This window comes from Crocuta crocuta, unplaced genomic scaffold (assembly GCF_008692635.1).
Source record: "Crocuta crocuta isolate KB4526 unplaced genomic scaffold, BGI_CrCroc_1.0 scaffold134, whole genome shotgun sequence".
Classification (NCBI taxonomy): domain Eukaryota; kingdom Metazoa; phylum Chordata; class Mammalia; order Carnivora; family Hyaenidae; genus Crocuta; species Crocuta crocuta.
Window position 1 is genome coordinate 1089309 of NW_027530183.1, and position 144179 is coordinate 1233487.

Sequence of the window (144179 nt, forward strand, 5' to 3'; positions counted from 1 at the left end):
TAAGAAGCTGTCCCCAGCTGATGCAGAAAGCCACCAGGCGATGTCTCCTGGCACCAGGCAGGAGGCCCTGCAGTTGGATCCCCTCTACCTACATTCCCTTCCTGGGGACCCTTGCTCCTGCTGGCTGGGCTCAGCCCATGGCTGCTTTTGGAAAGTAGTAACTTTCCTTAAACAGAAAGAAAGAAAAAGGAAGGAAGGAGAGAGGGAGGAAGGGAGAAGGAGAGAGAGAGAGAGAGAGAAAGAGAGAGAGAAAGAAAGAAAGAAAGAAAGAAAGAAAGAAAGAAAGAAAGAAAGAAAGAAAGAAAGAAAGAAAGAAAGAAAGAAAGAAAAAGGATTTGCAGTAGCAGGTAAGGTACCTCTGCTTTCTGCATCTTAAATGCCCCTGCATGCCCTTCAGGCATCAGAAATGGGAGAGGTGCTCTGAAATGCGCATGCTCAGGTCACACTGGTCTGGAGAGCGCTGGGGTCTGGACATGAAGAATGCACAATTGCCTTCCCTGGCTGGAATCCGGTCACCACCATGTCGACATACAATGTTCACACTCAAGTAGCATAAGGACAGACAGATAAGGTGTAGAGAGAACCCTGAAGCTTGCAGGATTTGGGGAGCCCTTGAGAGAAAAGAAACAAGGTGAAAAATACCACGCTAAGAATGAAAGATAATATTTCTTTAAATATTTGAGAAAAGGAAACAAGTTTTCTTTTTTTTCCTGGCAGTTGGACAGCAGAAGTCATATGGCCTCACACACAGTTGTACCTGCTGTTTGTGCTTTGTACCTTACAAACACAGGAATTCTAAGTTCTATTTTGCATAATTTCCAACATAAAATCATATATATGTCATATTTATAATTGTATATGCTGCATTATTGAGTGTATTTCTGATCTGGAAAATTTCTGTCAAGTTGTCAATGAGTAATAAATACTCTGCTTACAATTTTACCCCTCTGGTAACTGGAAGAAGCTTCCCTAGCCTTTTTCCTCAAGTCTTTTTCTCCTCCACTCCCCATGTATTTCTCATGCCAGGCATCGTAGGCACTATATCCTGACACCACCCCAGTACTGCGTGGTTTTGAGTCGGTGCAGCAGATGATAGGAATATTTTTAGAAGGCATTTCTACTCAAGGTTGACCAGCATATAATTTAACTATTTATAGAAGTGACTGTAAACCACATGAATATATCACACTAAAATACAAACTGAATGTATTCTCATCTCGACTTCCCCTTAGTTACATCCACAAAATCCCTATAGCCGCTCCCAAGCTACTTTATACAAGGGAACGTTTGGTGGCGTGGAAATCAAGTCGCAAGCAACAATGGACTTTAACTGCTATTAAAATATTTTACTTCTGCAAATGTTATAAAATCTGTGACCATGTGAACCCATCACTGCATCCCATTCCAAGGGCTCAGAAGACCTCTGCCAGTGAGAAGCCCTGGAGTTTAAGCTTCAGAAGCTGTACAGTAAATCCAAAACCTAGGGCAACACCACGGGAGAGAGGAGGATGTCAGAACAAGGACCAGTGGCCTTTCCGGGAATCTAGATACCATCCTGGGGGCCAGGGAGGGGAGCAGCAACACTGACTTACCCTGGAAAAGAGGAAACTTGCAACTGCAAGTGACCAAGAAAACAAAAAAGGGCAACTTCAAGTACTCGCCGGTTCCCAACCAGATTGGTATGCTCATGGGCAAGATGAGTTCAGTCATGGAAAATAAAATTTCATTTCTGCATTTCTAAGCAGTGTTTTTAAATATAAACCCTAGGACATATGAGAAGAAAATGACAGAAACAGAGAAGAGCTAAAGAATTTAACCCTCTGTCCTAAAAGGATTGTGAGTTAATATGAAATACTAAAATAAGGAACAGATAACAGCTCGAATGACTTTAAATAACTTTCTGCGGTGACCTCTAAATCCCCAAGGTTTTGAATGAGTTTGACAGAGACACAGACCCAGAATGGCTTTATCTTGCCTTGGTTTGAATGTGATGCTGACTGTGATTGTTCCAGGTTGAGAATACCACCTGGTGACTGGCAAGGACCGTTACTTCGAAGTTTACCCTTCTCTCACCAGGAAGAGTGATGGACACTGCTGGAACAAATTACCCCACCAAAAAATAATGCAAAGGAATAAATTCAGTCAGTTCCTATGATGGGCTGATTTGTATTCCTCCAAAATTCATATGTTGAATGTTTAGCCACCAGTACTTCAGAATATGACTGTATTTGGAGATAAGGTTTTTTATTTTATTTTATATTTTATTTTATTTTATAATTTTATTTTATTTTATTTATTTTTGAGAGAGAGAGAGATTGAGAATGAGTGGGGAAGGTAAAGAGAGAGGGAAAGAAAATCCCAAGCAGGCTACAAGCTAGGGCTTGATCTCACCAACCCTGAGATCATGACCTGAGCCCAAATCAAGAGTCAGACATTTGACTGAGCCACTCAGGTGCCCCCTGGAGACAGAGCTATTGAAGAGGTAATTAAACTACATGAGGGCAGGTGAGTGGGCCCTAATCCAATATCACTGGTGTCCTTATAAGAAGCGTAGATTAGGACACAGACAATATAGAGGAGAGTATGTAAGGATACAGCAAGAAGTCAGCTGTCTGTGAGCAAGGAGAGAGGACTCAGAAAATACTAACCCTACTTAAACTTTGATCTTGGACTTCCAGCCTCCAAAAGAACTGTGAGAAAATTAATCTTCATTCCTTAAGCCGCCCAGTCTACAGTAATTTGTTATCACAGCACTGGTAAACAAATACAATCCCCGACTGGGGTCTGGGTAGAATGGCAGGTGCCCTTCATGCTCATAGATGGCCATGATGTTCACGAAAGTTTTAAAAAATACTTTCAGGGTGCCTGGGTGGCTCAGTCAGTTAAGCATCCGACTTCAGCTCAGGTCATGATCTCACGGTTCGTGGGCTCGAGCCCCACGTTGGGCTCTGTGCTGACAGCTAGCTCAGAGCCTGGAGCCTGTTTCAGATTCTGTATCTCCCTCTCTCTCTGACCCTCCCCTGCTCATGCTGTCTCTCTCTTTCTCTCTCAGAAATAAATAAAACATTAAAAATTAAAAAAAAAACTTTCACACTTATATTTACCATCTCTATCAAATCTTTCTCTCATATTTACCAATCACTTCTGGGCACTGAGGAGCCATTTTAAGGGGGGAAATGTCCAAAAACCTGATGTTGCAATAGGACCTATACCCCTGCTGGTGGGGGTCTTAAGCACACAGTGTGGATCCCAGGGACTAGGGATACTTTTCATTTAAGAATTATCCCTCTTCAGTGATTTCTCTTGCTTTCTCTGGGAATTCAATATTTCTCTGGAGTTTAATATTTTCATCTCTGAAGTAAATTGTTGGTCCTATATTTGGGATGGGTTTTCTTCTAGATGTCAAAAAAAAATCTGTGTTGTGTATGAGTGTGTTTTATATAAAGTATCAACACTTCATTTTATAGCCAAAAAGAGTTGTCAGCATTTGAGGATGGGCACATATTTTAAACATCCTAAATCTTACATTTTGCAAGCTTTTATGTAACATGAAGCCTCCTCACATAGTAGAGAGTTATAATTTAAGCACAGTTAGTAGGACCATGGTGTCTACACGTGCCATGAAGATTCTTCCCGGAAAAAAACCTGCCAGGCTATCCATCGGGGCCTGCTGCATTTCCCCTACATGAGCTTCTCCTGTTCCACAAAGCAGGGAAGAATGACTTCCCAAATGAGCCCACATCCTAATCCCCAGGACCTGTGAATATGTTGCTTAAAAGGGTAAAAGGGACTTTGCAGAGGTGATTAAGTTAAGAATCTTCAGATGGGGAAATTATCCCGGATTATCAGGCAGTAGGTATGATCACAAGGGTCCTTATAAGTGAAAGAAGGAGGCAAGAGATGAGTAAGAGATGTGACCTAGAGACAGAGAGAGAGAGAGGCAGAGATTTGAAAACGCTACAGTTTTAACTTTGAAGATGGAGGAAGAAACCACACGCCAAAAAACACAGCTGGAAACGGTAAGGAAATGGATTTTTACACAGAGCTTCCTAAAGGAACGCAGCCCCGCAGACTCATTTTAGACTTCTTACCTCCTGAACTGTAAAATACTACATTTGTGTTGTTTGAAGCCACTAAATCTGTGGCAATTTGTTACAGCAGTAATAGAAAACTCATACTCATTGTATCCGGTAAGATCCCCCTGTGAGCCCAACCCGTTTCCTGGTCCTGAAAACGACATGTAAATAAATACCAGGAAATTTATGAGGACTCTCAGTTCCACTCGCTACTGGAACATGAATTAAATTGTGCCCTCGGTGTGACCTATTCAAGGCCCGTTGGAAAGAAACACTGTGGTTTCTGTAGCCCTTGAATCCACACACTTCCTACCCCGTCCTTCTTCCTCCCCTAATCCTTACGGGCCTCTTGTGAACACAGCTATCTTCACTCCCCGTGGTCTTATCTGGACCCCGGTCCCCAGGTTTCAGAACCATGGCTGCCATAACGTGTGTAAACCTAGCCACAAAGCACACTGCAGAAGAGGGGCCCATATTTACTTAGAACAGGGTCTGAACGACAAAGAACAGAGAAGCTAAACCCTTTGGGGGAAGAATCAACATCTTATGCCACAAAGCTGAACTTCTTAAGGTCTGTTGTAGTGGAAGGACATAAATTATTAATAAATATTTCTTTGAGTGCTCGGTTTGTGCCGGAACTTTACATGCATCATCTTATTTAATGCTCATGGCCGTGTCGATGAGGGGATATTTTATCAGCCTCATTTTACAGATGAGGAAACTGAGGATTCAGGAACATAGTTACTTTGCCTAACGTTACACAGCTGGGACTTGAGCCCAGGCAATCTAACCGGGAACATTTGCAGAGGCTTCCAGCCAGCAGTGCACTGAGGCCTTGGGAAGATTTGTTTCAAGGCTACACAAGTAATCCTGTCAGTAGTTACCCCTCCTATGGGAAGGAAGCTTTAAAAAGCTAAGTGAACAGAGGGTGAGAGTTTTAGGGCCCCAGCTAATGGGGAGGGAGTCCAGGACAGGGCTCTCATCCAAGAGAAGCAAAGAACAAAGGCAGAAGAGGAAAGAGCAAGAGAGGCCATCTACAGCAGGACCTGGAGCAGAGTGAAGCTTGAGTCCTTCCCTCACCTAGAGACTCAGGTAAACTCAGTTCCCAATGTGACCAATGAGCGAGGGGTTGAGGAAGCAGCAAACTTCTTAAGATTTCAGGTACAAGAGAGAAGTTCCCCCTATGTTTTCAGTGCTATTTTCATGGACATGAGGCGCAAGAGGGCTGAAGCTTTTGATGTTTGGCCACTTTATTGCTGGCCAAAGGAAAGGGCTAGAATAGAAAAAGGAGGTGTATCGTGTAGTGGTAATGAAGGTCAGCAATGGAGCCCCTCTGCCTGGGTTTGAATTCTCCCCTGCTGCTTACTAGCTGTGAGACCTTGAGCAAGTTGTTTCATCTTTCTGGTCTGTTTCCAGACTGCAAAATATAGGGATAATATAGAACCTACCTGACAAAGCTTTTGAAGGATTAAAGGAGAAAATACATAGAACATGTTTACAACTGTATACAACATGTAATACACTTGCACTAAATGTTACCTTTATTATTACCTGCCCCTTGGATTGTTTCTTCTTACTTACCCACCCCTCCTCATTTACATGTGGAATGTCCCTCACCAGCAAACTCCTCCCCTCAGGTGCAGCATGTAGGATCAGGTTGATTCTCTCACTTTTTTACCCCCATTGGGTTCTTGTTCTGCTAGGTCCGACCCAGTTTCTACCTTCTCAACACCTGTGTTCACCAGCTTCCCATATATCGCATGTAGGTAGCCTCCTTCTCCAGCCTCCTTAACTAACAAGTCTAGTCTTGGACAACAAAGTCACATGAACTCTCAGATTCAGAACCTTGAACTAAGGATTTGACTGGCAGAGTACAAACTCTTGACTGAATCACATTTCTTGAAAAAAGCATGTACAAGGTCATCCCAACAAGCCTGAGGGAACATTGAACTTCTCTATTACTTTAGGAATCCTTGAGGGGAGGAGGGTTGTTGATGTGCAGAAGAATTTCCTCTCTCCTCATGCTTTTTTAAAAAAATCTGGATAACAATACAAATCATTTGAAGTGCATCTGCCAAGATGATTCTATGACATGAGATCCTTTTACTCTGCCCAGTAACACTGAATTCAAACAAAACAAAAAACTCCTGGATAGCTTACATGCTTATGAAAATCCTCTGCCAGAATGCACACATTGTACAAGCATATGCTTGAAATGTTGCAGAGTATGTCAGAGGTTTGTAGCACCCCTGAAACGGTCCCTGGACCCCAAGTTGATTTCTAATTGTTAGTTTCAAATCACTTTCCTTTATACTATCATTCTCTAATTTTCCCTTATTTTTCTGTCTCTCCAATTCATGACAGTTAACCCAACTTTGTAATCAAACCACATCCAAACACATGTGTGTATATTCCCCCTCCTTATTTCTAAACAAGTATGCTAGAAACTCTTAATGAGCAGCTAATTGTAGGCTCAGCACAGAGCTACTGGAGAGATAAAACAGTGAGTAAGAAGCACTCCCTGCCCTTAAAAAGCTTACAGACAATCCTATTGATCAGTAGGAGATGTCCCTCTATGAGAAAAAAGAGATCAAGAGGAGAGCCTTACAGTTTCAGGATCATATCCATCTTGGCTAATAAAGTGAAACTTTTTAATTTAATGGATTTAATGGAGGGCAGGAAAAAGAAATCTTAGAAGGATGCAAATTTCATGTTGGCAACATCACTAGTCTGACCTCACTTTGCCTTTGGTTTATGTTAAATGAAAATTAGCTTCCACCAGCATCAATACATTTAAAACTTTTGGGGTTTTCCTCAGAGCTGAATCAATAAGAAGACCTAATGGCTTCAGAACAAATTGATCAAGCTTTCATGTCACGTCTGACATTTAAAGTGGAGCACTACACGTTGCTTACTCGCCCTCCAGGAAGACTTAAATGTAGAAGTGCTGTAACTTAAACTGTTCTTCTGACAGTGAGAAAACTTGAGATTTATTAAGATGATGGCCACGAGAGTAATATCTGCCATTCATTGAACATCAGCTGTAGGCCAGACACCGTGGTAGAGGCTTCACATGCGTTATCTCTGGTCCCTGTGCCAACTCTGGACAAGAGGGACCGTTACCTTATTTTACAGATGAGAAAGAAGATTAAATAATGTGCAGAAAATCACACAGATAATAACTGGAAGCATGCACATAAATGTGCAACATTTATATGAAAGATAAGTCACTTGGTTTATTCATGTGAATATTTCATAATGTACATTATATAAAGACAAACTGCTTTTTTCTCTCTTTCTCCTGCAACTTCTATTTTAATCTTTAGATATTAAGTCTTTATGTAGTATTTCCCCAAAATTCTGAGGAAGAATGGTAGATGTCTGTTGTTTTTGCCTATCCACCATTCACACCCCCTTTGAGAAATAGCACCTCCATCCACTTTCAGTCCATGTGATTAAGGCGGGCCTGACCCCATGCTTAGCCAATCAAAGCACGACATTATCCTGGCCACAACATAACTGGTTCCAAGATGGTCATATGACAGAACAGCGTGAATTAAAATTATCTCCTAAACTTTCACTGGAACTCTTGAGAAAAAGAACCTTCCTTTCCACTGGGGTTGCTAGAATGATAGGGCAAAAGCTTAGACACAAAGAAACAACCTGCCTGAATTTGGAACTAGCACAAAGGAACATGTCACGTGATGAAGAAAGGCAAATTCCTGGATCCATCTGTATCTGAAGCCATTTGGACTTCTCCAATTAATAACCTAATGAATATCCTTTCTCCCCTTATCTCAATTTCTTGATTCAATAAAAGTCTTCTAATACAGAGCATAATCTTAGTCTGCAACTTTCTGTGAGGTGCAAGCCATGGTTTTGGAAACACCAAGACATCAAGAATCCCTGAGCAGATTCAGTGGTAGGCAGAATAAAGACCCCTTACACCCCAAAGATGTGTCCATGCTCATCCCTAGAACATGAGATTCTGTTATTTTACATGAAAAAAAAAAAAAAGAAAGATCTTTGCAGATGTGGTTAAAGATAAAGACCTTCAGATTAGATGGCCCAATCTTTAATCACATAAGTCTTTAAAAGCAGAAGAAAAGGGAGGCAAAGAGGTCAAGAAATGGAATGGAAAAAGAATGAAGAAAGCATGAGGAAGAGTCACCACCATGATGAACAGGAGGATGGCGAAACAGGCGTCCTCTAGGATTTAGAAATGATCCCCAGCAGGCAGCAGAAAGGAACTGTGTTCTGCCAACAGCCTGAATAGGAAATGCGTCCTCCTCTAGAGCCTCCAAGAAGGAACATAGCTTGCTGGCACCTTGATTTTTTGCCTGGTAAGATGCATACTAGACTCCGGATGCATGAACTATTAGGTAATAAATTTGTGCTTAATTAAGTCACTACATTTGTGGTAATTTGTTAAAGTAGTAAGAGAAAACTAATATGGATTCCAATCACTCCATTTGCCTTAGAGAGTCTGGGGAACCAGACCATACTACCAAAAGCTCTATTAGCAGAATCCCCTGGGCATTAGGGGAGGAAACTGTGGGCCTAATCTTCAGGTTAATTATGTTAACACCCCCACACAAAGAGGGAGGATAGGAGGAGAGAAATATAGCATAAGAGAAGACAGAGAGACTTGGCTGATAATATGTCTCATTTTGTGTCACTGAGTAATCGTTACCAAGGAATACTTTTGCCGTGCTACCCTTGGGCTCTGGCAACCATGTTCAAAATTCCTAATTCAGCATTAGCTAGGAAAAAGCAGCCAACTGAGCCTTGGGGGTCCCATGATGGAGAAGCTTCTCTCCAATGGCAGAGTTTCTGAGAACAACAGAAAGTAGTAACAGGAAGAGAAAGCAATGAGAGTGTTGAATGAGAACCACAGAGGCAGTAACATTGACAGGCCTATAAAGATCGGGGCTTCTGTAGCAGCAAAGTTAGAGCAGCCACCGGGAGAGAGCTTAATGTCCCCAGAACCCTTGAAGCGAGAGTGGAAAGAAAGGAGAGAGTCTGAGTCCCACAGAGAATTCTGGGGAGGGGCAAGAGAAAATCAAGGAATGATGATAGGAATTTTTATACAAGTCCTCAGTGCCCCCCCCCCAAGACTCCCTAGCCCAAATATATGGGTTTCCATGAACCCTAGTTTATATTACAGAAATTTAGGATATTCTAAATGAGTTCATGTCTTTTTTTTTTTTTTTCAATGATATGCTTGCCTTTGAGACGATGCCTTGGAGGCCCCCTCAGAGACCATCATTTAAGGCTGTGTTCATAATGGTCTTATGCTGCCAGGGCAAGCCAGGCAGGTTTCCAGCTTACGAGCCATTTTGTGGGGATTTGATACAATGAGGAGAAGGCCTAGGGTACTTGTGGCAGGATGATTTTCCACTCTCCGGTTCCCCGGTCTCAGATGTCTTCTGAAGATAATTCATCGAGGAGTTATCTAGTCATAAATCTCTGAGGAAAGTACTCGAGAAAAAGACACAGGGCTTATGAAATGAAGATCTTCAGAAATATTTTCCTCATTCAAGGAAAATAGCACTTATTACTAAAGCATCTAATCCAGCTTTCTTTCTTAGGTAAATCCCAATTTTATTTTATTTCTTTTTTGTAATGTGCTACGATTATACTCTTAAAAGGAACAGTTATGTTATATGAACAATTATGCTATATTTGAAAAATCTGAAGAATTTTGAATTCTTCATTTAACTTTTAAAATTTTTTAAAGTTTATTTATTTTGAGAGAGACAGTGTGAGCAAGGGAGGGACAGAGAGAGAGGGAGAGAGAGAGAGGGAGAGAAAGAGAGAGAGAGAGAATCCCAAGCAGGCCCTGCACTGTCGGCATAGAGCCTAATGAGGGGTTCAAACTCAGGAAATCGTGAGATCATGACCTGAGCTAAAACACAGTTGGATGCTTAACCGACTGAGCCACCCAGGTGCCCCGAATAATTCATTTAACTTTTAAAAGTACTGGAATCCTACCTAAGTACACTTCTAGCTATTTGGACTTTGATGTTAATGGGCCAAGAACAAAACATCAAGGAAATTAACAATAGTAATAGCAACAAAAATTCGTTAGAGTCAGTCCTTACTATGCTGAGGAATCATAAGGAATTCATAATGAATTAAAACCGTATTTTAAATAGTCATAGCCTAGAGCTTTTATCCATGTATTCTTTGGATTATTTACTCATATGTAGCTATAATGTCTTTATCCACTAATGACTCAATTGAGCTGATCCCAGATAATCTTTGAAATGGGGACTAGTTGACCTCTTGATATCCAATTTGGAAGAAAACGTTCTAGTTCATATTTCGTACAGTAGTCTGAGCTTGGGAAATTTTAAAGAAGACAACTGGAAAGTGTTTTTTCTATAAAGCTATATTTAGTTTTATTTGTTTATCTTCCTTGCTCTTTAATTGCAATGTGAACCTAAGATAGTCGGATTTCTGGTTTACCAATCTACATCTACTAAACAGAAAACAATGGCATGTCTTTTCTAACCTCCAGGGTTTTCTGAGCTGGAAAGGACAGTTAATTGCAACCATACAAATTACCCCATTGTAAAGAGCAATGCACTGCCTTTCTTTAATCATTCAGATTAATTTTTCTTTGTGATTCTCAGAAGTAGCCATCCATAAGGTTAATAATATACATTACCCAATGTGGATTTTTCTGTCCTTTATTTTTCTTAACAAATAAGGGCAAGAATTTGAAGTAATATTAAGTAAGTGTTGCTCATTCAACTCATGCACGTAATACAGTTGAACAAAACAAATTATTTTGTGGCTAAATCCTGATTTTTCTATAAGTCATTTTGATTCTTGGGTTTATAAGAAATCCTTCTATATTATCAAGAAACTGGATGTTTAAAAAATTTTTGGAATTGTGTTCTTCTTACTAGTCAGTCTTTTTTAAAAAATGTTTTAATGTTTATTTTATTTATTTGTTTATTTATTTTTGAGAGAGAGACAGACAGAGACAGAGCATCAGCAGAGCAAAGGCAAAGACAGAGGGAGACACAGAATTCAAAGCAGGCTCCAGGCTCCGAACTGTCAGCACAGAGTCAGATGTGGGGCTTGAACCTGATCATGACCTGAGCTGAAGTTGGACACCTAACTGACTGAGCCACCCAGGTACCCTACTAGTCAGCCTTTTAGAAAAACAGCAACTAGCACAGAACAAAAACCAGAAATATAGTTTCCATAAAATCCTCTCTATTTGCTTTGCTTGAATAATGGTAAGCAAATGTCTAAGATAGCTCAGAGAATTTAGGAGGTGGAAAGAATCTTGACATCATCTGCTCTATGCTATCTTCCTTACAATGTGGTTCGAGAAAGACATCGGCTTTCTTCTCCAGTGAGCCCCATTTCAGAAAAGAAAGTTGAGGCCCAGAGAGCAGTGACCATCATCACTCCACTAGCCACTAAGAGAACAGGACTCTCTAGCTTCCTGTGCAGTTTTCATTTCCTGCACCCAGAGTCCCTGGAGGACGTGAAGGGTCAGAACCATGATTCAAATATTGATGTTAATATCATGTTAGGGCTAGAAGGAATGTAGTCATTTAATCCAACTCCCATATGTTCTAGATGGAAAGAAAAAAAAAAGACCCAGATAGTTGTTTTGTCTGAGGTCATATGCATGGTCAGAGGAAAGACAGAACCCAGTGGTGTTGCTCTCTCACTCCCACCATCATCAGAAGTGCACGAGCTCTCTGTAGTGGGACCTGGCAAAGTAAAAACAACTTCTGGGAGCCTGATGGCTCTTTCACCTCTTTGTAGCTTGTAGATGAGTAAAACTATTTCAAAATGAAGAGCCTTGAGACATTCCTTGAGTTAGTAACGGTGGCCATATAATTGGCCTTTCAAAGAAAACACACTAATTGACCTTTTACTTCTCTCTTCGTATCGTGCATCAATAAACAGAGCCATTTCTTTCTTTCTTTCTTTCTTTCTTTCTTTCTTTCTTTCTTTCTTTCTTTCTTTCTTTCTTTAATTTATTTCTAGGAGAGAGAGAGACAGCGTGAGCAGGGGAGGGACAGAGAGAGAGGGAGTCACAGATTGAAACAGGTAAACAGAGCCATTTCTGACCTAATTTGAGATTGAGTGTCATGATTACATTGGAGATACTCCAATAGAAAATAGAGGTTATCAGGTGCTACTGGCACATAGTTCTAATATGTCACTTTTCAGCTAAAAAAGAAAACATGTCCTAGGGGAAGAGCAAGCAGTGCTTAATGGACCAAGAGAAAGAAACCATTGCTTTAGTTGAATTTTTTACTTAACCCATTTGCAATGGACTGAATGCTTCCTCCAAAATTCATATGCTAATACCAATGTAATGATATTAAATGATGGTGTCTTTGGAAGGCAATTGGGGCATGAGGGCATCTCACAAAAGGACTAATGCCCTTATACAAGGGACCCCACAGAGGTTTCTTGTCTGCTCCACCATGTGAAGAAACAGGGGAAAGAAAGATGTCTCCAAACCAGGAAATGGGCCCTCACCAGTCATTGAATCGGCTGGCACCTTGATCTTGGATTTCCTGGTCTTCAAAATTGTGAGAAACAAATGTTGTCTATGGTATTTTTTGTTTTGTTTTGTTTTATTTATTTCTAGGAGAGAGAAACAGCGTGAGCAGGGGAGGGTCAGAGAGAGAGGGAGGCACAGACTATGAAACAGGCTCCAGGCTCTGAGCTGGCAGTCAGCACAGAGCCTGATGCGGGGCTTGAACCCACGAACCGCGAGATCATGACCCAAGCGAAAGTCGGACGCTTAACCAACTAAGCCACCCAGGCGCCCCGCAAATGTTGTCTATGGTATTTTTATTATAGCAGCCCAAACTAAGAGACTTTAAGTCTACATTTTCAACAGAAAGAACCATGAAATCCATATTAGCAGGCTCTCAGACGTGGCAGGGCATTTGGAGACATGGGTGAGAAAAGTACCGAGTGGGCGTGATGGTGGTGGCTTTCCAAATGAGTGCTGAAAACAAATCTTATCACAGCCAAGCCCTTGAAACTCCCTCTCACATTCACTTGATACTTCAGTGTAAGTATGTGTTTGCCACAATGCCTCTGAAAATTTTAACCCTTTCTCAATTCCTTGATAAGTCTTGATCTCTCCAAAGTAAAGCCTATTAACATGTAAAACTCCCTTGAGCCAAAAGGTGAGGGGCTTGCAAATGAGGACATACCAACCATTGTTTGATCTCAAACTCTATTCGGGTGAAAGGTCAGCGGTTGAGCCACCTAGCTCCTCCTGGCTGCAGCAAGCCCCTGAGATGTAAATCTTTAATTGACATTGTGATTAGAAAGGTGAAACATGTTCTTCAAGCAACTGTTAAGCCACCCCCCTCCCCCACCTCCAACCACAAAATTCTCGCTTCTGTACACCGGCTTCGCCCCCTCTCCCTATATAAACACTGATCTATGGCTGGATGGCGCGCTCTTCCGAGGACTCTTTGGGTGCTCGGGAGGGGCCGTCCGGCCGGACTAAAATAAACCTGAATAACCAACTCCTTTTGTGTTTGTGGGCTTTGTCCTCGGGGTGATTCTCCTTTGGAAAAGGTGGTCTAACAAACAAAACTGTCATTACATGAGGCCCACTTGCATGCGAGGTGCCGTGCTATGTGCTTTAAATGCATTATGCCCAGTCTCATGACAAACATTCAAGATAGATTTCATGATTCTCCCTTTACAGAAAATGGGTCTGAGGAGCCTAGAATTTGCCTAACCAGTTAGTGAACAGTTAACAATAGGTAACTTAACATGTCAATTCAGGACAGAACTTGCTTCCACTTGCATCCCTACAGATCCAGGTGTTCTTCACAGATTCCTCTTCTCCTGTAATCCTACTCTGCTTTACAATCCCTATCCTCTCACTATATTACACCGGAATGGAAGGTTTGGAAATCATGCCCAATCTCAGAGAGACTGCCCCTGCTCTGGTGGTGGAGATGGCCTGCTCACTTCCCATTGTTAGAGTTTCAATAACAAAGAAGAGTTGGGGAAGGGCACCTGCGTGGCTCAGAGGGTTAAGTGTTGGACTTCAGCTCAGGTCATGATCTCACAGTCGGTGGGATGAGCCCTGCATCAGGCTCTGTGCTAACAGCTTGGAGCCTGGAACCTGCTTCAGATTCTGTGTCTCCCTCTCTTTCTGTCCCTCCCTTGCTCTGTCTTTCTCTCAAAATTAAATAAACATTTAAAAAATGTTTTTACAAACAAAGAAGATTTGGAGATGTCCAAAATGAGACTGTTGTTTTCAGTTGTGCTTTTTACTTAACCTATAGTCTACATTTCCAATAGGAAAAATAGTGAAATCCACAGTACTAGATGCTCAAACTCAACGGGGCATTTGGGGACCTTGCAGAGATAAGCATTTGAGTGGGCTTAAGGAGATGTTTGAGCAAAGGAAAATTTGGAGATTGAATCTTGACACTTCTTAATCAGAATAATATTCAAATCCAAGAAGTGGAGCAAAAATAAGTACTAACTATGGGATAGAGTGGGAGAAGGAAACAATAAGATTAAAAAGGTTTTAGAAATACTAAGTAAGATAGAAAGAATGTAGGAGGTGATGACGGTGATAGTGTGGTTGGCAGGGGTGGAGTTTTGGCATAATTTTAAGGGTATACCTAATAAGATTTAAACATGAGCTGTCAGAGGAATCGTTTCTAGGTTAGAACAAGGTATAGACAGAGACTCAAAACATCAGAGATTTGTTACTATTTCTTAACTTTTGTAAAAGATTACGTAATTATGTTGACTCTGTTGTTGACTCCAGCAACAAAAACTGACCCACTTTTCATATTAAAGTGGAAGGAAAATCTTGTCCAGGGTTGTTCAACAATCTTGTAACATGGCGATATTGCCCAAAAGGAATTAGGCTTTATGTTTTGGGTGAGACTATTGATTGAGTCGGCTTATATATTAAATTTGTGTAAGAATAGTATTCTGAATCCAGTATATTTTTCCTATTATGATGAGTTAAATTCTCATCTTTACCCTAGTAGGAGTGGCATATTTATTCTCGAAGGCTATAATGGGCCATAATGGACAAAAAGCTGATGAGAATATACATTGTAACCTGTAAGTAAAAAATGTATCATTACTGTTTCCCAGGACTCAGCTATGAAGCAACATATAAAGGAGAAAATATCATTACTATTCACCTTATCCTTTACAGACTTCACTGCTATTGTAATTATAACTTAAAAACATGTATTTTTAGCAACAAATGCTCTGAAAACTGCCATTTGCTATAGAACAATACATAAGTAGATAATCAATACACAGATAAATAGTTGATAGATAGATAGATAGACGCAGAAAGACACATGCATGTCTGTAAGTATCTGTGTGTGATGTATGTATACTCTTATTTTGATCAAATTTTTGGTTAACTGAATAATTTATAGACTTCAGAATGTTTAAATACCCATTATTAAACTCATATATGACTATTTGTGGTCTTTGGGTTTTTTGGTATTCAAATATCTCATAAATGACAAAATTAATCTATGTTGCTGCAATCAGAAAAAAAAAATATGAAAAAAGGGGGAAACGAATACTTTTGCCCAGTGTCATCCTTAAAACCCATTCCTATCCTGAGGTAACTTCTGTTGTCTACTCACCTTTTTGTATGGTAATCAGCTGAGGTTTGGAAGGAATTCCTTTTTATTGATGTGGGCTGAGTTTTTTAATGCTATTTCCTGGCTGTAGGGTAACAGAAATGTGTCCCACATGGCCCAAGGTTTACATGCATGGATAAAGGTCTAAAATTTAATATCAGAGAGATATCTTTCCACTTCAGCATATCTGTGAAAGCTTAGATTTCTCTATCATCAGGGCAACAGAATATCTGAGGAAATCGGTTCATCAGTTTTATGTCTTCGTTCAATGACAACATAGAGGATGAGGACACTCTTCCAGCTAGAATCTGGGGAGGCGCCAAAAAGAGAAGCATTTTAAACCCTTTGATCTCATCCATCTTAACCCCTATGGTTAGCAATGAGCTCAACCAGTCAAAGCTAAGACGTCTCTTTCTGACCGTTACCCAGCAAGGTTGTGCTGTACTTATTTGCATGTTAGTGGTTTATATGTATTTTAGATAAAGGATGAAACAGAAAGTACCACTCCATCCTACATAGAATTTCCTTTCCTTATTATTGATTATTTTGTTGCCAGGCAATACACTATAAATAACTAAAAGCACAATAGAAATTTCGTAACTATTTTATTCTTAACCCTTTGCATAATTTTCCATGTTTTCCACAATGCCATTTTCTGGGCATTTTGCCCATTATGAAGACTCTTCTTTAATGACACCTGAAGCATCTACTTGTGCAGGAGCCGCAGTAAGATGCAAGTTAGGTATCTTCTGACGAACTTCAGCATCTACATGAAATACCTACAAGAAAGCCTAGAGAAGATCACAGACAATGGAATTTGGTCAGAAACTTGGAGAAGAACACCCTTCACAAAACAACAGTTACTGAGTACAGTTAAGGAAGCAAGCTAACTATGATTCCTGCCTTCCAGAGGTCACATCTATTATTCTTGACTTATGAAGAGTTCGACAATAAAATGACCATTTGTATAAGTGGAGATTAAGGATGAGCTGGGGAAGAATCAGTGAGAAGAAGCCATCAGTTTTATGGAGTAAAAGTAATATGGAAAGAAAGTAATATGGAGGCGCCTGGGTGGCTCAGTTGGTTAAGCGTCCGACTTCGGCTCAGGTCATGATCTCACAATCCATGAGTTCGAGCCCCACATTGGGCTCTATGCTGACAGCTGAGAGCCTGGAGCCTGCTTCAGATTCTGTGTCTCCCTCTCTCTCTCCCCCTCTCCTGCTCATTCTCTGTCTCTGTCTCTCAAAATAAAATAAAACCTAAAAAATTAAAAAAAACAAAGTAATGTGGTTAGAAATCTTCCCCCTCCAAGGAGATAACTTGTTGGACATTATCACCTAAGTCAACAGAGAAAGTTTTCTTGTAAAGGGAAAAATAGTAAATAATTTAGACTTTGCAGTCCATACAGTCTCTGTCACAACTACTCAACTCTGCAATGCTCCAATTAAATTTCAGAAACAGGTGGTAGCTGGGTTTGGCCTAAGGGCCATAGTTTGTATGATATAAATGATCACAGTTACAAACTTGATGTATGTTTAGAGGGGGATATAGTTAATAGAAAAAAGAAACAGAAGAAAATGTGGGAAAAAACAATGAGTTTGGCTTTCATAACTATTTAATTTAATATGACAAATATTTCCTAAGCACTTACTGCATCCAAGGTGTGATAATGGGTATAACAGATAAGGAAATGGATAAAATATGAACTCTGCTATCAAGGAACTCACAGTCTATCATACAATGGATAAGAGCATGTCATGGAGTCACAGCTTTAGGGAGGTGCTGTGTCCTGAATTAAGCAAGCCATGTACATGGGCTCAATAAAGTGCCTCACTTAAATCATATTAGTTCACAAAACACACTCATGGTTCAGTGAGCTGGGCTGAAAAGGACAAGCTGAAAAAGTTCCACTCTCACCTTGACAAGAAAATAAGTTCTTTGGCTTTAAATACTGAGAAAGTATGGTACTCTGAAAAGGGTGCCCCCTCCTGAAGATATCTGCATCCTAAACCTTAGAAATCTGTGAATATGTTACCTTCTGTGGTAAAGGGACTTTGCCCATGTGATTAAATTAATGATTTTGTGACAGTGAGCTTATCCTGGTAGGCCAAATAAAATCACAAGGGTCCTTCTAAAAGGGACTCAGGGAGGTCAGACAGAGAAGAAGCTACTATGATGATAGAAATAGAAACTGGGGTGATTTGGCTGCCAGGCAAGGAATAGCAGCAAGCTCTAGAGACTGGAAGAGACAAGGAATAGATTCTCCCCCAGAGGCCCCAGAAGCAACTGGCCTTGCCAATGCCTTGATTTTAGCCCCATTCATCTCATTTTAGACTTCTAACCTCCAGAACTGTAAGATTAAATTTGTGTGGTTTTCAGCTACTAAATTTGTGGTAATTTCTTAATATAGCAACTATAGAAACTAATACAAGAAGTAGAACCAAGCTAAGTTATACTGTAGTCAAATTTCATTTTATCCAGAGCTCCATGACAGCAGAAATTTTATATTCCGAGCACCTAGAATAGTGCCAGAAGCAACATATATGCTCAATTATAAAACAGTGAAACAATGAATGTCATAGTGATACCACGATGCTTCAGAAAGTTAGGAGAGCTTAAAATCTAGAGGAATGTTCCTGAAGGAAGAAAAAAAAATATTTAAACTATACTGTAAGGAACTATAAAAATAACTGTGTCTAAGTCACATGTTTACATCTAACATATGCAGATGCAGAAGAACTATCTAAATTTTAAGGTAAATTAATTATTGAGCCAAAGTCTCCAATATACTGTCCTTTTCTCATGTAATCTTTTGTTATTTATAAATGAGGTAGTCTCAACTTCAGTTCTATTTAATAAATATGTTTTTCTCTCTTTATACTTTGATGACTCCAGCTATTCCTCTTGGAGCTGGGCAGAGAAAGAATTAGGAAATCATTCAGGGGCTGTTGCAGGAGGAGGCTGAAACTGATGATTCCTACAAGCCTTGAAGTTCGTGTCCACATCCCTCAGCATCATGATAAGGAAGGGTGACTATCCCCCCTTCTTTTAAAAATAAAAGCCTTCAAACTAGTCTTCTATGGTCACTTTGCTTCTTTAAAGTTTTCCTAATTTGAGGGGTGGTAGATGTAAGATAAAGAATAAAGAAAAGAAAATGAACTCAAATATCAAATTCAATAGATGCCTTTTTTTCAAACCCCACCAACCACAAAGCTTTATTAGTAAGAGTCAATGATTACTGTAGGAAACTCCCAAATCTTGGAAGGTTAGCATAGTTTACTGAATTTTGTGCTTACATACAAACAAACAAACAAACAAAAAATCCAAAGTAAATGTTCCTAATCAGTGGTCAGTCCTCTCTGTGGTTAGTCAGAGATCCAGGACTTCCCAGGGCCTTGGAGTCCTCAGTAAGATCAAAACAAGAGAGAAAAGCATGCATGCAAAACATTTATGTAGGTCTGAAAGTGATATATAGCACTTCCACTTCCACCATATGCTGGGAGTCAGAGCTCTTTCATGTGGCTACATACCTCTAATTGTAAGGAATTCTGGGAAATACAGTATAGCTATGAAACTAGGAAGTAGAAAAAACAGATTTGGTAAAGATAAAGGCTCTATATAAGCTGGCCTCTGGCCACTCCCACCAACTCATTTACTGTTCTTCTTTCCCTCATTTCGTGTGTTCCAGCCATTTTAGTCTTCTTGCTGATCATACCAATTCAAGGTCGTGCCTCAGAGCCTTTGTTATCTGAAAAGCTATCTAGCTATTCACTAGATACACAAAGCTTGCCCCCCAACTTCACTCTGCTCACAACCACCTCTTGAGAGGATTTCCCCGACCACTTCCGTCCTTAGCACCCTGTCACTCCAGTCTCTTAACTCTTCTTTTCCCCTTTATGACATTCATCACTATCTGACATTATAACATATATTTATTTATTCAATTTTTATCTGTTTTCCCCATCTAGAGTATAAGCTCCCAAAGTCAGAGACTTTTGTCTGTTTTATTCATCACTGTATTTTGAGCATCTAGAACATTGCCCAAGATATAACACTAAGTAAGCATTTTGTTGAATGAGCTATGTTTCTTAACAAGGACTTCAAATATGTAAATACCACACTGATCCTGTTTTCTAGTGACCTGTTTGGAGCACATGATACTCTTAAATATCTCTTATACATTTCTCTTCTTCATCCCACTACCTCCTTTCCATCTTGAATTTAAGACTCATTACATGGAACTGCTTTCTCAAAACTGCCCCATGTTTCATAGTGTCTCATGCGTAGCTTGTGCCTGTATGGAAATCAACTACTTATGCATCTGTCTCCCACACAAAACTATGAATTCCTCCTGGGCAGGGCTGTGTATTATTCAACTATGTGTCCTCATTGCTTAGCATCATGTCTGACATATGGTAGAATCTAACAAATATCTGCTTGTCAGAACTGTTTAATGATTTTGAAGGTTTCTTGCTTCAGGAAAACTTTTCAAGAGAAAAAAGAATCCATTCAAACTTCCCTAAGCGGTAATAGTAAGAATTTGGCAAAATGTTATTCCTCCCAACTTCTAAATTGTAAAAATGCAAGCAGAATTATTCCTGAATCATGTATAATTAGTGCAATGGTTATTAGAGCTGGCTTATTTGTTTTACATAAGTCATTATGATACAGTAATATAATATAGTTGTAATATGTTGCTATATATGTACGTGGTAATGTATTGAGGTCCCTTAAATAATTAATGTACACATCCTATTTATGTCATTTTATAGAATTTAGAACATAATCTTATTTTAAATGGTTGTAGAGATTTTAGTATTTATTTGTTTATTACTCAATCATTTTGTTGTTGAATTCATGATCAGAGAAATCAGACCTAATTGTAGCATTGTTGCTATAGGGCAAAAAAGATCCATTTCATACTAAAATGCTTTCTTTTTTTAATGCCTATTTATTTATTTTGAGAGAGAGAAAGAGAGAGAGTGGTGGAGGGGCAATGAGGGAGGGAGAGAGAGACTCCCAAGTAGACTCTGCACTGTCTGCACAAAGCCCAACTTGACGCTCAATTCCATGGTTCATGAGATCATGACCTGACCCTGAGCCACACAGGCACCCCCTAATATGCTTTTTAAAAATTTATTTATTTGTTTTGACAGAGATAAAGCATAAGTTTGGGGAGGCACAGAGAGAGAGAGAGAGAGAGAGAGGGAGAATGCCAAGCAGGCTATGCACTGACAGGGCAGAGCCCAACATGGGGCTCAAACCCACAAACCGTGATATCATGACCTCATCTGAAGTCAGACACTTAACTGACTGAGCCACCCAAGTGCCCCAATATGCCTTCTGATATAACTTCTAGAACTGTCTTATATAGTGAGAAACATAGATATTTCTTATAGTAAATGAATAGGGAGATAAGTCATCCTGGAAACTACAAATAGAAACAATTCATTTGGCGATTAGGAAAATCAAATGTTTTTCTTAACTAAAGAAGTCTATTTGCATTCATCTTTCATATGTATAAAAAGTTTCCAGGGGTACCTGAGTTGAGTATCTGACTCAATTTTGGCTCAGGTTATGATCTCAAGGTGGTTGGATCAAGCCCTGCCTTGGGCTCTGCACTGAACATGGAGCCTGCTTAAGACTCACTCTTCCTCTCTGCCCCTCCCTTCTCTCTCTCTCTCTCTCTGTCTCTCTAAAATAAAAAAAACAGATTCCAGAAAATCTGATAACATTTAGAGGAATATTATCTTATCAGAGATACTTTCAATCTATAAAAAATTAAAACATACTATTGATATATCTAGGCTTTATGGATCCTCTCTGTGTATGCATATATTTTCTGACATATACAAATATATATTCATACATATACACATTATATATAAATATATAATACTGTATATAAAATAACTGTGATATATATGTATATGTGTATACGTACATATATATATATAATCTCTTCATGTTTATCATGGTTTGTGATATATACATATATAATCTCTTCATGTTTATTATGGTCAATAACCAAGTCTCCCAGGAAAGAGAATAATGACTTTTAGAAGTTCTGTTCCAACGTATTATTTGTACTTTCTGGACTGATTAGATATTTGGTTCTCTCTTCCTCCATCCCAAAAGAGACAATTTAGGATATAAGATATGGTGCAAACTGGATGTAAATGCAAAATGCATTTTGCCTGTTTCTATTTGGATCTTTACCTAAAATTCAGTAGTGTCTAATCTACCACATCATGGTGAATATCAGCCATAGAAAATTAAGCCAAGTGAATATCATAATGTTAACATGTTTATCAATGAATATGAATTATAAATCCATAAGAATTAAATATAGCCTAAATTTCTCTGGGATCTTAATAGGTATCAACCCAATTGACTTGACAATAATGAGTGCTTTGGTGACTTCAAGTTTCAGGAAGTAAAGTGGGACACCTGGTACAATTCTATCCTTAGGTGAGGTAAGGGGAAAGATAGGATAGGAAGACCCATTTTTCCTTTGATTTTCCAGGTTTCCATACCATTCTGGAAGAGCTGTTAGATAAATCAGATTTTCCATTTTTCACAAATCCAGAAGGCACAATTTACATAGAATATAATTTTATTCCTTGAGCTGTGCAATTTCTTAACTAGATCAACTTAACCAGTCTGGGGAAACTGAATACATTCATCAATCCACAAACAATATAATTATAAAGTGAGTTTATTCATTCATTATTAACGACTGATGTAGTGGTGATGCTAAGTGTCAAATCACTGTTTATTTTTCCAATGGCTTCATATCCATTACAGAAAACAAAATCAGGAACCATATCTTATTTTTAATTTATTTCTGCTTTATTATTCTTTTGTGATAATATACTGCACATTTCCATCAGGAATCTTTACAGCTCCACATTGAAAAAGAACATTCCATCCAATATATTCTAGGTTAGACCTGTCAAAAAGAAAGAGCAAGAGGCTAGCTAGCTGGCTGGCTGGTTAGCTATTTTAGGCAGGGTCTCTGGGGGATGTAATACCTGTATGAGACTAACACAGACCAGGTGTTTAGCTTTAGAGTTTGCTAAAATACATTCTATCTGTTCACCCTAAGTGTGATCAAACTCTGGAGAAATTATTTGGACTAAAAAAGACACACAAGAGATGGATTTGCAAACCAAAGTATCAATTTATTTGTATAGATTGACATATTTGGCAGGATAAGTATCATCAATCAGAATAATGCATTAAGGAAACAGACATGAAAAGGTTACTCTATGAGCTCATCCTTAGAATAACAGAAGTGAAGAATTTTTAAAAAGTATTCCATCGGATTTAAACTATCTGTTAAAATATTTTAAACACTTTTATTAAGATATAATTCATGGGGTGCCCGAGTGGCTCAGTCGGTTAAGTGTATGACTCTTGATTTCAGCTGAGGTCATGATTTCATCATCGTGAGATTGAGCCTCACGTGAGATTAAGCCTCAGGACAGAGCCTGCTTAAGATTCTCTCTTTCTCTCAAAATAAAATAAAATAAAATAAAATAAAAAAATTCACATAGCATACAATTCACTATTTCAAATTGTACAATGTTTTTAGTATATTCAGTGTCATGCAACCATCACCCCTATCTAATTTTAGAACATTTTCATCTCCCCAAAAAGAAATCCCATATGCATTAGCAGTCACTCCACATTCTCCCCTTTTCTCTGTTTTATACCCTTAATTAGGCAACCACTAATCTACTTTCCATTTCTATAGATTTTTGTATTCTGGACACTTTCTATCAATGGGACCCTACAAAAGTGTAATCTTTTGTGACTGACTTCTTTCACTTAACATGTTTTTAGAGTTTATCCATGCTGTAGCACGTATCAATACTTTTTAATTTCCAAATAAAATTGTATTTTATGGGTAGTTGTAATACAGTTGATAGATATTTGGGTTTTTCTATTTTTTTAGCTGCTATGAATAATGCTGTTATGAGCATTTGTGTACAAGATCTTGTGTGGATGTATGTCTTAACTTCTCTTTAGGATATACTTAGGATTTAATTGCTGGGTCATGTGGTAATTCCATGTTTAACCTTTTGGGGAACTGCCAAACTGTTTTTCCAAAGAAGCTGTATCATTTCTAATTCCCTTTGGCAATTATGAGCATTACAATTTCTCCACAACCTTGCAAGCATGTATTTTCTCTTGTATGATAGGAGACATCCTAATGGATATGAGGTAGTATCTCATCATGGTTTAGATTTGCATTCCCCTTAAGACTAATGATATTGAACATCTTTTCATGTGCTTATTGACCATTTGTATATCTCCTTTGGAGAAATGTCTATTCTGATCCTTTGACTGTTTTTTAATTAGAACATATATATTTTTTAATGACTAATAATATTATGCTGCCCAATATGCCACATTTTATGTATACATTCATCAGTTGATGGGCACTGTTAAATAATTTTTGTGTTTTGTGTTTTTATGGAGAATGTTGTTGATCTTAGCAGATGGAGAAGGGGGAGAATTGGACTAGGGGAACTACCTTGATTTATGGGCTGGACTCAGAAAAAAGTAATAGTGTCTGAAAGAATGGGCAAATTTTATTACATAGAGCTGCCATCTTTAAGGTGAGGGGAAGGTAAAACAGACTTAGAAGTAAATGAGGCAAGGCAGACTCTAGATAGTGGTTCTATTTGAATTTATTTTTAGTGTCCAACTTCAGCTTAGGACATGAAAATTTATTTATTTAGAGAGAGAGAGAATGCATGAATGGAGAAGAGGGAGAGAGAGAGAGAGGGAGGGAGGGAGAGTCAGTCTTAAGCAGGCTCCATGCTCAGTGCGAGCCCATTGCAGGGCTTAATCCCATGACTCTCGAATCATGACCTGAGCCAAAATCAAGAGTTAGATGCTCAACTGACTGAGGATAGTGGTTATATTTGAAGCCACATGCTAGTTGCATTCTTTTTTCAGATCTATCCAATTTAGTGCTGGGCTTCCTCCAATTACCAGAAAATAATTGCACCTAAGTACCATCAGCCCACTGCCATTGGATAAAAAGGGCTGGCAAGAGCTAACAAGGGTCAGGGTCTCAAATAAGCACGCTGGAGGGCCAGCGAATGAAGCTTTACTAAGAAACCAGATAAAAGAAGGATCATGTGAACCAAGAGAACATGATAGAGAACAGAGTGGAGGGTTGATCATCATTGCAGATATGGTGGCTCATGGTCCACCTTAGTCATTCCATGTCAAATGTGGAAATTCAATGAGATTATTTTCCATATGCCACCAGCTGCAGAATGTGAGCTTATTGCCTGTCTTGGTCAGAACTGGCTTTAGAGCTGAAGAGCTTGAGGGTATATAGTGAAAGCCTGAGTTCTGTGGCAACATGGAGCAAAAGAAAGGCAAAGACTTCAAATTTCTCCAGTTAAAATACATATTTGACACTAGCTTATCTATCAATCATTTGTATTTTTCATTAAAAGAAAGTACTAACTTCTCTTTTGGTTCCTTTTTTTCCAGCATTAGAACAGATTTGTGAGCCTTTGGTCTAACACCAAATGAAATGGTTAAGTTATGTTTAGGTGTCATTGTGTTTAAGGGTAATGTGAAAAAAAGTACATTCAAACACCTGAATCATCCCAGCCTGCCATTATGAGAGTTCCCCATGACAGAACAGCAGGTTTTTGTCTCCTCGGTCAAATGTAAAATGGTGGAATGTCATGCCAAATGCATACTATATGCATTGTTATTTCTGTATTTCTCCCACTACCTCTCCCCAGTAGTATGTATTTATATTGATGTAAATTAAATGTACACATGAACTTTTGACACTCTACTGCTTTCTTTTCATTAGTTATATTACAATCCCTTTTCCTGATGTTACACCCTAGATAAATTGAGAGAACCAACTCTGGAGATCCATTGCTATTTTGGTCAATGATATTTTTAAAATGTTTTATTTATTTGTGAGAGAGACACAGCATGAGCAGAGAGAGAGACAGCATGAGCAGGGGAGGGTCAGAGAGAGAGGGAGACACAGAATCTGAAACAGGCTCCAGGCTCTGAGCTGTCAGCACAGAACCTGATGCGGGGCTCGAATCCACGAACCACGAGATCATGACCTGAGTGAAGTTGGACGCTTAACCGCCTGAGCCACCCAGGCGCCCCGGTCAATGAGATTTTTAATAGAGACTTAGAATAGACCATAATCTCAATGGCAAATATTTTTTTCAATAGTTAGCCAATATTGTTTTTTTGTATCTACCATGTGCTACAAATTGTGCCAGGTGCTCAACACAAACCAAGAAAAAATTCCTGTCCAGAAAAAAATTACTAAGAGTGGTAGTGAAGAGGCACACAAGTAAATAGGCAACAAAATACCAAGTGATGAACAGGTAGGTGTTTTATGAACACAAAGTAGGCGTACTTAACTCAATCCCAGTGACTCAAATAACCTTTCCAGAAGAAATGGCTTTACGTGAGACAAGAAAATTAAGTATTGGCCAAATGAAGGGGGTAGATATGGGACAGCAAATCAACAGAGGGAACAACTTGTAAGAAAACAATCAATACATTTAAGGGAATATATCAAGCAGTCAATGGAATGTATCAAGTAGTCAATCAAATTCTCTTTTCTAGGAAGTTTGAATGCAATTTGTGCAGAGAAAAAGAAGGGTTCAGATAATAGTTGTGTTGGTGGAGAAGCAGAAAAAAAGCATTTGGAAGGTTCTTCAGAGTCTTCAGAAGAAGAAGCAACAGCAGATGGCTGCTTCTAAAGGGACAATGTGACCAAGTCATCAGAGAGTTTCTCAATGGACCATTAGCATCACAGTTGATCACAGGATGTGCTGCTGTATCTTGACTAATATATACAGTTTTTCCGTGCAGCTATTTTAAGTACCTATAAGAACTCTTCAGTTGTGGGAGACAATCCCAACTTGAAAATAATTAACCAAAAATTCAGTGGTGGAACTTGAATTCAAGTATGGCTGACTGTAATGATTTAAATTATATCACCAAAAAAAGGACTTCATCACTTTCTCTCCATCTCCCAGCTCTGCTTTCCTTTCCTTTGTCTTCATGTCCCCCTCATACAAACTGTCTACAAATGGCCTCCATTAACAGCTCCAGTTTTACATTTTACCTAGCCAGGAGACCCCATCTATCCCGAGTTCCAGCAATAGTTTGGGTCTTGCACCCATCCATGAACCAATTACTGTGGCCAGGAAAAGGTGGTTCTCCTATTGCTCTATTTAAAATACACTACTTACTCCTGGGTCAGGGTCAGCCCCACCTAGTCACATGGACTGAGTTATGTAGCTCTTCAACGGGAAATCGAAACGCAGTCATTAGCGAGGGGTGAATGGAAGTCAAGAAGATAGAAACATCAGGTGTCTTCCATAGATGGTTCCCTGCATCCTTACTTCCCAGGGCCCTTTAAACAAGTGTTCAGTAGCTGAGGTGAACTGTGCATGATTTTTGTTCCTTATAGCCTAAAAAAATACCTAGCAAAAATAATCATTGGAAAGTAGTCCTGTACGGAATAGACTTTCACATGTATGACATGCAGTTTTTAAATAGGAGGCCATGGCTATCTGCAAGTGTACATGGCTAAAATGGACAAATGAAGAACTAAATCCTTCCATATTGGATATGCATGACAACAGCGTAGACACAACCCCAGTTTTCAGAGCCTGAAGCTATTTAGGACTCTTCCTTTGTCCTAAAGTTAGCTAGAAATCTTTTGTGATGAAATGATTGCTCCATCTTCTCTCACTTTAATTAGAATAGTTGATTTTAAAATGCCTAGCACAACAGCTGGAGCAGAGTCAATTCTTTAAAAAATTGTTTGCCTTAAATTCCACAAATGTTAACAATCAACAGGCGATATGCTGAATTTGATAATAGAAAATAGTATAATGCAAAGACTTGGTCCTCATGAAACTCTGAGTTTATTAAGGAGACAAAAACACGTATTGTAGTACAGTGTTTTATTAACTACAATAAGGATGGATGCTTGATACAGATGTATCACAGAGGAGGAAGTAATTAAATATGAGAATTGGTGGTTTTGGCAAGTGTTTCCGAAGGAGGCAAAAGTAAACCAGAATTTTGACAGGTGAATAGAAATTTGTGGCTATGAAGAAAGGGCACTNAAAGCAAAGTCGTGGTGTCACAGAACAATAGACTAGTGTGATATAAAAACTATTACAAAAATAGAAAATGTGAATTTAGAGAGCAACAAGAGATGATGTCAGTAGGACAAGCAGTGATCCGAGTGTCTCTTATCCAATCAACTGAACAAGCCTAGTTTAAGAATGTTCCAGAAAGAGATTATCTAAACATTTGGCAATAAGACATTGATTAAATATACAATGGAATACTAAGTAGGCAAAAAATGATGCTGCAGGAGGCTATTTAGTATTAGAATAGGGAGAACGGGAAGTGGTTGGGTAGGAAGGAACGGAAGGAGGACAATAAGTAGGAACCTGACTTATACGGCTTGCTATGGTCTTCCAGAAATTCGGATATTGACAGGGAACACCCAAACAGACCTGAATGTATGTCACTTTAGTGTCTGAGAAAGACACTGCTAAGGGATGGTCCTAGGGCCGACCTTCCTTCTCTCTTACTAACAGAACCTCAATTGTGATTGGGGCACCAGGATGTCTAGCCTAGAAAAATCAAGGCAAGTCCATTCCTCCTTGCAAGGTGCTCACTTTCAGAGCCTCCCTGGGTGATTGGGTGACCAAATTCTGACCAATGATTTGGGACTAGGAGAGTGAGTTCTGGAAAATGTTTTTGTTCCATGAAAAAAAATTGAAGGTTCCCTTTCCCTCAGGAGTTCTTTTCTTCCTGTTATAGAGGAGGAAAAAAAATCTTTTTCCTCTACCCTCCTAACTGCTCCAGCTGAGGCCCTATAAATTACACAGACAAAGACAAATTAACAAGGGAAAAAGAAACTGCATTTATTTACCTGTGCGATGTGCATAGATCCAGTAGAAACTCGGTGATGTATGACTCAAATGGGTGGGTTTATCCTAGGAAAGAACAATCATTTTGTAGAGAAATGACAAGACAAAGGAAAAAAGGGTATAGGCTTTTAGGGGCAGCAAAGTGTGAGGCAAGGTAAATGTTTGAGGGGAACCTAATGAAAGTAAGATTTGTTTGCAGACCCATCTTGGGGCTGGCTCTCCATCTTCTTTATAGCCACAAGACTTCCCAGGAAAGGAGTTTATAGCCGTCCTCATTTCTCAAAAGTTTTCTTTTAGTCAGATAAGGAAAGCTCCAAGAAAGCTTTCTTATGCATCTGTTGATACCCATTTGCCTCCAGCTCAAAACAATCCTTAATGACAAAGTGGCATATTTTGCAGTGGCATATTCAGATCTCCTACGTTGTTTTAAATGTGGTGTGTAATGATAGAATTTTTTTTTTTAGTTTATTTATTTCGAGAGAGAGAGCGTGTGCATGCGCACGAGCAGGGGAGGGGCAGAGAGAGAGAGAGAGAGAGAGAGACAGAGGACCCCAAGCAGGTTCCACACTGTCAGCACAGAGCCTGATGTGGGTTTCAATCTGACAAACCTGTGAGATCATGACCTGAGCCAACATCAAGAGTCGGACGCTTAACTGACTGAACCACCCAGATGCCCTTTAATAAAATAATTTTTGTAGTGATGGCAGCCTTCTTGTAACCATGCAGTGATGTGTATTTAGAGCCCAGTACTGGGCAGAATGCAGGGATATAAAAGAAATAGGGGTGACTGGGTGGCTCAGTCAGTTAAGTGTCTGACTTCAGCTTAGGTCATGATCTCATGGTTCATGGGTTCTAGCCCTTCATTAGGCTCTAGGATGATAGCTCAGAGCCTGGAGATGGCTTCCGATTCTGTGTCTCCCTCTCTCCCTGTCCCTCCCCCATATGTGCTCTCTCTTTTTATCAAAAATAAATAAACATTAAAAAAAATTTTAATAAATAAAAGAAATAGAAGTTATGGTCCCTGAGACCAAAAAACCTACAATCCAGAGTGACAAGATACATGCACATGAATTAACAGAACGCTTACAAAACAACTTACAGTATTAGTCAGTGCTAACTAACAAGGGATTGATGGCAGCCCACCAGAATCCACTGTTGGTAACTGTCTGGCCAATGCTTCTTGCCAATCCAGCTAAATGGATGAAGTTTTAGGAAAGATGTGACATTTAGAGAAGCTCGTACTCTCAAATTCTTATCTTTTTCAAATACATAGCTGCCTCTGTTTAAACATGACTAACAGCTTTCACTCAGAAGGGAAATAGTCTATCAAAAAAGCATTGGGCTAGACACTGGGCTTCAGTCTTGGTAAAGGCATTTTTAGCTGTTGGACATCACAAAGGTCATTTAAACATCTGGGATTTGGGTTCCTGATTTCTAAATCGGAGATCATGATCCATTCAAGAATATTTCCTGAGCACTTAATAAGTGTTGGACACTATTTTAGGCGATAAGGAAATAGCAGTGAACTAAAGTCCCTGCCCTCATAAATAGTAGATATCAATAAACAAATATATATACTCTATCAAGATGCAGTAGTGGGCCCAGTGTAAAAACATAAAGGACGGGTAAGGAAGACAACAGAATGACAGGTAAGTGGGAAGGGGAGCTGCGATTTTACATAGAATGGTCAAAAACATCTCTTTGATAAGAGGCTTGCATTTCCTCCCTTGTGTGTGGCATGCATGCACAGGCCTGCTTTTCTGGGGGCTTAGAGGCCGAAGTCAAGCGACTGAAAACATACAAAAAGTGCTTGGTAACTTACCCTATGTGAACATACAGTGTTATTATCAGTGTTACTATTGCAGGGGAAGCCTAAACTCCGAAGTTTGACATTTAAGATCCTGAGCAGCGCAACCTTTCCAACCTACCTTTCCAGTTTTATATCCACTCTCCAGTATAAATCTAACTTCCAGATTTATCTAATTCACTTGGCAGTTAATCATGTACCATCTCATGTTTCTTCTCCTATTATTTCTTCTGTTCAGATCTTTTATTATTCCACTTTTCATAAATGCTGTGTCCCATAAAATGATAAACTTTTCTCTACCAGAGTATTTCTATAAATGTCTTGAACATAAAATGTGTTCAATAATTTTTATTGATTTTGTTTGACATACTGGTTTAATGTTTCTCATCACTTTGAAAACTATCACTTGGTTTGGAATTGAAGTTACACACAATTTTGTACAAGTTTTGAATTGCCTTATTTATCCTAGAACAAACAGTGTATGCCTTGAGAAGGAGAATTTTGAAAAATTCTGTATTGTTAAAGAGGGTCTTTAACAATTCCCCTAAATACTACCTCAGTGTCATTCAGACCAATAAGCATCCCTAATCCTGTCTATCCTTTTCATTACCATATGCTTGAATTTTCATGGCCTTTTCATGTTCTTGGGGTGTTTCTTGCCACTACACATTTGTTATGGTCTATTAAATGACTTTCAAGTGAACTTTTCCATTGAAACAGCTTCCCAGCAGTCTGAGAGATCAAGAAGAGAGGGGTGAGTAAGGTATAGTAGAAAATTTAAGATAAGTACCAATCAAAGTTTCATTAGGCATAATAATAATCCTCCAAAAATATCTACATTCTAATCCCTAGGACCTTATGTGCATGTTACCTTACGTAAAAAAAAAGGGGGGGGGGCCTTTGTGGATGTGATTAAGTTAAGGATCTTGTGATGGAGAGATTATTTTGAATTATCTGGGTGGACCCAAAGTAATCACAATGGTCTTTATAAAAAAGAGTGCAGAAGGATCAGAATAAGAGGAGATAAGATGATAGAAATTGAGATCTGAGTGACGTGGTCACAAGTCAGGGAGTGTAGGCTGCTTCTAGAAGCTGGGACCGATAAGGAAGGAAAAGATTGTCCCCTCAGAGCCTCCAGAAGGAAGGCATAGCCCTGCTGATCCTTTGATTTTAGCTCTGTAAGACGTGTTTTCAGGCTTTCAATTTCCAGAACTGTAAGCTAATACATTTGTGTTATATCAAGCCACTAAATTTGTGGTAATGCGTTGGAGCAGCGGTAGAAACTACTACAGTGGTATAGTAAAAACAGTCCTGAACGAGAGATCTGTCACAGTTTAGCCCCTACTGCCTGCATATCAATTGTTAATCTCAGGAAAATCAGTCCACGTCAGTTTTCTTTCCTGTAACATGAAACTATTCTTGTCTTATAGTGTTATTATGAAGACAGGTAACATTATTTATGTGAGTGCTCCATCAAGTGTTTTGTGTTACATATGTCAGGTGTAAAACTTTGACTAAACTTTTCTTAATGAGGGTGAGAACTGGAATGAAGAAATCTGTCCTTGGTGCACCAATGCCTTAAATATTATACCATAGCCACCCCCATTGTTTTGGAAGGGGATGGCCACCCAGCACATTGTCACAGCCATCTCTACATCAACCAAATTGAAAGTGATGAATTGATTACAGTATTGTCTGACCAAGAGCCAAGACACAGCCATAGAGTCCTTCTTAACCCACCTTCAGAAAATTGCTATCAACCAACTAGACCTAGCATGAACTAATTTAGTTCAGATCCCTGGTCTAGTGGTTTAGAAAGTTTGGTCCCTTGGCCAGCACCATGGACATCACTGCGAGCTTCTGAGAAAGGCCCGCACAAGACCTACCGAGTCAGAATCCACATTTCAACGAGATCCTTGGCTGAGTCCTGTGTAGTTGAGAGGACATATTTTGGAGTGGGTTGAATCCCAGTTGTCACTAGGTGTGACTTCAAGCAAAGGGTCTAAAACATGGAAGCCTGTGTTCTTGCCAGTACAGTGGAGAACAGTTCCCATCTCACTGAGTTGTTGTGGAAATTAGAGAAGGCACATATAAGGCATTTTACATAGTGCCTACCAACAATATTCAGTTAATAATAGTTCTTTTCATTGTATCATTCGCACCATCTCTAGCTGTGAACCATACTACACATCCATTTAGTACTACTGGAGCCACTTGCCAGGCATGATTTTCAAAGCCATCCACGCCCATGTATGGGGTTGAGGGAGAGGGGAAGGACAGGAAAACTGTCCGCAATGCCATCTCCAAATGCGCAGGATACTGTCCCGTTTGCAACACATATGAAACGTCGGGGAGTTCCTTGCTCTCAGATTTTCACTGCACGTGGCTTTATTGGAACCGGCTGGCTGGAGTCTAGACACAGCCATGGAGTCTGGTGACCTGTGGGAAGGCACAAGGGACAGAATTCCCGCCGGGTCGCTCTGGGCCCCAGTCCTCTACCTTAATCTCTTTCTTAACTTTCCACTTGCCTCTGGTCACCTTGCAGCAGAACCGTGACCCTCCGGGCCCTGCCCCGCTACCCCCTGGCGCGCAGCAAGTCGCCGCTGCAAAGCCTTCCCGGGAGANCCGTGGACAGGTGGGCGCACCCCGGGCCTGACGGAAGAGCAGTCGGGCACGTGAACCCCCACCTCCAATTTGGCTCGGTGCCCGGCGGCGGCTGCAGCCCCGCGGTGGGGGCGGCCCCCGCGGTCTCCTCCCGGCTCCTGCGCGCCGCCTCTGCTCTTTGCATAGTAATTTCAGNCAGGCAGCGGCCCCGCGGCGCCGGGGAGAGCCCGGCGAGAGCAGGTAGGCGCCCGGCGGCGGCGGCGGGAGGAGACGCCCCCCTGCGCCACCTCTGCCCAGCGTCCGGCCGGGAGACCGGAGCTTTGTGGTGTCCTCGCTACTGGCCGGGGTATGGATTCGAGCCCACGTTTTGCCCGATGATCGTTTGCCTGTTGCTCTTGTCCCCATCCCATCCTGCGCTCCAGGAAGGGCCGTCTTTCTTGCAGGTAATGAATTTCTCTGCAAGGTCATTGCTCCCTTAGGCTGTGGCTTTGAAGGTAAATGGGAGAAAACGTCTGCTGTTCTTGTTCTTGGGCTCGGAGGCGCGGGGTTATAATCCATCGGGTCTGCACACTGTGAATATCCAAATTGTGTGTGTGTGTTTGTGTGGCAATACTATACTTGTATTTTTCTCATTTTCCCATGCTTATTCTCTTTAGGGTCAAAACACTATAGTTTTCATATATTTCATACATGTATGTATATATGTATATGTTGTGTTTATCCACATACACACTTATATATATAGGTTATCTTGAGAGAGGTGGAGAGAGGAGGGGAGGCAGAGGTTGATAAAGAGAAATCATTGTAGAGACCTGTTCAGTATGTAGAGGTGAACTTTGGAACCCCATTAAATCAGGGTAGAGACTAGAGGCTATAAACGATTCTTTGGAGCTAGATTTTAGGAAAAGATCTGAAGAACACTGCCAGCCGATACACACAACAGATATTCATGCTACCCAGGCAGATCTAAAAGATATAAGCAAAATTTCAGACGCAACAATGGACTATAAAAGAGGGGGTGCAGGGGAAGAAGGGTTTGTGGAGACTGAGAAGTGAATTTTGGGTGGTGGGAAGACAGTAAATAGCCGTCGGGTTTGAAGGGCCTCCTGGAGAAGCATGGGAAGAAATCGCTGCCTGAAGTGTAGGCAGTTCAAGGTTAAGATGATGTGAATGTCCAGAAAGCAGCAGACGCGGTGGGGAAAAGGCAAGGGTTTGGAGGAGGAGGGGAGATAGAAGCTCAGAGTCATCAAGAAGCAACCCCTTTTGTTAAGGTGCCTTCTTCCCATTTAAGCAAACCTGGATATGCTCCCCCTGAATAATTTTCACAACACATTTGTGAAAGAACCGTCAGTCCATGTTTTCATTTTATTTTTGCGGGGAATCTGGGTCATGATGGGACTGAAAGAAACTGAAGTGTTTACAACCCCAGCAAGATTTGGAGAGAGAGTTGATTAAGGCTTAGCTTCATGAAATATTTACACATCTCTTGCGTGGGCTTTTGTTTGCTCTTGTTGGTGCTGCTGCATATTTTACTTTGATAATGCTTTGAGTGTACTTCTCCTGAATGTGCTTATTTTCCAGTTATAAACTATTCTTTCTTTTCCATTGTGTTCACCATTGGCCTGCCCTGAGTCTGGGAATAAAGACACATGAGTCACGGCATAAAGAAGAAAATCTACTCTGTCGCTCTCTGTGAACGACAGGAGTTTGTATTAGGGAATGTTCTTTAAATAGAATCACCAAGAGCACTTTTCAAGTTTTAATGTGTTGAGGGGGGAATGGGTTGTTGATTCATAAACAGGAAAAGAGAGTAGTAGTCTCCATTGCAAGTCTAGATGTTATATTACTGGGATTTATTTTGGAAACAGAGCAGAGGAACTCACGGTGAGCCACGGACAGTGTGCTGTGGTGTGGTGAGGCTTCACCTAATCACTAACTAGACTTTTATGAAAATGACGAGGACAAAAAAAAAAGCTCATAGCTTCATATGGGAAATGGAGGCCTAAAGCATGACCTGGGTCAGATCAGTCTCAATTGGAGGATAGGGTGCGATCCAACAAGCTGTTTTGAAATTTGGGTATTTTTTAATTGCCTCAATACACTTGCCTTAATTATTTGTCCCTGCAACATTTTCTTGACTGTACCTCAAATATACTTATGAGATACGGGTATCCTTCACTGTATGAATTCCCAGTCAAAAAATCTACAGCTTATGGGGAAGCGTTAAAATGTCAGTCATGGAATACAAAATCATAAAGGATTGGCCTTAGGGAATCAGGACACACAATTCCAGCCCCAATGCACACCTGAGTTCTTTCAGTGGTAGCAATTTGTGCCCTTTGTACACTCATTTATTGATTCATTCATGCATTCAATCCTGTTTATCTAGATCTCCCCATGGTCCTAGTCTGTGGAACAGAAGAGTGAGCCAGGCACAGCCTCTGCTGGCAGAACCGGGCAGGGAGTGAGTACCAGCTGGTTAAGTGCTCTGACAGGGCCTGTAGAGTGTGCTCTGGAAGTCAGGTCGTGGAGGTAGAGAGGACGAGGAACATGTGTAGAGACCCAAAGAACGAGAGGAACTAGTCTGGTAAAGAGAGAGAGGAGCAGTCCTGGTACAGGGACCAAATATGAAGAGGGCTGGGAACAACAGGTAGCTCTAGGTGGGTGAGATACTGAGAGAAGATGGAGATGAAAAGATGAGTGTGAAAGGAAGCAGATCCACCTTCACACTGAAGTCCTTCAGGCCTCTAACTCATCTGGTCAGTAAACCGTTTGACCTGGATGAGTTAGGTACATGCATACACACAGAGGCTCTATGTTGTTCACATCACCCAACGATCTAGCCTTCAAATATCTAGAAATTCTAATTAATTTGTAATGACCTGATTAAATAGGAGACGTACCCTTGAAAAAGTCATAATCCTCTGTGTCTCAGTTTCTTCATCTGTGAAATGTCTACCCCCTACTTTGAATATTGTGAGAATAAAAGGGAAAGAGAGAATGGAGATTGGAGGTTTTTTTAATTTTTTAATGTTTTGTTTATTTTTGAGAGAGAAATAGAGACAGTGTGAACAGGGGAGGGTCAGAGAAAAGAGGGAGACACAGAATCCAAAACAGGCTCCAGGCGCTGAGCTAGCTGTCAGCACAGAGTCTGATGCGGGGCTCGAACCCATGAACCGTGAGATCATGACCTGGGCTAAAGTCGGACGCCTAACCAGCTGAGCCACCAGGTGCCCTGAGATTGGAGTTTTATAGGATGCAGAGGATCTTGTTTTTATGTCAACAGTGCTCAGGGCAAAAAGATGGAAAGTACTGTATATAGTAGGGATTTCATCATCCCTGATGACTCCAAAAGGCAAAAATATGATGGTATGAAAAATTGGATAAAATAAAAAAAAGAGTAACTTAGAAACACGTGCTAAAGAGAGCCAAAAGGTCTCACACAATTTTTAAATTATGTCTTAAGTGAGGGAAATGTACATAGCAACCCCATGGTAATCAATGAGTGCCCTTCTAGAACTGGTCACAACCCACTGTGAAGTCAGTTTACTGGGTCTGATGGCATTTTTATTTTCAAAAAATGAAGTAGAGTAAAACAGAATAGAAGAATAAGTAAGTATAGTTCATGGAACTTTTTAATTAAATATATATCTATATGTATATATACACATTGGACTATGATGTAGAATGTATATCTTGTTATGCATTGTGTTCCAAAAAGTCCAAAAGCCACACAAAGAAGAGATGCTTCCAGTTTGCAAGGCCCCAAGAGTCAACTAGGAGATCTGATATACAAGCATTTACACAATATTCTGAATAGCAAAATTAGTAGCAGACTTGGGAACTTCATTAATCCAGAAAGGCTTCAAGGAAGAAGTGGAATGTGCACTATTTTATGAAAGATGAATGGATCTGGGTGGGTAGTGAGAAAAGAGTGGTGATATATGAGGAGGAAGTAAAGAATGAGGGGAGGTAGTGTGAGATTTATTTAAGAATCATTTAGGGGCACCTGGGTGGCTCAGTCGGTTAAGGGTCCGACTTCGGCTCAGATCATGATCTCACAGTTAGTGGGTTTGAGCCCCGCGTCGGGCTCTGTGCTGTTTCGGATTCTGTATCTCCCTCTCTCTCTGACCCTCCCCTACTCACGCTGTCTCTCTCTCTCAGAAATAAATTTAAAAAACATTAAAAAAAAAAGAATCATTTAGGAAAAAAAATGAGTATCAAGGTGGGGGGAGAGAATCGTAGCAGGATTTCTGTTTAAACTAAAATATTAGCCGAGAATTCTTATTTTATATATAAGATTTCTTTTCCTAATACTACTCCGTTAAGAAAATCTAGACAGAACGGCCACAACATCATAAATCTGTCATTTCCTGCCTTTAAAAAACTCTCATTTGCAATAATTTACTGGCTAGGCCTTGTTTCAGTTGAATTTAATGAACTATTGAGATTATGTGATATACCACATTGTAGCATGAACATTTCATTTCTCAGAACACAAGTACCATCACTGGGACAGAGAGACAAGGGTGATCAAGTGACTGTCACATACTGAGCAAACTTTTCTGTTCTCTCCCTCAAGTCTCCTTTCCTGTGTGCCTTGTAGGTATAAACCCCATGTTAGAAACCAACGGCTTCTTAAAGATGAATCAGACCAGTTGGTACTCATAACCCCAAAAGAAAGGGCAGAACCTGCCATGTTTTATTTTTCAGTTGCTCTATGACTTGTTCAGCATTTTAGTTAAATATTTAAGTATGTTTGCATGCATTTTGAGAAATTGACATCAGTGTGTTAGGAGATAAAATCAGATGAGAAAGTCTTGTGCTTTTTAAAATGTTTGGTGGGCTTCTTTCACCTCTTGCTATCTTTCTTATGGAATAAAACAGCATTATGATATTAATACCCTTTTGAATAAAGTTACACCTTCAACCAGAAGAATAGTATCGGTTAAAACAGAGACTTGGGTACACAAATTCGTTAGTTTGGAGTTCAGTCAAATATGGAGATTCATTTTTTTATAAAGATATCCTGGACTCCTCTTTCATCTTCCTTCTCCACATCAGAATGTTTAGATTAGTGATAACCTAGCTTTGTTGCATAGGAGTCAAGTCTGGAATAATAAAAACATGTAGAGGCTGCATTTTAATTGAAAAGACATTCATTGAATTTCATGGGGGAAAATGTATATGAGCTCACAATTTAGCTTACTTACTGTCTTGAATGCCAGTGAGAAAAATTTTCACAGCTTTTTATTTGGGCTTATTGGAGTTGCCAACACAATAACAGCTTTCTGATTTTTCATGTCTATTATTAGATCATCGGCTTTATTTTAAAGCTAGCAGCTTAACTGGAGGCCTGAATTATTATTACCAGGCAATAATAACTGACCTTTAGTTGGAAGGCTAAATGCCGTGACCTATTGAATCTGAATCCGAATCTGAACGTAGGGCTTGGAAATCTATATTTTATGATGGTCCTAAAGTGATTCCAATAGCCAGGTTTGAACATCACTGTTCAGTCTTGCTTTTACTTACAGGGGAGAAGAAAGCTAATAGGTGAGCCCCAGATGAGGCAAGAACTTGTCCTAATTATTGTTAGAGCTGGGGCTAAAATCTAGACCTCTTCTTTCCAATTCTCTACCAATTCTCTGCTGAGGTGGGGAATGAATGGGGTCTGAAGAGAGGATATGAATGGAGTGGTGGGGGGAAGGGAATCTAATTATTCATGCAGCCCTTCCTCCAAAATTGAGAGTCAATGCTGTGAGCCTTTCTAAGTGACAATGCAGCTGTCTCTGTCCCAGGGGTCTGATATGGCAGAAAAATTGTGGGCCTCAGCTGCGTGATCTGAGGCAAAGAGCCTTCTTGGCCTCACACACCAGATTCCATTTAAACATGTTAATTCTTGGGTCTTAAACCGGGGTGGACACCCAAGCTAGTCCTACTGCCGTAGTCAGTATTTACAGCTTGTGACGCTTGCAGAAGCAAGCAAACCCTGAAAACACTCAAGGCTAGAGAGTAAAAATTCACAAAGTCACAGCACCTCCAGGGACCTCAGCACTCTTGCTAATTCAGTAACAGACAGCTGGACAGAGGGCTCCAGTCCTCCTTAAAAAAAACACATTTCCATCTACTAATTTTCTGGGGGAAAAGGAGTTGCAGAGGATCTTTTTAAGCCTGAATTGCAAATGGTCCAGCAAAGTGGGAGATCTAGTTCAGGTGGGAGTAATCAAGATGTTTTATGGTGATAGACTCTTGATTGGTTTTTCAGGATATTGATTTCTAAATAGCCTAAAATTAAAACAACCATATTGTGTCTATGGGAGACTCTTCTTTTTCTATAGAATGTACAACTTTGGGTAAATTAAATGCTCGAGGGAGTAAAACATTTGTGTTCACTATATTTTCTGAGTAATCGGACCATCTTTTTTGTTTCAATTCTTGTTGGCATTTTTTTCCCCTAAAATGTAATAGTCTGTGCTTATGTGTCTGACTTAATAAGTATAACAGGAGATATCATCAGGATTCAGAATTTGGCATTGGCTCCAGATTTTCATTCCAAATTATGTCTGTGTAGGACAGAGCTGCTGAATATAATACAGAAATTTTTAATAATTTTTCATCTTTTTTACTCTGATGTGAATTTGTGTTCTCCTGATACACTTTTTAAAAATTGTTGTTCAAGGGGCAACTGGGTGTCTCAGTCAGTTAAGCGTCCGACTTCGGCTCAGGTCATGATCTCACAGCTCATGGGTTCAAGCCCCGTGTTGGGCTCTCTGCTGTCAGAACACTGCCAGCTTAAGATCCTCTGCCCAGCCCCTACGCCACCCTCTCTCTCAAAAATAAATAAACATTTTAAAAAGTTTTAATTATTGTTCAAAAATGCAAGAGATATTTGATTCATCGTGGATTCCAGTTTGTTGGACTTTGGTGATTGCTTTTGCTGTTACATCATTTTGAAATGCTCCGTCCTTCATCCTAAATTAGCTTCTCAATCCCCTCAAAACATGGTTTAAAGATCATTTATTTCAGTAAACCCTCTGCGATTCTTATGCCCTTTCTTTAACTCCTTTCTTATACATAGCATGAATTTTTAATTTGCACTTCATTATATTTTTTTCTAAGCATGACTTTCTTTGAATCCTATAATTTATTTCTCCTTGAAAAATGCAGGTAAAAATGAAGTAATTAGAATTTTAATGCTAATGAGGATTTTAATCAGCGCTAAGGTTAATAAATGGATATGCATTTTCCCTTGCATCCTTCAATGAGTAAAAATTGCCTATGACAAATGAGTGTGGAGGTTTGGTGTTGTTTTCATGTTGAACATGTTCCGAAAGCAGTCACAGAATAGAAATCTGTCAATGTCAGGGTCAGGGGCTGAGCTCTCATTAAGTGGAAATGCCTATGCAATCTCCTTTCACATGGGGATGGTTTTGTGTCTACACCTATAGATTCTCAGAGCAGAAGAATCCTTAGCCATGAGCATCTGAGAGGCCTGGTACACTTCACTTAACCTGCCCAGACTTCAGGTTTGAGATATATGTACCAGGTCAGAAATTAAAACTGGCACAGTGTGTGGGTCCATCAGGAAGATCATGTTTTGTTTGGTTTGCAGGCATTTATTTTTAATTAAGCCAGTATTTAAAAATCAAGAGATATATTATAAAAAATGAAACACTGATACATATTCTCTGGGTAGGAGCTAAATAACAATATGTGCTACCTCTTTATTTCACTATAGTCCCCACTGCTCCTTACTGTCTCTCTGACACTGAGGCTTCATAGAAGTCGCTTGTGCTCAACAACTTCATTTAATAGGTATTGAGTTTCTGAAGTCTGAACTAGATGTTTTCTAAGAATCCCCGAGCTCTCCAGTGCTGTGACCTTACTCATGAAACTGATGTTACTCTACAAAGTAGAGAGATCATTGCGGTCAATGTCGTTAACTCCCGTAAACTATAATGAGAGTCTAAAAAGTTTCCATCATCAGAATATGCAGATTGTGCAAAAGGTTAATGAATACAAATTGGGTTGACATGGTCTATTAGTAAGAGAGTAGTGAGGTTTTTTTGATGCTTACTTGTTTTTAACTATCCCTCATTTGGCAGCAAGTGAACAAATCAACCATATAAATAAATAAACAGGAACAGCTTATTTATTCTTCAATCAGTAGCTACAATTTTACATCAGAATGCTTTATGTGTTTTGAAATGCATCATGTCTTTATGTTAAGTAGGACTTTTTAGCTATATGCCAAACTTGTCTAGCCTCCTGAAAGCCCAGAGCGTATCTCAGTCTTCCAAGTAATGGTGCATTCTATTTAGTAGGGGTTGCAATTGAGAACAGACTGTCAGAAGTAGTATCAACTCTTATCCCAGTTTGTGGCTGTGTCTTTAACAGCTGAGAAATGTTCATCTAACAATGGCAGTTGGCTGTGCTTTTCACTCATCCCTGAGTTCACTACGCAGTGTGGCCACTGGATTGTGTGGAACTGGTCTATTACTATGGCTGAAAATGAGCTGACTGTGTCACAATTGATTCATTCACGTTGGAAATAAAGACAAATGCCCTTCTGAGACAATAGGATGAAAACCTCAGCCAGATCTCGAAAACAGAGAAAGCTCTTAATTAATAGCTCTCTGAAATCGCATTCTTGCTCAACTACTGCTGCCACTTTTCTTCTTCATGCACACTTCGCTGCATACCACCCCCACACCGTGCCACCCACCTCGTTTCTAAAAACATCCTCACATCAAATTATTAATCCCAAAGTGTCGATGCTTCAGCAGCTCCACTCTAAGAAGACAGGGCTGAGAATAGTATCAGTAGAAGCCAACAGAGGACACGGGGCTACATTGACTCTGTGCTTTCTTTGCACAGAATGCATTTCCTTGTAGAATGATGTCCACGTCTTCATATCACCTAAAATGTATTGACAACATGTAAGAGACCATAGGTGTTAAAATTCTCTTGAGGGTCAAGGTAATTTTTTCTTAGTGATTTGAAATAACATAAAGTTAGTTACACTAAAACTTTCATGTTCTTATGAAGAATTATTCTCCTATTCCCCTGGTGGTTATTTGGATGTTTAAAATTGTAATGGTGAGTTTTTTAAGATCATCCCTCTGGGGTTTGTGACTTTTGAGCAGTGAGTCTAACTTTCAGAGAGGGATGATAAAAGTTAATAACGTGAGCCTGATGGATTGGGGATATGTCACCTACTTCTGCTTTGCAGATGAAATAAAAGCATTCCTCAACCTGGAAATAGGATTTTATTTAGGAGATGAAGTATAGAACGTGAAAGGGGGCCAGCTAAAGCTCTGATTTAAGGGAGACAGATGCTTGGATTATTTAATAAATTTGTATTGAGTACTTGATATATATGTTAGGCCCTGAGCTATGTGCTAGGGATTCAAAAATGAATAAAACATAGTCTGAACTCTCAAATAATTCCCAGACTCATGGCCTAGATAAACATATTAATAAATATGGCTCAGCAAAGTTAGAGTGGGTTCTTTGCCTGGTGAGGATACTTGGGAATTCCCCTTCAGCCTAACAACAGGCTTCTTTCTCTGTCCCAAACAGACCTGCCTCTTCCTTCCTCTAGGCCCTAGCAATTCACTTAATTTCCGTTCCCCTTCAGAGCTTCGCCACCTGCTCACCACACCTGGGTTCCTTTCTTCAAGCCAGGCCAGCTTGAAAACTAGAGGAAGCCTTCCCACGCTACACTTCCTTAAAGTCGTCAAAAATGAAATGGTAGACATATGTATTTTCAACTTCATCCTGTTAAAAACAACTGAAAAACAGAGGAGAGCAAATGTGACCAAGATGGGGAAAGTATAACATTAAGAAATCTTCTAGGTTTCTGTGGGCAGCTAGTTTATATACTGTAGGAAATTTCCTCCCCATGAAAATACCAGAACCTCATTGTAACTTCATTGCCCCTCATTTTTTTTTTCTATTCAAGAAAACATCTATAAATGCAAGTGAGATAAATGAGAGTAACATTATTATAGAAATTGCTTCATCACCAAGATCAACGTAACTCACATTACAGAAAACTGCTCTAAATTAGTATTTTAATAAATCATTTGCTGTCATTGGTACTTTACCATTGCTTATAAATGGTTTGTAATACCCCAGTGTATTTTAAGGCAAGTGAAAGGCCGCTGTTTGGGATTATTGCTTAGACTTGCAAGAATCACCTCCACCCTTGGAAGATGATCTTGAATCAGATCATTATTGGGTAATGTACCCATTTCGGGTTACTGAAAACACTTGGGGGTTTTTATAGTTGTTGGGTGAAATATAGCCTGCATTCATCCTTATCCTTTTCTCCTAACATGGTGCTTATCACTCTTCCCTGGTCTTCCTCTCCAGGGTTAAGACCCTAGAGTTTAAGTGGTAAATCACATCTCTGGAATGCCTGGTGAGTGATTCCATTTTTGTGTTCACTCCTGCTGAGAAGAGAACTTTCTTGCCTTGCCACCCAGAATGTAGCAGCACAGGGGAAATAAGAGAAGAGGCAGTACCTAGATTTCAGAACTAATGATGGTAAGTAAAAAAGAATGAAAAACCAAGCAAGCACATGGGGAAGAGGAAGTAAGTTGAGGTAAAGGAGCATCAAGAGCCCAAGAGAACCACTCAGGGCACTTTTGCTATCTTGATTCTAGGACATAAGAGAACCCTAGTACATTTCTCTTCATCCATTTGCTTTCCACTGTAAGGAAATGGGTGATGGATATACGACAGATCTGTACAGTTAATAAACTCAAACTCTTTCAAAACTTCATTCTTTAGGCTTTTCTGCTAGTGACATCTTGCTAAATCCATTTCTCATTTAAACAAATCTATGAGATTTGTACTTTTACTTCCCTCATTTTAGAGATGAGGAAACAGATTGAAAACTTGCCCAAGGTCTCTCAGATAGTATCTGACTCAACTGTGTGTAGATTCAGAGCCATCTAACTTCAAAGGTCACAGGCTTCACTACTATACCATACTGTAGTGTATTAACATTATTATTATTACTACTGGGTCAAAATCACAGAATAGGTTGGATTTTATAGCCTGATTTTTCTATCTCGAATTTCATTTTGTGTTGCTGAAAAACGAAATTGAAAGCTTGTAAAACAGAGATAAGGCATTTTTTTAAGCAAACAGGGTGAGTTCAAGGACAAACATTTTAGGTTAAAACTTCATAAATCATTGTATAGGTGGCTAAATTGAAAAATAAAAATGTTTCTCAAAATATCCAGGTGGCACATATGTTCAACAAACAACATTTCTTTGTTTCTCAAGAGAAAAACTAAATACCTATCAGATAGTCACGTGCACACACACACACACACACACACACACAACAAGAAAAACAAAGCATGTGTCTGTGTCTAGCCCTACCTGTGGACTTTGGACTTAGACACTATTTATAGAACTAGTGTTTCCGTGATTGATGTTTTAATCATAGATATGAAAGTTGAGCAATTCCTCATTTTAACTGGCAGCTAAGTGTTCTAGCTCAAATTAAAGGCTGAAAAAAAATCCAGTCTATGTACAGAAGGCTCATTTGAGAGAAGTTCCTTCTTAAAACTATATTTCTAATAAATGAATGATAGTTGACAGGTAGATGAGTATATATTATCTCTGTCCATTTTGAAGATGAAAATCCACTAATTGTTTTTAAAGCCATGACTTCTGCCTTAATTTATTTTTTGTTCCTTAATAAGCAATTGATTTTTTCCAGTTAAAAAATAAAAGCAGAAGTCACCTGCAGGCATTGGTCTTATTACTGGACTCTTGTCATCAATCTGGAATGTACTTACCATGAATAACACTTTGTGTTGTTTCAAAATCTGAATGCTTTGTTCCAGGAGATGGTGTGGGAAAGTGCACTAGTTCTCAAAATGCAGGAGATTTTGATCAGTGACCTGTAAGATGATCTCAGATGGTATACAGGTTTACTTTTTACTTTAATAGTTATGAATTTGTTTTATTTTAAAAATATGTTAAAAATAAATTTAAAGGTATCTTTTAAAAATATAGCATATAGTATATTTAGCATATGGTATATTTTTTAAAATTTATTTTAAAATAAATTTATGTTTAATATTTTTAAAATATACCATATACTGAATATACTATATGCTATATAAAAATATATTACTAGCACATCGAAACTGTTACTTTGCAGAGAGAGCATTTCTTTAGACTAGGCTAGTATTTTCACCTAGTGTACCAATTAAAGTCAATAGAATAAAAAGTATTAAGTAAAAAATAGTTTAGATAAGAAGCACCATAAGGCAAGAATCATGAAAGTGGCACACACATGTCACAATCTGTGAAAGTGGTACTTGAAATCATGTCATTGCCCAAGGCACTTCAGGTTCTTCCTAGAAATGAAAAGTTTGGTCCAGAAATTCCTAAGAACAATTCTAGTTTTAATGTCTAAGTTTTTAAAACAGTCTTTCTTTTTTCTTTTCTTTTTTTTTTTTTATTCTCTCTTGGGCCTCTTTGTTTTCTGCATTTGAGGTCTCTTTAGCCTTTTCTGGAACTTGGAGATGCCCTTCTTATCTCCCCCTCTCCATCACCACCAATAATTTATTCATTCATTTGTTCACACATGTATTCATGGGACAAACATACTGTGGAGAATTTCCATAGTAGGTTTTGTTGTAGACATGCAAGAAAGCTAGAGGTCTATACTCTCTGACTTCCGTGTGAAATGAGTCTACATGTCCGTGATTCCCATTGAAGTTAAAGTCGTTGAAAGCCCTGGACTTCTGACATAATTTTTTCTATGTACTTCCTAAATGACTTAGAGATCTTCACTGGAAAGTCCCTTCATTGATAAAACACATTGTCAAGGCTCATATTACAAATTTAAAACGTGTGCTGTACAAATCCTAAATAGGATTATACATGAGAATGGACAAAAAGGGTTTTATATTTCATAGTTAGAAAGGTCCAATTCTTGGGCTATTTTGAATACAAAGGGAAAAATTAGTACTTTCATGGTTTGTTGAAATGTTTATTTATTTTTGAAACAGAGAGAGACAGAGAATGAGTAGGGGGCAGGCAGAAAGAGAGGGAGACACAGAATCCAAAGCATGCTCTAGGCTCTGAGCTGTCAGCCCAGAGCCCAACACGGGGCTTGAACTCCCAAACCATGAGATCATGACCTGAGCTGAAGTTGGACACTTAAGTGATTAAGCCACCCAGGCACCCCAGTACTGATTTTTGAGTAGAGGGTTATGTATCTTTGGTCAGTTAGAAGTTTTTACAGGTTTGAGTGAAATGAGAAATTTTAGCATTTAGCAGTTTTTTATTGAGGGAGGAGTTGAGTTTCAGTGGCATTTATTATTTTTCTATATAATTTACCCCCAGATAAGTGGTTAAGGTATAACTATTATTATGCCTGCTTTTCTCTGGAATTTGTCCTTGAGAAACATTGTGAAAATGTTGTAATGCACCTGGATGTGGTGAGTATAAATTGTCACAACTATCTATGTAATGTCAATAGAGCTGTTTTATGCTTGCCAGCAATTCATAAGATTTTTGAGAAGGATATAGCTGTGGTTTCCTGCTGGAGTTTCTATATAATAGTGAGACAAGTATCAGAGGATGCAGTTGGTTGTGGTTGCTTGCTCACACACTGCTGCTTTTTTCTTTTTTTGTAAAAAACAGGAAGCTGAAATTTGCTCTTTACGTAGTTCAGTCAATGTTTAATAAGGTCTTATCTATGTGCTAATACGTAAGGATGTAAAGACGAAAAGAGGCTTCTCTGCCTTTAAAGACCATAAAACCTTACTATTAAGAAATATTAAAGAGTTTGAAACACTTGTGACAGTATTTATCTACTCTCAGTACACATACAGTGTGATAAAAATGGATTGCCTGAAATTGTTTTCAAATTTGTAATGTTTATGTTTTACTACGAGTAGATCTAACTTTCCAAGTGTCACATTAAGACGTATTTTGAAGAAACAACTAGATGCCTCAGGTAGGGTTTTTGTTGTTGTTTTCAGAGAGAAGGAGCACACATGAGAGCCAGGAAGAGGGGTGGAAAGAGAGAGAATCTTAAGCAGGCTCCAGGCTCAATGCAGAGCCAGTGTAGGGCTCAATCCCACGAACCTGGGATCCTGATCTGAGCTGAAATCAAGAGTCATAGGCTCAACCGACTAAACCACCCAGGCGCCCCTATCATAATTGTTTTTAAGTCTGGCACAGAAAGACTATTTGTAACTAAGTACATATTCTGAATAGAAACCATTTAATGGAAGCCGTATCCATTAGGAAAGCAGAAACACTAGATATAGCATAATGCATTTATTATAAGTTTTAGACTTTACATAATCATGGGAGCTTATTAAAAGGTCTACGAGAAGCAGATGCTTTGCATCTGATATTGGGGCTGCAGTGATCATGATCGTCGGCTAGCAGAGCAGCAGTGGGAAAGAAAAGCCGGATGCAAAGTGGAGCAGGGACGATCTGGGACCTGCAAGACAACCTGGAACATATAAAGACAAAATGAAACCAGTGGTGGACTCCTATCTCCTCCAACTGCAGAGAACTGTAAAAGGGGCCGGCTCTTCTCCCTGCAGAGCTGTTCAGGGACTGGGGGCAGAGGCTGAAGGAGAGGCCCCGGTGGGAGGTGTGGACCTGTGGCTTGGCTGCTCCCTGACCACTGAGGTGAGCTGGGAGATAGCGCTCAGCCACTGTTGCGCCACAGCGCTCTTTCAAGTGGAATAATGCTAATGCCCCATTCTGCCTCCAAATATCACAGAAGTTTCCCTTGTAACCAACTATACAGAAGAAGTATTTAGGGAAGGGAATTCTGGGAATGGATTTCCATCAGAGCTAAGCAGACACTTAGTACAAAACCACCCAGAAACTAGCCAATAGGGAAATGTCTAAGGTTAGAAAGTCCTTTGTTTTTGAGCTCTGCAGGTATCCTTTCCATTAAAGGACTTAGTCGGTGCATAGATTATATTTAAGACATTTTCTTCTATAGACTTACAGAATTTTTTTCTCTTATAAAACTATAAGTTGTTGGTTTACTTCCATTCAAAAACTAAAGTTGCAGAAAGTAATCTATAAAAACAGGTTCCAAGATTCAGGTCATTTAAGCCACTGAGCTCATCTCTTCAAAATATAGATCATCTTGTGTTATAAAAGTTAATGAGATTAACTCTGCTCATGGCTGCATGATGCAAGGGTGAACATCTTTCTGCCAGAATACATTTCAAACTCCATGTTTAGATTTCTGAAGGTGCTACCTAAAGTTAATATGATATAATGTTAAAAAAAAAAAATAGAAGCTGGTTAGAAGGAAGCTGCTTTCCCAAAGTTTTGTATTTGTTTTGTTTTGAGACTCCTGCATGTAAGGATGTATGCACTGGTGCCACATGAAGTGGTGAGCTTACCAACGGTGGAGCTATTCAGCCAGATTCTGTGGTCAGGATTCTGGCAATGACTGGGAGGCTGGCCTGTGGCACTTCAAAGACGCATTCATTTTTGAGATTGAGTCTTTATCAGTGACTCTCGACCTCTCTCTCTCTTTTTTTTTTTTGCCCCAACTCACTTGATAAATGATGTTTAAAGACAGTTTCCCTTCTAATTCCATTTTCCCTCTCACCTAAAAGGCACATTGAAGTATAAGTAAGTGACAAAAGACAAAACAAAAACCCATTTTTAAAAAAATGGGCAGAGGATCTGAATAGACATTTTTCCAAAGAAGACATACAGATGACTAACAGGTGCTCATCATGACTAATCATTAGGGAAATACAAATCACAATGAGATCACCTCACACCTGTTAGAATGGCTATTATCAAAAAAGACAAGGAATAACAAACATTGGAAAGGATGAAGAGAAAAGGAAACCCTTGTGCAGCATTGATGAGAATGTAAACTGGTACAGCCCCTGTGGAAAACAGTATGGAGTTTCCTTAAAACTTTAAATTAAAAATAGAAACTATATGATCCAGAAATTGCTCTTCTGAGTATTTATCTGAAGTAAATGAAAACACTTGAAAAGATATTTGCAGTGCCATGTTCATTACAGCATTATTTGCAGTAGACAAGGTAAGAGATTTACGTGCCATTGATGGATGAATGGATAAAGAAAATGTGATTACACACACACACACACACACACGTGCATATGCACACAGTGGAATATTATTCAGCCATTAAAAAGAAATCTCATTTGCAGCAACATAGATTGACCTTGAGGGCATTATGTTAAGTGAAATAAGTCTGACAAAGACAAATACTATATACGTGGAATAAACAAAAGAGGTACCTGGATGGCTCAGTCAGTTAAGCGTCCAACTCTTCACTTCGGCCCAGGTCATAATCTCACAGTTCATTAGTTCTAGCCCTGCACTGGGTTCTGTGCTAACAGTGTGGAGCTTGCTTGGGATTCTCTCTCTCTCTCTCTCTCTCTCTCTCAAACTAAATAAATAAACTTAAAAAAGATAAAAAACAAAAGAACAACAACAACAATGAGTGCTTCTAGATACAGAGAACGGTCTGTGTTCCCAGTGGTGGGGGTGAAATAGGTGAAGGGGGTCAAAACTTCCAGTTATGAAATAAATAGGCTCCAGGGGTGTAATGTACAGCATGGTGACTACAGTGAATAATACTGTGTTGAATCTTAAAAGTTCTCATCACAAGAAAAAAATTGTAACAGTATGGTAATGGATGTTAAGTAGACACTGTTGTGATCATTCCACATTGTATACAAATATCAAATCATTATGTTATGCATCTGAAACAACTGTAATGATATATGTCAATTATAGCTCATTTTTTTTAAAAAATGCAAGTAAGTGATATAATTTGTAAAATAAACAAGTCATAATCTTTTACTTAAGTACTAATAAGAAAAATTTTTCTTTTCATTTTGGCACAAGAAATCTGTTACTCAAATATTTCACCATCCTAACCATATTTTCTAATTTACCCTGTGATAAAGCAAGAAAACAGAAATGTGTAATTTAGACAAATATCCCCTGAAACAAATGAAAGTGGAACTATCCGATATCTGTGAAAAGGGAGGGAAGTGCACAGTTTTACTAAAATTCCTATGGTATAAAACAATTGATAAAATTGGGCAAACAAAATTATGTTTTGGATACGTTAGTTGTGTCATTATATGTTGATCTAATCTGATCATATAGGAGCCTTTATTTAAGTAGCACGTGTTATTTCCTGTTGTTGCAAATCCCCCACTTCGGGTGGGTTGGCAGCACGTCATATATACGAAGATGGCTAAGACCTGTCCCTTATCCACAAAGGAATCCGTAATCTAGTGGGAGGGACAATACAAAGATCCAAGTGAACTGGGAGGAGGAAGTATTGAATGTGGCCTTAGTGTGGAAGTGGAAATATTATGGTTCTGAAAAGATAAAATCTTAAAATCCTATCTCACACTATAGATCTAGAAGGACAATTTTAAAAAAAAAAAATGCCTTGAGAAAACCAAGCATTGGCAAAGATGTGAACCAACTTGACCTCTGACTCATTCTATGGAAAGCATTTTGGCAGTTTCTTATAAAATTAAACATTCACTTACCACGTGACCTAGCAGTCCTATTTACCTAAGTGATACGAAAACTGATGGTAACTCAAAAACATGTTTTGTAGTGACTTTATTCATAATCACCAAGACCAGAAAGCAACTGAAATACCCCTCAGTTAGGGAATGGATAGACAAACAGTGGCACACTTGTGCGATGGAATACTACTCAGCAATAAAAAGCAACAAGCTATTGATACACACAACAACACAGATGAATTGCAAGTATGTGGTGCTCGTTAAAGAAAACAGACTTAAACAACTATGTACTTTTATATTTATAGGACATTCTGGAAAAGGCAAAACCACAGGAGTAGAGAACAGATGAATGCTTAAGAGTGGAGGAGGGTTTGACTACAGAGGAATAGTCAAAGGGTCTGTCTCTAGGGGGCGTGATGTATCTTGATTGTGGTGGTGGTCACACAACCATGCATTTGTAAAATTCCTAGAACTGCACACCAAAAGAGTAAATATAACTGTGCATGATTATTTTTAATTCTTACAAAACAAATTCAGCCTAGAATCATGGTCCAGCGTTTAGCAACCTCCTGGATCCGGAGTCGGAAAAACAGACCATATGGGGAAGATGCTAATCCTATTTCCTGCTTATTGACACAGAAAAATGTGCAGACTGAACAGATCTGCGTTCTGATGACCAGAAATCTTGGGTTAGTTTCGGTCTCAAAACTCTCTTTAAATGGATGAAGGCCCCAATCCGTGGGGCCCTGGATATCAGCTGACAATTGTGTTGCCCGAAATAATGTTATGTTAACCATCTGGTGGGGGTGTGTGAGAGCAGTGTGAGCTTGCTGTCCTCTCCTGACTGTGTGTGAATGGAGCGTGCTGCTCTCTCTCCCCGATCTCATATTCACAGACTCTGAGAGACGTTGTTTATTCCATTCCATTATCATTTATTGAGGTCTTCTCTGTGAGGGCTGTACTACGTGCTATGAGGACTAAATATCGATCTACTTAAAGTCTCCATCAAAAATAAAGCTTACAACCTAGGGTGAGAGATAAGACTCAATAACTGTAATTCAATCAGATTTTGAAAAATCCTGCAATAGGTTTTCTCAATGAGCGATGGCTGTTGGGAGAAGTCATTACTTCCTGCCACAGGTATCAGGAAAGACATTTTGCAACGAGCGTGACATGTGTCCGTCCCCGAGAAATGGATCCTTTATCTCTTTTTCACCAGCTGCCCCCCATGTCTAGCACAGACCCTGATACACTGTTGTTGATACATCAATGTTTTGGAATTTATGAAAGAAATAACAGACAGCATTTTCAAAGGCAGAGAACCTGTTTCAAAAGGCCATGGTCTGAGCAGAGGAATGCAAGCAAATGCTTCAAGCATGTGGGAGACCTTGAGAGTGGTTCCAGTTGGCTGGACAATACGGGGTTTGTGGGAAGCAGTATTCCAAGACTGTGTGGAAATCAAACCAGAGGATGTCTATGGCACCAGGTTAAGTAATGTGAATATTTTTCAGTAGAGGAAGGCACTGAAGGAATTTGAGTGAGCCCTAGGTGATCAGATCTGTGTTTTAAAATGAGGTCATCTGTCAGTGATTATGAGACAGTGACTATTAGTGATTATATAAACTCTGTTGGAGCCAAGTAGAGAGACAGTGCCTAAGGCACCCGGATCAGCTCAAGCAGGGCCTGGAGACGCAGTCTTCGCAACATTCCCCCTTGGAAAACAGGAGTCAGAAACCCTGGGATCAAGTCCTAACTCTGCTTCAAAACTGTGGGATGAATCACAGAAGTTTCTGTATATTTTTAAAAGCTGTAGAATGTGAGAGGTGTGTTATTTGAGTCCCAGTTATTGGAAAGAAGGTTGCAAATATTTCTGGCAGAGATGTGACAAGAATTGGGACTCCATAAACATAGGGGGTGTGGGAGTCGGAGCTGTCCAAATGACTCCAGGATTTTAAGCCAGACTTGACCGGGAGAACATCGGTGCCATTAAAAGAAACAGAGATGTGGGAAGGAGACGTTCATATTGACATAATGATGTCGAATCCTGGGTTGAGTGTTGTTTGGGATACCAGCATGACATACACATCAGATATCTGGTCTGCAGGTATTAAAATGGAGGAGGATGGGAACATGGGGAGAGGCTGATGCCAGGAATTTCAGCTATTAGATCAGCACCATTAGATATCCCAAGTGTGAAAGAGATTTCTAAGGACAGGAAAGAAGAAGACAGAAGAGGAAAATTCCTGATGGAACCCAGATTTGGGGGTTATAAGCGGAATAAGTTTGACCTAAGACGACAAAGAAACCATCCAAAAGTAGAACGGAAAGTCTCAGAGGAGAGCATCAGGGAGAGGGGATCAGTGGTGAAAACAAAGCTGGAATTCAAGGGGGATGAGGAATAAAATTGAGTTTCCTCATTTTAAAATTGAGAAAATGATACGTTCCTTACTGGTGTGTTGTGGAGAAGTAAGTAATAGATAATACTTAGTCTAATATCGTATAAATAGTAGGCTTAAAAATTGGAGCAATTATTAGCATTGTTTTTGAAATTAATTTTCATTTTCAAAATCTTTTAGAATTGTTTAAAATGTAACCCAACTTTGTGGGTTTTGTATGTGTGTGATACTGCCTTTCTAAAAGATAAATCATAGGCTCAATTTGCTGTATAATAACATCTCCTGACCTTTAAAGGGTAAAAACGTAGCTCTATCCCAGTTTTAGAAGAGCTCCATACTGTTCTGACAAGAGCATATTGTTTTTTCAGTAACTCTCATTAGGGTGCCCTGCATGGAAACACAAAATTCTCCTCTCCAGGCCAATGTTGAATAATAGCAGGTTACACAGGATAAGGAGAACTTGCTCATCTGCTTCCTTCTGCCCTAAAATGGAATATATCATTTATATGAAATTAATGCTAACTTTCAGTCTTGAAGGTGGCACTGAAAACTTAGTTGACCCAGAGAATCATTAAGGAAGGGGGGAAAGAGTATTGGTTTGATATGTACACTTTTGCATTATCTTAGAAATAAGTAGTACCCAAGACAGCATTGTACAATTACCAAATGTATTTGTGTTGTGTTGATTATTTTTTAATTTTTTATCTAAGAGGCTGAGAATTTATGCTTTGATTCATATAAGAACCAGTTTGCTGGGTTTTTTTAAAGTTTATTTATTTGTTTTGACAGAGACAGAGAGAGCAAGCAGCAGGGAGGGACAGAGAGACAGGGAGAATCCCAAGCAGGCTCCACACTGTCAGCACAGAGTCCAATATAGGGCTCAAACTCAGGAATTATGAGATCATGACCTGAGCCAAAAGCTAGAGTTGGACACCTAACTGACTGAGTCACCCGGGCTTTTTTAAAGGGGAAAAAAACCCTCCCTCCCAGGATCACACCTTGTGTCTCACTTCAAATCAGCCACCTTGAAAATGTATGTAGTTAAGGACACACAGTGAAAAAGCAGAAAAGGCTCAGGGACCACAGCAGGTACTTTGGGGAAACCTCTCCAAAGCAAGGAGGAGGGCTCTGTGGCCATTAAGGACCTATATGGCTCTGAAATTTGATGGCACATTATTCCACATACTCAAATCGTTAATCAAAAGTGTGTGATCTCCCAAGGAAATTGATAAAACTGTTTTGTTGTCATCAATTGATGTTTTCTGGCCCGACACTGAAACCAGAGCAAACTTTCTTTTATGTTTGCAGCAATTATCAGAATTGTCATGGAATAAGCCTACCAAATCCTTCTTACCATCAGGCTTCATTATGATTTTCCTACAATTCAAAAATACTTCGAAACACACAAACATTTCTTTCTTCTCTTTCATTTCACATTTTAGTTGATGGAATCATGTATTTTTCACTCCTTTCAAGGTATAGAACTTTGAAATGATTTCTGAAATAAAATTCAATTTTTTAACCTGGCATTGAAGTCTATTCAAAATAGACTTGGTCCTAGAGCCATGTCTCCTAGCAAGTATCTCTTTTTTATGTTGTTTTTTAAATTTATTTTTGAGAAAGAAAGAGACAGCGCAAGCAGGGGAGGGTCAGAGAGAGAGAGGGAGACACGGTATCCCAAGAGAGGCTCCAGGCTCTCAACTAGCTGTCAGCACAGAGCCTAATGCGGGGCTTGAACCCACGAACCATGAGATCATGACCTGAGCCAAAGTCGGACCCTTAACCGACTGAGTCACCCAGGTGCCCCTCCTAATGAGTATCTCAATCCAAACCCCATCTACACCCCTTCCCAGTGCTCCTTCTTCATACATTCTTAAGTTCCAGGCACATTGGACCACGATGCACCACAGTAAGTCTGTGATTTCCTGTCTGTGAATCTTTGCCTGGGCTCTCCTGCTCTGCCCCCAAATGCTCAGCTTTTAAAACCTAACTCAAATTTTACTCCAGACTGGAAAACAGTACCTGGTCCAATTTTCTGTTTGGATATAGTAACCACAGTGGCCTAACTTCTAATGACATAATAAACCCCAAATTTCTGTGGCTTAAGGAAATAAAAGTATATGTGTATAGTTTTAAAAATTCTTTACTACCTCCAAAAATTATTTTAAGCTCACCCTAGTGGTAATTGAACGTTTGTTCTCGTGTATTCCCGCAGCACTTTCCTCTACATGATTTGTACAAGTTGTTTTTAGGGAGATATCTTCCCTCAAATGTTCAGTTTTGAAGCACATCAGCTAGCTTTTATTTATTTTTACATATCTTTGGATAGCCTCCACAAAGCTTAGCACAATGTCCAGTACATGGGAATCCTCAGTAAATGTTTCTTGCATTCAGTTCAGTTTTCCACTGAATTCAGTATTGTATTCTTTAAGAATGTGAGGCTGGAGTAGTAGATTTTAGAAATAATTTGCTTTGGGGCACCTGGGTGGTCAGTCGGGTAAGCGTTGGGCTCTTGATGTCAGCTCAGGTCCTGATCTCATGGTTCTGTGGGCTTGAGCCCTGCATCAGGCCCTGATGATGGCACAGAGACTGCTTGGGACTCTATCTCCCTCCTCTCCTTCTCTGTCCCTTCCTCACTCTCTCACATGCACGAGTCTCTTTCTCTCTCTCAAAATAAATAAACTTCTAAAAAAATGAAATAATTTGCTTTGTAAGTATTTGTGTGTTACTGCCTTCCAAATCCATGTAAAGTTAGCTATTGGGTTTTTTTAAGTGTGTTTCTTGTATTTAACTTATTTGTTATATGCAATATAATGAGAGAAATCACATAGTTTTCCTGTCAGTACTTGGTGACTTTTCTTCTTTGAGATTTTTGCTTTCTAATCATCCTTAAAGTCAAGAAGCTTCTGGAACTAATGACAAAAAATATGTAAAAAATAAAAAAAATAATGTATAACAAAGAATGTACATAGGGAGTGGAAATAAATTGGAATTGCAATCACATTTATTAAAGTTATTTATTTTGAGAGAGAAAAAGCACCACTGGGGGAGAGGCAGACAGAAAGGGAGAAAGAGAATCCCAAGCAGGCTCTGCATTGTCAGCACAAAGCCTGACATAGGGCTCAATCCCACAAATCGCGAGATCATGATCTATGCCAAAAGCAAGAGTTGGATGCTAAACCAACGGAGCCAGCCGGGCACTCCTGAATTGGAGTCACATTTGAAAACTGTAAAGAAAAGAGGTGCCTGAGTGGCACCGTTGGTTAAGCATCCAACTGCAGCTCAGGTCATGATCTCATGGTTCATGGGTTTGAGCCCCGTGTCGGGCTCTGTGCTGACAGCTCAGAGCCTGGAGCCTGCTTCAGATTCTGTGTCTCCCTCTCTCTCTGCCCCTCCCCTGCTTGTGCTCTGTCTCTCTCTGTCTCTCAAAAATAAATAAGTGTAAAAAGAAAACCTTACAAATACGAAAAAGAAAGACAAAAGAACTATAGTATTTTTAAAGTAAGCTCTCTGAATATGAGGCAGATTCTCAGATGAAAACAAAGTATATACAGAATATAATAAAGCAACACTGAAAGGTGAATCTGGCTGAAAGGGAAATATCAAAGCTGTTCTGAAGCAGGCCTCAGACAGAGAATAAGAAACCAAAAAGTCGAGTTGAGATTTGGGGGATTATTATTGTTATTCATTGGTTATAATGAGCATCACCCACCTGATACTATCATCTGTACAACTTTAACAAGAATATCAGGAAAAAACCATAGTTTTGTTGAAACAAGTTGGGCTTCTGAATTGAACACATTTATATTTTGCAAATTAGTGCTCCACCTAGCTTCTAGAACTTCCTTTTAACACTCTTGTTAAAACATTCAGAGACTATGACAACTACTCAAGCATTGTGTTCTCTTAATTCTTATGTCTATACACATAAGGCAAACATTCCTTCTATCTGAGAAAAAATAAGTGTAGTTGAGTAACCCCTAGAGAAAGGGAAATGTCTAAAAGTTAAAGGGAAAAATATGTTCCCCAAAATAAAAAGGGAGAGAAGGAGAATATGAGCAACTGATGAAGTCAAGCTAGAAAATGATGAATTTAACTGAAAAATTAGTGTAATACTTCTTTTTCCACCAGAAATAAATTAAACATGTGGGACAGCGCAGTTACAGATTTAGGTAAAGAGTGGACATTCTAACAAGCTGCCTGTCCATAATGATTCCTGCCCAACACCCAGTTCTCTGTTGTTCTTCTTGGATATGCTGATTTACTTCATCTGCCTCTTTCCCATCAGCATCAATTTCGGTTTGTGTACAGGTGAATCTTAAGTACCTTGTTTTATTAATGTCTGTAGAGAAAAGAGACAGATTTTTTTTCAAAGTGTGAATTATATGACAGATGACAGAGTAGAGAATTGAGACTTTTGCAATGCAGCCTGAGATTTCCATTTTTTTTCAGAATTAAAATTTCAAGTTATGGGGGCACCTGGGTAGCTCAGTCGGTTAAGCAACTGACTTTGACTCAGTCATGATCTCATAGTTCGTGGGTTTGAGCCCCACATCAGGCTCTGTGCTGACAGCTCAGAGCCTGGAACCTGCTTTGGATTCTGTGTCTCCCTCTCTCTGCCCCTCTCCTGCTCACGCTCTCTCTCTCTCTCTCTCTCTCTTTCTCAAAAATAATAAACATTAAACATTTTTAAATTTAGACGGAGGACCATGGGGGAGAAGGGGAAAAATAGCGGGGGAGAGGGAGGGAGACAAACCATGAGAAACTCTTGAATGCCAAGAACAAGCTGAGGGCTGATGGAGGTGGGGGGGAGGGGAGGGGGGTGATGGGCATAGACGAAGGCGCTTGTGGAGATGAGCACTGGGTGTTATATGGAAATCAACCTGACAGTAAACTATTAAAAAATTTTTAAAGAAAACTTTGAAAAAAATAATAAAATAAAATAACATTTCCAGTTATAGACTGTGATCTTTTGGTTATTCCACAATATGGAATGGCTATGACATGGATGGGATGAGAAGAAGGGTATAGCAGGGGCAGTAGATTTGCAAGGTGGACCTGGTGGTAAGTTTGTATTAGTAATAAAACCCAAGTAATTCTACTACCCCTATCACCAATGCTACTGCCGCCCACTAGCCAACACTGAGTGCCAAGCTTTCTTCTGAGCACATACAACAACCCTATGAAGTAGATGCTATTTTCATCTCTGTGTTGCAGGTGTTACAAGTGGTAGGCACTGAGGACTTAAGTAACTCCCCCAAGGCCGCACTGCTGGGAAGTGGCAAGCTAGGTGTGAAACCAAACCATCTGATCATAGAAGCACACCTTAACCACCTGTCAGTATAGCCTCTCACACAGAGCAATATATCCAGAGGTATAGGACATAGGAATTCTGAACTGCTGATCATTCGCTGATGTCTTGTTTTCAGTCTCCTGCCTCTGTGCTGTTTCCTTTGCCTTGGGTGGCCTCCTTTCCTCCACCCTTTCCTTCTCATGGATTACTCTACACCCTTCAGATCTCACGTCAGGAGTCATTTTGCTCAGCAAAGCTTTCCAGAATTCTCAAGGTGGTCTGGGTCCCTTCACTCACTGACTTCTGTTGGGTACTCTGAAAACATCTATTGTTACACTGACCATAGCATCCTGTTACCTTCCTGCCTCATTGTGAAGCCTTGGATGTTCTCTCTGTCTCATCCTTTACATTCGGTCAGTCACAGTGCACGAGTGATTTAACCTCTTCAGTATTTCTAGATTCATCCCTCCCTCCTCCTTCCTATGATCACTGCCCTGGTTCTCACAGTACCTCCTGCAGCATAGGCCCTTCTTTCTCTGGCTTCCACACACCTGACCCATCAAGCCCTCAGTGACTGCCCGTAATCTGGGGAAAAGACATACTCGGCCCAGCACAGCCTCACTTGGTTACTGCCCTTAGCCCCATCGCTTGACAGATGGCTGCTTTATGCCATCAGCCTTGCATCTGGAGCTTCGGTGGGGCTCACTTACTTATTGTTCCAACCCCACCCCACCCTCAACCACTCCTCCCAACAGGCTGTCTCTCCCTTCTGCACAGCTGCTCACATGTTGTTGCTCATGTGCACCTGAAATGCCCTGCCCTTCCCACTGGCACACTCCTGCTGGATTTTCAAGGCAGCTTTGCTGTCTCTTACACTCAGAGGCCTTGGGTGGCTCCTCTGTCAGATGCACTAACACTGAGCTCTCATGACTCCTGTACCTCCCTCTTTCAAGGGACTCACTACCTTGTTTCCAATCAGTCCTTTAGGTTTCTGCCTCCCCGACTGGATAAGAACTTCCTGAAAGGGAGGTGGGGGCGCCTGAATGGCTCAGTCCATTCTCTTGCTACGGGCTCAGGTCATGATCTCCCGGTTTGTGAGTTTGAGCCTGGCATTAGGCTCTGCACTGACGATGGATGCAGAACCTGCTTGGGATTCTTCCTTTCCCTCTCTCTGCCCCTCCCCTATCTCTGTTTCTCTCTCAAAAATCAACGTAAAACAGAAAAAGAACTTCCTGAAGGGGAAGACTGGTATATTCCCCATTATATCCTCAGTGCCTGGAACATAGCAACTACTCAATAAATGTTTAATGAGTGAATAAAGGAGTTAACTGTCACACAGATAAATACATATAAATAATATTATCTCCACCTTTCGGGCCTGGCTCCTTACTATGTCTCCTTCCTCCTCACTCCTCATTAAACTTGGAGCTGTTCCCAAAGCCTATCTTGTGTATCCCATGATCTGTGCAGTTATTTACACTGTTTCTGATACATTTTTCTTCTCAGTATTGCAGCAGGTCGCAGCTTTCCCAGGAAGCCTTCCCTGATTACACAAGATGGAATGAATCATTCTCCTCTTATGTTACTGTTGAAATCTCTGGCACTGAAATTGCCTTTGTCCTCAGCAGATGCCAACTCCTGAAGGCAGGGATTGAGTCTTGATCATTTTGTGGCTCTCTGGTACCTACCCAGGCCCAGTACCCATCTGTGTTAAAGAATTTGACATAGCCTCAAAGCGTAACATGTTTCGTGGTGCTTCAGGCCCTTTGTTTAGTGCATAGCAGTTGAGTGAATAAGAAAAATAATTATTGTGAAGGCCCTGTTTTAATCTCATCTCAGAGCCTTCAATTAAGCAAGATCTTCTACAATCAAAATACTAAAGCCCTCAGCAACTTTTGTTAACTTTAATACCAGGTGGTCTTCTGAGGCCTGAATAGATGTGGCTACTTTACCACTTATAGAAAAAAATGGCCTGTGTTACCATCTGAGGGAAATATAATTGTATGTATGGCAAACAATTAATGAATTCTTAGAAGTAAACAAGTTCAGCTTTTTATATCTTTATTAGGCAGATGTCCACATGTTTGTGAGATCTTTAACATAAACACTGAGTCTGATTTATAATTCCCATAATAATGAAGAGGATAGAGGCCACTAAGCTACTTTAGGCCATGAAGAGGTTATTTTTAGTGAATAAAGTGCCAACACTTCTGACAAGTGAGTCTCGGGCTAACATCCTACATGCTTCGGATTGATCCTTCCCTAATGAGCTCCTACAAATCTGTGGAAGTTTACCCAATAAAGAATGAACACCACTGGAGCAAGTGAGTGATCACAGCTACCCAATGGTCAGGCATATTGTAAACCTTCTTGACTTCCATTTATTTCATTGTTTATGAAGGATATTTCTATTACTTAGATATTCATATGATGTATTTTTTATTATGAACTGCTATTCAGAACTTCTAGTAAAAAATGCAAAATGCAAAGCAAATAATTCGTAATTTGGAACAGCATGAACACAATTCTCATCAGCACTAGTGAATAAAATTAGCTTCGGTAATACAAATAGCTTTTCTTTTATTTTAAGGTCGTTTCATTGTCAATGCATTGCATACTCTTGGCCTAATGTGAGATCTTACTTTTCCCCATTTACTTATATCCTCTCTACTTGATTGTTTGTAATATTCCATTTGAAGGAAATAAAATCACACACATGCTAACATCCCCTAAATGTTAACTGCACACGCAGGGTCCTGGGGCTGTCAGGTGGGCACTCTCTCAACAATCTTAGAGCTTATCACCTGTAAAGAAAACACAGAGAACAAAAACCCAATGATGACAGCATAACAATGCATTATAATAGAGATACATACAGATGCGATGGGAAAGCAGAAGAAGGGCATCCAAGGCTTGAGGGTGGAGAAGCACCAGGAAAGCTTGCCAGAGAGATGCTAAGCTGAAATAAGGTTAGCAAGGGAAAAAGAGTAAGAAGGGTCTATTAGTTTCCTAGACCCACCATTATAAAATACCATAAACTGTGTGGCTTAAGAAACAGGAAGTCTGAGACCAAGATGTCAGCAGGGTTGGTTTTTTCCAGTGGCTCCGGGGGAGAAACTTCCACATCTGTCTCCTTGCTTCCGATGGGTTTCAGCAATCCTCAGTATTCCTTGTTTTTAGATGTGCCACTCCAGTCTCCACTTGTGTCTTCGTAGGACCTTCTCCCCTATGTGTGCACGTGGGGGGGGGGGGGTGTGGGGGGGGGGGTCTCTGTCCAAATTTCCTACTTCTTATGACACCAGCTATATTGGACTTCGGGTGCATCCTAACTCAGTATGACCTCATTTTCAGATGATTATATCTACAATGACCCTATTTATAGGTCAGATCACATTCACAGGTTCCAGGTGGACCTAAATTTTAGGAGACCGTATTCAACTCAGTACAGAGGGCATTCAAGAAACATGAAGCAGTATGGATGAAGGTGGGGAGACTTTGACATGTTTGGGCAACCACGGAGCCTTCTTAATGGCTAGATTGAAACACTCTGGGCTCCTACCAAGCTATGTGTCTGGAGAGGTAACAGGAGTCTCATCACAGAGAACCTGTGTGCTAAGCTCAGGAATTTGAATTTTCTCATGAAACGTGTGGGTGTCATTGAAGCATTTTAATTCTGGAACCTACATGATCATATTTGCATTTTAGAAAAATCTCTGTGGCAGCAGTGTGGAAAACTGAAGAAGGTACAGATTGGAGGCAAAGAGATGATATAGGAAGTCCTTGAAATAATTCTGGCAAGAAATGGTAAGTGCTTACATTATACCAGCAGTAGGGAAACTAGAGAAGATGTGGTAGACAGAGAAGATATTAAAAAAAAATTGTCTAGAAGACAAATCTCACTGGTTAGTGAGATGTGAGAAAGGAGAAGGGAGAAGTGGGAGTGGTTTTGAAGTTTCTGACTCAATGAGAAGATGGAGGTAACACTGGCTGAGATAATTAAGAGGGAGAAATGTACTTGGAAGTAAGAGTGAATGAGTTTTGGTACATATCTAATTAGAAGTATCAATAACACTTCTATGAGGAGAGCTGCTCTTTTGGAGATTGGTACAGTTCTGGCTGAAAATGCAGTTGAGATTGATGAATATATAAATAATAGTGTCCCCCAGGTTGAATGTATGAAGTGAGAAGAGCACAAGTTCTAGGAAATGCCAACATTTAAGAAATGAACTGAGGGAAAAAGAGCCAAAGAGTGGTATTAAGTAGGGATTATATAGAGAAAAGAGGAAAACCAGGTGAGCATATCACAATTAAGAGAGCTTCTAGAAGGACAGAGCACTCAGAATGCCAAATACCGCATGTGGAAAAGTCAAGATAAGAGAAGGTGTTTATTTGTTTTGGCAAAATCTAGTCATTGGTGACTTTAGCAAGGGCAATGTTAGTAGAATGCAGGAATGACAGACGAAAAATCAAGATGATAATTAATTGGGGAGTAACTGTGCAGAAAGGGGGATGTGGGGACCATACACTGTCTTTTCAAGAAGTTAGACTATGAGGGAAGCACAGCTGTATAAGAATTAGATAGAAATCAATAGCTACATGGGGTTAGGGAAGAGTATGTCAATGATGATAGATATTTCAGTGTGCTGTGCTCTAAGTGGGAAAACATGGACTCTGCAGAGTGAGTTTGGAGTGGGGTTACTAGGAGGAAAGGGGTACAGATATGTCTTCCAAATAAAGTTGCCTACTGAGGACATGTTCTTAAAGCAGTTGAGAGGTCTCTCACACAAATGCCACTGTGAACTTTTTGTTAATATGAATTAAAACCTTTCCTTCATGCTTCATGTAGTGGGCATTGTTTTGCAGCCCACTCCTCCCCAACCTCCTTCCTTTTATGACAACACTCCCATTTCTTCTTAGGGAATTGATTTTTCCCCTTTGCATGCAGCCTTACTAGAACTTCAGTTAAGGTGCCCTGCTCTCTCCTGTAGAAAGACTAATTGGGCCGGTCTCTCAGGACTTTGATTCTGGAGACGTAAACTGAGACGGATGTTTGAGGGGTGATTAGAGTTCATTTATCCCTGATTAGGGACACCCTGGTTTCTAACCTTTTCTGAACCTACCTTTGTAGCCTTCCCTTTGATTATATGACTTCCCCATAATCTTAGATAGGCTATAGTGTCTGACTCTGGAGCCACAGAGCTTGGATTCAGATCCAGGTTTGGCAATATCCTAGCTGTGTTATCTGGAACAATTTACTTAATTTCTCTGTGCCTCAGTTTCTATATCTGTAAAGTGCAATAGTGCCTATATATAGGGTTTTCTAGGAATTAATTAGCCCAATGCTTAGAACGGTGCCTAATCAGAGTAAATGCTATAGGTGTTTGTTATAATTGTTCCAACAAAATCCTCTTTTCTATAAATTACCCAAGATCATTTGTTGCTATGTGTCACCAAAGAATCCTAATGGATACCACCTTTATTCCAAGTGGGTAACATTTTATTACACCAAACTTGAAAATGGAGATATAATGAATCATTTCATAGAAAGTGGCCATTTACAATAGTTTGAAGAGAGAAGAATTTGAATATATTATAGTTGTGGCAAACGGATGAAAGTTCTCATTTAAGAATCAAATAAAGAACATAACAAGAGACATTAAAGGCATGTTTGTACAGAATTTTGGAGAACTAAAATATGGGAGAGTTTTTAAAAATTATTTTGAAATGTGATTGCTCCACAATGGCTACTGGTAGAAATGAGGTGGCTATAATGGTTGCTTTCTTTCTAAGTTTTTAATAGAGTGGAAAATGCAGTAACCTGGGAATCAGGTTTAGAGACTCATGTCACTTATATCCCCTAGAAGTTAATTTTTCTCATGGAGCCTCAATTTTCTCACTCTGAAAGTACTCACTGCTACCTGATACTGAGTTACATAGCAATATTGCAGCAATAGGTAACTGATAAGGTCGGTTATAAAGCTGTAGGATTAGGTATGATCATCCAGGGGGAAAGGAGATAGTGAAAAAGGCCAAGGAATAAATCTGCTCAACTCTGGCATTCTGAACCGAGGACAAAGAGCTATCCAAGATGGGCAAGACAGAAAGACAGAAGAAAACAAATAGGCTGTGGGTCATGGAAGCCAAGAAAGGCATGTATTTCAAAAAGAAAACCAGGCATGTGTTGAATAAGGCTAAGAAGTCAACTAAGATAAAAGCAGAAGGTCTTTTGGATTCATCCACATCAAGGTTACCAATGATGGCAGCATGACACTGGGTGGAATCCAGTGATGAAGGCTGGCCCTTATGAGTTAAATAATGGGTGTCCAGTGACAAGATGATACATTCCTAGGGCCTCAGACACCCAAGGACTGATGAAGGAATGACTAAGATGTCCACGTCAGGTGGCCCCAGAGTTGGTGGACAGGACAGACATGACAATCTCCTTCTTGCAGACAAGTAATCTGAAGGTCAGTATTGTTGACTAACTCTACAAGGTTTTATGATAAAGGGAGCAAAGCTAAGCTGTAGATCTGATGAGGGGAGTAAGAATGGGCAGGCAGCCACGTGGAGTGACATCTGGCTCAGTGCAAGCAAAGCACAAGTGGTTCTGAAGCAAGAAAGAGTTCAGTGCTGATTCCTCTAGGGGTGCCTTGAGACCACAATACTCCCATTACATTTAATGGTTCTAGGAGAAATATTCTTTGTTTGAGCTGAGGGCTCCTTCCAAGACGTGTGAGAAGCTTATGTATCAGAATAAATTGTTGAAAGAAAAAAAAGACGTTAAAAATTGTTATAATGGGAAATTTTTATATTTAGGTCCATCTAAACAAGCATACTGGACATATAGCCTTATGAGCTGTCACTTCATAAACATATTCTCCCTATCCCCTACCATGGGAATATTAATTATGAGTTCCATCTAGAGCTTCAGGAGCTCATCTTCTTCTAGATTTTCAGTAGACAGAGCACTGCGCAGCCAACACACCCACTCCACAAATGAGGGTAGGAGAAATGAGACTTCGGCCTTTGAACTCCCATCATGGGAGTAATAGGGAAGAGGCTGGAACACTGCACTATGTCAATATGCCTGACAATAATAATCTCTAACTTTTCCCTCATTTCTTTACACTTTGCAGTGTGCTCACATTATCTTTTAATACATTTATGTTTCTTTGCTTTGATCTTTAAAGGCTTTGGGGTGGGTGCAGGGAGGATATGCTTCTCATACGTAACAGATTACTGTGATTTCTGTAAAGGAACATAAGACAGATGTCTAGCTTATTTTCTTTTTTTAAATTTAAATTTAAAATTCCAAGTTAGTTAACATAGAGTGTAGTAACGGTTTCAGGAATAGAATTTAGTGATTCATCACTACATATTGCACCCAGTGCTCATCCCAACAAGTGCCCTCCTTAATGCCCATCACCCATTTAGCCCATCACTCCACCCACCTACCCTCCAGCAACCCTCAGTTTCTTTGTATGTCAGTCTCTTATGGTTTGCCTTCCTCTTTGTTTTTATCTTATTTTTCCTTCCTTTCCTCTATGTTCATCTGTTGTTTCTTAAATTCCACATATGAATGAAGCCCTATAATATTTGTCTTTCTCTGAATGACATTTCGCTTAGCATAATATACTCTAATTCCATTTATGTTGTTGCAAATGGCAAGATTTCATTCTTTTTGTTCTCCAGGTAATATTCCATTGTATATATATATACCACATCTTCTTTATCCATTCATCAGTCAATGGACATTTGGGTTCTTTCTATAATTTGGCTATACATATCTATCTTTTTAAAAGAAATTAACTGCCATTTACATTAGCACCCCAAATAAGTGAAATACTTAGGTATGCAAATACCTGGGAATGCAAAATGGTACAGTCACTTTGAAAAACAATTTGGCATATTTTTACCATACAGTCTAGCAGTTGCACTGCTTGGTAAAGGAGTTGAAAATTTGTATCCACACTAAAACCTGCACATGGATGTTTATAGAAGTTTTATTCATAATTACCAAAACTTGGAAGAATACAAGATGTCTTTCAACAGGTAGATGGATAAATAAATCCTGGTACATCTAGACAAGAGAGCGTTATTCAGTGCTAAGAAGAAATGAAATCCTGTGAAAAGTCAGACGATTTTAAATGCCTGTTACTAAGTGAAGGAAGCCAATTTGAAAAGGACACCTATTGTGTAATTTTGACTATCTGACATTTTGAGAAAAACAAAATAATGGAAAAAGTAAAAAGATCAGTTTTTCCTAGGAGTTGGTGGGGCAGCGGAGAGGTAAAGAGGGGAATGAAGAGGTGGAACACAAAAGCTTTTTAGAGCAGTGAAAATACCCTGTATTTTGATATTTGTATGAAGATACCATAATGATGGATATGTGTCTTCATACATTTGTCCAAACTCATAGAACGTATAACACCAAGAATGAACCCTCATGTAAACTATTTTCATTGGATAATTATGATGTGTCCATTTAGGTTCATCACCTGTAACGAATGTACCACTTTGATGGGGAATGTTAATAGTGGGGGAGGCTCTGCATGTGTCAGGCATGGGAAATCTCTGAACCTTCCCCTCATTTTCCCAAGGGCTGAATTAGTCATATTTCTCAATTCAGTTTTTGAGCGCTACTCTATAAAGGACCCTATTTGTTTGGTTAATTAAATAATAATTAATTTCTCCTTTTCCGTCTACTCACTTCTGTCCCTCTTCTGATGGGCCACCATGGCTAGTGCAATAGTAATTAATGAAGGAGGATCTATAATCAAGAAAGATTGCATTAAAATATGAATTAGAATACCCTCAGCAAAAGCTACAATAATAGAATTAAAGTAAATACTCCAAAAGGGTCCTAAAGATCAGAGTATAGACAATTCATAGAATAAATAAGAGTAAAAGTTGTATAAAATACAATTACACATCATCATACCTGGTGCATAGTAGGTGACCAGTAAATATTTGTGAAACAATGATTGGTGGTTTCAAAATTCATTGTTAGTATCAAAAAATATTCCCTAATATTTTCTATGTGGCTAAGGAACAAGATAGTTCTAAGCATCAAGACAGGGCACACTGTATATCCTGTTCTACTAATGTAAGTAAGAATTTTCTGGAATTCAATTCTCTTGAGGCAGGTAAGGCTCCCAGAACTTTCCCTTGAAATTGTCTGCCTGGCCTAGGTTAACTGTAGACATTATTCATTATGGAACCAAGAGCTCTACATGAAACTGGCCCACTGTTAAGATCAGCCAGGCAGATTGAGGTTTTGTTTTTCTTTTTTCTTTATGAAATGTATCGGCAAATATTAACCAGTCTGATTAGGATCCCAGATTGCATTACAGTGACGATGTTACAGTTCGTCATTACTGGTGACGTGGACAAGGAGGCAAACAAAGGTCTATTTCATTAAGGAAGGAATAAATAACAACCAAGGAAGGGCTTGCACATGTTTTCTGCAGCTCTTTGCAGAGCTGGTGGGAAATGAGTGGGGAGGAAGGAGGGCTGCATTTTGCTCCTCCTCCAAAAGTGGATGCAATTATTATCATGTTAGCTGGGGCAGAAAACTGCCAGAGCAAATCTGTCCCAACTGTCAGGGAATCTGTTCTGAAGAAGGAAGAGGAAAGTTATCCCTCAGTCTTTTATCTCTGTTTTGCTTACTTTTTTCTACTGATTCCAAGATACTCAAATACAACCAAAGGTCAAAGAATGTGCTAATTCTATCTAGCATTAAGTGGCTATTGGCTATTAATAATTAATAATAATAATAAATAGTAATTATATAATACTAATAATAAGCAGGATGTTATTATTTTATTATGGATTATAGCATCTTTACTAGTATAATGTAGACACCATTGGGAAAAATTTTAAATTAGATATCCAGCTTCTGTTCTATTACTCAAATCAGAGGGCTAACCCTATCTTGTATTCAAGCTCTCTTCATAGACAAAGGCACTGTTTCACTCTTAGATGAGTTGCCTTCCACTCCCACCTGTATAGTCCCAAGTATAGGTACTCACCATACAATGTACATGCATGCACGAGCACCCATGCACACACAAACACACACATGCACAGTTTGCCTGGTCTCTTACTGAAATGTGGAAGTCACCAGGAAATGGTGCTTGCCAGAAAGGCTACAGCTCCTATAGCCACATCTATAGCTCCCATGCTGTTCATAGCCTTCTGGAGATTTAAATCTCAATTTGTAGTGATTGTTGGATTAATGTTAAAATTGAGATTATCAATTAACTTGAATTTAAGACTTGGGAACAAATTTACTAAATTTGCAGATGAAATAAACTGAGTAAAATTGCCATGTAATGAATGTACCAAATCTTTTTTAAATTGAGAAAAATAAATGACCTACCAAAAAGATATCATTCCCTCCCTTTTTCTTGTTTTCAGCATTTCTAAAGCTCTACATGTTAGATTCTGTGCTAGGTACCAGAGGCCCAAGCTAACCACCTGGTTATCTTTTCTATGAATCTCTGAGTTAATCTCCCTGGTTTTTCAATCTGCTCCTCACTATGGATATCAATTTGGTAGGTTTTAATTAGCATTTTTAAATGGAATGGAATTGAATAGAAAATATCAAAAGATAAGTACTGTTTTTAGTAATATTTTATTTTAGTAGACTAAACAGTTGGATATGAATGTGTGTCCTGGGATGTGATGTAATTTTTTGTACACCGGAATGTGTCCAAAAAGCTTGAAATCCACTGGTATAGCTGATATATTTACAGAAAAAAAAAAGTGATATACTAGATATTCCATTGAAACAAAATTCCCACTCACCACAATTATTTTAAAATAATTAGAAACATGCCATCAGAAAAGTACCAAACAAAAATCAGGGAAAATGAAAGTGTGAGTTGAGTACCCAAGATATAATTGAGAATGTGAAAAGAAAATTTTATTCTTATAAATCTTAAAATAGTAGGTGCTCTCATTATCATGACCACCATACCGGTTCATATCACAAACACCATACACATTAGATGTCTGTGGTGTGGTGCAGTGTGACCCATCTCAGTACCCAACACCAGCAGTTGCCATTTTGTGACTTTTTACTGCCTTCTCTTTTCACTCACTTCCTGCAGTCTTCTGTTAAAAACAACCTTAATAGCTTTCCCACCCAACATTCAGGCCCAGGCTCTCCAAGTCCTTGTTTTCTCCATCATCCTCCCTAACTGCTTAGAGTCCCACTCCCTTACCCTTCTCTATGGTGAATAAATTGACCACCTCCCTTTCTTCACTTCCTTTATAGTTCCTGTATACTATCTGTTCTGTTTTGGTAATTTTAAAATGATAATCCATCAACAAATCTGGTGAAATACTTTCTCCCCAAGTGAGAAATAAAGATATTCAAGACGACCAAGAGAATGAATAAATGCTCAAGATTCGCATGCTATTGATTAAATTTATCTGACAATTCTAAAATAATATTTCAAGCAAAAGGGACCTTTATTCCTTTAGTTCCTCAAATATTTGTTTAAAAGCTTAGTGCAGAGGTACTCTACTGGTACCGAAAAATATTCCAGTCTTTCCAGAAGCATTTTTGAGCACCAGCTATGTTTCAAACCACATAGCAAGAGACTGGACTCTTTTGTAGTGCCTGATAATTTCCATGAGAATAACATGGGAATCCTTGTTGCACAATCTATAGTTTTTTCCAATACTTGAGTAGGTTTGAAGAGCTGCATTTTGCCCTGTATAGGAGAATATGTCTCTTAATAATGGGTATCTTAACCTTAATCCAACCAAAATGTCATTCAGGCATAATCACATCTTGTATCCTTCCTGCTCTAGTTAACAATTTCTGTAATAAATTTCATCGTTGAGGGATTAAGCCTTAGAAATGATTCATTCTAAAAAGAGTGAATACAAACTACAGTGGCTTTTGGGAGGAGGGAGGAGAAGACTGGGCAGATAAGGTTGTATTGGGGTGGGGTGGACATTTGAACACAGATCTAGTTCTAGAAAGGTGCCCTGAGAAAGTTTAGTGGCCTACAGTACTGAGGTGATTTGCTCTTTAATAACTGCTTCACACATTCAGCATGCTAACCTGCTGAAAAAATTCATTATTGCTCCATTGAATTGTTAACCAAATTTGTAGAGGAAATCCAGCAGGACCATTGCATCAGGGAGCAGGAGAGCAGGAACCACCCACCGTGGTCATTTTGAAAAACATAATTTGTGCCAGAGTACTTTCAACAGTATTTCATACTGTTTGAAAAATCGGAAGTTTTTCCCTCAAGGAACCAATGACTAACTTAGGAATGTTTAGAGATCCGGGGTGGGAGAAAGTCCTGCCATCACACCTGTCATGAACCTTGATAGCTATGTGTAACAAGTGTACCTCAAAATCATACGTGCTGCTCCTCCTCCAAACTGATGTTGTTAAATGTTGCTTCATAATCATTCAAGAGCATTTATAAAATTTCACTTTTTTAAAATGTTCATAGCCAGTTCCTCAAGAGAGGTATAAATATTCAACAACAGGTTCTCTGGGAGAAAAACATCCAGATTTGCAGAGTTTGCCTATTTCTGTGGTGTAAATATTCCCACCACTGTGGCCAATTTCAGGCTACCTACATGATGTTCCTGATCACAGAGTAGAGAAGAGATGAACACAACCAGCCGTGTGAGCCAGCTGCAGCACACTCTGGCTGGAAGCCTATGGTTTCCATCATTCACTACTCATGCACCTTACTCATGCTCCAGAATTTTTATTTAAAAGAAAAGTGCAGGACCCACGTAATTGGAAGTGGAGGCTGGATATTAAGTGCACTATTTTTATTGGATTAGATGTTTATTGGGAGTGAGTTGGAGACAGAGAGAGACATGGCAGTGGCAGGAGTAGCTACAGCTCCCCGTCTGTGTCATTGTCCCACCCTCGGCACAGCCATCCATTCAGAATCTAGTCTTGATCGAGTCGTCTTGGCAGCCTCCCCTAACAAGCCATTCTGATTTTAAATCTTAAAATCTTCCTTGATTTTTTCCCCCAGCTTTGCTTCCTACATTGGAGCATCATTCAACACTCCAATACCACTTCAGCCATGGTCTCCATGTCCCTTTGTTTATGTTCTTTATACTGACAATATCAACGGATTCCTCCATACCTCTTATGTAGCAATAGCCTCATAATTGATCTCCCTACTTGTGGATTCTTCTCTGCTAGTCAGTACAGATTAAAATCTGCTTCCTTTATAAACTTCCTAATTGTTTCACTGCCTTGTTGGAAATCATGTAGTAGCTTCCTGCTTACTGCCTACCCAAAAGCCCAAATTTCTTAACAACGCCATTAAGACTTGCCATTCTCAGCCAATCTAACATCTCAGCTTTTAGTTCCCAATAGCCACTTTTATGTAACTACAAACCAGTATCAGTTGTTTTACAAATAGCATCCAAACTGATAAAGTCAAGCACATCCAGGTGTGTACTAGCTGAGACATACTTTCAATTATACCCCTGCTTATGAGTATACTATGTTTAAACTTCCAGGACAAGCCACCCTTCCCTGAGTGAGTAGTATATTCTCCCCATACCTTCCCCCTTTTCTTTGTGAGTTTCTCTGAATTCCTTCCCCCTATAAAGCTGAAATATTCCTAGTCATTCAAGGTCAAAGCATGTAGCATATATAGATATAAAAAGAAAAAAACCAGAAAGAGAAGATAATACTTCTTAAAGCCAGAAGTAGAAAAGAAATGACTGTGGCATTTAAATGGCTTAAACCAGATGCCAGAGACTTACTGGGGCCCAGATAGGATAGGAAAGAATGTCAAGGACCAATGAGAAGCAATGATAAGCAACTCCCAGAAAAGGCATGTTAATGCTCTTGAATCAGAGCCATCATGTGCCTCTAGGTCAGGGTGATTGTTGAACTTCTAAAGCTGCTCTAAAGTAGCAACATATAGGACTACCTCAGCTGGGCAAGCTTAACCCCAGATTTCTTCCTACATACCTAGTGGAGCTTAATCATGTACCTGGGACTCATGCAGAACTGGTTTAGGCGAAGAACCGGTGTAGTATCAGAAAACTGAGAGAGAGCATTGAGATAACACAAGATCTAAAAGGGCAGTTGCAGAGAGAAACACCATTCCCACTTTTTGCACTATAAATATTCTTAGCAAGGGGAAACTCAGAGATTTAACATGGATTATAAAATGGATTATAAAAGCCCTTGGGGCTTTGGGGTTCAATTTGGTAGGAATCTTGTTTCTCCATTCCTAATCTTCGTCATATTTTTTGGCTACATATTATGTCGTTAAAATAAGCCTACACATACAAGGTTTTAAAAATACAAAAGAATAAAGAATACAATTTTAAAAATCACTCATAGTCCCACCATATATCGAATCTATATATTTTAGTACATTTCCTTCTAATGTTTTTCTACGTATATGTTTTCTACATATTATATTAGATGTATATTTCTTGCAGTCTATGGCATCATAATTTGTTGAATCAATTGATCAAAAATTAGAGTAAAATCAAGGAATTATCAACATGATACATATATTCCTAAGATTTTTTTCTTCCAACTGAAAACATTTGAATTTGCATCGTTCACTAGCCTTTTGATACAGGGCAGATGTTTTCTTTGAGAATGGAACCCCTGGTTGGAGTTTTGCATCCTCTTTCTTACATAAATTCTTAATGGACCCTCAATATTTTCCTACTTCAGTTTTGTTACAGTGAAGCAAAGCATCCCTAATCATGAATAAGGATGTTAAGTGTTCATAATTATTTTCCTCTTTGACAGCTGTCTCACACACTCCTCATTCAATAGCTACATTTTTTAGGGACTCACTTTTGTCAGGTCTTATCAAAGCATTCAACTTTATTGCAAAGAAACAAAAACACATTTGCACTCCAGTTTCATCTTTTTTTATGTAAGATAGTTAAATTATGCAGTGACAAAGACAAAGACAACTGGTGTGAACAAGTTCAGAAGGAGCCACTGATTCCTGGTTTTCATACCGCGTGAGTAATAGGAGCAGAACCGGCGGGCTCACCAGCTGCCAAGGTCCCATGAGTCATGTGTTCCATCAGTAAATCTTACACTGGGAGTGGAAAGCTCATCAGCTAGATGGAGGTTATGTAGAGAGCTTACAGCCCTACAATGATGTCCATTGGTCATAAACCCGTACCAGTTATTTTGTTTGCTTTCTTAGGCTCAGTTCCTGGAAGTAGAATTATTGGTTCAAAGGCTATAGATATTTGCAGTGATCTTCATCAATTTGTGCCCCTATAACATCACTGAGAATGCCATTCTCACCCCACCCTTGCAAACATTGAACATTATTTTTAATCTCTGCCACCGAAATTAGCAAATACAGTGTTTTATTAATTTACCTGAAGATGGCTTTATATAATATGGTGGTTCTCAACTCTGTAGACTTGTCAGCTTCGCTGAGGAAACTTATGAAAAATTTTCATATCTTATAATTTTAGCTGCAAAGTATATAAGATGGTTACAATAGAAATAATGAAAAGCAGCATATCAATTTATGTTCATGTTTTATAATTTATTATAAAATATTGGCTTATACCAACTAAAAACAAATGAGAGTGGGGAGAAGAGAAGACAAAAGAGGAAGGAAGGAAGATAGGTTCAACAATAGTATAGTAAATCAATGTAATGGAGGAGCACCTGGGTGGCTCAGTCAGTTAGGCATCCAACTTCAGCACAGGTCTTGATCTTATGTTATGGTTCGTGGGTTCAAGCCCCGCATCGGGCTCTGTGCTGACAGCTCAGAGCCTGGAGCCTGTGTCTCCCTCTCTGGCCCTCCCCAGCTCATGCTCTGTCTCTCTCTGTCTCAAAAAATAAATAAACATTTAAAAAAATAGTTTTTAAATAAAATAAATAAATGTAATTGGAAATCAAACAAGATTTTAATGTTTAGACTTGTACCAATTCATAGTAATCTGGGATTTTAGTGTTAGCGTATGTTCCTAGCCACTATTACCTTGATGAATTCATGGCAAAGTTTTTAAATGTTTTAAATGTTTCATTAAAGGCCTGAAGAGCAGATATAAGAATTCCCTAGGTTGGAAAAACATATCTGAAACAATTTTGTTTAATGCTTGGTATTTTTCTATAAATTTATTTACATATTACAAGTTCTCCTAAGTATTTTAAGCAAAAAGACACATTGTAATCAGTTACTTACAAGCCCCCAGATAAGGTGAACGCCCTCTAGAGATGGGATTAGAAGTTGCCCATCTCTATACATAGCAGATGTCTTTGGAGGAATAGAATTTGTTGTCTGAATTAGCCAACAGGAGAAAAGAACAAAAGATATATATATCTGTGTGTGTGTGTGTGTGTGTGTGTGTGTGTCCCTAGCTGTTAAGACCACATCTTAAATGAAAACTGAGGCATGTATAAGAATATTTATGGTGGAAATATAACTCATTATCTTTAAAATACACTCTGACCCAAAATATCAGAATGTATGATTACCTTGGCTGCATATGTATATCCTCAAGGAAAAATCGATCTTCAAATTCCGGTTAAAACTAAATGAAAATGAAACTATGGCATATGATAAAGATAGGCTAAAATGTAAAAGGCAATATTCATTCATTCAACACATGTTTGCCAGGAGCTTTTTATATATAGGCTATTCATTTCACTAGGCACTTGGGGTATATAAATGAGCAAAAGTAGATAAAAGTGCTGCACTCTTAGAGCCTGCATTCCAGCAGGGGAAGATAATCAATATCTAATGCTCATAATAAGTAGATAAATGTTGCAGTATTTTATTTATTTTTTTTTACATTTATTTTTGAGAGACAGGGAGAAACAGAGCGCAAGTAGAGGAAGGGGCAGAGAGAGAAAGAGACACAGAATCTGAAGCAAGCTCCGGGTTCTTAGCTGTCAGCACAGAGCTCAACGCAGGGCTCAAATCCACAAACCTGAGCTGTAGTCGGACTCTTAACCGGCTGAGCCACTCAAGTGCCCCAAATATTGCAGTATTTTAAAAGATGATTAGTGCTATGAAAAAAAATAAGTGTAATAGAATTTTTGAAGTGACAGAGAGTAGAAGTCAGAAGACTTGAAATTTAACAGTAGTCTATTCTAGAGGGATCTCACTCATGCACAAAGACCTCAAGAAGCCCTATGTGATCACCTTACTTCTCTAAACTCCCCTCCTACTCAGCTCCAGCTGGCACGCTGAACTCTTCACTCTTCCCCCACAAGCTCCTGCCTTTGCACGGGCTGTGCCCTCTGCCTGGAGAACCAAGAATGAGGCAAAATGTTCCCAGTGCCCTGAGGTGTAAAACAAAAAACAAGCTGCTACAGAAGATGAGAGACTGCACAGTGGCTTTTGGTTAATGTTATCAGAGAAAGTCTTAGGGAGGAATTACCTTTCAAAAATGCTTTTCAGATGTACTCACTTGCTGTCTTTTATCTGCATACCTAATGAGTTTATTTGTACCTCACCTTCTCATGCTCTGGGAGGCAGTAGAATTTGGGAATCAGACTCACTGGTTTTGAATTCTAACTCTTCCACTTATTGAACATGAACTTGGGCAAGCTAGATTTTTCTGAGCATCAGTTTTCTCATCTGTAAAAATGAAGATAAACTTTTGAGGCTTGTTGTAAGAAAAGTGACATACAAAGTCTAACAAATGATAATGAAGACAGGACACCAGTCTGGACAGGGAAACAAATGAGATAATGAAGGACATTTTTAAAACTCTGCTAAGGAGAGTACATCTTATTTTACAGGTAATTGGAGAACCATTAAATTGTTTTGCACAGAGAAGTGTCATATGTCTATGTTTATTTTAGAAAGATAACATTAGCAACAAGTGGAGGGTAAGTTTTGGAATTGATGAATCAAGAGTAGGTACGGTAGTGTGATAATGCACTGAACAATTAGTTCAGGAAAGCTGGGTAGTGTTTGAAGAGGTGGTTTTGATAACTCGCAATTAGAATATGCATTCTAATCTTTATATCTTTACATTTAGTTAATTCTCATCATATGGACAAAATTAACCATTGTTATTGATGTTTGACTCAGTTTCATAGATTTGGCTTTAGGCCATCCTTGGATTTATTGTCGGAGGGATGTATATAATTTGAAAACCAGCTGGTGGAGCTACGAGGAATAGGAAAGGGGAGGAGGGGGAAGAAATCATCAGGTAAACAGGAGTCAGAAAGTCTGGGAAAAGAAACTTAAGTAAACTTTTTTTTTTTTTTTTTGGTGGCCCAACAGACATTACTTTAAAAAGCATTTTTCAGCTGTTGACTTTGAAAAATAATTACATTGCCTACCTTGGAGCTTGTAGATAACCAGCATGGATAAGGAAATTATGGTTTCCTTTATCTAATTTCATGGCCAGGCTAACTTCTTGCATAGCAAAGAGCAGATGGAAAGAGTGTAGAAGGATAAATCAGCATAAATCCATCATCGCTGAGAGAAAAGCTTCAGCACGTGCGAGTGTTCAGTTTTGCCTAGTTGAGGAGCACCAGCTTTTAATTTCTTTATTACTTGTGAATAGGTAATACATTTATGTAGTTTAAAATCCAAAAAGTACGAAAAGGTTATAGAGTGAAAAGTCTTCCATGCATCCTATCCCCCAGGCACCCAGTTCCCCTCCTCTGATAGTAATTTATTTATTGTTGCAGAGATATTTTATGTATATACAGACAAAAGGTTTTTCCCTTCTTAATGCATATTAAACATACTGCTTTGTATCTTAAGACTTTATAAATTATCACTGGGTTTTTGTTGTTTAATTGTTGCTTTACTTAATATATTTGGGAGATTGTTCCATATGAATACATAAAGAGTTTCTTCTTATTAAATACGGGTGCTTACTATATCATTATATGAAAATGCCGTAAGTTTTATAACTGACTCTCCCTTCTAGTGGACATTTAGATTGCTTCTAATCTTTATTTCATGAAATGAATAACCTTGCACATATTATCAATGAGTATTTGTTTATTTTTGTCATAAAGTAAATGCCTAACATGGAATTGCTGAGTCAATGTGTATGTGACCTTGTATTTTTGACAAGTATTGGCAAAGTATTCTCTATAGAAGTACTAATTTGCAGTTTCACAGGTAGAATATGAAGAGCACTATCTCTAACAGGAGAACAGAAAATATATCATCAATTCCTAGCTAGCTGGAATAAGTCCAAAGTCTCTTACATCAACTCACAGGTGTTCATTCTAAAGATGTTCCTTACTATCAAAGGTGAATATGCTTATCTCCTAGATCAGTGGTTTTCACCTGGTGACAATTTTGGCTCCCAGGAGCCATTTGGCAGTGTCTGCAGACATGTTTGATTGTCACAAATGGAGGGTGATGATGTTGCTGACATCTTGTGGGTAGAGGCCAGAGATGCTGTGAAACATCTTACAGTGTACAGGACAGTCCACCCCTCTTTCCCTCCCCCACAAAGTTACCTTGTCTAAAAAGTCAGTGGTGCAGAGGTGAGAAACTGTCTTAGATAAACATCGACTTCCTCTTGATCACCGTAAACACATCTTATAAACCTTAGGGTTCTTCACTCTCTCTAACCTAAGGTCTGTGCCAAATAAAATGATATGCTTCCGTCGTGCATTTGTTTTTCATTTTTGGTTTCTGTTACACCTGTTGTATTGAAATTAATGATGTCAGGAACTTTAAGCTCCTCAAAAATGTGACTGTATCTTATTTATATTTGTATCCTGAATATCTGTCACAAAGAAGGCACTCAGCTGATTAAATCAATGAATGAATTTAACACAGTACTTCCTAATTATTTTAATGTCACTTAAGGGTCTTTTCAGTCAAAGACCATTCGCTTTTACTCTTGCTTGCTTCACCTTTCTATTAATTTCTAAATGTCTGTTTTTCTTTAGACTTATATAGACAATATTTTCTAGCCTACAAAAAAAAGTACCAGGAAATGTCAATTGAATAAAAAATATTGGCCTTTCCCCTGATTTGAACTACTGTATATACAGTTTATTACCACAGCATTAGTCACTTTATTATATAGTATCTTGCTCATTTATAACTTCTGACTGAATTTGTCTTGTCTCCTCAAATGGATTGAAATCTCCTTAAGGCCAAAATTAAAACTTTCAAGTACCTCATGATACCTAAAACAGTGTTTTACACACTGTAAAGCAGGTGAGTGACTGGTTGTTTGATTCTTTTTTTTTTTTATGTTTATTTTTATAATTTTGAGTGAGAGTGCGCCGCACCAGCAGGGGGAGGGGCAGAGAGCGAGGTAGGCACAGAATCTGAAACCGGTTCCAGTCTCTGCGCTGTCAGCACAGAGCCCCACGTGGGAGCTGAACCTACCAACCCGGAGATACTGACCTGAGCAGAAGTCGGTGGGTCTTTTAACCGACTGAGCTACCCACGCGCCCCCAAAGAATATGTATCATTCCTTCTTTTTTTTTTTTTTTTTTTTCAAATCACAACTCACTGACCAAACCCAAAGAAGATTCTCCGCAAAACAACCCCGTTCATTCTGGAGAGCAGAGCACTCGGAGACACTTAGGTCCTCCCTACAAACAGCAAAAAGGCAGCATTGTGCACAAGCCCCAGAGGCGAGGCCCTGAGGAATCCATCTACTTCCTAATTTGCCTTCTCAGGGGTTTCCCTGCTCTCTAGGAGCAGAACAGCCCCAACTGACCGGCTCCACATATGGCTTTTTTCCTATTTCCTTCACCGCAAGTACTGCCACCAGGCACGTTCCCATCGTTCAACATGATTAAAGACGCAAGTGTGCAAGGAGGGGCTCCTGGCCCCTGTCTGACATGAGCTAAAAGCAGAAATCACTAATAAGCCTTCAGCCTGCAACCGGGTAGCAAGGGTCCCCGCTTAGGCTCCCCCCTCGCATAGGGAGGTGCCTTTGCCAGAGGGAAAGCAGGTGGAGCGGAGGCCTGGTTTTAATGAGCTCGGCCGGTGCGTGAGGGGAAGTGCCGCAGCCCGGGGAAAAGGCTGCCGGCCGCTCAGCAAGGTCAGAGAGGCACCGAGCAAGGACAAGAATACTTGTTTGTAAGGCCGAGTGGCGCTAAATATATCCTGATAAAATTGGGATGCGGGGCACCTTTGATCATATCTCACCCAGGATTTTAAAATGCAAATGCAGAGCACTTATTTTATTGCTAATAGCGTGTTGTTTAACCATTAGTTAGCCTCGAGATCCTGTTGCATTTGCTTTGCAATTAAAATATGCTCACAATTGAAGTCCTTAAGAGCGGACCTGCGAAAGAGGAAAACATTCAGGTTTGATATTTATCAGGTAAACCGAGTAAATGAAAAGAGCCACCTTAATTAGAGAAGGGAGGAAATAACAAAAAAAAGTATTTTAATTATGTTTCCCCAGAAGAGTTCAAGTTAAAGGAAAAAAACTTATTTTAGACATTTTTTAAACAGAAACGTTGATATTTAGATATGAGTTATCTCCGCAGGTAGGAAAATGGAGCTTTCGAGGGGTTAATTTTTCAAGGTTATTGAAACCTGAGTCTTGATTTTGCTGAGAAAGAACCCAAAAGTTCATGTCTCACATATGATCTAAAAAGAATAGACCTCATTCTTCTGTTAATTTTTGAATTACCTAAGAGTTTCCTCTTCAAATGATAGTCTTTAGACTGGGGTTGGGGATATAAAAAAGTCAACATTTCTGCTAGACCACTTAAGACAGATGCACTATAAAAATATATTGCATAGATCGTGCCTCCTCTGGTAAATGATGCCAAATAATAATTTTTTTAAATAATAATAATTCATGATTATCTGTTATCTTCCCAAAACTATGTTAAGTATTTAGCTTATTTCCTCTAAATGCTATAACAACAATGTGAGGCAAGTAAATTTAATTTTGTGGAAATGTTGCAGGGGTTTTTCGGTTTTGGTTTTGGTTTTGGTTTACCTCAGTACCCAGGTTCGTTGTCTAGTGCTTCAAAGAATGAAGAGGTGGACACAAAATAAAATAAAAGCAGCAGGCAGAAGTTTATTAGAGTTTAAGATTAGAATGTAAAAATAGTATGAAAGCTCTCTTTAGGGAGAGTGGACATTAGAAAGTGAATGCCCACAATAGTAGGCAAGAATCCTTGTTTTATAAGATTCTGATCACTCCCCCTCCTTCCTTCTCAGGTCCTACCCCTATTGGCTGGATCACTCTAGGTGCTGGATGGTCCATTCCTGTTTGGCCGGATCCCATTGTATGAGGGGTTGTCTATGGCCAGACTGTGGGTCATATGTTTTATGGCCTACTACTTACTTTCAGTTAGGTCTTTTGTCAAATTCCTGAGGGGAACCTAAGGGAGAGTAGGTGGTGTCTGTTACATTCTTAAGTGGAACGTTACCCCAAGGGGGTTTGCTGTGGTCAGAAACTTCCAGAATTGTTCCCAAATATGTGTTTTTCCCCACCCAGGAAACTCAGGTCTTAACCTTTCCCTCTTTGCCTACTGAATCCTATCTTTTCCTATCGTAAAATTTTTTTCTTAGATAAAAGCATATTAATGGATGGTCTGGGAATGGTTTCCAGGCAGGAATCCCCTAAAATTTTCTACAAACACATGTGTGCACAAGTTTGTGTGTCTAGAGAGAAGGTCCCTAGTTTTTTCATCAGCTTCCCAGAAAAGTCTATGGGCCTTAACATGTTCAAATTGGATTCATCATTATGAAGAGCAGGAATGTTTATGTTGTCTAGTTTACCTCAGTTCGTCTGAATCAGTAAAATGGGGTTTAACTCTATGTGTTTTTGAGTTTTCTGTTGTTTCCTGTATTGTCTGATGAGGCTTCCTCCCCAGGTCATTGAGCTTACCTCTATGAAAAGTTCTCTTTTTCTCCCCTGTGTAAAACTGATTGACAACACAGACTCTGGACTCAGAGGGTCTGGATTGAAATCGGGTCTCTAACACCTGTTGCTTGTGTGGTCTTGCCTCAGCTTCCAGATCTGCAAAGTGGAACTCATAATAAGTTTATCATTATAGTTATTCTGAGGACTAAATAAATTCACCTACAGAACTGTGTCTAGAATATAGAAAGTAAAAAAGTAAGGGCTTGCTGGGCCATGTGATTCTTCCTGTTGTGAATTTAGAAGCCGCCTGTTCAAATTTTGTGTTTGATGAAAGAGAGGGTATCTACTTGGGTTTCCTGCTTAAGAGGTTTTTATCTGGCCCTGCTTACGGTGGAATTCAATGAGATAATAAGCCATGCATTTGTTTTTCTAGAACAACATGGAACAAAAGAACTGAATGGGGAGAAGGATGCAGCTTGTTTCTCCTGTGCCTTTATTAAAGTAACCATTAGGGTTCAAAATCTACCTGGCACTGTCAGTGGCACTGAGCAAAGCAGCCTTCTTGTCTCTTCAGCCATTCTGATTTGCTTTAGATGCAATTCTAAGGGAAGAACCAATTTTTCAGCAAGTATCTTTGAAGTACATTTGAGGCAGCTGTTACTGTGAAGGTATGAATTTTTAAAGAAAGAACGAACTGCTTTTCCTAGCTTGTGGGTGTTTCTTGGGATTGAATCGCCTCTCCTTAAAACTGTGCATTAGCACAATCTGCTGGGCTCAGAATACAAATATCTAGGCAAAGTTTTTTGATTAAAGGGAGCAAAAAAATCAGGTTGAATAGGATGCCAGATGACATTTTTTTTCTTTATCCTTTTCTTAAGGATTAATGGTCTCTTACCTCTTGCCTCACTGTTCTTCAAGGGTCTTTGCATCATCCATCTGAAGGCTAAAAACTGCTGTCAGGTATCTGCAGACAGAGGTATCACCAAGGTCCCTGTAACACTTGCCTAAAATGTCACTAAAGAGATGCGATGACATCCTGAAGTCCTTGTTCTAGCAATGCAGCAGTTCTGAAGTAGGCAAAGGTAGTTGCTGTGCACAAGATTATCACCATGACCTGCCATGTAGGCAGTCCAAGACTGCCAAGCCTCTCTCCATTCTTTCCGTCTAATGCTCTTCCCACCAGAGCAGCTTTGGAGCAAATCACAAAGGGCTAAGATTCCCTGCTGCTTGTCTTATTAAGCGTGGGTGTCTGTTATGAAAATAGGCAGCATGTTATAGTAGTGGAACCCACTATTTTCGGGATGAATGGTGGCAGTGTCAGCCTTCAGCAAGCCAAACTTTTCATAAAGTGACCTGTTATGAACGTCATGATAGTGTCTGTTAATGTCATGCAGGCTGATCTTGAGTTGCAAATATATATATGTATGTATTTTTTGTCTTGCTTTGCATTTTCTTTCCAGAGTTACAGATAATAAGGAAGCACACAGAAAAAGCCCAGGCATTCGCACCCATTAAAATTCAGTTCAATAGGCATTATAGGTATTCAGCCGTGAGTAGGGTACTTAACCTCTGGACCTCAGTTTCCTTCCTGTAAAAGGTGGATAATATTTACCTTGCAGGCTTGCTGCATTGCTGCAACAAGGCCTTCAATCCTTGCTCATGATTTTAAGGGCAGAGAGACCAAAGACACCTGCTATTAAGAATCTAGTTCCCATCCAACTTAAAGACAAAAATCAGAGATACCATTAGCTCCTGTCCAATTTATGGCCAATTCAGAAAGAATTCCTATTGCTACCGAGAGTCTCATAAGAAAATCCATATTCACCAATGCGGGTGACAAAGATTCCCTCTTTGACCAACTTTAGTTAGGCTCCTCTGAGCCCTCTTGTCGACTAGGCCTTGGTCTTGGGCTTCGACCTGTTCTTGTAGAGTCCAGTTTTAGCAAGAATCTTGCTAAGCCAGTTTAGAGAGAATCCTCTCACCCTTTATATCTGATATCCTCAATAACAGATCAAATTTCTCACCGTCCCACCATCCCCTAGTTGGTATCTGATCAATTGGCCGGCATTCAGCACGTGTCCCTGTATCTTTGATTTCTTCTCTTAGTAATTTTGCATCCACTTATGCCCCGCTAAATATCAAGGTTTTGAAAAGAAGCTAATCCTCATAAGATGTTTCATATGTGCCAAGATGCTGTTTGTTCTAAATGTTAAATGTATCCCTCACAACATCCCAGTGAGGCAGTACCATGATTATTATTTTCTCCAATTTATAGATTAAATGGGTTCCTTGAGCAGTTAGTTAACTTGCCCAAGCACACAGAGCTACAGTTAGCTAGTGGAACTGATACTCTAATCCAGGAATTCTGACCCCAGGGTTCACGTTCTTAAAGATAAGCCCAACTGCCCTTAAAGGACTAAAAATTAGGTTGGGAAGTCTACTCTGTTAGTATTTTTAAACCAAAGTTCTCAAATATGGCTGCGCAAGCAAGTAATATAAACCAGGAAAGCAAGGTAGGTGGGGGATGGGCCACCTGGAAAGGCCATGCTCATCAAGGTAGGCAGCCCTCACCATCACCATCTAGTGATTGCTTCCTAGAAATGCATACCTTCTGAGTTTTTAAAGATTAGCAAAAAGAGGGAAATCTGGCTTTTTATGAAAGGTCTCTTCAATTTATAAAACAATAAAAGAAAGGAAAAGGAAGGAGGAGAGGAAGGGGAAGAAAGGGAGAGAAGAGAAGGGGAAACCGTGCAGTTTGTCTCTCTGTCTGTCTGTCTGTCTCTCTCTCTCTCTCTCACACACACACACACACACACACACACACACACACCACACACACCCACACCCCTGCAGAGATTCATTCAGTCTGTGGACTACCTGTTAGCAATTTCCTTTTTAGAGGTTATTAAATCTTATCATAGCGGACTCAGCTTGATTTTAAAGATATATATTCCCTACTCTAAACCACAAAGTAAGTACACTTTTAAAATACCCTATTTGTCTAACCTATTGGAGACTATAGGTTTCTGCTTCTAGTTGGAGAGGGGAGGGGGAAATGTTCCTAGGTACATGGAGATGCTGTGACAATTATTTTAGCAGACATGACTGAGAAAGTCTTGATTTCCTATCCATCCATGAGTCAAGAGTTTTCAGATTACAGGTATGAGCTACGAATCTGGTTTTTCTTCTTGATTCCTTTTTTTTAAGTTTATTTATTTTGAGAGGGAGAGAGAAAAAAAATACAAACAGGGGAGGGAAAAAGGGAGAGAGAACCGCAAGCAGTCTCCAAGCTGTCAGCACAGAGCCGATCTGAGGAACCTGGAGATCATGACCTGAGGTGAAATCAAGAACCAGACTCTCAACTTACTAAGCCTCCCCAGTGCCCCTTTCTCCTTTATTCCTGAATCTATAGATAATTTTGCCTCTATTAACAAAGTAAACAAAAGGAAACACCTTTTCTAAGTTAAACTACTATAATCAGCTAGATACCTGTGGAAAATGGAAGTAAATGAAGTGAATTCTGAGAGCTTTATGAAATGTCATCTTTTTCTAAGTCTTTCAGCTTTAGTTGCTGAACTTTGAGCTGCTTATATTTCACAGCCCTCCAAGTTTCTCAGCTCCAGCTATATAACACAAGAGATGTTCTATATTCCTGGCTTTATGAAAGCTTCCAGCTTTTGTAGCAGGTGTCCAATATACTTGTTTTTAATTGTCTAACACTGAGTTACAGATAAAATTTCATGAATAAGATACAACCATTTTTTTCTTACTTTCAAAAATAGCACTCCTTTACATTGTGTTTTGATTAATATTTCATGGGTTAAAATTTGCTACTATTTTGAAGTTTGGCAAGGCCTTAATAATAGCCATTTGGGAGGGAAATTGGGCTCAATTAACACCTTTTTATGCACAAGACTTTGCACTGTCTCCTGTGGAGTGGAAAGAATCAATAAGCTTGTCCCCTTCCCTCCTGGAACTTGAAGTACTTTTGGAGAAATAAGACATTTATATAAGTAACAAAATTACAAGAACAGCACATAGGAAGGACCCAGATGACCACAGCTGTATGATTTTTTAAAGGAGAGGAAGACATTATGGCTTGAAAGCTTTAGAGGCCTTCAGAAAGGAAATGAGATTTAAGTGGAGCCTTGAAAGATGGGTAGGCTTGGGGCGCCTGGGTGGCTTAGTCGGTTAAGCGTCCGACTTCTGCTTAGGTCCTGATCCCGCGGTTCGTGGGTTCGAGCCCCATGTCGGGCTCTGTGCTGACTGCCAGCTCAGAGCCTGGAGCCTGTTTCAGTCTGTGACTCCCTCTCTCTCTGACCCTCCCCTGCTCATGCTGTCTCTCTCTCTCTCTCTCCTAGAAATAAAACATTAAAAAATTTTAAAAAAAAAAAAAAGAAAGAAAGATGGGTAGGCTTTTTGGGGATGAGGAGGGCAGACAGTGGAAGGAAAGGCATAATAAAGGCAGATGAGAAAGGGGCAGATGGGAATATGGGCTTGGTGCCCAGTAAGTGATTGCAACAGAAAACTCCAATAAGGAAGAAATGGAATATACACCTGGGGAAAGGCTTTGCATGAGCCAAAAGCATTTAAGACCAAGGATGGGAAGGGGCAACTGGGTGGCTCAGTCTGTTGAACATTCAGCTCTTGATTTCAGCTCAGGTCATAACCCCAGGGTCATAGGATCAAGCCCCACGTCAGGCTCCACATGGAGCATGGAGCCTGCTTAAGATTCTCATTCTCTCTTTTCTCTCCATCTGCCCCTCCCCCTCATGCTCTCCGACTCTCTCAAATAAAAATATAAATAAAATTCAGATTTTAAAAATTCAGTTTTCTCTCACCTTTCAGTACCTCCATCTCTCTTTTTCTGTCTTCTACTCCTCACACTCCCTCCATTTAAGACTTGGGGCACCTGGACGGCTCAATTCGTTAAGTGGCCAACTTCAGCTTAGGTCATGATCTCGTAGTTTGTGAGTTCAAACCCCACGTCAGGCTCTGGGATGACAGCTCAGAGCCTGGAGCCTGCTTCGGATTGTGTGTCTCCTTCTCTCTCTGCCCTCTCCTGCTCATGCTCTGTCTCTCAGTCTCTCAAAAATAAATAAATGTTAAAAAAATTTTTTTAAGACCTAATATGCCTCATTCTAAATATTTTTAGAATTTATATAATCATATACAAACATGTCTTTACACATACACAGTCTGCTGTAGGTCAGTGTGTGTTTAAGTCAGAGTGTGTTTTAGGTCACTGTTTTACAACAAGGAAAATGTACATATTCTTTTCTTTACCTTGCTTTTCTCACTCAGCCATACCTTAGGGAAATCCCCTCCCAAGTGAAAGTTTCAGCCCAATTAACTGTTTATTTTAATGGTTGCATAACGCTCTACGGTAGAGATATGTCCTGATCTATTCTACTCCCACTATTCACGGAAATCGGTTTGTGTCCAGTTTTTTCTGCCCCTACAAATAGTACTTGAGTAAACATACTTGTATCTCTATCTATATATGCTGGCATTTTCTTTCTGTTGATAGAGTTGGGATCACTGAGTCGAGGACATGTGTCTTTTTAGCTTTAAAAGCTAAACTGCTTCCCTAAGAAAGCTGTAGCAAAATACACAATATGTACCTACAATTAATAAAAATGCTTCCTTTTACTAGGTCTCTCCAGGCCATAATGTTACAGCTCTTTTTTAAAAAGTCTTTGCAGGTGCAAGTGATGGAAAGTAAAATCTGGTTGTTACTTTATTTGCATTTTCTTTGACTACAGATGAATTTGATCATTTTTCCAAAAGCTTTTTGACTGTCATGTTTCCTATGTCGTGGGCTGCATTTTCATGTTCTGTGTCCATTTTTCCAAAGAACTATTTTCTTTCCCTGTAAATATTTAAGAGCTTCTGCTATATCACAGATATTTTTGCCTGTCCTCTAGGATTTTAAACACTTGTTTTTCAAATCTATTGTATTTGTGTATGGTATCTTTTGCCATACAAAACTTTTGGGTTTTATTCAATCACTTATGTTTATGGTTTTTCTTAGTTTCTGTATTTTCTCCCTGGCCAAAAGAAGCCTACCCTCTCTGCCCCTGGATTATATTTATGGGTCCTACATTTTCTTACAGGATTTTACTTATTTAATTACTTATTTTACATTTTAACTTTTAATCTATCTAAATCCATCTATTATTTATTTTTAGAGTTGGTATAAGATAAAGATCTAGCTTTATATTCTTCCAGATGCATAAACAGTTTGCTAGCTTCGTATATTAAATAATCCATCATTTTGCCACTAAATTGAAATGCCTCTCTTGTCATATATTAAATCCTCATTTATATGTGGATCTATTTCCAGATATTCTATTTCACATTATCTGTTTAGGCCTATTTCAATACTTAATGATTTGATTACAGTAGCTTTATAGGATTTTCGGATATCTGGAAAATCAGACTACACAAATGACTTTTGGGTAGTTATCAAATGCTTAGGTAAATACATTAAAAACCTATTTGCTAGACAGAAATGGGATGCACGCAGAAACTAATGTACCAAATAATACTTGTGTAATTAAAAATGTTTTTTGAAAATCTTTCTTCCTGTTTATAAAAAAAGATCTATTTTTTATATCAATGCGTACGAGAGGAAAAGGTTTAATGAGCTTATAAGATCTTGTACAAATGCCAGTTGGTGTGTTTTCAACCCCTAACTGCTGTACCAAATTAATGATAATGTTTCCTTGATCCACAGATTGATCCCTCAGAGGAATCATCCCTGACTGCATCTCCACTCTGAGCTAAGACTGCTTCCCAGGTGGGACACTGTTCCAGGGAGAGCTCTGAGGTTTTCCTGAAGAAAAATTCCATGGGGACTGTACCTGACCCTTTGAGATCAGCTATAACTTCCTTGATCGCAGCTTCTGGAAAAGAAGAGGATCTAGGAGAAGTGCAGCCTGCCTCCCCTCGGCCTCCAGCAGCCCTCTTGTGTAAGAACACCAATGGCCTTTCCAGCACTCCTGCAGAGCCAGACCTCAGCCCCAGGGCAGCTGCTGAGGTCCTGATGCAGGCCTTGGAGCATGAGACCACCCAGCCAGACATGTCTTCTCCTGGGGTCTTCAATGAGGTGGAAAAAGTGTCTCCTACATTCAGTTCTCCTGAGACTACCCAGCTGCCAGGAAGCAGCGAGCCCACAGCGCCAGCCCCGTGTTCTGCAGCAGGAAAGGATCTCACAGACGAAGCATTTACAATGCCAGCCAATCAGCACACCCACCAGGCCACCCCAGGTGACCAGCCCAATGCCAGCCCCTTGTCAGGACCTGAAGATACCCGGCTGAAAACACAGAGAGCCTCGGATGGGGAGGTTCTTGAAAAACCCGAAAAGTCAAATTGCGCTGTGGGAAGCACCCTGGGCAACAGCAAAGACCAAGTGCCCTGTGGTTTTCCTTCTCAAGAAACAATGCAGGGAGTGCTGCAGATTGCAAATACAGCAGCCGACGTGTGCAGTAACGCCTCGTCTCCTATAGGCCAACCTGAAGGGGGAAGGCTGGGAGCCATATGTGACTCCCACACAAGGTCCTGTGACTCTCCCGCCAGAGAAGATGGATGTTCAGGGAACAAAAAGCCCTCGGCCACCACCTCAGACAACCAAGCCGTGACTTCTATGACACCTCAATCACCCCACCTCACTAGCAAAGTCTCCACGTGTCCTTCATATCAGGTGTCGAGGTTCAAAGAAGCAAGTACAATGACCCACCAAGCTGCAGGTGAGGTCATGGAAGCTCCCGGCAAGGCCCTGCAAGACGCTGGGGTGCAGGCAGTGGCAAGTGTGGAGAGCAGATCTGTCTCCACCAGCCCCAGCATCCTCACCGCGTTCTTAAAGGAAACCCCCATTCCTGAGCGTTTGGAGCCACAAGAGCAGCTGCGTGTCATCTGCCATGGCAGTGGCAGTGGGAGCCACACTTTGGAGCTATCTGACAACATCCACTCCCCCCGGGAGTCCGGTCTGTGCCCTGGCATCATGCCAGATGTGCACATCCAGGCAGCGGCCGCTGTTTCCACAGCTCTCCAAGGGCAATGCAAATTGGTGAGCCTACCCGGTGAGGTCCTTAAGATCTCATCGATCACCGTGGCATCCGGAAATGCTCAGGATCTGTGGAAGGAAGATACGAGGTCCATGGGAATGACCCCAGCAAGGGAAGAGCCCCCCTCTGTACAGCTTTCCGGTGTGAATTCCAGATCCCTGAGAGCCAGCCCCACTGACCAGATTTCTAGCAGTGCAGGAAGTCAAACTGAAACAAATCATGAACTGAGGAAAGCTGAAAGCAAGCCATCAGAGTTTGCAGTGAAAACCACAGATGGTCACAAAACAAACCCAGATTGCCAACTCTCTGACTCTTCTGGCCCTTCCAGCAAAGCAGACCAGTCCGGAAGCCCGGATCCCACTGCTAAAGGAGATGCAAAAGAGAAGAAGCCTGTATCTCCTGAGATAGTAAGACAAGAAGGTAGGGGCACTGATATCCTTGATGCCAGAGCAAGGCCAGAGGGCAAAACCCTGCTGCTCAATCCTCAATCTCAAGAGAGTGGAGGCGCTGGGTCCGCTGCCAGCCCTACACCCTCCCCAGTGAGGAAGAACCAGGAGGGCACCCTGGAGGAAAACAGACAGACCAAGACAGCCACCAGCCTGAGCCTGCCTTCCGATTCCATGGGTGACTCCAGTCCAGGTTCAGGCAAGAGGACCCCTTCTCGCTTGGCCAAAGCCAGCCCACGGCGGGCCAGCCGCGTCAGCGAGTTCCTCAAGGAGCAGAAGCTAAATGTGACAGCGGCTGCCGCCCAGGTGGGACTCACCCCAGGAGAGAAGAAAAAGCAGCTGGGCGCCGACTCCAAGCTGCAGTTGAAACAGTCAAAGCGTGTCAGGGACGTTGTGTGGGATGAACAGGGCATGACCTGGGAAGTGTACGGTGCCTCCCTGGACCCGGAGTCCCTGGGTATCGCAATCCAGAACCATCTGCAAAGACAAATCAGGGAACATGAGAAATTAATCAAAGCTCAAAACAGCCAGACCCGGAGATCCATTTCCTCAGATACTTCCTCAAATAAAAAGCTCAAAGGAAGGCAGCACAGTGTTTTACAGTCCATGCTGCAGAACTTTCGGCGCCCCAACTGCTGTGTTCGTCCTGCCCCTTCTTCTGTGCTAGACTGAAAGGAACATGTATGGGAGCCCTTGTGTATATTTACGGTATTCCTAAGTGTCTGTGTATGTCAAAGCTTGCTTAGGTTTTTGTTTGTTTTAGTTTTGTTTTTTTTTTTTTATTTTTGGAGAAACAGGAAGACGAGCAAGAATTAACTATTGGAAGTTGCTATTAAGAGTTTCTGGGTCCTTTGATTCGGCGTCCATAAATAAAAAATATCATTTCAATTTGAAAGAAAGAACAAGAGAAAAGAAGAAAGCTCCACTGAAGGTTAATGACCCTAATTAAGAGGAAATAATATTCACTGGATTTTTTAATATGATGTTACTTATAGAACTAGCACTATCATTAAATACGTCTAATTTTGTATTACTGCCTCAATTTATCACACAATGTGGTGTTTCCATTAAAATCCCTGCTTAATATTAAAACTAGCAAAAACACTGTTATACTTTTTAGTCATATTGCTATAAGAATGCTATTACCACATAAAATTTAAGTAAGTGGTAAGAACTGTAATGTAAAACTGTGAAACAAATTGACTCTTCAGTCAGATGACATTAAGGAAAAGCATTTAAATGCACACAATACCAAATGAATTAATACTTGTCAACATCTGCGATAACTGTTTTGGTAAACCTTGTTATACTGTCAATAAATGTAAGAAAGTTGTGTTAGGAAAATTAGCTGAGCTTTCGAATATAAATACTGCCCACATAAAACTTGAATTTATATCTATATATTTTCCTGCACTGAAGGCAAGGGACATCTCTATGATTCTGATGAGATTAAATTCCTGTTTCTTTAGAGGAAATACATGCAACTGAATTCTTGAAAGGGGGGTCATCAAATTATTAATAATACTAAAGTTTGTGTCGTGCAAGTGTTCTCCAGAAACATTTTGCTGAGAATGTTAAGGTTTCAGTAAGGAATTATAAACAGCCAATCACTCTCTTTTCTGTGTTGAAAAAAGGAAGTAACAAAAGCAGTGGGTTTAATTTCAGCTCCTATAAACAGGGTGCAGTTTGTGTTTTCCTTTTGACTTGCTTTGCTTGCGCAGTAGCTTCTAATGGAAAATGTAGTGAACAGCAAACAGAACATAAGCTTCCTCATGTTTTTGTAGGTAGACTCATATCATCTAGTTGCTTAAGTTTCTCATCTGTAGTAAAAAGGTAGCCTCTGTGAACTTATTGATTTTAAGAGAAATACCATCGTATCTTATCATTCAAACCCAGTAGAAATAGAGGCCCTTACTAAAACATGGTTTGAGCTTCGAGCGGGCTGTAATTTTTGAGACCAGAGGCACCTGTTTGAGTTCGGCCCTCACTTGCCTTGAGAAGAGGAGTTTGCATTTGTACCCTAGTGTCTTGCAGGGCACTGGGCTGGGATGATCAGGTCCTGAGAGTTGGAGAGTGTGGAAGAGGGAGATGGGATGGGGCCCTGGAAAAGGTTCCCCTCCTAGATTCATTGTAGGGAGATCCTTCATCTGCGCCTTGCATTTAGAAAATCAAATTGTTAAACGTGAAAGGGATGCTCTCTGGTAGCCTTCTCTGAGCTTGCTCCCCTTGATGAACCAGAAAAGAGTGTCTGGCCATGTATTCTCTGGTGACGCATAAATGGCATTTGTGAGGTCAACTCACAATCTCTATTTTGGCTTTTTTTTTTTTTAAATATATATTCTCTTTTGCAGAATCTGAGCATATAGGGAAAAATCTTTTGTACCTGAACTTTAACACCACATGCTAAACTGGGCAGAACCTAAATTAGTAAATAGCCATTGATTTCTTTCAAAGCAAATGGACTGTATATGAAGACTGCATAGATTACAGTCACAGCGCTCTTAGAGCCTAAGAATGGTAAAATCGCAGTGGTTACACTTGGAACTTAGAATGAATTTTTAAATATGGCACGCTTTTCCATTTCTTACCAATTGGCCTCTATTAAAAATACTACCTAAAGTAGAAATTACCATGAAATTACCAACCCAATTACTATCAACGATCAGAGATTTAGTCTAAAACTCTCTCTGGCCTCAAATACCCATCTGTAGTAGTGTTCATTCATGTGGCTTCTGTGCTTTGCCAGGATGTCATGTCACTCCCACCCCTTCCTCACTGCCTGTCTCCCTCGCACGTTGGCATACATGCTGTGTACACACAGAGAATACCCTGTGTACACAGTAGCAGCTGTCAGCAGTACCTGCTCCAGATGGGTGGGCCCCAGGTAATCCTCTGCTGTGAAGTGGCCAGAACAGGCTGTTCCTGCATTAAAATAGGAGGTAAGGAAGAATTTAGCATCTGGTAGTAATATTTATTCTTATGAGTTTGGGGTAATCACGTGAATTATAAATCCTTAAGTTATAAATTTATAATTTACATTTATAAATTACAAATTTAAGTTTATAAATTGTAAATAGTTCAAGTTAAAAATGAGGCAGAGGCCTAAGAGAGTTGTAGAACTTTGTCTCACATTAAATAAACAGATTAAGAAAATTACATTAAGTTACTTAAAACGAAATATAGTGTTGCAGTTGTGCCTCTCAAAGTCAAACTTAAGATCTGATTTAGTAAACTTGACTGGTTTTCTTTGGTACTGGAACTAGCCTTTCCTTCTTGATCTTTAATTATTTCATTTTTTACCTTTACTTCTACCACATTCTAGAGATTGTCACAAAAATGTACAAAACTTTTCTTGCTTCTTTGTGTGTTGAATCTTAAAGAAGGAACAGCTTTTCAAAACAGTAATGAAATAGATCACCGAGTAGGTAAATAACGAAGCCTCCAGAAGTCAAGCTGTGCTTTTGCTTTATGACACTCCAAGTGCTCACACCATAAAAACCTTAATTTGAAAACTTTCCTTCACTTTGATCTGTGACAGAGCATTTACATTCAGCACATCATTCGTGACTCCTTAGGTTTGTTCAACAAAATGAAAGTAGAAAAGTCTTTGTAGCAGATTCTTTGAATTCGTTGGGCTATTTCTTAGCCCTGCTGCACAACATACTAGTTTGAAAGTTGTTTGGGGCCTTCATTTCTTTTAGATGTTCCTGTTCCTTTTAAATGCTTTTTAGTCATTGAGATAAATGGAGGAAATAGAAAATATTTCTTAAACGAATACTATAAGAGAGATGAATTAGAACACAGTGCCTGGAAGATAATGAAATATTTAAAATGTTAAGAGGCTATATGGCTTACCCAGTGAATAGTAGAATTTCTGATTTAAATTTTTGATTTTTTCTATTTTAATGACCATAAGAAGAATGTCATCGCTTGAGCTGTCATATGTTTATCTTCAGTGCTTTTCTAATTATGTCTTTCTGGATTATTGGCTTTGATTCTATAGACCAACTGCTCTACATTTAAGTTTTAGACCAGCAGCGTAAGTTGAACATTCTGTTAGGTCAGAGAAACCTTTTTGTTTGCATCCAAAATGAAATATTTATAAAATATATTAGTATGTTTTCCTATCTTGACAAGTTCAGCTATGTTGAATATAATTTGAATTTTTATGATTTCTTAATGTTTAGAATTGTCTGATAATTGGTACTTTGGATACCGGTATTCTTCATGTTATAGGTTACATATCAAAATTTAAACAAACTGTAGTGAATATGCATGTGTAAGATATACCCTAGAGGTTGAATTTTGGGACCAAATCCTTAATAAGAGCTTGTCCTTTTCAAGTAGAAAACAGAAGAAGGAAATGACTTTTGGTTGCATCCCAGAGTATCGAGGTTTTATTGTTTCTGGCTAATTCTAATGTTATTTCTCTCATTTCTAGGAGTTCCCATCATTCTGGGAATACATGTATATACCACATGAAGAATATAATATAATGTGACTTTAAACTTTGTTTACAGAGGATATATATGAGTATGCTGTTAATGTAAATTGTTTGGCCTTTGTTGTATCCACTGTTACCATTTTGCTGCCAAAATGTGAGAAATTATCTTCTATTCCTCCTACATATTGTGCAAGTGTTAAAAAAGTTGTCCATTTCTAGTACCATATAATTCACTACATCTCTTGTCTACTTTTTAAGAATCAGTATAAAGAAAAACAATACATTAGGATAAGGTTTGCATATATGTATATGTGTTTTTACTGAAAATTGGGCACTTGTAGCCTTGCGTAGGCCTCTCACTGCCTGATTCACTAATCATCTACGATGCTGCCATGGAGATGACGCTGTTTGCTCTCCCCTGCTTTGTCCTAAATGGTATTTGAGAAATGAGGCCTGTGAATTTCTCTTTGTGGTGATAACACAGTGAACTCTGTAGTATCTTGGGTAAATGAGCTGTCCGTCTTGTCCCCCCACCCCTGCTTTGTCTACACAGTGAATCAGAAGTCTTGTCCATGCCTGCTTCAGTGTTTGCTATTTTATATTGATATCCGAGCATTTTGTTTTCTGTTAGCAATGTTCTTTGATGCTGTGTGGGGCCCTTTTAGTTGAATCTCTCCAAATGTGGGTCGACTGCTGCCACCTGGCAAATAACAGGTGATACGCTAAATCTCCTGTTCATTCTTGTAACTATACCCTTGTTAACGGAATTCTGCAACTGGATGAGTAATTATAAATGCCATCTTTGCAGACACATGGGCTTAAGGATGTCTACAAAATTTTAGACATTTTTGCAAAAGGGGAAAAAATAGTATTGTAAATACTGAAACATTTCCATGAAATTTATCCTGCTCTTGGAAAAAAAAATTCTCCTTGGCTGCAGAAATGAGATAAACTTTATTTGCGATGACCAAGGACATAAATGAAGATGGATTGAGGTGGAAAAATTCTGTCTCACAAGTAATCAGTGACATCTGCCAGAGGTCATTACAGCTACTTTTAACTGTGAACACTCACCAGCTAAACTACTCACTTGCCACAACCAAATAACCTCTCAAAGTAAATCCAATACATCTGTACATATGTGTAGATAGAAACAACAAAAAAATCTTGAAAAATTATGCTATTAGTTAAAGTAAGGTGATGATAATTATAAAGAATATTTAAATAACCACGAGCCTTGGTGAAACAACTGTGGAGGCCAGAATGGTGCAACAAGATGTCATTCACAAGTTTGGTATTTTTTTAAGACCAGATATCTCAGATACTCATTGTGAGAATAAAGACTGTTGAAAATTAAATTAAAGCCAAGCAATAATGTGCCAAAAAGAGGCAGTTACACCAGCAAGTGCATCTATAAGGGCACACCATTATGTAATATGGTTTGTCCATGAAGACTGACTGTAACCCACAGGAAAAATAAGCAAAGGCATAATTTCTGCTTTCTTGCTAGAAAAATGTGTCTAGGAGCTCTATAAAGAGATACAGCCCTGGTGAACTTTAGTAGAGATATGGTTAACATCTCTGTCTTAATGCTAGCCAAGACGAAAAAGAAGTCAAAATGTCTTGCTAGTTTAAAATTCGAGATAGATCTAACCAGAAACTTTGTTGAAACAGAGGGGTTAAATATATGGTAGTTACTCTTCCTGGACACTTGCATGTAGGAAAGCAATTCAGTTAATTCTGCCTAGAGGATTACCATCCTTAGCTTGGAAAAAAAATGTGTTCCCAAATGTAAAATAATTAAAACATGAGTACTCATATCAAAAAGGGCCTCAAATAATGCCTTACAGAAAATGATATTCCAGATGGGCGTTACTAAATAATAGCCCTTCATTGAGTATATTTTCAGTTCAAGATCAAAATCAATTGGCTGCAAAAAAATAAGTCATATTTTTTGCATTTTAGAAAATGATACTAATGACCACCAAGCATGATGAGAATTATGATGAGAAATACCCTAGTGATTTAAGTGTGTTAAGGAGAAATAAATGGGAGAGAAACTCTAACTTCTTTCTTGGTCTCTTATATTGCAAGGATGTCATCCACTGATTTGCAGGGTGAAAATGATGGCTTGCTTTTTAACATTACTGCTAGCATTAATCTTTGTTACTTTAAAAAATTAGATGGTCTATTCTTTAGCAAAACTTTTAAGTGGATAAACTTCTGTTTTATATCATTGCTTTAATAACACGTAAAGACTGTACACAGCAAACTATGTTGAATGGGTAGAAGGAGCTTACTCACATTTATCAGGATCTCTTAATGATTTTAGCTGAGATTCTTTAACGCTTATTTTAGGCCACATCTTTGAGTGGATTATTTTGCATAATGTTTTCCATCACATCTTAAAATGATGTTGGTAAATCAGAAGATTGCAGTATTATAGTCATGTTCCTCAATCCCTAGAGAGAGAGGAGAGACTAATTTTTGTTTTAAGGACATCTGGAGACAGCTTTCCTGAGGCTGAGAAAGGTCAACAGGGCCTGAAAACTCAAGAAAGAAATATACTAATAAATTACTAAATTCCTAAATGTATTTATCTCTGCTGTACTAGTGTGTGAACAATACGTTGTGCATAATACTGTAGCTGGTTGTGGTATGTCAATATATTTTGTAAGTGTGTATAGTCTGTGAGTGGTTGGTTTTCTCTTTTTATGTGTAGAAAAAATATAACATGCCGTGTCCCATTTCAAAACCAAGTTCTGTCATCAGGTAGGCACATGTATGAAAATGAATAAAGTCAACAGAAGAGTGTGTATGTATTCAGTAACAGAATTTGTCCTTTCATTTTTGAAGGTCAGAAAGGGCTGTTTTGTGTGTGTGTATTTTTTTTTTATCATTTCTGAGAGTAGGTAACATAATTATCACAAAGGCTGAATACATTGGCAATACACTGGCATGTTACTAAATATGCCGAGTTAATTGACCATGCCATTAGTCACAGGTAAGGTCAGTTCTTTGACCACCGGGATGATTTACATTCCTCACACATCCTCTCCATGTTAAGTGTGTGACTAGGATGTACATACTATGGGTGTGATTGTGTACATACCTTGTATGAATTAACCTAAATCCTCAGAGTTACAGGAAAGCAGGAAAATGAAACAGTTATTCAAAAGCCTCAAAAGGGCTAATCAATGAGTATTTTCATTTTCTACACATAAAAATGTGTATATGGCATAACTGTAAATAGCTTACACACATAAAGGCATTTTATTCATACTGTTAATATTTAAATAAATCACAAATTAAAATAATTGAAAAACCACATCTTTCCATGACTGTTCTGTTTTCTATACATTAATATGGGATCAAATGTTCCCCATTAAATGGTGTTATACTCCCTGGTAGCAGATTTGGTGCTTAGGAAAGCCCTGCCTCACTATGAAAATCTAGTTATTGCTATAGACTGGTACCTGAACAACCTTCAAAGGGTTAGTGCTGTTCTTTAAGCACCTAATTTTACATATGGAAATGACGAACACTGGGGAAAATCAGTTATATTTTATAGGCTCCATTTGTACATTTATTAGTGTGTTTATTTGCACAGGCTGACAAAAGCTCTACCATTTTTTTAGAGATCTATTCCTAGATTTCAAAACAGTATATGATCCCTTGAAGAGGAAAATGATTGTAGGCATTCTCTTGAGATGAGCTAAACAATGTTTAGCAACACCAAAGTCAAAGAGTAAAAGTTTTTTTAAAAATTACAGATGATGCTGGCAGGGTAATAGAATATGAGCATTTGGGAGTTCCTTAAAATGGACTCAAGTAAATTACTATTATTGATAACAGGTAATACTGTGCGCACCAGATAACAAGATTAGAGACATTAGCCACCAAATGTCAACACTGGACAACATTTGTCAACATCACAATTCTAATTAGGGAACTGATGTTTGAGTTTCTCTCGTTTTATCTAAAAGGAAATACGCTATTAGAGATCAAAACGTCTGACCTGGTTCCTAAAATCTAATATAATTTGACCCTGATTCCCTGACACTGAAACCTATGTTGCCTGGGTATTAGGTTGAAGATATAAATGGATATACAAGAGTTTCCATTAATAGAGAACCCCATGTGGCAAAGTGCAAATATAACCATTTCTCAGTAGAAAGTTAATAATATTTAATAGGTATTTATGTTTTGGAGAATTCATGTGCCATCTTTATATCTTAGATAAAAATGAAAGGTTAACCAATCATAAGAACACTATAATTATAACTATAGCTGGCTGTGTTTTTAAACTACTAAAACCATACTTGTTTATAAAGAGCAGAGTATGTGAAGTCTTGATGTTTGTCAATATTTACTGTTGCTTAAAAGATAAATTCATGTGTTTTATTTGGATGGCGTGTATTAATTTAAATGCCATGCAGAAAAATTATAGCTATCAATGTGAAAATCGTTTGTGTGTGTTAATACTCAGCTGAGAAAGACCAAAAGTGTAGTATAATGTTAAATCTCTGAAAAAAAAAACAGTAGTACTCAAAATGAAATTCCATTTATGAATGTATCAATATTAGAATCTAAATTTATATCTTTTCATGATGTCTACATATGAAAGTCATAAAGTGGTTTATTCAAAAAAGTCCCCATCCACCAGAAATCGACCTACCAATAACATTTTACTTCCTAGAAAAAAGATGGAATATTAGGATTTAAATAAGGATAGATCAAGATTTTGGAATTATATACACTTTTGCTCTCATTTTGGATTTGATTTTTGAAGGAAGGAAGGAAGGAAATTCGACGGATGACTTTGTTTTACCCTCAAAAAATTTTAAGTATGATTTTTTTGCATTTTCCATAATAAACAATATAGATTCAAATTTACTTTGGGCGTTTTTGTTGTTATTTCTTTTGCACTGCTATCAAAAGTGTTCTTTTAGCCCTGGACATTTAGAATCAATTGATTTTCAGTGTGACACACTTCTGCTAGAAATCTGCAGTGAAGCTGAAAGTATTTACAATGAAAGGGGTTTTTTTCCTTTAATTAAAATAGGATTCCCAGAGAGTCAACCATACTTATAGATGAGAAGCAGTGATTTTTTTTCCCTGCTCTTGATGGCAGTGTATGTGTGCACACGCGCACATGTACTTTTGCTCTTGGCTTGGTGAAAGTGGTAAGAGCTTGACATTTATGGAAATACAGGAGGGTGTGGAGGTATAGGGCGCACCATCTCTCATGGTGGCATAGAGTATCTATGTTCAAGCTTATATTAGCTCACAGCTAGGCTTAGCTGCCTTTTGCACAGGGCCATCCAGATGTATGCTGTTTCAGCCTCTCTGCCTACTCCTGGGTAAATAAGTTGAGATCCTGCAGTCTATATTCTTAGAAGAAGATTGAAGTCCAGCCATGTCCCCCAATCTAGCTTAATCATTATAAAACTAACACTATAATTGGATTCCTTTGTGCCTCCTTGAATCTGTCTTCATCAAGAAACTGTAGAGTGGGAGAGGTATAAGATTTATGAACCCCAACTCTCAAGAATAATTTAGTAAATTTTCTATATACTGTAAAGAGTGATTGTTTGAAACTTTCCAATTATGGAATGCCTGGGTGGCTCAGTTTGGTAAGCATCTGAATCTTGATTTCAACTTAGGTCATGAACTCACTGTTCATGAGTTCAAGCCCCATATTGTGCTCTACCCTGACATTGAGGAGCCTGCTTGGGACTCTCCCTCTCCCTCTCCCTCTCCCTCCCTCCCTCTCTCTCTCTCTCTTTCTCTGTCCTTCCCCTGCTCGCTTGCTCTCTTTCTCTCTCTCAAAAAAAAAAAAAAATAAACTCAAAAAAATTTTAGAATTAAAAAAAACTTTCCAACTACTCTGTGTGTATAAGTACACACTATTTTGGTCTAAAATAGAGCTGCCATTAAAAGTTAAACCTCATGCGTTTCCAAAGATATAAATACTACTTGTGGAAAAGTTATATCACGCAAAGGTCCTCAGGGGGCTGAGATAGTTTGTCTTATGCCTGTAGTTGTTTCTGTTTCACTAACCAGGCACTTGTCTCCTTAGGTGACATTTCCAGCCAACTGTTCTCACCAATTCACATCTGTAACATCTGTAATGCTGAGTCTAAACACAAGAGCAACCTTAATAGCTTAATCTGGCTTCACTGGATTGATTGTGAGCTCAAAATACTTCTTGTTTCCTGTGAAGAGTCTTTCTTTGTAAACCACATCGGATCACGTTCAGTCTACCACCCATACTTAATGAACTCATGAATACCAACATTGTTTAATTTTCCTCAACACCACCCTAGACTACCAGTCAGCTAATTTACAGAGTTCTAAAATCTTTAGGCCCTTAGAACTATCTTAATGTTCCACAGCCGGTTTTTTCTAAATATATCATAGAGGACTAACATGTTGAATTTCAGATTGTCAGGATGGAAACTGAAAGTGCTTGAAAGATTTCTGGTAGGAGTATTGGCATTTCAAGGATGATTATTTTCCTACATCTTTTTTTTTTTATTCCCACTTGACACCTCTCAATCAAACAGCAGAGGGCCTTGGCCTACCATTAAAAAAAAAACTAAGGAGAAAGTCATTGTCAAAGATGTTACAGGTGTTTAGAAGTAAGGTAAGATTTCTTAAAGAGCTAGAAAGTATTTGCCTGTTATCTATGTTCTTTTTTGCCCAGAGTCAACACAAAGAATAATAGCTATGTGCCAGATATTCTGCTGGGCACTTCCACACATGTCTTCACTCTTGGGAGTTTTGCATATTAATGCACACTCTTTTCCAGTCAATTTTTTTCAGTGGTAGATACTTGAGACATATAAATTGGATGTTCAAAGGGATATAGTGGTAAATACCTAGGCTTAGAACCGAGGAAACCTGGGTTCAAATTTCAGCTTTAAAGCCAAATTCCTTGTCCAAGTCATTTAGTCTTTTTGAGACTCGGCACATTCATCTGTAAATTGAGGACAAAAGCACACTTTGCAAAATTGTGTGGATTAAATAACATAGCCAAAACAAAATGTCATTTCCTTCCCCTACTCCTTTGAGATTTGCTGTCTTCTTTCCTTGAACTTTATCACTCAGTTATAAAAAGGCTGGCATTTTGCCATTTTATTCTACTTAGTAAACTTTTTATAGATATATAAAGCCAGATAAATACTGGTGCACCTGGGTGGCTTGACTCTGGAGGAGTCAAGGTAGAGTTTTTCCACTGTCTGTTTGAGGAGATGACCCGTCCAGAATATGGGATGTTCATGTATCCAGAGGAGGCTTCCTACATGTGGTTTCCTGTCAGGGTAAGTCCTCTCCTCTTTGCTTACGTTTATGACAGAAAAGGCATGTCACATACCATTGAAAATTAGGTTGTCTAGATGGTTTCATTTTAGGAGAGGAGTTATTGATCCATAGAATTATGGAGATAATCTCAATTTTAATAAGGTGGTGATTTTCGGGGCACCTGGGTGGCTTAGTCGGTTAAGCGTCCGACTTTCGCTTAGGTCATGATCTCGCGGCTTGTGGGTTCGAGCCCTGCATCGGAATCTGTGCTGACAGCTCAGAGCCTGGAGCCTGCTTCAGATTCTGTGTCTCCCTCTCTCTCTGCCCTCTCATGCTTATACCCTGCCTCTCTCTCAAAAATAAGTAAACATTAAAAATTTTTAAATAAATTAACTTTAAAAGTAAAGAATCTACAGAAAGCCAATGAGAGCAGGTTCGATGTAAACACCTGCTTAGAGCATGCAACCCTTAGGAAATTATAACCTTTCCAGATCTCCTGTTTCTTTCTCTCCCTGGTCTTCAACCAGATTATTTGGCAGAATTAGAATGTCTAAGAGGTGGAGGAGCACCTGGGTTAAGCACCTTGGTTAAGCACCTTGGTTAAGCTCCTGACCCTTGATTTCAGTTCAGGTGGTGATCCTGCAGTTTGTGAGTTCGAGCCACCCACATTGGGTTCCATGCTGATAGTGCAGAGCCTGCTTGTGATTCTCTCTCCCTCCCTCACTCTCTCTGCCTGCTCCCACTCATGCTCTCTCTCAAAATAAATAAATAAACTTGAAAAAAATCTCTAAGGGGTGTAAAGAAACAAGAATCCAAATCCCAACACCCTTCTTCATATGAGTCTGTGGAGCTGGTAAAGAGAGGACTTTCAATTATAAAATAAGGATTATGAATGAGACTGGACATTTTAAATTTGAATTGAGACTCCATTTACAATTTTGAGTGACCTACGTCTGCTGAATTGAGGGGGTGTCCTCAAAAATGAAATAAAAGATGTCACTTATGATGACCTTGCCACCTGACATGAAGATTTGTGTGAATAGAAAATACTGGAAATTCACATGACTGACCATGCTATCTGTTTGGTCCCTGAAAGCATTCACATTTGCAGCTCTTGCTAGTCTAGATACCCATAAATACCATACATTTTAGACCTTGCAGAGGTTGTGGGGGGAGAGTCCCAGGTAACTCCACTTTGGTTTATTCAGGCCCTCTGTGGTAGACAACATTCGAGGCTCATTCTCAAGATTCTCAGCTCCTGATGTGCACACACCTTTGCCCAGTTATTCAATCAGTCACTGCTGTGAAGTGATTTTGTAGATGTAATTCAGGTGACCTTACAATAGAGAGATTGGGGCACCTGGGTGGCTCAGTCGGTTAAGTGTCAGATTTTTGGTTTCGGCTCAGGTCATGATTTCACTGTTCGTGAGTTCGAACCCACTGACAGTGCAGAGCAGAGCCTCCGTGGGATTCTCTCACTCCCTCTCTCTCTGCCCCTTCCCTGCTCACTCGTGCACACTCTCTCTCCCTCAGAATAAATAAATAAACTTAAAAACAAATAGAGAGATATCTGCATGTACCAGACCAAATCACATGAGCCCTTTAAAAGGGGAGTTTTCTCCAACTGGCCAGAAGTCAGAGAGACACTCCAGCAGGCCTGTAAGAAATCAAGCGTTCTATGTTGTCAGCTGCAGATGGAGAGGTCACGGGGCAAGGAAGTGTGGGCCCCCTCTAGGAGCTGCGAGAAGTCTCCAGATGGTAGCCAGAGGGAAAACAGCAACTTGGCCCTACAACCACAAGGAAATAAAGTCTGTCAACTACCAGTGTGCTCCCAAAGAGGAGCCCCAAACTCAGGTGAGAACCATAGCCCTTAACCAACACCTTGATTTCTGTCAGGCAAGACTCAACACCTGGATTTTGGAGAGTCCAGAAATGCTGCTACTTCTGACCACAGAAGTTGTGAGATAACCAATATGCACTGCTTAAATTTGCTGAGTTTCTGGTCGTTAGTTACACAGCAAGAGAAAACTAATACAGCATTCATTTGGGGGTTTGAAATTGCCAAAGTTCAACTGTTCAGTCAAGAATTTATTTCTGTGCTCCCCAAACCAGGACACGAACCTTTTCATCCTGAGGAATCAATTTTCCTGAAACATGAGATGATGGTTTTAATAGGTAAATACTTAAGTCACTTTAATATTCAAGCAAATATAAATGTATATAGATGTGCTAGAACTTTCCATGTGCTCTTGTCTTTCCGCCTTTCACCATGACACATCTTGCTCTGTGCACTTGCAGGCTGACTTGTACAGCCTGGTCCCACAGGCCCCCTGGCCTTGCCGCTTCCCACTGCCTCCAGGGCTGGAGACGGGTGGCAGAGAGGAATAAGGCTGGGACGTTTATTTCCCGGATCCCCCCATTAGGGTGCTATGTGCTGTCTGTGCCATGTTCAACAAAGCCAGAGCTCCTACCAGGCAGACCTTCCCATTAGGCTTAGTTCTGGTGGTTCCTCCTTTCCTGGACTCCCCAGGCCTAGGAGTGATATGCTTGACCCCAACCTGTCCACTAGACCCCATGGTCCTGCACTCCTAATTTGTGGTCGCCCGAAAACCTACCTGCACCTTTATACACAATCTCTTTATAAAATTCTTCTCAATTACGCAGTTGGAAAGTACCAATTGTTTCCTACCAGAATCTGATTGAAAGAAAAGTCAAAGGACACACTCACCATTTTTAAATGATACAACATGAGAGGGGCACCTGGGTGGCTCAGTCGGTTAAGCATCCGACTTCGTCTCAGGTCACAATCTCATAGTTTATGGGTTCCAGCCCCGTGTCGGGCTCTGTGCTGACTGCCAGCTCAGAGCCTGGAACCTGTTTCAGATTCTGTGTCTCCCTCTCTCTCTGACCCTCCCCTGCTCGTGCTGTCTCTCTCTCAGAAATAAATTTTAAAAAACATTAAAAAAATTAAATGATACAACATGAGAGTTCAGATAAAGTTCTCTCTTTTGGCTGGCTGCTTCTAGCTCTGCCCCTTCGGCTTCCAGTACTATTAGTTTATTATTCTCACCTACCATTAGGGATAGTGCTCTCTAGTTCGAAAAACACTTCTTGGTGCAAATAATGTAGATGATATGCATATAAGATTTTCTTTATTCCATGATACATGTGCTATCTTCAGTAAAGGAGAAGCCTTCTTGAATGAAATAGGAATTAGGTTGTTATGTCTCCAGGTACAAGCTCGTATCAAAAGGCTCTTAGGATAAACATTTAATAAAATTATATGTCTCAGTTTCCCCATTCACAAAATGGAATCATTAGAATTATTTGCCCCTTGCTCACAATTAAATTTATATATAAATGATTATACCTTAGTATTCTAGACTGTGACTATTAACAATAATAGCTAAGATATATTGAATACTACATACCAGTCATTATTCTAAGTTTCCTATATACATTATCTTTTGCTCTTTACAATAACCCTATGATGTAAGCATTATTGTTATTAGCCTTACCATTTTACAAATGCTGAAAGGCAGAAGGTTAATTACACATAGCTCGTTAGCAGTGTAACAAGTGGCTAAAACCCGTTCAAGCCTGCCGTCATCGTCTACTTACCTAACTAGTTCGCTCTGGCTGCTGTACTGCACATGAAATGTTAATGGCAGGATGTCGGATACTACTTCAATAAAACATAATGGTGTTCTCATTATGACCTGACTCATTCTTCCATTAGCCCTTACAAAGTTTTATTAACTCCTGCTACTAGAGTATTTTTTGCTGCATCACTAATAAAGCAACAAATCTTCCCAAATCAAGGCTGGAGTATAAAAAAAGAAAACAACTACTTCTAGAAGAAAATAAAGTTTTCTCAAATAGATTTCCTCTAAATAGTATACATAATGGGAGGAAGGAAGAAAAAGCCAAGTTATGGTATCAGAATATCCATTTTCTATGCAGAACTCATATTCATGATAACAACAATTAGTTGTATACCAAGGCTGCAAAAAGATGAGAATACTTACTGAAACTATAAAATTACTTGTGCTTTTAGGGGAAAAGAAAAGATAGGATCTTGATGTATTAAGACATTGCTTTATATGTCACCTGAGGTACTATTGCACAAATTGAGTAACTCTTGAGGGGGTTTGTTTGTTTGTTTTTGCTGACCAATATTCTTTATTATGCAAAATGTTCAGCAATGCTTCATCATTCTCCAGTATTTTAATAATAATATATGTATTAACTTAGTTTATTGTTTGTTATAAAGTCAGTACTTTGTAATTTAGCCATTGCATCTGTCAATATCTATAATTAGTTATTAAACCACTTCACAGAGGAAGAATGTGAGATTCATATGGAACAAATGTTTACACATAAACAGAATTATATGTCATAGGCAGTGAATATTGCTTGCTTTGCTATGAGCCTGTGATTTACTTGAAATTGATATTCTCAAGTTCAAAACTTATAGATTCCAAACTGGAAGTGAGAATTATTACTTTATTATGGAGTCCTATGTTTCCTTATTGACCTTTGCTCTAGTTTTTCTATTCATTATTGAAAGTGGGATATTGAAGTTTCTAAATATTATTATGGAACAGTCTATCAATTGTATCATTTTTCTTCATACATTTTGGACTGCCTTATCACACACATATAAATTTAGAATTGTGGGGTGCCTGGGTGGCTCAGCTGGTTAAGTGTTAACCTTCAGCTCAGGTCACGATCTCATAGTTCATGGGTTCAAGTCCCGCATTGAGCTCTGTGCTGACAGCTCAGAGCCTGGAGCCTGCTTCAGATTCTGTGTCGTCTTCTCTCTCTGCCCCTCCCCTGCTCATGCCGTCTCACTCTGTCTCTCTCTTTCAAAAATAAATAAATGTTTTAAAAAATATTTTTAATTAAAATTTATAATGGCTATATCTTTGTGGGGTTCTTTTTAAATGTTTTTATTTATTTTTGAGAGAGAGGCTGACAGAGTGAGAGCAGGGGAGAGGCAGAGAGAGAGGGAGACACAGAATATGAAGCAGGTTCTAGGCTCTGAGCTGTCGGTACAGAGCCTGAGGCAGGGCTCAAACTCCTAAATCATGAGGTCACGACCTGAGCCAAAGTTGGACACTCAATCAACTGAGCCACCCAGGCACTCCGAATTGCTATATCTTCTTGATGAATTTTCCAATTTCTCAAAATACAATGTCCTTTTGGATCACTTTACTTTTTTTTGAAGTACAGTTGACACATGACACACCATTAATTTCAGATGTACGACATAGTGATTCTACAAGTTTAATGTTATGCTATGCTCACAAGTGTAGCTACCATCTGTCACCGCATAACACTATTACAATACCATTGACTATATCTCCTATGCTGTACCTTTTATCCCTGTGACTTATATATTCCATAACAGGAAACCTGTACCCCCACTACTCTTTACTCATTTTGCCCATTCCCCACTCTCTGGCAACTACCAGCTTTTCTGTTTCTACTTTTTTTGTTTGTTTTGTTTTTTAGATGCCACATGTAAGTGAAATCATATGGCATTCGCCTCTGTCTGGCTTATTTCACTTAGCATAATACCCTGTAGGTCCATTCATGTTGTCGCAAGTGACAAGACTTCACTCTTTTTCATGGTTGAGTGACATTCTATTGTATCTGTACACCACATCTTCTTTATCCTTTTATCTCATTGGACACTTAGTTTGCTTCCACATGTTGGCTATTGTAAATAATGCTGCAATGAACATTAAGGTGCACATATCTCTTTGAACTAGTGTTTTCATTTTCTTCAGATAAATACCCAGAAGTGGAATTATGATCATGTGGTATTTCTATTTTTAATTTGAGAGGGAACCTCCATCCTGGCTGCACCAATTTACATTCTCACCAACAGTGTGCAATGGTTCCCTTTTCTTAACATTCTAGCCAACACCTGTTATTCTTTGTCTTTTTGGTAAAAGTCAATCTGATCGTTGTGAGATGATATCTCATGTGGTTTTGATTTGTATTTTCAAGATGACTAGTGAAGTTGAGCACCTTTTCATATACCTGTTGGCCATCTGTATGTGTTCTTTGGGGAAAATGTCTATTCATGCCCCTTTTTTTAATTTTGTTTTTTTGGGGGGTGGGTTGGGTTTTTAAAGTTTTTATAGAGTTTTTTGAATTTTTTTGATATTAATTTGCATTCTTTATGTATTTTGGATATTAACCCCTTACTGAACATATGATTTGCAAATATATTCTCCTATTCAATAGATTGCCTTTTAATTTTGTTGATGGTTTCTATTACTGTGCAAAAGCTTTTTACTTTGTAAACCTCATATAATCCCATTTGTTTATCTTTGTTTTTGCTGCCCTTGCCTGAGGAGATTGATCCAAAAACATATTGCTAAAGTTATATTGTCAGAGGTTAGCCTATTTTCTTCCCGAAGTTTTATGGTTTCATGTCTTACGTTCAAGTCCTTAACCATTTTGAATTTATTTTTGTGTATGGTGTAAGTGGTCCAGTTTTATTCTTTTGCGTGTAGCTATCCAGTTTTCACATTATAGTTTTTTGAAGATACTGTCTTTTTCTCACTGTATATTCTTGCCTCCTTTGTCATAGATTAATTGACCATATGTGCATGGGTTTATTTCTAGGCTCTCTATTCTATTCCACTCGTCTAAGTGTCTGCTTTGCTACCAGTACCATACTAGTTTGATGACTATGGCTTTGTAGTATAATTTGGAATCAAGGAACATGATACCTCCAGCTTTGTTCTTTCAAGATTGCTTTGGCTATTCAGGGTCTTTTGTGGATCCATAGACATTTTAGGATTTTTTTTTTCTAGAATTGGTATTTTGATGGGGATTTCATTGAACTTGTAGTTTGCTTTGGGGAGCATGGACATGTTAACAATATTAATTCTTCCAATTTATGGGCATGGTATATCTTCCCAATTTTTGTGTCATCTCAACTTCTTTCACCAATAACTTACAGTTTTCAAAGTACAAGTCTTTCACCTCCTGAGTTAAATTTATTCCTCGGTATTTTATTCTTTTTGATGCAGTTGTAAATGGGATTTTTTTCCCCTTGATTTCTCTTCTCTTAATGCTCCTTATTAGTGTATAGAAATGCAATGAATTTCTGTTTGTTAATTTTGTATCCTATACTTTACTGAGTTCATTTATTAGTTTGCTAAAACTTTTCTAGTGGAGTCTTTAGGGTTTTCTGTATACAGTATCATGTTACCTGTAAATAGTAACAGTTCTACTTCTTTCTTTTCAATTTGGATGCACTTTATTTTTATCGTTTTATTTTCTTGCCTAATTTCTGTGGCCGGGACTTCCAATACTATGTTGAATGAAAGTGGCAAGAGTGGGATCCATGTCTTTATCCTTTGTTTAGTTAATGTGATGTACCACACTGATTGATTTGCAGGTGTTGAACTATACCTGCATCCCTGGAATAAATCTGTTTGGGCATGGTGAATGATCCTTTTAATTTGTTTTTGAATAAAATTTGATAATATTTTTATTGAGGATGTCTGCATGTGTGTTCATCAGGGATATTGGCCTGTAATTCTCTTTTTTTATGGTGCCTTGATCTGATTTTGGTATCAAGGTAGTGCAGGTGCCCTAAAATGACCTTAAAAGCATTCCTTCCTCATCATTTTTTGAAATAATTTGAGAATGATAGGTACTAACTCTTAATGTTTGGTATAATTCAACTGTGAAACTGTCTGCTCTTAGACTTTTGGGGGGATGAATTTTTTAAATCACTGATTTAATTTCATTACTTATAATCAATATTCATATTTTCTGTTTCTTCATGATTCAGTCTTGGAAGATTGTGTATTCCTAGGAATTTATCCATTTCTCCTAGGTTTTCCAATTTGCTGACCTATAATTGTTTGTAGCAGTCTCTTATCCTTTGTATTTGTGTGATGTCAGTTATAACTTCTCTTTCATTCTGATCTTGTTTATTTGATGTGTCTGACTAAAGGTTTATCAATTTCTTATCTAATTTATCAATTATCTTTTCAAGAAACTAGCTTTTAGTAATCTTTTGTTTTGGGTTTTGTTTTTTGTTTTTAGTTCTTATTTCATTTAGTCTCTATATCATTTCATTTTGACCCTGATCTTTATTATTTCCTTCCTTCTACTAATTTTGATCTTTATGCATCTTCTTCTAGTTCCTTTAGGTATAAAGTTGGATTATTTGTTTGAGACTTTTATTATTTTTGAGGTAGGTCTGTATCACTATTAATTTTCTTCTTAGAATTGTTTTTGTTGTATCCTAAAGATTTTGAAAAGTTGTGTTTTCATTTTTGTCTCTTGGTATTTTTTTTTAAATTCCTCTTTGATTTCTTTGATTTTGAACTATTGGTATTTTGTGACATGTTGTTTAGTCTCCACATTTGTGACTTTTTTTTTCCAGTTTTCTTTTGGTAATTGATTTCTGGTTTCATATCATTGTGGTCAGAAAAGATGCTTGATATAATCTCCATCTTCTTAGATTTGTTGATACTTGTTTTGTGGCCTAACATGTGATCTGTCCTGGAGAATGTTTTAGGTGCACTTAAAAAGAATTTGCATTCTGCAGTTTTTGGATAGCATGTCCTGTATATAACTCTTAAGTTCATCTGGTCTAATGTGTCATTTAAGGCCAATATTTTCTTGTTGATTATCTATCTGGATGAAAAATTTAAGGCCAATATTTTCTTATGTATTATCTACATTGATGTAAGTAGGATTTTAAAGTCCCCTACTATTATTGTATTACTCTCAATTTCTCATTTTATATCTGTTAATTTTTTAGTATATATTTAGGTGTTTCTATGTTGGGTGCATAAATATTTACAAATGTTACAGCTTTTTATTGTATTGAGCCCTTTATCATGTAATGCCCTTTCTCTTTTGTTACAGTATCTGTTTTGAAGTCAATTTTGTTAGGTAAGAATATTGCTATTCCAGCTTTCTTTTCATTTCCATTTTCATGGAAATTCCATTTCATGGAATATCTTTTCCCATCCCTTCACTTTCAGTCTGTGTGTCTTTAGATCTGAAGTGAGTCTCTTATAGGTCACACATACGTAGGTCTTATTTTGTGGTGTGTTTGAGTTTATTTATTTTTTAATCCATTTAGCCACCCTATGTCTTTTGATTGGAGCATTTAGTTCATTTACAATTAAAGTAGCTATTTATAGGTATGTACTTATTGCTATTTTGTTAATTGCTTCTGGTTGCTTTTGTAGTTCTTCTCTGTTCATTTCTTATCTCAGTCACTTCCATTGTGGTTTGATGACTGTCTTTAGTATTATGTTTGGATTTCTTTTGCTTTATTTTTTGTGTGTCTATTGTAGGTTTTGGGCTGTGGTTATCAGGAGGTTCATATATATCCATATATATTAAAATTAAACATATATAATATGTAATATATATGAACATATATATATGAACATATACATAATATATATTATATAATGAAGTAAAATAGTATATAATAATATAATCATATGTAATAAGGTATTATATATTATAATAATATTTGTAGCACTATATTTTAAGGTGATAGTTACTTAAGATCAAATGCATTCTAAAAGCACTACCTTTTACTCCCCTCACCAAAGTTTTGTTATTGACATATTTTACATCTTTTTACTTTGTACATCCCTTAAGTACTTAGTTTAATTATAGTTGATTTTATTATTGTTTGCCTTTTAATCTTCATACTAGCTTCTTAAGTGGCTGACCCATTGCCTTTACTATATATTTGCCTTTACCATTGAGATTTTTTTCTTCCATATATTTTCTTATTTCTAGTTAAGGCCTTTTCTTTTCTGCTTATAAAAGTCCCTTTAATATTTCCTGTAGAGCTGATTTAGTGGTGATAAACTCCTTTAGCTTTTGCTTGTCTGGGAAACCCTTTATCTCTCCTTCAATTCTGAGTGATAATTTTGTTAGGTACAGTATTCTTTGTTGTAATTTTCTTCCTTTCATTACTTTAAATATATCATGACCCTCTCTTCTGGCCTATAAAGTTTCTGTTGAAAAACAACAGCTGATAGTTTTCTAGGGTTTCGCTTATATATGACTATTTATTTTTCCCTTACTGCCTTTAAGATTCTCTCTTTAATGTTGTCATTTTAATTGTGATATTTCTAGTGTGGATCTCTTTTAAATTCATCTTGTTTGGGACTCTCGATGCTTCCTGGACCTAGATGCCTCTTTCCTTCTCCAAATTAGGGAAGTTTTCAGCCTATTACTTGTTCAAAGTAATAGTTTTTTGCTTCTTTCTCTCTCTGTTCTCCTTTGGGGACCTCTAAATGAGAATGTTAGTACACTTAATGTTGTTCTAGAGGTCCTTTAAACTATCTTCACTTTATTAACTATTTTTCTCATTATTGTTCTAACTTGGTGATTTTTACTGTTCTGTCTCCAGATCATGGATTTATTCTTTTGTTCCTCTAAACTGCTATTGATTCCCTCTAGTGTATTTTTCTTTTCATTTATTGTATTCTTCAGCTCTGAGTGGTTCTTTTTATTTATTTTTTAATATAATATATTGTCAAGTTGGTTTCCATATAACACCCAGTGCTCATCCCAACAAGTGCCCTCCTCCATGCCCATCACCCATTTTCCCCTCTCCCCCACCTCCAACCTCAAACCTCAGTTTGTTCTCTGTATTTAAGAGTCTCTTATGGTTTGCCTCCCTCTCACTCTGTAACTTTTTGTTTGTCCTTCCCCTCCCCCATGGTCTTCTGTTAAGTTTCTCAAGATCTGAATGGTTCTTTTAATATTTTCTATCTCTTTGTTGAAGTTCTTTGTTGAAGGTAGGCAGAACAGCTATCTCTTCCAGTCTTGAAGAAGCAGCCTTGTGTGGCTTCCTCCCCTGTGTAGCCTGTGTGTGCCTGGCAGCTTTGGCAAGCCAACTGGAGCTGGAGTGGGCACAGGTCGAGGGGTCCCCAGGCATGCCGTATTGGAGCTATCCTGGCAAAGTGGCTGGAGCCAAATCACATGTGGTCTGGAGGGGTCCTAGAGCTTGCCACCACTGCCTTAGTGAGACAACTGGGTTCAGAGCAGGTGTGGACTGGAAGTGTACCAAGCCAACTCCTGGCAGGAGGGCTGGAGCTGGAGGGGGCTCGGGCAGGGTAACCCAGGAGAGAATTTCAAGCCCAGTGAGAATTTCAACAGTTTTCCATCCATTTGGCTGATAGTCTAGTGTTAATAAATGGATTTCCTTCATTTGTAATCTAGTTACTGTTTATGTTGCTGTTTTTTCAGTGTTCCTCAGGGCAAGCAGGTCCGTGTGTAGGACCCTAGTGATATTCCTCCCTACCACAAGTCATAGCATTAGGGTTGAGGTTCCAGTCATTACTGTGTCTTCATTTCTCCTCCTTTCTATGTGGGCCCACTGTTGTTTGCTGTACAGAAGCTGTTGAATCAGACTTCGGTTCTTTTTTAGGAAAAATTGCTCTCTATGTAGGTGTAGATTCAGTGTGTCTGTGGGAGGAGGTGAGTTCAGTGTCTTTTGATACCGCCATCTTGGACCTACTTTCCTAAAAGTTATTTGTAGAAATGAGATTGTTTTCTACCCTCAAAAGTATTTTAATAATTATTTAATAATTATTAAATTTTTATGAACTTTCTAAATGTAATTCATAAAATACATGAATAAACCTTGAACATATTTTAAGATAATTAACAAAATTATTGAAAGGTATACATTTTAAATTATAGCTTCCTTTATGAAAGAACCAAAGCTTGGTATAACATTTTTCCCCCTTAAGGTGATATGCTCATCTAAAGACACTAATCCTCATAATATTGCTCAAATGCATGGACTGAGATATTTCAAGTAATTATGAATTTACACATGATATAATAATTTAATTTTGAGAAGGGTTTAGATATATCTAAAGTTATATGGTAATAAAACAGGAACTGTCAACATGCTTATGGATAAAGAAGGAAGGAAGCCACAGACAATGTATTAATACTTCCTCTCTGAGAAAAATAATAAAGATGCTAAAGAAATAAGCACAGACACAGATGATTTGGCAGATTAATTTTCAATTTTGTAAAAGCAGAAACAGAGTATATCTACTTCTGAGAATTTTACAGGGCATACCAACTCTGCCTAGAATTTGGAGAAGCTTTCTACACTAGTTTAAATGTCAACCAGAATCTTAATCCAAGAGCCCAAAATAGATTTAACATATAAATAACATATAAAGAACTATACTTTTATTTGGTAGACATAAATTAAGCCTCTGCACCAAGCACAGATGTGACATGCAAGTGTTAGAAACATGAATGACCCACAGATCTGACCCTTTAGAGGTTTCCAGATATGTAAACCATAAAACACAGCAGTATCAAAACATACACACACACACACAAGCAATTATCAGTTACTATAGGAGCTCAGAAGATGAACTGCTGACCCCTGCATACAGAGTTCAGTTAAGAAGATAAAAAATGGAATTAGGAAAACACAGTGTATAGAATGTTAGAGTGTTCCATTTCCACTTCTGTGTACTTAGAGTATCTTGCATTAACATGTCACAAATTATTTGTCACTAGAAATACAATATCATCATATTGGTAAATTTTAATGTGTGCTAATTGGTGAACCATAATAGTTTCAAGTGATAAAAAATTATTCAGTGAACACTGAAAAGAAAACTAATATAGTATATATACTATGTAAAATATGTGGGGCCTATTGTTTTCTTTCACTCTTACCTATTATGTTTGCAATCTGTGGAACATAAGCATAACAAAGAACACCAGATGTTAGTGCAGGATTACAAAATTACCAAATTACCAGTGTTCAGTGTTTGTTAATACAGAAACAATGAATCACATGATGTTCTTGAGCAGAGAAGCCATGTGGGTCAGCACAAAATTAGTGTGAAACAGGAATGTTTACTTCTCATGTGCTCAGCTTTGGGGTTCTCTAATATAATAAACCCCAAGGTGCTCAGTATTCCCCCTAGGAATTACAATATATTGTGGACCTCCTCAGTATACTTCCTACCCAATATAGCCATCAGGAATTTGGTACATGATGATTTAAGGCATAAGCAATTTAATGACTGTACTCCAGTGCATGTTAGCAATTTGCTCAGATTACAGGACTCCTCACTGTCTATGTGTTACCTGTCAATAACCCTCAAAATGAGTTCCCAAGAAGCAGCAGGAATAAATAAAAAATTGTGTCATTAATCAGAAACTCTCCAGCATGTCCTTTCAAGTTCTTAGTAGACATCACAATTGTTTTCTGCCTTTGAACTAAATGGTCAATTGTGCAATTCTTTCTAATGAAGCTTATCTCCTGTGTATCACATGTTTTAGTTCCTGAGAAAGATAAGGTTACTGTGGCCTGGGTTTTCTTTCTCAGTCTCCACTTCCACTCTTAGGATATTGGAAAATCTTCTAAATGAAAATTCTCTCAAACAAATCTTCTCTGTTAACTATTTAACTAATCTGTAGACTTCGGAGAATTTTTGCCCTCAAAATATGAATAAAACTAATATGAAATTTCCTTGAGCCCATATCATACCTACAGTATAAATTGGCACCTCAAAAATGTTGGAGTTTTTAGCTATCAATACCACTCCTCTCTCAATACCACCTGTACCTGGGCATACAACTCCTATATACCTCCAGGAGAGAGAGGAAGAAACCGCATCCTTTTTATGACTTAGCATTAGAAACCGCATAGCCTACCTCCTGAGATGCTCCATTAATCGAGGCAATCATAGCCCTGTCTGGATTCAAGGGGAGGGAGGATAAACCCCATTGGGATGAGTGTCATTCACCTTGTAAGAATACCCTATGATATTGAATATAATCTATAATCTGTCATGTCCTCCTCCAAGGAAAGGAGGACCCAGTCCCTAGAAGTATAATGGCTTTTCTCTCCTGCTCAAGAGTAGGAAAAGTAATCATATTCATCCTCTTATAAGAATGAACAAAAAGTTCCCTCTGAAAAAAAAAAAAAAAGAAAACATATTTATAACCAGGTGGAGGTATATAAGCTTGTTTCTGCCAAATAAATCCATCAATGAGAATCTTTAAGCCAAAGTTAATGTTAGGAATTGCCAGAGTTAGGACATAGATTGTGTGCTCAAGTTCCTAATTGGATTATCATGGTATTGTGATTTATAGTAAGAAATATATATGGTAGAGCCTTGAGCAACACGGGTTTGAGCTCCCTGGATCCACTTATACATGGATTTTTTTTTCAGTAAATACAGTACAGTACTGTAAATATATTTTCTCTTATGAATTTTTAATAGTATTTTCTTTTCTCTAACCTACTTTATTGTAAGAATACAGTGTATGATACATATAACATGCAACATATGTGTCAATTGACTGTTTATGTTTATCAATAAACCTTCTGATCAGCAGTAGGCCATTAGTAGTTAACGTTCCGGAGAGTCAAAAGTTATATGCAGATTTTTTACTGTGCAGGGCATCGGTATTCCTAACCTGCAGTGTTATACAAGGGTCAACTGTATTTTTTCCTCATCCTATTTCTGACACAGAGCTCCTAAAACAACTCAAGTATTTCCTGAGTTTTGAGAGCTGTAAGGGTGTCTTTTATTATGTTAATAAGGACTTTTGGACTCAACAGGTTAGGTCAGGGGCTGGTTACCAGGGAAACCAATCATGTTATTAGGGGGTTGAAATTTTCAGCCGTACCCCCTGATCTCTCAAGAAGGAAGGAGATCTAGAATTTGGGTCAATCAATGGCCAGTGATTTAATCAGCCATGCCTAAGTAATGAAGCCTTCATAAAAACCCAAAAGGACCATTCAGAGCTTTCTGGCTGGTGAACACATGAAGTTCTAAGAAGAGTTGTACACTTGGAAAAGGAATGAAATCTCTCCACCCTGTCCTCATTCTTTTCCCATTTATCTCTAACATCTGGTTGTTCCTGAATTTTTACAATAAACTGGCATAGTAAGTAAAATGTTTCTCTGCATTCTGTGAGCCACTCTAGCAAATTAATCAAACCCAAGGAGAGGGTATTTGGAACCTCTGATCTATAGTCACTTGGTCAGAAGCATGAGTGGAAAACTGGACTTGCAATTGGTGCCTGAAAGGTGGGGGAGCAGTCTTGTAGGGCTGAGCCCCTAAACTATGGGACCTGATGCTATCTGCAGGTGGATGGTGTCAGAATTGAGTTGAATTACAGAAGACCCAGCTGGAATCCCTGTTGCTTGGTGGTTTGGGGAACACACATTGTAACTGGGTGTAGAACCCTTGATATAGATTACAACTTAGAACCAAAGAGTTTTTCTACTCTGTTGCAAAATCAGTAACTAGTAACTTTATATCTATCATGTAACTATGGCAAGAAATGAACAACACTTAAATGTACCCAATTAAGAATGCAATAGTTGAGGCTTTATGATAATCTGATTGGCAGTGTATTGGATAGTGAGTCTCGAATTAATTTCCCTTTAGAATCAGAAAAAGGAGTTTGAATAATTTTGCTAAAATACACAGTGAATCCAAAATTCAAATAAAAGAAAGAAACAGCAAGTAATTGAAACATTTATGCTTCATAATGACATAAAACCTAGTTAGTGCTAAGAATAGTACAGCATTTCATTTTTCTTATGTTTAAATACAAATTAATAGAGTTGTAGACTGTAGACTTAAATAAATTATTGTAGGGAAGGAAACATAATATGCCTTCTAACTTTCTGAGTTCTTAGCTGAGAAGACTTTAGCAATAGATCAGCAAGGAAAAAAACCCAAAATTATTAGCACATCTTCCTCATGTGTACATGAGAAAAACCCAGGGAAAAATGAGTAACTCTCTGAGGTGATCTAAAATTCAGGCTTAAATATCATCTTAATAAAGAAAGAAAAAGGGAGAAGTAGATTTTTAGGGGAGAATTTAAATAACCTATAGGAAATATGAATGATCCCTTAGAAGAATAGATGGGAGATCTGATAGTTTGTGGGAAAGATGGTTTGGGAATGCTATAGGCTTCTAGACTTTCTCATGTGATGAGACTCCTGGAGATGAGATTCCTGGGGAGGTGATGTGTGATAAGGGGAGTACAGAGAAAGCCTTTCCCTGCGTTTGCCATTTTTCGAGTGTCTACAGCTCGAAATAATCAATATACCAAAAGTGACATATTTTTAAGTAGCATATTCTACTACCCTTCATTATCAAGAATCATAAGCAAAAATAGTTAAATAAATGCCTTCCAAATATTTTCTTAAATAGGTAGGTTTTTCCCCCCTGCATGCTTTTCTTAAATCTGTTAATTACTTTAAAATTTCCACTTTCAAACATCCCTATGTTTTTCTCCTTTGCAAGAAACTTTTAGTTAACCAATCATACCTTTAGTCAGGACTTTGTCTAAAACATTGAATTCTGAATGAACATATTCCAAATATCATGTAACTATTCCAAATAAAGACCTGATCAAACTTGAAGTTGACAAGCAAAAAGAAAATCTATGTGGATCGACTCTCAGTTCTTTGCCCTGCATAAGAAAATGTAGCTAGATTTCTGCCCAGGCCCTTTCTAGAATTTGAGTCCTCAATAAAAATCCTTTTCCCTCTCTATAGATTAGGGATGCTGTCCTCCATCATGTGCTGGGACTCCAGAGTTCGCTCAGAGTTGGCAGTAAAAGCCAAGGAATGAAACCAGGAACTGCCTGAGAAAAACCAAGCTGTGACTGCCCTCTGCTGGAATAGCCTAGATGACCAGCCTCTCTGAGACTGGTAGACCCAGATGCCAGTTCCCCTCCACTCTCCCTCAACAAACTAAACCCATAAATATTCTCTCTAGCCTAGTTACTATAGGTTCTACTCTCTCTGCTCCAACTTGCCACCATGCTGGTTCTTTGTTCTCCCAAGATCTGTACTCGGCTTCTTAAGTAGTGCTGAGTAAATAAACCTTGGATTTTTGCTTTACCTAGTTACTAATCCTGGTGACATTCTACCATAAACTGACACATCTCTCCCTCCCCCAGATCCATACAAAACAACAAAATACTTCATCTTTAGATCTGAGGTGACTGAAATGGGCTACCTTCATATCTGACTGTTGTACAAGTCACTAATTGCTCTATACATTTGCTGAATTACTTACTTGTAACAAATGACTATGGGCTATGGATATTAAAATGGATTAGAAGAGGAGCACTTGAGTGGCTCAGTCAGTTGAGTATCAGACTCTTGGTTTCAGCTCAGGTCATGGTCCCAGGATTCAGGAGATGGAGGCTCACGTCAGGATCTGTGCTGACAGTGGATAGCCTGCTTGGGATTCTCTCTCTCTCTCTCTCTGTCTCTCTCTCTCTCTGTCTCTCTCTGTCTCTCTCTCTCAGTCTCTCTCTTTCTCTTTTCCTCTCCCTCTCTCATTGTCCCTTCCCCATGTATGCTCTCTCTCTTTCCCAAAATAAATAAATAAACTTTTTTAAAAAGAATTAGAAAACACAACGTATAAGACTAAAAAAAAAAAAAAAAACACAGACTTAGAAAAAGAAAGCTGAGCTCTAATATGAACTTTATCATTTCCTCATTTACCCATATCTGAATAGAAAAAGTTAAACTATATCACTATTCCCAATCTAAGGTCCATAGACCCCTAGAGATTCTAGAATGTGATTTAAAAAAAAAACGATCTATGAACTACAGGGGCCTATGCATGAATGACAATGCATATGCTAACTAAAACATTGTAATTCTAAAGGCTTAAATTATAATTGTATAATTTTTAGTAAAAAGTAATTAAAATAATTTTGTCCTAGATTAATACATTTGGTTATTTTTGTTTTAATTTGCAAATTATTGTTTAAAAATTCAAAAATCTTGGAACTTCATCTCCCTGGGGATTTAAATGACTTTACATTATCATTTAAGCCAAAAATTATTTGATTCATCACCCTCATGTATAGCTATCAACTTAACAATCTGTCCCATAGTTAGTTCTGAGAATACATGGGGAGTTATCTAAATATCCACAAGCCAGTAAAATGTTTGTCTTCCTGTCAACCATATGGTGTCTGTGGTCTGCAAATCCATGTGAGATTGCAAATACCACTGCCCTGGTTGCAGACACCTTCTAGGGATGCCTGCCAAGCCGATGAGGTTATCTCCTTGACATTCCACTGCTACACACAGATCCTTGAATTGCTCATACATGACAAGCTCATACACCCTGTAGATTTTATTGTACCTAGGCTGAGCCAGATTCAGCACAAAAGGAGGAAGAATGGCTTCTCTGAATAAAGCTCAGGTAGAGCCATTGGCTTTAGCCAAGCTGAGAGTTAGAGAAGAGGTCCCGTGCTTTTGGTAGTCTCTGAGTAGTCTGAGTCCCTATCCCAACTTTCTTCATTCTCTGGAGAAGAGAAAGGGAAAAAAGTCCTTCTCTCTAGATTCTGTTCACCCACACAAATTAGCTAATTCAGTAGCACATCAGATCTCTTCGTGAACAGATTTACTCAATGAAGTCTGTGGGGGGAAAGTAATAAAAGATAATCTTGGTAAGATGATAAAATTTGATATTTCTGAGCTAGATAATACTTCAGCCCCCTTTCAGGACCTTCTTGATGGTACAGTCCTTCTGGCATCAACTTGTCCTCACCAAGAAGTGAGTGTTTTTCCTGGTGAGGAAATACTTCTTCCCTATCACCCTATCCCTATCACTACCACCTTCCACCATTTAATAGTTGTTCTCCATTCTTCCCTCTCTTGTCCTAACAAATTATATATCTTACATATGAAGTATAGTCTTTCTTGTCTACACTGTATTTATTTTTCCTACTCTCCAACGTCACTGAAGACCATTTTGAGTGCTTGATTGTTGATAAGCTTCTTTAATATTATAAAATGATTATACTATCCACAAATTTACTGCGTGTGTATACTAGGTGTTGAGAAATATCCTTTTATTTTATGTCATACACTGAAACCCTCTTATTTTATGTCATACTTTGATAAACACATTCCTATCCCCATTTAGAGGATAAAAAAATAGTTATTTGTTCATAGCCAATAAAATGGTGGAGCAAGAATTCAAAGCCAAATTCAACTTCAAACCTATCCTCTGAAATCTCTCAGAAAAAAACTAAGAACAAAGAAGGAAACAAAAAGAGGCCTCAGCAACGAAAATATTTCACATAATCCACGCACCAAAGCTTTTTAACTCATCTCCAAAGGAATCCCTCAGGCTTTTAATCAGAGCCTAATTCTAGATTATCTGTTTTTTAAATCTGTCAGATAGGAAACAGTATGTTGAAAACATTGAGAGAAATGAAAGATGCAATTATCAGATTCAGAGAAAAAAAAAAGGGACAAGAAAACTGGAAAAATTAGTCTCACAAACTCAAAAGTTCCCAGGAGGATAAGACTATTTAGAGGCAAATAGCTCTACATTCTAATAACAATTAGAATTAGTGTAATAGTTGATGTTCACAAATTCTGGGGGCATCTTTTTGTCACTCTTATACCCACATATAACAATTCTGTTAAATCTTCTAAAAGCAAGAATCAGCTGCTGCATGTTCTCATTCATACTCTTTTTTTCACTTAAGAATAACTTTCTATGTTTCGTATTCTAGTACCACCATTAGGAAAACCATTGTTTTTACCCAGCATGAAAATCGAATTATGAGAACATTCAAGATTCTATTCATGAAGACTATATACAATATAGATCCATTTTTTAAGACTTAGAAGAAGCGTTGTTTAGGATTACATGATAAAACAATTTTTTAAATGCAATACATTATGAAAACAGTTTTTTAGATGCAAAGAAATAATGGCCCTAAAATCTGAAATAGGGCTTTCCTCCAGAAGGAGATAGGGAGGTGGAATAAACAAATAACCTGATTGTAAAATGGACAGAGGATTTGAATAGACACAGAACCAAAAAAGCTACACCAATAAGCTCCTGATAAGCTAATAGGAACATGAGAAGATGCTCATTAGGGAAGTGAATATCAAAACCATAATGAGGTACCATTTCTGACCCAGTAGGATGAGTATACAAAAAAAAAGCAAACAATAAGAAGTGTTTCCAGAGATGTGCAGAAACTAAAGTCCCCATATATTGCTATTAAGAATGTAAAATGAGGTAGCCACTTTGGAAAACAGTTTGGTAAGTTCCTTAAAAAGTTAGGCTTACCATTTAACCTAGCAAATCCACTCTTAGGTGCCTACCCAAAAGGAATAAAAACATATGTCCACACAAAGAAAACTGTACATAAATATTCATAACAATATGATGCACAATAGTGAAAAAGTGGAAATAGCTCAGATATCCATTAAGCTGGTGAATAGACAAAATGTGGTAAACCATAGAATGGAAAACTATTCAGAAATAAAAAGAAACAAAGTTTTGATGTGTGCTACAACATCAAAAAACACTCAGCAATAGAAGCCAGACACACAAGAATATCAATATGTATGATTATATATATATATGTACATATATGTATACATATATAATATCCTAGAAAGACAAATACATAGAGAAAGTAAACTGGTTGTTTGCTAAGGGCTGAAGGTGGCAAAATGGAGTCACTAAATGAGCACAAAGTGTTTTTTTAGAATGATAGAAATGTTCCAAATTTAGGTTCTGGAATATGATTGTATAACACCATAAAATTACTAATGTTCATTGGATTATATACTTTAGAAGGGTGAATTCTGTGATATGTAAATTATATCTCAATAAAACTTTTTTTGAAAGCATAAAGGATTTCAACTCTTTCCTCTTTAACATCCTAATGGACTACCCACGTTATTCAGTCTTCATGAAATTTTTCTTAATTGAAACAATATATGACTATGCTATTCATGTCCTTGTAGTTTGCATAACTGACAGGTGGAAAAGAGAGGCTTAATTACCCACAAATTACTCTCATTATCATTCCTTCCAATTTAACCAACCATAGTGTGGTTATGAGTAATGTCACTAAAAATGTCCCAGTTTGCAATTTCACCAACAACAGGAAGTAGGGATGTCTGGTGACCTTGAATCATTGTCCATGATAACGTGGGCACATCTAGCTACAGCCCTGCCTCTGCACTGGATCATACCAGAATATGTCACACATTTTAAAGTCAAAGAAGGGAAGTTGACAGTACCCTTTTATTTACAAAATAAACTTTTCTTGATTTGCCTTTACAGCTATATAAATCGATGATCCATCTACAGGGTAAGAGGGAAAAATAGATAAACATGGCCCAAATACATCAAATCCATTAAGAAAAAAGGAAGTTAACTTGAAGACATATTTGCTCTTTCTCTGAGAAAGTACTCTTTTGGTTCTTCACCTAGAACTTGGCAAAGTTAAGAGATTCTATCATTCATATATTCCCAGAAACTTAGGTGACTGTTTCTGTTATAGTTGTTTTCAATGGAGACATACTCTTTAAATTTATGTCCAGTGTATTACTGCTCTATGGAGCTTATAGTTGTTTTTTTTTTAATACAGCTGTTTTGAAAGCCTTTTAGAAGACCTACAATGAACTTAATAGTTTTGTTTATCCTTTTTTGTAGAGCAGGCTTTTTCTACCCTACAAAATGAAAAAGTTATTTGGGGAAACACAGCATAAACCGGCATATTTTTCTCAGATCTGTGGTATGTTGCGATGAAGCCAGAACTGTCAGACTGAGACAGAAAAGCCATTGAGAGTGCATTAGCACAGAAATGTGCACAGACTAATTTTCTATTACTGGTGATGCAAAAGGAAAATACAACAGAGCAGCAAGGGAATAACACGAATCATTTTCCTCTTTATTTATCACTTTATGTTCAGCCAGGCAGATCTGATGGACAGGAAGAAAAATAGCAATGGAGAATTCTCCACTTCCTAGTATAGTAATTTAGATGTAAATAAATGTTATTGATCATCTTAGAAGAAATACCCTTAGGTTTCATTATTCCTGGGACTTCTCTTTTCCTGGAATATTCTCCTCTTCCATCTTCTCCTGATAAAATTCTATTCCTTGGAGTCTGGAACAGAAAGGGGACATTAGTAGGGAAAATCTGAATAAAATATGTAGTTCAGTAAATAGTATTGTATCAATATTAACTGTGGAGAATAAGCTTACTAATTTCCTGAGCCTGCACCTATGAGTTAACAAGGCATAAAGAATTAGAAAGCCACAGGATGAACACACCCAAGTTTGGGTAAACAAGATTAGGTAAACAGGGCAAAGGCCCCCAGTATAGGACAAAGGTATAGTAATAGAAAAGCTTCAGGATGAAAACATCAAAAATGAGATAAACAAGATTAGGTGTTCAGGATGGAAACACACCCCAACTTAGTACAATAGCAGAAAGCTGTTTTCACAGGAAGGAAGGACAAAGACAGGAAAACAGGACTGTAGATGAAGCAGGGTGAAGTTGCCCAGAACTGAGCAGAAGAAAGGTGCCTTGTTGACCCTGAGGTAGCATGCTCTGTCTTTCTTATTCCCTAGTCCAGTTTAGGTAAACAGAGGTGGGGGCTCATGCCTGCTGTAAACAACCTTCCTCCCAGCCAGGATTTTGTTTTGTATTGACCCAAACCTCTAACACCACATGTCTTCAAAATCCCCTTTTCCCCACACCCTTGAGTCAATGTTCATGGTTTCATTGTCTTTTTGTGCACGCCCATCATGCTTGTAAGACTTCTGATCTTAGTAAAAATGGAGCAAGGACCCTTACTCGGAGCTCTTGTCTCCTCCCGGACATCAGCCTCTCTGGCATTTTAACCCCATGACCCGCTCTCTTGCTGGACAAGAGAGAACTCCAGACCCAGAGTCTATGACAATTAACTTACTGGTTTTGATCATTGTGTCAAGAGTTTGTAAGACGTTAACATTGCAGGAAATTGGGTAAAATGTACCGGGGAACTCTCTGTACTATCTTTGTAACTCTTCTGTAAATTCAAATATAGTTCATAATAAAACCACGAAAGTAGAAAAACAAAACAAAACAAAAAAACCTTAGGTATGGTTACTAAACAACAACAAAATTCTACTCATGTGGGAGCTGAAGCAGATATCTTCCCCTCGGTGCCTAGTTTTATCCCTCCTTGGCCCCAACTCCTGCCCCATAGTGAGAGGAAAAACTTGACATTATATACTCTTGTAACCTTTTGTTTCCTTACAGCACATGACACTTTCTTACTTTTATCACTGATGTGCATTTTAATATCTCCTATTAGGAAGACATGCATTAGAACAACAGCAAAAATTGAAATTTAATTCCTAATTCTACCAAACTTAGGCAAATGACTTAATCTCCCTGAGCCTTAGTTTCTTCATCTAAAAGAGTGAAAATAATTAGTTAACCATAAATTAGAGAGATGCCCTAAATGTATAAAGATCTTTGGACAAAACCTATTATATAGTAGGTGTTCAAAATAGCTATATATGGTATTATGCCCATTACCATTATTACTAGACTTTTCTTGTACCAAGTTTCTTGGTATCAGGGACTTTCTTGTTCAAGTTCACAAAAACTTGAAATGCAGATGCTCAGATATGGGTTACTGAATTCTAATGGCTTCAGAATGATATATTTTCAGATTGATATATTTGTCATTCTGGTTTTAATTAATTTTCTTTTCTAAATTGTTATTGTCTACATTGTTTTCAATTCTCAAAAGTACACATTTGTTCTATTATATCTAACCCAACTCACTGAAGTTTCTCATCAAACTATAGTAAGTAGGAGAAAAGGGATTTTTTTCTTACAGTTCTTGAGTAAACCTTAAATGTTTCCCTTTTCTATTTCTGTCTTTGAAGAAGCTTTACCTCACTGTCACCCACTAGCCTGTGTCACATTCTTGGGCCTGTCGGTACCTCTGTGAGGGGACTCAAAATCAGCTGTGTTTGCACTGGTTTGTGAATACCTTCATTCCAAATTATAAACCATATTTTATGTATTCTAAACCTACTCATGCCTATTACTTTGAGACTTAATTTAAAAAAATGGAGAGTGCTGGAATAAAATAGGATGAGACTTCCCTTTAATGTGAATATTATTCTGAAAATGTTTGTTAACATTAGTTGTTTTCTAATTCATTCGTTCATAAAGAGTGATTGATTATTTAGTACCTACCAGCTATTAAGCTAAATACTAAAAATACAAATTTGAAAAAAAATACAGTCCCTACCCTAAAGCTGCTCATATCCTCCAGGGAGACAAACTTGTAAACAGCTCATTATAATGCATTCTGAAATGTGCAATAATAGAGATGTTACAGAATATTATGGGATCATAAAAGAGCATTTCAGTCTGGGGAGAACAGAAGCATCATTACTCTCAAGCACTTTTCTCAGCCTTAGCTGCCACAGAAATTACCTAGGGAACTTTTAAAAATACACAGTCCTGGGAGCCATCACATTAATTCTATTGTAATCAGTCTGGGGTATTGCCCAGGCATTAGGACTTTTTCAAGTGGTACTGTTCTAAAGAATAAGGAGAAGTTAACCAGGCTGAAAACAAGAAAGGTGAGGGAAAGTTATGGAGAGAAGGTATGTTGAGCAGAGAACAGAATGAGCAAAGGCACTGAGTCAAGAAAGAGTTTGGTATGTGATGTGAAAGTAAGACACACATTTCCATTTTGTGAGAGGGCAGTGTTGTAAGAATGCCTTCAGTGTTCTGAGTGCTGTAGCGGGAAGTGAAGCAATAGGCGAGAGCAAGGAGGTCATATGCTGATATCAGGATAACAGATTCGACAAAGAAATGACACTGTCAAAGTTACATCGTGGATCACTTTCTCTCCTAGCTGAGTAGATGGAGAGTTTTAAGTAGACAAGACTGGAGGCAGGGAGATGAATCAGGAGATCCAAATGAGACAGGATTAAGGCCATAATCTTGAAGCATTAGGAAGAGATTCCTAAAAACTGTTAAGGAATTTGTATGAGGGATCTTCAGATACTGTTTGATGTGGCAAGAGTGGTGGAAGGAGAAATCTGGTGAACAGGTGGATGGAGATTAATACCTACTGAGACAGAGAAGACAGTAACGGCAGTAGGTTTAGGAGGAAATAGGATATGCTCAGTTTGGAATACAATGCGTTCGAGATGCCTGTGGTGTGTTCAGGTGGAGACATTATACTAGGCCACCTGGTCCAAGTTTAAGGATGAATGAGAATACAGACTAGGACACAGTCAAGACTGCTTCTGCTTTGGCTTGCTTTTGAAGGAGCCAATAAGCAAGGCAAAAATAAAGATGGAAATGGCTGATACAGTTCCTCAATGTCTCTTTTTTACCTCCAGGGGATGCAATGTAAATGCAGTGTCTTAGCAGTCTATATGGATACTTTGTGCACAAAAACAGAAGAATTCTATATCTTTGGGCTTACTGACATTTTTACTCTTAGTCATGTCACACTCCATAACTCAATCTAACATTTGAAGCTATAATTCTGCTATTCCACAAATCACATTGCCAGGCCTAATTAGGTTCTGAGCCTTAAAATCCTTGCTCTGTTAGCACTGGTGAAAATGCCTTATCTCCCCAAGTCTATTTGGTCACATGTAACATTTAGGTTCTTTTTGTTATATCTCAATAGCCAAAAATATTTGGAGATAAGTAGATAAGGGCTAAGTCTCCCCACTACTTCAACACCAGGTTATAAAGAAAACAAGTCTCAGACCAAATTCTGCTGTAAACATAGGCATTAATGTTAGGCTATCAATTCTCAGAATGGCTCTAAAAGTTAGTAGGCTGAAAAACAATTTATCTGTCACTGCTCTGAGATATGAATGATCTCAGTTGGGTGGTTTTTTCCTTTAAGTCTCTCAGGAGTCATGTCTTTAGGGCTTCTGGAGACAGATGGATCGAACATCCAAGATAGCTCTTCACAGGGCTGGCTTTGATGCTGGCTTTGGGTGGGAGCTCAGCCAGGACCAGAACACCTGTGTTCTCTTTATGTTGTGTGGGCTTCCCACAGCACGGAGTCTGAAAGAAGGGCAGCTAAGGGCTATACTCATAACTGGCACACAGTCATTTCTGCCATAGTCTACCACCAGTACTGCCACTGGGCCTATCCATCTCCAAGGGGGTGAAGAAACAAGCTCCTATAACCAGATAGGAGAGTGAAAAGGTCACATTAGAGATCATTTAGTCTCCCATAGAAAACACAATCTACCCCTAAGGAGCAAACCAGCACAATACAGTCATGCAACCTGTTCTTGAAGAACAATGAAATCTCAGCTTTATGTCCATTTTGTTGTTCCAAAAATACTTTTCATAGAAAGATTCACTGAAGCAAAAGAAATACCACTCCAGAGATAGGGTCTGGCTAATTATTGTTTTTTAATATGTGGTGTCAAAGAATCTAGACTACCTGAGGTCAATGGGGTACTATAGAGGTTACACTTAGAACACCATCCCAAAGATTACAGTTTACAAGGCTCATTAAACTCATATGCTCTGTTTATGAAAAATCCGATGATCTCTAAAATATTCAACATGTTTATGCTTTCACAGTATTTATGACATAGTATTTTAAAGTAATATGCAAATATTATCATAAGGCACTAGGAATTTGCCACATATGGCTACATAATGGGTTTCTGAAAGTAAGTTTGTTCCTCACCTAGCACAAATGACCAACAGACCACTGGAAATGAGACCTCAGGTTTGGATATTTTAATTTAAAAGACATTAGATATAAATTTTAAACCATATTTTACCTATGTCAAAAAAAGTATATGAGGATGGATGAAATCGCCCAGGAAGAGTGAGAACAATGAGAAAAGCTGTGCCTCTTGGTCAATTCCTGGGACTCACCAACATGTTAGGGGTCCCCATAGCAAGATGAGGTGGCAAAGGAGTCAAAGAAAGATTACGGGTATAAGTAGAAACAGTACAGGCAATTTTCAGAAAGAGTGCTAATCAACAGTTTCCATTGCAGTGAAGTAGTATAATCAGATTGGGATTTAAATGTTTTCACTGGCATTGGCAACTGGAAGTCACAAGTGACCTTAGCAACTGCACCATCAATGAACTGTGGTCAGAAGACACCTGGTATTAAGGAGTGGATGCAAATGTAAAGAAGTGAAGACTGATTCTCTGAGGACATTTTGATATGAGAAGTGGACAATGCTCGAAAGGTACATGCAGCTGAAGGGCCATTTTTTAGATAGGCTGAGACTTAGGCATGTTTCTGGGATGAGTAAAGAAGAGAAGGAAATGCTGAGAATGCTGTAAAAAGAAAAGTCATTCCTGATCAAGTTTTCCTGAGAGAAAAAAAGAAGTAAGATAAAAGTCAGGGTTAATAAATTACTTAAACCCTGAAGAAAGGAAAGCAATTAAGAGTGGCAAAATAAGCAACTAAGTTATAAATTTGTGCTTTGTTCTTATTAGATTTTTCTTCTTTCCAAAGCGGTGGCCTCATTTTTATATATTTTTTTTTCCTTTTTAAATATAATACATTCTGTTCCTGAAATAAATGAATAATAATAGAATACAAATGTATAGCCTTAAAATGAATTTGCAACAAAGAGTAGAGAACAATGTATTTTTCTAGTACTTATAAGTAAAATTTTTACAGTAACTTAAAAAATAACTCATAAATAAAAGGCATGAATTAGAGTATGGGCTAAATTGTGATAACAAAGAAGCTCTGATGTGAAGCAGCTCAAACCAGACACCACATTAATTCTATATATATATTTTTGAGATATAACTAACATATAACACTATAGTAGTTTCAGATACACAACATAATGATTCAATATTTGTATTTGTCTTGTGGAGTGATCGCCACAACAAGTCTGGTTTATATCCATCACCACACAGAGTTACATTTCCTTTTCTTGTGAAGGATCTTTTAAGATCTACTCTCTTAGCAACTTTCAAATACACTCTACAGTATCATTAACTACATCATGTTGTATGTTACATCCCTGTGACTATAAAAATGTGTACCTTTTGATCCTCTTGACCATTCTACCTAACCCTACCCCTGTCTCCAGCAACACCAATTTGTTTGCTGTATCTATGAGTTAAATTGTGTGTGTTTGTGTGTGTGTGTGTGTGAGAGAGAGAGAGAGAGAGCAGGTAGCAGTTTGATTCCACATACAAGTGACAACATATGGTATTTGTCTTTCTCTCTCTGATTTATTTCACTTAACATAATGCCCTCAAGATCTCATATTGTGCAAATAGAAAGATTCTTCCCTTTTTATGGCTTTATATTATATATAAGTGGCACTTTTTCTTGTGGCAGTGAAACATGGGAGTTCCTATATCTTTTAGAAGTAATGATGTTTTTTTTCTTCAAATAAATATCCAGAAGTGGAATGCTGATCATATGGTGGCTCTATTTTTAATTTTTTGAGTAGCCTCTATATTGTTTTCAATAGTGGCTTCACCAATTAACATTCCCCCAATGGCGTACAGAGGTTCCCTGTGCAACATCCCTTTCAACACTTGTTATTTCTTATCTTTCTAACAGTAGCCATTCTAACAGGTATGAGGTTATGTCATTGTGGTTTTGATTCTCATTTCCCTGATAATTAGTATCATTGAGCACATTTTCATGTGTCTATTAGCCATTTGTATATCTTCTTTGGAAAAATGTTTATTCAGATACTCTGCCCATTTGTTAATTGGATTATTTGATTCCTTTGCTATTGAGTTGTATGAAGTGGGTTTTTTGTTGTTGTTTTTTGTTTGTTTTGAGAGAGAAAGTGTGTGTGTGTGTGTGTGTGCAAGTAGGGGTGAGGGACAAGGGAGAGAGAGAGAGAGAGAGAGAGGAGAGAGAGAATCTTAAGCAGGTTTCGAAGTCAGTGTGAAGCCCAATGCAGGGCTCAATCCCATGACCCTGGGATCATGACGTGAGCCAAAATCAGGAGTTGGATGCTCAACTGACTGAGCCATCCAGGTGCCCCAGGTTGTATAAATTCTTTACATATTTTGGATATTAACCTCTTCTCACATATATGATTTACAAATATTTTCTTTCATTCAGTAGGTTGCTTTTTTTTCAATTTCTATATTTATTACTTGAACTGAAGATTGAATTCTAAGCAAGACAGAAGGAAAAAAAACCCAAATGCCAAGTTATTCTTTTTTTTATTATTATTATTTTTTTAATGTTTTATTTATTTCTAGGAGAGAGATAGAGACAGCATGAGCAGGGGAGGGTCAGAGAGAGAGGGAGGCACAGACTCCGAAACAGGCTCCAGGCTCTGAGCTGGCAGTCAGCACAGAGCCCGACGCGGGGCTCGAACCCATGAACCGCGAGATCATGACCTAAGCGAAAGTCGGACGCTTAACCGACTAAGCCACCCAGGTGCCCCTCTTTTTTATTATTTTTAAATTCCAGTAGAGTTAATATACAGTATTATCTTAGTTTCAGGTGTACAATATTATAATGCAACAATTCTTTACATTACTCAGTGCTCATCAAAATAAGTGTACTTTTAATTCCCTTCATCTATTTTACCCATCCTCTACCCACCTCCTCTAGTAACCTATCAGTTTGTTCTCCATAAGTGAGTCTGTTTTTTGGTTTGTCTCTTTTTTCGTTGTTTCTTAAATTCCATGCAAATAAAATCATATGGTATTTGTTTTTCTCTGAGTGACATATTTCACTTAGCATTATACCTGTATATCCATCTATGTCATTGCAAATGACAAAACTTCATTCTTTTTTTATGCCTGAGCAATATGGCATTACACACACACACACACACACACACACGCACGCACACACGCACATACACATACACACACACACCACTTCTTTATGCATTCATCTTCTGATGGACATTTGGACTGCTTCTGTGTCGTGGATATTACAAATAATTCTACAAAAAACAGAAGTGCCTGTGTCTTTTTGAAGTACTTAGTGGTTTTGTTTTCTTCAGAAACATACCCAGAAGTGGAACTGCTGGATCATATCGTTTTTCTATTTTTATTTTTTTTAGGAAAATTCATACTGTTTTCCACAGTGGCTGCACCAGCATGCTTTCATATCAACAATACATAGTCTCCACATCCTCTCCAATACCTATTGTTTCTTGTGTTGTTGACGTTAGCCATTCACACAGGTATGAGGTGATGTCTCATTGTAGCTTTGATTTATATTTCCCTGATGATTATCTTTTCATGTCTGTTGGCCATTTGGATGTCTTCTTTGGAGAAATGTCTATTCATGTCTTCTGCTTATTTTTTAATTCGATTATTTGTTTTTTTGTGTGCTGAGTTGTATAAGTTCTTTATATATTTCAAATACTAATCCTTTAGCATATATGTCATTTGTAAATATCTTCTCCTATTCAGTAGGTTGTCTATTAGAATTATTGGTTATTTCCCTTGCTATACAGAGCTTTGTATTTTGATGTAGTCCCAATAGTTTATTTTTGCTTTTGTTTTCCTTGCCTTAGGAGACATATCTAGAAAAATGTTGCTATGGCCAATGTCAGAGAAATTACTGCCTGCTCTCTCTTCTAGGATTTATATGTTTTCAGGTCTCACATTTAGGCCTTTAATCCATTTTGAGTTTATCTTTGGGTATGGTGTGAGAAAGTGATTCAGTTTCACTATTTTGCATGTTGCTGTCCAGTTTTCCCAACACCAGGGAAACAGGCTCCATGCTGTTTGTTGAGGAGACTGTCTTTTTCCCATTGCATGTTCTTGCCTCCTTAGTCAAAAATTAATTAACCATATAAATGTGGGTTTATTTCTGGGCTCTCTACTCTGTTCAATTGATCTATGTGTCTGTTTTTATATCAGTACCATACTGTTTTGATTACTACTTTATAGCATATCTTGAAATATGAAATTATGATAGCTCCTGTTTTCTTCTTTTTCAAAATTGCTTTGGCTATTCAGTGTCTTTTATGATTCCATACAAGTTTTAGTATTATTCTAGTTCTATAATATAATGATATAATATAATATAATATAATATAATATAATAGAATATAATATAATAATATAATGGTATTTCTATTTCACTGTTGCAATCAATCTGTCTATTGACGTAAGTGGAGTGTTAAAGTCCCCTAATATTATTATATTATTATCAATTATTTCCTTTATGTTTGTTAAATAGCTGCTTTTTGTATTTGGGTACATAAATATTTACAATTGTTATATCTTCTTGCTGGATTGTTCCCCTCCAATTACGTAATGTTCTTATCTCTTGTGGCAGTCTTTGTTTTAATGTCCATTTTGTCAGATGTAAGTATTACTACTTCAGCTTTCTTTTCACTTATGTTTGCATGATAAATGCTTTTCTATCCCTTTACTTTCAATCTACATGTGTCTTAGATCTGATATTGTCTCTTATAGGCAGCATATAGATGAGACTTGCTTTTTTATCCATTCTGTCACCCTAGGTCTTCTAGTTGAAGCATTTAGTCCACTACATTCAAAGTAATTATTGATAGGTATTGTGCTTATTGGTTTGATTTGTGGTTACCATTCAGTTTATATATAATATGCATACATCAGTCTATATTAAGTTGATGGTCACTTAAGTTTTAACCTTTTCATTACTTTTCTCTCCCCCACATTTTAGGTATATGATGTCATACTTTATATCCTTTTGTTTTGTGAATGTCTTGACTGATTTTTTTAAAAGTTTATGTATTTGATAAAGAGAAAGGAGGGGAATAAGTGGGGCAGGGGAGCAGAGAAAAAGGGAGAGAGAATCCCAAGCAGGCTCCATGCTGTCAGCACAGACTGCAATGGGGCTTGATCCCAAAATCATGAAATCATGATCTGAGCTGAAATCAAGAGTTGGACTCTTAACTTGCTGAGCCACCCAGGCACCTCTCCTTGACTTATTTTTATAGATATATTTAATTTTGCTGCTTTTGTGCTTCCTACTCTCCTTACTCCTACTTATGATCTTTCTTTTCCACTTAGAGTCCCCGTTAACATTTCTTGTAGGACTGGTTAGTGGTGAAGAATTCTTTTAATCTGTGTTTCTCTGAGAAACTGTATCTCTCCTTACACTCTGAATAATAGCCTTCCTGGATAGAATAGTCTTGGTTGCAAATTTTTTCTTTCAGCATGCTGACTTTGTCATGTCACTCCCTCTGGCCTGCAAAGTCTGCTGAAATTTCAGTTGATAGCCAATTGGGGTTTTCCTTGTATGTAACTGTTTTCTTTCTCTTGCTACTTTTAAAATTCTTTCTTTAGGATTACTCTTTGTCATTTTAATTACTATGTGTCTTATTGTGGACCTCCTTGAGTGATTCTGTTGGGGACACTGTGCTTCCTGGATCTGGATTTCTATTTCCTTCCAAGGTTCAAGAAGTTTTCAGCTATTATTTTTTCAAATAAACTTTCTGTTCCACTGTTTCTCTCTTCTCCTTCTGGTCTCTATAATATAAATGTTATTGGTTGATGGTGTCGCTAAGTTCCCTAAGCCTATTTTCATTCTGTATTATTTTTTCCTTTCTCTCTATTCACCTTGATTACCTTCCATTACTCTATCTTCCCGATGACTGATTCATTCTTCTGCTTCCTCTAGTCTACTATTCCACCTAATGTATGTTTAATTTCACTTATTGTATTCAACTCTGATTACTTCTTTTTTATGTTTTCTATCTCTTTGTTGAGGGTCTCACTGATGTCCTCCACATTCCTGCCCATCAAGCACATGCTCTGAATTAGTAAATAAATCTCCTTCCTCATATATCCCAGGCATTTTTCAAACTGCTGCTTTTATGCTGTATCTCTGTAGAATCGTTTGTTGTGCTATCTTTTTAAGGGTAGGGACTCAGTTTCCTCTCACTCTGTGTATCCCAGAGTCAAGCCCATTAATTTTTAAAGCTTCAGATGTTAAGCCCAGATGATTGTAAGAACTCATGAAATTCAGCTCCTCTGGCTTTCAAAGACAATGTTATGACGATTTGTCTTCCCAGTGCTGGGTCCACCTGCCTGGGGTTTCTATTTCTCTCCTTTTTCTATGCTTACAGCATCCCTCTCTCCTTCAGACAGTCTCAACAGGTGTGTTTACCTCCTAAACATGTCTCTGTCCTTCCAAACTTCTTTGGTGTGGTCTCTCCTCTACATTTAGCTTGAATAATCTTTTCTGCTAATCTTTGGGCCATTTGCTCAGTTATTTACACTAGTGTATGTGTTATTTATTTGTATCCATGGGACAAGGTGAGCTTAGGATCCTTCTGCTCTGCCATTTTCCCTGGATGTCCATTGCTTTTCCTTTTTGTTAATGGTTCCCTTTGCTGTGCAGAAGATTTTTGTTTAATGTAGTCCCACTTATTTATTGTTGCTTCTGTTGCCTTTCTTTCAGAGTCAAGTTCAAAATATCATCATCAATACCAATATCAAGGAGCTTACCACCTGCTTTCTTCTGAAAGTTTTATGGTCAGGCCTTATATTCCAATTTTTAATCTATTTTGAGCTTATTCCTGTCTGTGGTGTAATAAAGTAGCCCAGTTTCATTCTTTTGCATGCAGCTGTCTGGTTTTTCCCACCACCATATTAAAGAGACTCTTTTCCTCAGTGTATATTCTTGTCTCTTCTATCATAGATTAACTGGCCATATAAATGTGAATTTATTTCTGTGTTTTCTATTCTATTTATCTATGTGTCTGTATTTGTGCCAATACCAGGCTGTTTTGATTACTATAGCTTTGTAATATAGTTTGACATTAAGGAGCATGATAGTAAAGCTTTGTCCTTTCCCAAGATAGCTTTGGCTATTTGGGATTTTTTGTGGTTCCATAGAAATTTTAGGCCTCGTTGCTCTTGTTCTGTGAAAAATACCAGTTTAGTGGGAGTTGCATTGAGTCTGTAGATTATTTGGGGCAGTATGGACGTTTTAACAATATTAATTATGCCAATCCAGGAGTATGATATACCTTTTCCTTTATCTGTGTCATCTCATTTTTTTCATCAATGTCATAGTTTGCAGAGTACAGGTGTTTCAACTTCTTGATTTAAGTTATTCCTAGGTATTTTATTCTTTGTGATGCAGTCCTAAACAAGATTGTTTTCTTATTTTTTCTTTCTGACAGTTCATAGTTAGTGTATAAAAATACAACAGATTTTTGTATACTGATTTTGTATCTTGCATATTTACTGAATCCATTTATTCTAATAATTTTTTGGTGGAGTTGTTAGGATTTTCTATATATAATATCATATCATCTGCAAATAATGACAGTTTTATTTCTTCCTTTATGATTTAGATGCCTTTTACTTCTTTTTTTTCCCTAATTATTCAGGCTAAGACTTCCAATACGTTGTTAAATGAAAGTGCCAAGAGTTGTCATCCTTGTCTTGTTCTTGATATTAAAGAAAAAGCTTTCAGCTCTTTATCATTCAGTATAAAGTTAGCTGTGGGTCTGTCATATGTAATCTTTATTATGTTGAGGTACATTCCCCTTAATACCTGCTTTGTTGAGAATTTTTATTACAAGCGGATGCTGAATTTAGTCAAATGCTTCTTCTGCATCTGTTGAGATGACCATGTGATTTTTATTCTTCATTTTGTTAATGTGGTATATCACAGTTTTTAATTTGTGGATGTTGAACAATCCTTGCATCCCTAGAATAAATCCCACTTGATCATGGTGTATGATCCTTTTAATTTATTGTTGAATTGGCTTTGCTAAAAGTGTGGAGAATCTTACATCTATGTTCATCAAGGATATTGGTCTGTAATTTTTTTCTTGTGGTGTCCATGTTTGGTTTTGGTATCAGGATAATAATGCTGGATTCATAAGATGAGTTTGAAAGTGTTCCTCCTCCATTTTTTAGAAGAGTTTGAGAAAGATTTGTATTATTTCTTCTTTAATGTGTGATAACATTTAAAGATACCAGTGAAGGTATCTGGTCTAAACTTTTGTTTGTTAAGAGATGTTTGATAACTGATGGAATCTTCTCACTAGTAATTCATCTGTTCACATTTTCTATTTCTTCATCATTCAGTCTTGGCAGGATGTATGTTTCTAAGAGTTTATCCATTTCTTCTAGATTGTCAATCACACATCTCTTAAAGACATAATGTCCCCAGGTTTTTGTGTTTGAAAACTGAAAGGAACTGGGGTGATTATGCTAGATCATCCTTTTGGGAAATGGGGTGAGAACTGAGTAGCTTTAAGAAGAGACACTGAAGAGTGCAGAAAATCAAAGACGTAGAGTTTTCTTAAATTAAGAATGAATGAAGGTCTTGATATGTTTTGAGAGACACTGCAACAAAGATCCCCGGTCTCTGAAAGCATCTCAGGAGGCGGTCAAAACTCAGAGGGAAATTAGATGTGGGTCATATAGAAATGCTGGGCATTAGGCACAGAAGTACCTCACCTCTAAGACAACAAGTAGAAAATAGGCACCCATTCTTTAGGTGGGCCCACAAGTTTGGACTCTAAGTATCACTATCATTTCCTTAAGAGATATGTCCCAAAGGCCTTTTCCCCATGTACCAGACCCCACATAAGCCCCCAGAATCCTTGTAGACTTCAGGATAAGCTGGAAATTGAACGTCTCATAACCCTGCTAAGTGGAGACTCAAAGGCAGGTTTAATTTGTAATTTAGCTTAGAAAAACAAAGAGGAAAAATATGGGGGAAGGGAGTCATCCCTCCTACCTCATATCCTTCTTAAGTGCTATCCAACATTTTATAGTTAAGGGGAGATCTGTCTAGAGATTGTTTTCATTTAAAGAAATAAGGTTTCTGCTATTTGACATAGGGACTGAGTAGAGGGTATATGGAAACTGGTGAATTTGGAAAAGGTTTTTGAAGTGGCCAAGTAGAGTTGGATCCAGGACTTCTAGGAGATGCTAAAGGCCTAGTTGAGAATGGAAATTATGACTCTTTGATAGTATTAGTCAGACAAATGGTGTGATTGTCTAGCAGTGCTCAGCCACTCTGCTATAAGAGAAAAAATGGATTGCTGAATTTCTCCAAAGTTGGGGTTTTGCTGAGAAGGCACAGCAAAAGAGTACAAAAAGCAAATAAAGGTGTAGAAAAGAGCTTGTTTCTAATAATCAGCTGTAAGTTGTAAACTGGCTTGGGAAGGCAAATGGCTAAGAGGGGCTGATAGCCTGGGCAAGGGGGTGGATAAAAGCAGAAATCAAAAGCCTGGACTTTGGTTGATGCTTTTGCTTTGTTTTGTTAAAGTGAAAGAGCAGTGTTTCAGTCACTGTCATCACAGTCCCATATAGTAGAAGCAAAGGTCCCTTAAGAGCCTCTTCCAAAAGTGACCTAGGGACCTGAACATCCAACCAATAGAAAAAAGAGAGTGTGTACAGAACCTACACCGACCTTTAACAGATGGAGGTTGCACATTATGTCCATTCATATTTCCATTGATAAGGACTCAATTTCAACCTAAGTACAAGGGAAAGGCAACTTTGTCCCAAGAGAGAAAATTGTGTAACAAACATATTAACTCAGCTACAGCAGTGTGACTAAGGACATAAAGGTTTCTAAGGTGAAGCAAGTCTACACAATAAAAAAGTACCCAAGAATGTTTTGAGGCTATTAAAAGAATAATGTTTGAAGAACTAAAGGCTAAATGATTGGATGGATAGTTGTAAGATATGATGTAGTGTGTCACCTAGATTCCTCTCCAGCTGCTGATAGATAGCTCTCAGATATAGGCTGTTTTTGGAATTTCCTTGGCTGGAGAGAGTTGGCCCTCCCAAGGCTGTGTTGCTCTCTTGGGGAATCTCACATCTGACGACAGTTAACAGTTAAATAGAAGCCTGGCCCCCTTGCTTCAAGTTAGAACAACCCTAAAAGCCACTCTAGTATTGGAGTTGCCAGTGGGATTGGGGAGGTCTTCACTGAGACTACATCAGAACCCAGCTTCTCCCCCTACTGAGTTGTGACACCAACAACAATCCCCATAAACCTCTATGGTAATCTGCATCTCTAAATCTTCTTCATGGGAAACCTAGGTTGTGACAGAAGTCAGGTCTGCCTACAAAATTTGCAAGATCCAGGGCAAAATGCAACTTGTTCAAAACTTGGGAGCTTTAAGGTAGCAACAGCAGAATATGTAACCAAGTGTTGGGCCCTTTTAAGTGTGAACCTCTGTGTAACAACACATGCTGAGCATCCATGAAGCTGGTCATACAACAGTCTAAATACTCTTTGAAAGTTCTAGTTGCAAGAGTTAGAGTCAATAGTGCAGGTAGGTAGGTCCCAAGATGTTGAATAAACAAGGGGAATAGATCAGGAAGGAAGATCATTGACAGAAAAGGGACTTGGAAGGTTTTAGTTAGATGCCTAAGCTTCATAAAGGTAGAATGCCAAAGTCTGGAAGTAATGGACAGCCAGAAGAGTATCAGCCCCACTAACAACCCTTTGGAACATGAGATCTGGAAAAATAAATTGCTGCACAGAAAGCAGTATCCTCTTTCAAGAATCAAATTCTAGTCAAGGCAATGAATAGTTAGGCGAGTTAGGTGCCTTTTTAAAAAATGTATAGACCTTAAATCACCAGATAACTGGCTAAAACATGGTTAATGTTCAACTACACAGTGTCTGCTTTCTACAGATTCCACTGTAATAATTGCAATGCCACCCCCTTCCCAACCCCCAACAAAACCTTGGCACTTGGGACTATGAGACTATCTCCTCTGATAGACCTTGATCCATTCATCTTATAAACTACTCTTGTAAGACCCATTAATTTTTCTTAATAAAAAGGGACTTCATTTTAATTACAGGGTTATATTTAAGATGGTGAATGTTTAATTGTAGGAGAGATTTTGGAGATAAGTGTTTTATTTTCTCTTGAGGATATGCTTATTCCAGTTTCATCTGTTGCTTACATTTTTAGTAAATGTACAATATATTGAAATTGTAGTTTCCAAGGAATGCTGTTAAGCTAATTATGAAAACAGTCTGTATAATACTGGAGTGTTGCCTCTCTGTGAGTCTTTCATTTAAATTACAAAATTGGTTCCCCTCTAATGCCTTTGCTTGGCCGAGACCACGAGAACCTTTGTGAGAGAGATTAGGTAAGCAGCAAGCATGATTTTCCCTCCTTTTGCAAATGAGAAAGGTGACCAATAACGTGTCCAAGGACAAAAACGACAGGAACTGTCGCAGTGCTCAGAATCTCAGATTTATAATTCTCGTAGCTGACATTTGCAGTGTCTCCTTGGCAAATTTTTCCATTTTCTGCCACCAGAGGAGAGAGGAAACAATTGACCTTACTTCTTCGGAAAGGAAAGATCTACTTGTAAATATGCTACCTGAAATTCATGCAATTTTTTTTAAAGAACTGACATAATCAGTGAGCTTTATGCACAGCAGTATATGAGTCCCTTTAAACTGTTGTCTTGCTAAGCCTGGATTAATTGTTATTTAGTTTGGGACAAACTGATATTATGTGTCCCTCATAGAATGCACTCAGGATGCAATATCAATTAGATAATATTTATGCAAAAAGTACTGCTATTGATGAAACGTGACCCTCAGAATTCATGTGTTGAAATTCTAGCCACAATGTGATAATCCTTCGGGGTGGGGTTTTGGGGACATGAGTAGGTCATGAGGACAGGACCCTGATAAATAAGATTAGGACCCTTCTAAAAGAGGCCCCAGAGAGCTACTTTGTCCCTTCTGCCATGTGAGGACACAATGAGAAGACAGCTGTATATGAACCAGGAAGCAGGTCCTCGCTAGATTTGAATTCACCAGCACCTTAATCTTGGACTTAGAGCCTCCAGATCTATGAGAAACTATAAGAAAAATTTTGCCATTCATAAGCTACCCAGCCTATGGCATTTTTGTTATAGTGGCCTAAACAGACTAAGACATTGATCAACCGGAATATAATGATAAAGAAGCATTCAGACAAATCCTAATTGAGAGACATCATGCAAAGCAACTCACCTGGACTTTCAAAAATGTCAGTGTCATGAAAGAGGAAAAAAGAAGGTGAGAGACTTCTTTAGATGAAAGGAGACTGGAGAGGCATGATAAGTAAATGCAATCCATAATCCTTCATTGGATCTTCAGTTTGAGAGAGATACTGATCAAGAACATGGTTGAGGGGCATCTGGGTGGTTCAGTCAGTTAAGCATCCAACTCTTAACTGTCTCAGGTCATGATTTCATGGTTCGTGGGTTTGAGCCTGATGTTGAGTTCTGCATTTAGAGTGTGGAGCCTGCTTGGGATTCTCTCTCTCTGCCCCTCCCTTGCTGGCTCTCTCTCTCTTTCTCTCTCTCTCTCTCTCTCAAAAGAAATAAATAAACTTGAAAAAAACATGGTTAGTACAACTATTGAAGTTTAAATATCGGCCATATGTTACATAGCCTCATTATATCAGTGATAAATTATCTGAGTGTGAATTTAAATAATGATTATATAGGGGCGCCTGGGTGGCTCAGTCAGTTAAGCGTCCAGCTTCGCCTCAGGTTATGATCTCACGGTTTGTGGGTTCAAGCCCCACGTCAGGCTCTGTGCTGACAACTAGCTCAGAACCTGGAGCCTGTTTCAGATTCTGTGTCTCCCACTCTCTCTGACCCTCTCCTGTTCATGCTGTCTCTCTCTCTCTCTCAGAAATAAATAAAACATTAAAAAATTTTAAAATATAATGATTATATAGAATGTCCTTTTTCTTATAAGATACAAACCAAAGTGTTTAAGTGTAAAGTATCGTGATGTCTGCAACAAACTCAAATGGTATGGTAAAATTTGTTTGTTTGTGTGTTTATTTACAAGACACACAGAAAATAAAAGAGGAAAAATTTGGCATACCTCTAACATGGGCAAATCCAGCTCAAGGGTATAGGAATGCTCACTGTACTGTTCTCGAAATTTTTAGTTTGAAGTTTAAAATACATACTTGAAAAAGTGCTAATTTCATAGGTCAACATGATGCTGTTGAAATCTGTATTTTGATTACTAGTGAGGATGACTATTTTTTTGATATTTTTCTTAGCAATTGATATTTATTCCTCAACCAGCTGCCCATGTCAAGACCTTAATTAGTTCATTTAAAAAATATTTGTTGAGAACCTACCACAAGCCAAGGACTGTTCTAAGCATTGTGGTTGCTGCAGTGAGAAAAACAAACAGTGATTCTGTCCTCAGAGAGCTTATATTCCAGTAGAGACAGACAGCAAAAAAATTTTAAAAATAATATTCAGTTGATTTTCAACAGGTATGTTTTCAGTGCCTATCTGTGCCAGGCACTAGAAATATAGTGGTAAATAAAAGAGTATTCCTACCCTGGTGGGGCTCACACTCTATTAGGAGGAACATAATAGATTTTTTAGAAGTCCAATCCCAGGTCTGAGTACATATCTAAAAGAATTCAAAGCCAGATCCTAAAGAGATATTTACATATCCATGTACATTGGGGCATTATTCACATCAGACAAGAAGTGGAAAGAATCCAAATGATAATTGACAGATGAATGAATAAAGTAAATGTGTGTGTGTGTGTGTGTGTGTGTGTGTGTACATACAACAGGAGATTATGTAGTCTTAAAAAAAGAAGGAAGCCCTACCTATCACATGTAATAATACACATGCACCTCAAAGACATTATGCTAAGCATAAAGTACAATAACAAAGGACAACACAGTATAATTTCACTCATACAAAGTATCTAAAAGTAGTTAAAATTATTTAAAAATGGCAAGTAGAAAGGCAGTTGTCAAGGACTGGGGGGGTGAGGACATAAATGTTTAATGAGAATATCTTCAGTTTTGCAAGATGAAAGAGTTCTAAAGAAACTTCTGTTTTTCTGTGTCTGTTGTACAACAATGTGAATATATATTAGCACTACTAAACTGTACACTTGAAAATGGTTAAGATGGTAAAAAAAAACAAACATAAGACTATCAGATGGGAAATAAAACAAGTAGGAAGAGCTAGGAAGCATCCACTGGCAGGGTGGATGGAAGTATGGGCTCTAGAGGATGGAGTGATGAGGAATGGATTTGCTAGATTTAGGGTGGTCAGAGAAGCCTCACCAATGAAGTGACTTTTGAATGACGTTTAATCCACATGGAGAAATGAGTGAAGAGTGTTTCAAATAGAGAGGACAACAAATACAAGGCCCTGAGGTATATAGCTCATGTCTGGTATATTCTGGAAAAAGCAAGGAAGTCAGTGAGGCTGGAACAAAGTGAGTGCTGGGGCAAGGGATCAGTGATGGGGTAGAAAAGGCTTAGGGAGAGAGGAGGGCACAGACAAGGGAAAGCCTGGAAGCCATGTTAATGCATTGACTTCATCCAAGTGACATGGAAAAAAACATGAACAAGGCAGAAACAGGCAGAACAGTCTGGAAGCTATTGAAATAATCCAGGAAAGAAATAGTGGTAGGGAGAGTCAAGAAGGGTTGGATTTAAGATATATTTTAAAAGAAGTTACCACAGAATATCTTGACAAACTGGATGAAAAGGGACAAAGAAAGAGTCAAGAGTGATGCTGAGTTGGATGGAGTGGCCTTTATCAGTATGTGGGAGGGAGAACCAATTTTCATGTTTGAACACGTCAATTTTGAGATGATTTTTAGGCATCCATGGGTAGGTGTTGAGGAGGCAGGTGGATATGTAAGTCATGCTTCACCATGTAGAGGATACTATTATCTATCCTCACACAGTCTTTTCTGGTCTCAGGCGACCTACTGTCCAATCAGTATCAAACTTCAGTGTGATTTGCTTAGATCTGTCCTTAAAAATTCACTACATCTCAAATCTTGTCACCCCACTTGAAAAGTAAAAACCCACCCATACAAAACACAACTTAAATCCCAACTCTAGTTACAACTATAATCGAAGATTAAATACTGGTAAAATCTAAGAAGTCAGATCAGTTAGAAAACTATTTGTGTGAGCTACCAGGGCTAGCAGGGGCAGACTCAGACCCTGGAATGTTCCAGGAAATCATTTGCACAGAACATATCAAAGGAAACTGGAAGTTTATACTAATAGTGAACCTTGACATGTGTATAGTGGAGTTCAAAAGTCAAGTTTCCTCAAAAATAGTTCAGATCGGCCTCTCTGTCCAGTCCTCTTCCAGAGGTTCTCTCTAGAAATGGAATGAAGAAGAAGAGGTCCCAAGTGAAAAATTGAATCCCCTCTCGTGCCAGAAAATTTAGCCAAAAGAAATGCAACAGCTTCATACATGTTCTCTTTCCTTATAAATAAAATTTCTAAAGAATGTATACTAACATTTACATGCAACATGTTATACTCTTGGTTGTTTTTGCTGCTTCTGTATAAATATGAAATATATATTTGGAAAAACTCTAGCTTCCTCCCCAGCTTTTATATCATTTCTTCATAAAGCATGTCCAATTCCCACATTGTCTCTTCTCTAGAGTGACCAAGGCAAGAGGAAAACAGATTGAGTCATTTCAAAATCCTTTATTTCAATGTCTAGCTAATAGTAAAATAATTCTAAGTTAGCTGATAGCTATCCTGGAACATTTGTTGTTTTGTTTTGTTTTTAAGTTTATTTATTTATTTTGAGAGAGACAGAGAGCAAGAACAAGCAGGGGAAAGGCAGAGAGAAAGAGAGAATCCTAGGAAGGCTCTGTACTGTCAGCACAGAGCTAGGTGTGTGGCTCCATCTCACAAACCATGAGATCATGACCTGAGCCAAAATCCAGATGAGATGCTTAACCGACTGAGCCACCCAGGCACCCCATGTTCTAGCACATTTTAAGTGCTTCCTGAGACATTTCAGAAACAATATCTTACTGTAAGAAATTGATTGGGTAAGTCAAAATAGGCTAATTTCTGTGACAGCTCCCCAAATCTCAGCAGGTTAGCCCAATAAAGATGCACTTCTTCATACACACCCAGTACCAATGCAGATATCCCCAGGTATCTTG

The 144179-nt window shown here is 38.5% G+C and overlaps 1 protein-coding gene across 4 annotated transcripts; it reads left to right on the forward strand.

The window, feature by feature from the left end:
- The first annotated feature begins 33315 nt into the window (after positions 1-33315).
- GPRIN3 (GPRIN family member 3) lies at positions 33316-98947 on the forward strand. Of its 4 annotated transcripts, XR_013335362.1 has the most exons (3): positions 33316-33549; positions 87881-92595; positions 94098-98947. XR_013335362.1 is itself a non-coding variant. In XM_077765105.1 (2 exons), exon 2 carries the CDS (start codon positions 87995-87997, stop codon positions 90326-90328), a length of 2334 nt encoding a protein of 777 aa, XP_077621231.1. In that variant the 5' UTR covers positions 33316-33549; positions 87881-87994; the 3' UTR covers positions 90329-98947. The 4 variants fall into 4 exon arrangements, 3 of the variants coding, with proteins under 3 accessions (XP_077621231.1, XP_077621233.1, XP_077621232.1); XM_077765105.1 differs by having other exon boundaries at positions 87881-98947; XM_077765107.1 differs by having other exon boundaries at positions 33325-33346; positions 87881-98947.
- Positions 98948-144179: the final 45232 nt, after the last annotated feature.

Excerpts from the sequence above, each read along its gene's own strand:
- GPRIN3 (XM_077765105.1), top strand. The coding sequence starts at position 87,995 with ATGGGGACTGTACCTGACCCTTTGAGATCAGCTATAACTTCCTTGATC.